This window comes from Gossypium raimondii, chromosome 8 (genome assembly GCF_025698545.1).
Source record: "Gossypium raimondii isolate GPD5lz chromosome 8, ASM2569854v1, whole genome shotgun sequence".
NCBI classification, from domain to species: Eukaryota; Viridiplantae; Streptophyta; class Magnoliopsida; order Malvales; family Malvaceae; genus Gossypium; species Gossypium raimondii.
The window spans coordinates 54401576-54545754 of NC_068572.1; the positions used below are offsets into that span (position 1 = coordinate 54401576).

The 144179-nt window shown below is 32.9% G+C and overlaps 12 protein-coding genes, 1 long non-coding RNA gene and 2 pseudogenes across 20 annotated transcripts; 7 read left to right on the forward strand and 8 right to left on the reverse strand.

The window, feature by feature from the left end:
- Positions 1-13348: 13348 nt before the first annotated feature.
- LOC105792178 (F-box protein PP2-A12) lies at positions 13349-15484 on the reverse strand. Its single transcript, XM_012620606.2, has 3 exons — positions 15040-15484; positions 14640-14758; positions 13349-13899 (listed from the first exon to the last, which is right to left on the reverse strand). The coding sequence occupies exons 1-3, from the start codon at positions 15355-15357 to the stop codon at positions 13452-13454; spliced, it is 885 nt and encodes a 294-aa protein (XP_012476060.1). The 5' UTR covers positions 15358-15484; the 3' UTR covers positions 13349-13451.
- Positions 15485-44419: 28935 nt separating this feature from the next.
- Positions 44420-47797, reverse strand: LOC105793428 (scarecrow-like protein 28; annotated as a pseudogene).
- Positions 47798-52922: 5125 nt separating this feature from the next.
- On the forward strand, positions 52923-56379 carry LOC105792180 (protein IQ-DOMAIN 22). 2 transcript variants are annotated; one of them, XM_052634948.1, is made up of 4 exons: positions 52923-53507; positions 54725-54886; positions 55071-55148; positions 55446-56379. In XM_052634948.1, exons 1-4 carry the CDS (start codon positions 53070-53072, stop codon positions 56172-56174), a joined length of 1407 nt encoding a protein of 468 aa, XP_052490908.1. In that variant the 5' UTR covers positions 52923-53069; the 3' UTR covers positions 56175-56379. The 2 variants fall into 2 exon arrangements, with proteins under 2 accessions (XP_052490908.1, XP_012476061.1); XM_012620607.2 differs by having other exon boundaries at positions 52926-53507; positions 54725-54919.
- A 587-nt stretch (positions 56380-56966) lies between these two features.
- Positions 56967-58932, reverse strand: LOC105792179 (RHOMBOID-like protein 2; annotated as a pseudogene).
- A 21264-nt stretch (positions 58933-80196) lies between these two features.
- Positions 80197-82616, forward strand: LOC105792181 (E3 ubiquitin-protein ligase At4g11680). 2 transcript variants are annotated; one of them, XM_012620610.2, is made up of 5 exons: positions 80197-80954; positions 81223-81342; positions 81448-81580; positions 81906-82070; positions 82171-82616. In XM_012620610.2, exons 1-5 carry the CDS (start codon positions 80398-80400, stop codon positions 82336-82338), a joined length of 1143 nt encoding a protein of 380 aa, XP_012476064.1. In that variant the 5' UTR covers positions 80197-80397; the 3' UTR covers positions 82339-82616. The 2 variants fall into 2 exon arrangements, with proteins under 2 accessions (XP_012476064.1, XP_012476063.1); XM_012620609.2 differs by having other exon boundaries at positions 80200-80954; positions 81220-81342.
- Positions 82617-82757: 141 nt separating this feature from the next.
- Positions 82758-84813, forward strand: LOC105792182 (uncharacterized). Its single transcript, XM_012620611.2, has 3 exons — positions 82758-83110; positions 83234-83289; positions 83625-84813. Exon 3 carries the CDS (start codon positions 83627-83629, stop codon positions 84629-84631), a length of 1005 nt encoding a protein of 334 aa, XP_012476065.1. The 5' UTR covers positions 82758-83110; positions 83234-83289; positions 83625-83626; the 3' UTR covers positions 84632-84813.
- Positions 84814-84975: 162 nt separating this feature from the next.
- Positions 84976-87022, reverse strand: LOC105792183 (heat stress transcription factor B-2b). The gene is made up of 3 exons (XM_052634095.1): positions 86837-87022; positions 86084-86441; positions 84976-85963 (listed from the first exon to the last, which is right to left on the reverse strand). Exons 2-3 carry the CDS (start codon positions 86339-86341, stop codon positions 85286-85288), a joined length of 936 nt encoding a protein of 311 aa, XP_052490055.1. The 5' UTR covers positions 86342-86441; positions 86837-87022; the 3' UTR covers positions 84976-85285.
- A 1018-nt stretch (positions 87023-88040) lies between these two features.
- LOC105792187 (protein phosphatase inhibitor 2) lies at positions 88041-90151 on the reverse strand. Of its 2 annotated transcripts, XM_012620623.2 has the most exons (4): positions 89775-90151; positions 88788-88900; positions 88561-88686; positions 88041-88482 (listed from the first exon to the last, which is right to left on the reverse strand). In XM_012620623.2, exons 1-4 carry the CDS (start codon positions 89819-89821, stop codon positions 88187-88189), a joined length of 582 nt encoding a protein of 193 aa, XP_012476077.1. In that variant the 5' UTR covers positions 89822-90151; the 3' UTR covers positions 88041-88186. The 2 variants fall into 2 exon arrangements, with proteins under 2 accessions (XP_012476077.1, XP_012476076.1); XM_012620622.2 differs by lacking the exon at positions 89775-90151 and having other exon boundaries at positions 88788-89768.
- A 62-nt stretch (positions 90152-90213) lies between these two features.
- On the forward strand, positions 90214-92844 carry LOC105792184 (DEAD-box ATP-dependent RNA helicase 47, mitochondrial). Its single transcript, XM_012620615.2, has 2 exons — positions 90214-90344; positions 90801-92844. Exon 2 carries the CDS (start codon positions 90916-90918, stop codon positions 92560-92562), a length of 1647 nt encoding a protein of 548 aa, XP_012476069.1. The 5' UTR covers positions 90214-90344; positions 90801-90915; the 3' UTR covers positions 92563-92844.
- A 95-nt stretch (positions 92845-92939) lies between these two features.
- Positions 92940-94555, reverse strand: LOC105792186 (CASP-like protein 4A4). Of its 2 annotated transcripts, none has more exons than XM_012620621.2 (3): positions 93661-94555; positions 93373-93427; positions 92940-93299 (listed from the first exon to the last, which is right to left on the reverse strand). In XM_012620621.2, exons 1-3 carry the CDS (start codon positions 93975-93977, stop codon positions 93111-93113), a joined length of 561 nt encoding a protein of 186 aa, XP_012476075.1. In that variant the 5' UTR covers positions 93978-94555; the 3' UTR covers positions 92940-93110. The 2 variants fall into 2 exon arrangements, with proteins under 2 accessions (XP_012476075.1, XP_012476073.1); XM_012620619.2 differs by having other exon boundaries at positions 93373-93508.
- A 145-nt stretch (positions 94556-94700) lies between these two features.
- Positions 94701-97693, reverse strand: LOC105792185 (bifunctional UDP-glucose 4-epimerase and UDP-xylose 4-epimerase 1). Of its 2 annotated transcripts, XM_012620618.2 has the most exons (10): positions 97676-97693; positions 97046-97225; positions 96834-96883; positions 96534-96669; positions 96053-96154; positions 95740-95967; positions 95537-95618; positions 95349-95431; positions 95176-95267; positions 94701-95004 (listed from the first exon to the last, which is right to left on the reverse strand). In XM_012620618.2, the coding sequence occupies exons 1-10, from the start codon at positions 97676-97678 to the stop codon at positions 94917-94919; spliced, it is 1044 nt and encodes a 347-aa protein (XP_012476072.1). In that variant the 5' UTR covers positions 97679-97693; the 3' UTR covers positions 94701-94916. The 2 variants fall into 2 exon arrangements, with proteins under 2 accessions (XP_012476072.1, XP_012476071.1); XM_012620617.2 differs by lacking the exon at positions 97676-97693 and having other exon boundaries at positions 97046-97608.
- A 460-nt stretch (positions 97694-98153) lies between these two features.
- Positions 98154-100603, forward strand: LOC105792188 (elicitor-responsive protein 3). Of its 2 annotated transcripts, XM_012620625.2 has the most exons (7): positions 98154-98427; positions 98860-98925; positions 99014-99131; positions 99205-99319; positions 99999-100073; positions 100220-100276; positions 100417-100602. In XM_012620625.2, the coding sequence occupies exons 1-7, from the start codon at positions 98361-98363 to the stop codon at positions 100495-100497; spliced, it is 579 nt and encodes a 192-aa protein (XP_012476079.1). In that variant the 5' UTR covers positions 98154-98360; the 3' UTR covers positions 100498-100602. The 2 variants fall into 2 exon arrangements, with proteins under 2 accessions (XP_012476079.1, XP_012476084.1); XM_012620630.2 differs by lacking the exon at positions 99205-99319 and having other exon boundaries at positions 100417-100603.
- Positions 100604-117467: 16864 nt separating this feature from the next.
- LOC105792189 (uncharacterized) lies at positions 117468-121268 on the forward strand. Its single transcript, XM_012620631.2, has 5 exons — positions 117468-117601; positions 118114-118441; positions 119274-119405; positions 119553-119669; positions 120466-121268. Exons 2-5 carry the CDS (start codon positions 118181-118183, stop codon positions 120805-120807), a joined length of 852 nt encoding a protein of 283 aa, XP_012476085.1. The 5' UTR covers positions 117468-117601; positions 118114-118180; the 3' UTR covers positions 120808-121268.
- Positions 121269-136962: 15694 nt separating this feature from the next.
- On the forward strand, positions 136963-137823 carry LOC105792190 (uncharacterized). Its single transcript, XR_001133232.2, has 2 exons — positions 136963-137224; positions 137511-137823. It is a non-coding gene; the product is annotated as an uncharacterized LOC105792190 (long non-coding RNA).
- Positions 137824-139289: 1466 nt separating this feature from the next.
- On the reverse strand, positions 139290-142361 carry LOC105792191 (tetraspanin-10). Of its 2 annotated transcripts, none has more exons than XM_012620632.2 (12): positions 141980-142361; positions 141519-141670; positions 141371-141425; positions 141212-141267; positions 140805-140852; positions 140573-140621; positions 140410-140493; positions 140271-140338; positions 140068-140193; positions 139907-139982; positions 139650-139763; positions 139290-139566 (listed from the first exon to the last, which is right to left on the reverse strand). In XM_012620632.2, the coding sequence occupies exons 1-11, from the start codon at positions 142031-142033 to the stop codon at positions 139695-139697; spliced, it is 837 nt and encodes a 278-aa protein (XP_012476086.1). In that variant the 5' UTR covers positions 142034-142361; the 3' UTR covers positions 139290-139566; positions 139650-139694. The 2 variants fall into 2 exon arrangements, with proteins under 2 accessions (XP_012476086.1, XP_012476087.1); XM_012620633.2 differs by having other exon boundaries at positions 141519-141631; positions 141980-142357.
- Positions 142362-144179: the final 1818 nt, after the last annotated feature.

Sequence of the window (144179 nt, forward strand, 5' to 3'; positions counted from 1 at the left end):
CGGGCCGGGCGGGGCTCGGGCCCCATATTTTTTCTCCGGGCCGGGCCTGGGAAAAATCTTAGGCCCATATTTCGGGCCGGGCCCGGGTCCGGGCCTAGTAAACGGGCTGAATTTTTTTGTGGGCCCGAACCGAACCCGGCCCGGCCCATGGACAGGTCTAATTTAAGTCACTGAACTGTTAAGTTCTTTTTTTTAAGTTCAGCTAGCAAGTTCCAGGTGACGATTCGACGATAGGTATAGTTGATTATTACCCATTGATAATTAAAAGAGCATACCTAAGATCCAAGTCAATGTCGAAGATCAGATAAGAAAGTTATTTGGATTTTGGTTCGCAGATTCATAATGTTCAAAGTTAGTTCATAAGAAAAAAAATGAATTGTGGAAGAGAAGGGAGGGAGAGCTTTTGATTAGTGCAGATAGTGCGAAGAAGAAAGCCATACAATAACAATTTTAATAGTTCAGTGATCATTTTATAACTTTTTGAAATTGAGTAACCGAAATGTAAATTTACTAATAGCTTAATTACCTTTGGTGTAGTTTATCCAATTTATAATTAAAGTGAAAGAAATTATAAAATGATATTGAGCTATATTAAAATAAATAGATAAGGAAGATATTTGACATCTTAGTTAATAAGTGAAAGATTTCCGATTTATAATTCACTAATATACTTTTTGAGATAATTAATAACTTCAAGGAAAAATTTAAAGCGTGAGAAGATTAGATTCCAATGAAAATATATATATAGTCATGATGATATACTAGGCAAAACACAACTTTTGAAAGTAAATGCTAAATTAATTGATATCACCAATCACTTTAATTAATATTCTTATACAAGCTTTTAATTGGTTAATAATCCATTTTATATATGGCTTGAGATTCTAACCAAAATTATTGACATGAAGAATAATAAACTAAACAAAACTATATACTTAAATATCACTTCCGTCTTAACAAGATTATCATCAAATCATTAAATGATTAAAACATTTGTGATTGTGATTATACCAAAAGAGAGAATAGACTTAGAATACAAATAGCGTTAACCAATTTATATATATATATATATATATTAAATATCAATTAAGGATACTTATCACTCTCTTACCCACACTTGAGGAGTTAAAAAACTTCACCGCTTATATATCAAATAATAATAGTCCAGTTAGTTAACTCTATATAGACATTAAGATTAACTTTTATCCTTGACTGTTTTCTTTCTCTTTGGCAACTTTTTTATTGTGTTTTTCTTTTTCAATCGCTTTCATGGTGGTTCTCATTGTGGACTAGATTTGTCAGACACTACCAAGTGAAAGCATATACATAAATAAAAATAGTTCGCTCCGCTTCTTCCATAAGCAATGATAATGTCAATAATCTACTCTGATTTCTTTAGGAACAGTAGTAGTGTCAATAATCCGCTTTGCTTTCTCTAAAAGTCGGGATGGTGTCCCTAGTTTCTTTAATTCCTAATCATAAAACCCAAAGGTTTTTCAGCACCAACACTAATAGCACATTTCGTCGGATGGAACTTTATATTGTACTCTCAAGAAACTTAAACACCTCTTGGGGGTCGCAAATGTGTTGTTCCAGGGAGACAGTACTCTTGACCTACATGTTGTGCACATACACCTCCATATTAATACTAATTTGATCATTGACTATCCTATTCATATGTAGCGCCTATATTCTTCAAATCAAATGGCATAATATTGTAGCAAAACAATCATTCGTCGGTAATAAAAGGAGCTTTTATCTTGATGTTATCAAGATTTAACCATATCCAAATAAAACATCTATAAAGGTTATATTTTTATGTCTGGTAGACGCATCAACCAGGCTGCGAATATAAGGAAAAGGAACAAATCTTTTAAATATAACTTGCAGTTATTAGTAAAATCCACACCCGTTTTTTATTTACCATTTGAATTCTGTTAGTATTACTTTTACACAAAATAAATTAAACCCTAAAGATAAGAAACCAAACATGAATTGGTCCCATGCTTTGGCCGCCTCAAGCATGCACTAATAGGAGTCGAAGTAATTAATGAATTCACCAACTATATTATTATCTTTTATATGGATTAAATCATAGATAAAATCTTTTTAAATTAGGTCTTTCGATAAGCCCTACCCTTACTCTTTGTAAAAGAAATTATTTTCATTCTTAACACATTAGGATGAAAACAAGAGAAATGGCTTGGATCTAACATAAAACAAAAGAGCATTTGTCCTTTCGCTAATTAATCAAATAATTTCTTTTATTTTATTAGTATTTGTAGTTTTTCATATGCAAAATGAGCTCAAACCCTAAATATTTAAAAAGAAACTGAAAAGGAGCCTTAGAAATGCCGTAAAGTCCTTGACCTCTTACTTCAATTTATAACCTTTTCTTATTCATTTTATTTTGTCTATAGTTTAATATTTTATTGTTTGCTCCACGTTAATTCTAAACAGATAAGTACATTTGGGTAATGTTGAATGTGAAAATGGAGTTATGTATAATGATTTTAATGCAAAGATTGAAGGATAATAAAATAACAAATTTCTATATCAATGTTGAATACAACTGAAAGTGATATATAATAACACAAATGGAATGTTGAATTTTTTCTCCAAATCACACAATAATTAAAAACATTGTTATTTCTTAAGTATCATATATTTTAGTTTTTAATATTTTACTACCTTTAAAACTCCACCATACCTTAAAATAAAAAGGAAATTGAGTACCTATCAAACATAATTTTTTTTAAGTTTTAGCCCTAACTCTTCAATAAAAAAACCATTATTTTTACATATATGAATTAGGGGGGTTAATGTTAAAACAAGGTTCAATCCTCGAACCTGGTCAGGTTAGGTTCGTTTTGGCATTTTTCTTTTCATGTGATTTTCTGCATCATCATTTTTTTTTTGTTTCTTTTGGTTACAGACAAATTTGGCATTTCATCTTATACGGTTTTCAACTTTTTATACACATTTTATTTAATTATATAATTTGGATTAATTATTTTAAATATATTATTTAAATTTTTTGAAAAATTTTATCTTTTTTCTTGGTGGGTCAAATACAATCATATGGATGCTTGATTGACTTGGGATGAACAAATTATTTTGAATTGACTCATGAGTGAATGTGTAGATTCAACCATTTAAATACATTATTTAAAATTTAAAATAAAATATATATATTTAACTAATTATTTTAAAAAAAATTATACAAAGCCTATAATTACTCATAAACCTCCTCAAATTTTAAATAAGAAGATAAACATGTTTCAGCTTGAACTCATATAATCCTACATTAATAACAATACTGATGTGAATCAACTTAAAGATTTTTTAGTTACTCAGTGAATCATAAAACAGGTACAAGAGTTATTGTGAGGACCATTGTTTCAAATATACATTGTCTGTTTGGTATGTATAAGGTACTGGTGAAAAGTGATTTGACATTGATGTTTCCTGGTTGAGATCACCGTCGAAAGCTCCCAGCTGTATAAGGAGTATAGAGTTCTGTTTTGGCATATGCAGGGGTCAAAGTCGGGAAATTCATGAAATCTCCAGAGAAGTAAATGGGACTGCTGATCGCCTAGTCAAGGCTGGGATCAATAGACAATCTAGCTTGTTATCGGTTTGTGGTGAACTCTTAGAATGAATGTTCAGCTGAGTTTTCCTCATGTCCTCTGGTTGTTAGGTTCGGATCCTTGTAGTTCGACAAGGTCTTCTTCGTACTGCTAATATGCTCTATTCTTAATATTATTACTCCCTTTTAAAAAAAAAAAAACACAATCTCTACTAACTTTTTTTTCTTGAAAGTTTAAACATTACAATCTCAACAAAGAGAATAGTTTGTTTACAACAAATTTGCACTATAATAAGTTGTTCACACTGAACAAGATAAGTTCTCTTAACCTCTCAACCTAAATAGTAAATACTCAATATCTTCTCCGTTTCTTATGCCAAGCTTTCTATGAGGAATCTAGTACCGAAGTTTTATGTCGATCTCCAAAAGTCCATGCAATACAAGGACAACCCTCATAACATGCAAACATATGTTCGAGGACATTTCTTTACGTTCATTCCTAATGCGATCATCAAATTCTTTCATCACTCTAGTGAAGATGAGAATCATGCTGTGGATTATGATGAGTTGGCCTCTCAACTCACAAACAAGGTTCAACCCACCTGGCTTGAGGGTCAAGACTCCAGAACATGAACCTAAATATGTTGCACTGTAGGCCATAACTACTAGGACTTGGTTGCCAAACAAGTAGAGTATGGTGGTCAATAAGTTGTGTCGTTTTACAAGGTAGTTTCATTTATACCTATTGATCTTGATTTACTAATCTTAAATTAGATTTTCAAGCATGAAGAAACCAAGAATACCAGGCACATGCTACTTTTTCCCTCTCCCATTTATTAGATTTTGCTACAATAAAACAAACATATAGAGCAGAAAGATGAAGTTGCTAAGCCTCCTGTACCAAAACTATTCTTATAAGTGGAAGAGGGGCAAACATGCAATTGCAGACACTAATGACGGAGTTTGATTTATAGGATGACGAGGATCTTATACCAATTGTTGCTTTAGTTGCAACTGGATCTACATTTTATACTTAACAACTTATACCAAACTCGATCGTCGGATCTGAGCTATGAGGTGTCATATTCATTATTAGAGCAACTACAATCGAATTGTAATGATTCAGTTTTCAGTAGTATCAAAAATTGGAGTTTCAAAATCTCATTTTCGTAAGCCGAGTCCGTATATATTAAATAAAGATATTTACGAAGCTAATAAATAGATGGATTGAAATTTGGACAGTCAATTTAGTCGAAATTATGATTAATTCGAACTTGGCCAACTTAATAGGCTTTTTAAGTTTATAATATTATATACAAAATTAATAAATATATATAATGAAAGATTGGTATACAGTATTAAATATTAAATAAAATTAAAAATAATATAAATGGGTTAGAAAATAATATGATAGATCTAAACAAATTACGGATTAATATTTACAAAATATAGATAAATTTGAATAAATTTATAAACTATGTACGAAATTAATAATATAAATTAATAGATTGTGTGAAAACATCACTAATCCAAAATGGTTGTGTTTTAAAATTGTGAAACGAGGTTTGTGGAATTTTGTTTATTTGAGATGAGAATGGAGTATAAATTCGGATTATGATGTACATCCTTTTGGTACATCATAATGCCACCTCATTTTAAAAGTTCACATAAATTATGATAACTCAAGGCACATATTTAAGAGTATGCAACTAAAATGAATTGGATATTATAATTTATAAAATTTTAAATTAATAATGATAAAATTGTACTTTGATCTTTTAAAAATAATAAAATTTAATTTAATTCTTTAAAAATTATAAAAATATAGACTATTATTTTTACTAACGATAAAATATACAATTTAATTTCAACCTAAAAAAATTTCCTCCACCACCAATTATTAACCACTTTTTCTTTGTTGACGATACTATTGTGTTCGCCAATACAAATTAGAGATGTGGAAAAAAACACTTCTTTTAACATGTTCAAAATGTATATGTTAAATTATTTTAATCAAATAACATGGAAGAATGAATAATTGTTAAATTATTAAATTTTTAATAATTTAAAAAAAATGTCTAGAATAAATCTCTAAATATTTATTTGTCTAGGTTGATCCTAGACTTCAAATTTTTAAATAACTTCTAATATTTTTATTTTTTGTTAACGTGACAGTTGACATGGATCACCAAGTCAACAATGGAATGACTAACTCAATAACCATCAATGACCATGTCATTTCCATAACTGTCAAAGACAAAAGATGTCGGTCAAAGGGTTTAATTGATTCAATTTTTGAGTTCAAAAGTTTAATTGAGTGCATTTTTGTAACACCCCTAACCGTATCCGTCGCCAAAATAAGGTTACTGAGCATTACCGGGAAACCGTAACTTAAAAACTTTCATTCTTAAACATTTCATATATCATAGCATAATTCATTCAAACACATGCATAACGTCCCTTATTCGATCCCTCGGGGACTTAGAATCACTTTAGAAACAATTCGGGACTAAATTAGAAACATTTATAATTTCTTAGAAAAAGATAGAATTTTCTTCAAACTATAGGGTTCACTCGGCTGAGACACATGGCCGTGTCTCAGGCCGTGTAACATTTGAAATAGGGACACATGGCAGTGTCCTAGCCCGTGCCCGTGCCCATGTAACTTACTGAGTTGTCCCACAGGACCAAGCCACATGCTCGTGTGTCAAGCCATGTAACACTCGAAATGGCCTCACACGCCCATGTGACAGGTCGTGTGCTAAGCCGTGTAACTAGCTTACTTGAAACCTTTAGAAATTACAAGGGACACACGATCGTGTCACATGGCCGTGTGTGACACACGGCTGAGACACACGCCTGTGTCTTAGGCGGTGTGGACAAGAAAATGATCACTTCCAAGTCATTTCTTTCACCCCTTTCAAGCATAAACCTACAAGAAAATTGTACATGTATACAAGGCTTTAAACATACTCAAATTATGCAAAGAATGACTAATCTCCATACCAAATGTTCATACAACCAATATGCTAAAAGGCACCTCAATCATCAAGCATCAAACTTATATATATACATGAGCATATTTGTTCAAACCTTAACCATACATACCTAATTAATCTCAATACTATTTCCATGCTATATCAAAAATAATCTCACCGCATTTGACCACATTTATACCATTTACCAACTGACTTGTTTTTATACCAATACATAACACAGTTGACACATATCAATCTTACCATATTAGGCTTACCATATTAGGCATACCATATTTCAATCATGCACATCTATTCAAGACTTTTCCAAAACATACCATGTCCTGGCCATATTGAGATCGATGCAACATATACCAAATTTGGTTATTTCTAAACATGCATCAAATTAACCATATTAACCATAACCAACAAGATATCAATAGTACCTTAAGTACCTCAAATTCAAGGCAACATTTCATGCCATAATTATCAACCAAAATGACATATATATACCAAACTCATCAATTAAACATTAGACATAATCCACCTTTACATGTCATTATAACCTTAACTAAGACATCAAAATCTACCGATATAACCGTTGGATAGTGTGATAGATCTTCGACGAACTTCCAACCCGATCGAGCTTCCGATAATCTGTAAAGTAAGGGATAAACAACTACGTAAACAATGAATGCTTAGTAAGCTCGTACAAACTTTAAACATAATATTCCAATTCAATAGTAAACTTTATATGATAAATATAAAGCTATACTAATGCCTCAAGATTTATCAACTACATAACCACTAACTCATAAAATGAGTAAGTCTATCAACATCATATATATTAATTCCTAACATAATAAGATTTTATAAAACATTTTACACCATCATTAATATTTTCATAAAACTACGAATAACTTCCTTTACTTACTTTCCATTCCATTTACTAAACATAAACTTAAATGACAACATGAATTAACTAATTAATATATTTATTCATAACATAGGTAAGTTCATCCATAACATACGTAATTTCTCATATATAAGTACATTATTCAATTCATCAATCCCTTTTCATCATATCACATTTCAATTATGAACTTCTTGTTTCATTTGTATAATACCGACATAATCATATACATCAATCATAATCTTAAACTTGATATAATCTAATCACCATCACCAATACACAAGTTAGTGCATTTATGTATATAACTCATTTGGGGTCAATCACATGATAAACCATTTTATAAGAATTTACACCTTTTGAATCTTACCACCTTTTCATGAACATAAGCATATTTCCATTTAACCAATTACCATGTCAATGTGTATCATTAATATTCAACATGATATAATGCAACCAAAAGCTTAGCACAAACCTAAGCATTATCCACAATCTCAACTAATGAATTCATTTATGTTCAGGTCAATATTCAATAAATAACAAAACTTTCAAATTCATTAAACAAATTACATTACCGAGATTTTCCATACAAATAACGAATTACGGGTACGAGTACATCGTCAGCAGAAGCTCATAAGAGCTGGTCCTCCTGAACACGCCAACAGAAGCTTATAAGAGCTTAACAGAAGCTCGTAAGAGCTAAACATAAGCTCATAAGAGCTGATCCACCCGAATCACGCCAAACAGAAAGTAAAACGCGAGAGTTCTCAAAAAATGCTAAACCTCAGTTTACTTGGGTAAAATACTGATATCTCCCTCTAGTACCATCTCCACTCCAAACCCCTGTCATACACCAAATCACGAATGTACTCAAATCTCGCGTTCAATCCAAACTGAGTATTAAATTGGATAATATATTTCCAACAATAATTCAATTCCAATAATAGAACATATATATAATACCAATCATCAATTTATACAAATGTTACATTTTAACCGTACAAACTTACCTGGCTAAATTGCAGAAATGTCAAAGTATAGGGGCATTTTGGTTATTTTTTATTCTCCTCGATTTTCCGCTCGACCTTTATCTAAATTAATAATTTCATTCAATTTATTAATTCAAACAATAAAACAATTTATTTAATGAAATTTAGTATTTTTTACATTTTTACAAAATTCCCCTAACATTTTACTTTTATTCAATTTAGTCTCTGAGCTTAAAACATGCAAATTAACCATTTTTAATGCAAAACCATGCTAGCCGAATATTCAAGGAATTAATTACAGCCCATTTTTGAAATAATTTCACAACAAACCCTTGTATTTTTACTATTTCAACAATTTAGTCTTTAATCAAAAATTCATCAAAATTACTTAACAAAATACTTTTAAATATCAACCAAAATACCAAATTCATCATTTAATAACTAAAATAATATAGATTCATCAATAGAAACATTCACAATCTTTAACAATTTCAAAATCGAAGGTACGGGATAGCTGGACCTAGTTGCAACAATCTCAAAAATATAAAAATTATTGAAAACGGGGCTAAATTGAACTTACATGCAAGAGTATAAAGTGGTCCAACCTCCAAGTTAAGCTCCCATGGTGTTTCGGCAATGAAAAATAGAAAGATGAAGAGAAAATGTCTTTTTCTTCTTTTAATTTTGTTTTAATTTCAACAAATTTACTATTATGTCATTATCATTAAATTTTCTTTCATTTTTAACTCTAATTGTCGTCCCACTCATTATTTATGGCTTAATTATCACTTAATCCCTTTCTCATTTATTAATTAAACCATCTAATCACCTAAATGTATTAATTAACAAGTTTTACACCTTTTTTCAATTTGGTCCTTTTCTCTTAATTAACTAACTAAACATTAATATTTCTTAACCAAATTTTAATACAACTATAATGACTCTATAAATATTCTAAAAATAATATTTACGAGTTGACACGATAAAATTTGTGGTCCCAAAACCACTATTTTCGTCACCACTGAAAACCAGGCTGTTACAATTTTTTATAGAAAGGTTTAATTGATTTTCTTTTTGAAAGTTCAAGGGCTTATTTATTCCTTTAAAAAAAATTTCTAAGCTTTAGCTAAGTCTTGAGATACAAAACTCCAAGTCTTAAAACTTAACAAGTTAACCAAACTTTGCTTAAGGGGACCAAAGTCTCCAGGTTTACCATGAAGATCTTGAGACATTCAGCCACGTCTCAAAACTTAAGCTTGATAGTCTTGAGAGAAGCAAAGTTAGTAACCAAAGTTTTGCTCCACGAGAACAAGATATAATTGTTTAAGAAGAAAATATAATTGGACTTGACATTTACTTTCTGTTTTTCAAAATAAATATTAACTTAATCATAAAAGAATTATGAAAAATATATTTAATTTGCTTATTCAATGGATTCATAATGACTAATTAATTTAATTTCATTTTCAAGTTTCAATTATTTAATTATAATTGATTAAATAATAATTAAAAATTTTAAATTAATTCTCAAGTGATTTCTATACTTAGCAAGAAAACACATTCATTTGTGAATGTGATCCATTTCTCTAACTTCATCATTTCCATTCATTTTTGTTCATTTGGTTTTACATACTATTCATTTTTGTTTCAATAAGTTAGCTGAGGAATAATTTGACATATATAATTAGGACTCAAATAATTTATTAATAAGTTCTAACTTTTCGCCTATTAATTATAAACTTATTTAGTCACGAAATCATTCCACTATGGTATCGTGGCTGAGCTCTCTCTAATTACATATCATTAGGAAAGATACTTGATAAGTGTTCATCCAATGACCTTGTCATGAGTGTATTACTCTCATAGGATATCCTTAATCTATTTGAGATAAATTTGTTCTCTCAATATGATCTTAGTTTATCTCATGGTAACCATTACATCTTTCTTCATGAAAGTCAATTACTATCAGATAGTAATCAAGTCATTTATCACAAAGGCAAATGAATCATGGTCATGTTTACTTTTCATCTATCATGTAATGTAGATTAGAGGATATCATTTATCCATTAGTTAGGTTATGAATTCTACTATTATGAATGATGCTACAAACTACAAAAATCGTATATCCAACACACCAGCTTTCGGTTCTTTACTTACATCAAAGTATATGAGTCACACATATTCATCATCCACTCAGGATTAAAGTATGACACACTATAAACGCCACAAGTGAATGAATCCGTAAATGGATCTATGATATATTCTACTTGATTTTTGTCCTATATACTGTTAGTCTAGTAAGTCACATTTATGTATCTATCTTCTACGAGTCATCCGCTCCAATGATTAAGACAACGCATCTCCCTAATTTGACTAGGTAGGTGACATATTAACCTTTGAATTGATTTGTTCATTTTCGATTAGACTAATGACATGTTTAGGTTTACCTACTAATACAAGTTGTCTTTTTGTATTATGATCCAACCACACAATATCGTTTAGTATTAGTTAAACATTAGATAACTAGTAAGCTAATATTTGATTTCATTTTACTTTGCATCCAGAAAACGTTGAGGACAATATACAAAGACTATTAATGTAATCAATGGATGTTTTTTTAAACCAATTTATTCAAAAAATACAAGTATACAAAACGAATATACTACATATAGGACACTAAATCCAACACAAACCACTATAAATACTTGTGTCTAATTTTCTTGAGCTTTTTTTTTCTTAAAGTTTTTAACACTGATTCACCCCTCCCCCTTCTTGGTGTATATTGAAGATAATAAAAATGAACACTTTCATAAAACATTCAACTTAATTTCACTATTTGCATATTTGATATTCAATAAGAGAATCTCATTGTTTTGCAATCACATACCAAAACACTAGCTATGAAAACATTATGCACGGACCTTAAACCCTAGTTTCAAGATTAATTAGTCCAATGGTTATTAACATGTCATCACATTTTTTTTTATAAATCTATGAGTTTGTCAACCCTCGCCGCCTCATCTTCTTTTTTGCACATAATTCTTTGACGGGTTAAAATTAGAAATCAATAAGAGACTCATTCACGTTTTTCCCACTTTGTTAATTGGTAATTGCAACTCTCTTTTCTATTCGTTCTTTCCTTTCTTCTCTTAAGTTTTCAACAATCACTTTCAACCAAGGTGCATCCTCGGTCTTTTCAAAATTATATACTTTCCTTGTTTATAATTATATACCCTTATCCTCTTTAATTATTCTTGAGTCAGCCCATCACTATGTGCTCCATTAATTTTGAGATCATTATATCTATTTTCATTTTTTAATGGTTCAATCATGACTTCATTGGTTGCATTGGCCCTCAAAGAATTTGGGCCATGTAAATTAAAGGATTCTACAATGACTTATCATAGTCCAATGTTGGTGTTCTAATCAACCTTCCAGGCCTTTCTGGACTTCTTTCTTTGATCAATAGAGCCTATTGATTTAGCATCTAATGGCATTGGAGTTATGGATCGGTTAGAATGATTTTTTAGACAAAAACAATCAATTGGTGTCAGTTTATCTTTGCATTCTAAAACTCTAATCACAAAAAGCCACCACAAATGAGTATCAAAACCTCCTCGATACAACTTAAATGATTAGTTGGAATCCTCAGTCATTTTACTATAATTGTAACTTTCCATGAGTGATTCTTTCACCAATACTATCTCTCCTATGGATCAACAATGTTTTGAAAATTTGACATATTCGAAGTGTGAAGAGGGAGTCTCATCACCCTTACCCAAGTAAGACTTGAATTTCATATAGTAGAAGTACGTCCATGATTCCACCTCTTCAAACTTGCTCATGTTCAAACTCTTCTTCGCTTAAGAGACATTTCTTTCATCCTATCCGTTCGAAACTTAAGAAGTAATCGCTTGCTTGAGGTTCACGATGCCTTCCATCCACTCGGGAAAATTTTGACTTCCTAATGCTAGAAAATCCGACAAAATTGGATTAACAATCCTCGTTTTGTTTTCATAAAACATCTAACACTTTATCATATCTTTGGAAAACATATGCCATTTAAAACTTTTAATTAACTGTTATATCTTAATTTTTTTATTTAAATCAAATATTAGTTGTCTTCTTTATTTTTATTATCATTAATATTGAAGTCCTTTTTAAAGTAAAGTTCCTTAATTAATTATTAAAATATTTTTTATTTGAATATTTCTAAATTTAATGTCAACTAATTTTTCTATTTTAAAGTAAAATTCTTATTTTATTTTTTGTTAAATTTAATATTGAAAATTTTTTTGAACCACATATATGTCCTTAATAACTTCTAAAATTAATTATTTGATTGTATTTTTAATTAAAATAAAATATTAATTATTTTAATTACCATTAACATTAAAGTCTCCTTAATTGATTATTAAAATAAAATCCTTATTAATAATAATTAATACATATATATTATTTTTAACATTAATCTCATTATAGGTTTTTATCATGTACGCTCTTTTTTATATAATACTTGAGCATTGAAATTACCCATAGCCTCTCCCTAACTCTTAAATAAGAGTATAAAGCACGCTAAAACACATTCGAACCCACGTTCTCATGCACTGACAACAAAACTAATACCAATTAAGCTAATACTCAATCAGCGCTACATTGTGAACTTCAAAACTAAAAATAAAAATCTCCGAGTTGGTGCTTGCTTTTAAATGCGGAATATAGATTAGACGAGGGTTCTTTTTTTTAATACAATTTTTATTATTACCAACTCTTAAATCGGAGCTTATTAAATATTAATTATTTTAAATTGATTTTTTTAAACAAAATCTATACAAATGTGTCATCTCAAAGTTAAAAGGGGATAATTAAACAAATGCAAACATAATTTATGCACAAAATTGACTCATTTTGAGTATCTAAACCCCTGAGAAGTTGATTACATTCTCATTCCATATGCGTAAACCGCTCTACAAAAACCTAACTTGTAACTACATGGGTTTAGCACATTTTAAATATCCTCTCTGCTTTAACCTTTCTCTAAATTTACTTGGGTATATAACCACCGAGTCTAAACAAAGACCACCCTTTGTATGTGTGCAATCAATTTGAGTCATCGATATCTTAATCCTAGTCGATGAATTCGAGTTCTCGACGTTGAAGTCCCCCACATGGTAGTGAAACCATTCCCCCGGATCACTCACTGTACACTGAGATGTGGCGTACTGACCGTCCGATGTCCATAGCTGAAACCTTACGGGTTTTATATCCCAACCATGGACATGCTCGGAGTTGCAGATTCGGCGACCGAACCTCCTCGCGGCACGACCTAGCTGCAGTCTGAAAAATACGCTATATGTCCCTGGAGGAAACGGAAATTCCACCTCTCCATCAACTTCAAACCACCAGATTTGCTGAAGATATGCAATGGAACCGAACCTAAATCACAACGAAATGGTAATTGATATCGATATCCATTTCCCACTAAGTTAAAAGCTTGATCATATCGAATATAGAAGAGGATATAAGTATGAACATCAACCAGCAAGATTAAACTTGGTCTTATATTCAGCCATAATACAGAAACTTGCAAGTTATTATATTGACATCCTTTTCTTTAATTTTGTACACTAACCAAATCAGGCTGTTTCTGACTGCGTGTGATGAGCTATATTGGGCCACTGTACAAAAGTCATATACTTGAGTTAATTTCTTACAGTTTCCAATCAGTTATATGTAACGCATGTTTCAAAACTTGGGTTAGAATTGTAACTGGTGTTGTGCAAGAAACCTGTGGGTTTATATTAAAAAGTGTTTGTCCCCACGGATTAATATAAAAAGATTTAAATGTCAAACACAGTTGCTTGATCAAACCATAATAACCATGGAAGAAGTCAAAAGCGGTGAGCACAAAGATATTTTGCTTTTAACATGCAAGGATCCAAGGAGACCAAGTTGCAATTTAGACGATTATTGCAACACATAGCATCAAAAGAATACATAAAAAATGGAGATATTTAACAACAAAATAGCCCAAAACAAAAACATACTTTGGATAAATTCGGCCTAGATATGCTCTTAATTTTGATCAGCCAATCTAAAAAAGAATTGACGATAAGAAACTACTAATCCTCCCATTCTCCTTAACATAGAAGATAAAGGATTTGTTTGTATCTTACCTAGATTCTTCAGTAGGAATATGATTCCAATATCTTCGATCATCAATCCCTGTTATCTGTAAACCCTTTGAAGATATCGACATACAAACACCGCCTGTGCTCTTATCCAGCCATATTTTCTGCAAAAGGTGCCCAAATCCTCATTCCATCAATATTAAACTAGCTTTTTTACCAAGATTTGCTATTTCCAAATGATTATTGTCTTAATACAACGTTTAAAAGAAATTAAAACTGGAAATCAATCCCCCAAAAAAACAGAGTGGAAAAGTAGAGGAGTGAAATTTCGGGTCTTTATAAGAAAACTTCATCAAAAAACAAATACCCAGAAAGCTTCAAGACCCAAATTTCAAATCCCAGATTTTTTTTCTCATTATCAAAACAAACAAAAAAAAAATCATACCTTGGTGCCACCATCAAAGGTATTAACTCTACAGAGTCTCGTATAAATGTCTCTTTTACCCAACTTCTCAGGCACAAAGCTCAGAACTTCACCGACAAGGGTTTCATAATTCGGTGGCAATTTCGATTCCCAAACGAAATCAGCCCAAGAAGCGGCCCTAAACGCTCTGTTCAACTTTGCCAACTTGCATATTTGTGGAGGATCCAAATACCCAATAATCGATGCCACACAGCTCTCTGGTAAATCCCCCAAACTTTGTGACGATGAAGATGAAAAACCATCTTGGTCGGTGAACGAAAGAGAGAAACTGGCACCCATCAAGAGAAAAGAAAAAGAAAACCCAGGGCACTGAAAAAAAACAGACTTCCAAGGCAGAGAGTATTGATGATAAATCACAAAAGAAGAAAGGAGAGAGAAGCAGAGAAAGAGAGAGGTGGCAAACAGCGAACAAGCTGGTATTTAAAGCAAGGACGCGTACTCGTTTTTAAAGATTTTTCTTCTTTTTTTTTTTTTTTGGTTACTGTTTTGTCTGCTTGTTTACTGAGAAAAAAAAACCCCTCAATTTGGAGGGTAAAAGATGGAAGAAAGAAAAGTTAAAGAACATGTAACAAAGTTAAACAAGAGTTAAGTAGCTTTTGTTTTAGGAATAAGAAAAGTATTGCGAGTGTTTCCATGGTTTCGGACACCGTGAATCCTGAGGTGAACATAATGGATAACAATTATTTAGAAGATTTTCTTACACTAAACAATGGGAATTTGGGGTTTAACGAGTTGTTGAGGCAGTTCATGTTGATTGATTGCATTCTAAATTATGTGTAATAGCACCAAGTAACTTTATTTTACAATGAAAACAGCTCTATTTTGTTTTCTAAAATATTTTTATTTTCATTTTTAATATTTTTGAAAATAAAAATTAAAATGCTTCTATTTTCCGAAACTAAACCCATTATTATTTTTTACATTTTAATTTATTAAATATTATGACTATTTGTTAATAATTAAGTATTATAATTTTTAAATTGAAGAGACATAACTTGATAACTTTTGATTAATAACCAAATAAATTTTTCATTTTCAACTATTTAAATATTATATATTTTAAAATGTTTCAACACAACATTAGCCTACACTGACAAATAATTTTTTGTTTTATTGTGTAAAAAATAACATAAATATATTTAAAGAAATGGATGATATTATTTTACGTATAACACTGTTGCGATGTACATTATATTATGTTTGAATAAATTTTATGAAATTTTTAATCTATTTTAAGTATGATATCAATAAAGCTTTGTTGCTTCTTCTTTAATGTTTGATATAATTATTGAATAAAATTGTTAAGCCTACACAAAATAAATTTTTTTGAAAAAGGTAATATAAAAAATGAGGACACCCATAAATATTGAGGTCTGAAAGGCAAGAATTTTATAGAAAATTTATAAGCAGCACAAAATGGGTATTCTTAAAGAAAAAGCTTTAACTATAATTAAAATGAAACCATGGAATTGACCTCCGAAAGGCAAAAGAAAGGATGGTCTTTGTGAGTAATTGGAGTGCCAAATTAGTATTAGAAAATATCTAAATTTGACAGCCGACTACTTTTCTTTTTGCTTCAAGAATTCTGAAAAATCAGCATGTCTTTTAATATTACATAATTTTGTTTTTCACTAAATAAATAAATAAAGTGGTTCTTATACATTAAATTAAAAGGTTTTTGTTAAAATTTTCATCAATTTCTATTATTAAGTGATGACACAATTGATGAAACAAGTGGACAACGACATATGACGTGCCGCCTGTACTTAATTATGTGAAAAATATTTAAAAATTAAAAAAATTCTAAAATAAATAAAATTTAAGTAATTATTTCCATGCTTAAAATAAACTTTCAAATTGTTTGGATCGACCCGATTAAGCAACAAAAAAAATAGCGGAATAAATTAAGAAATTGAACACACAAATTTAACGTTGAAAAACCCCTTCAGAGAGGATAAAAAAAATCACAGGCAAAGATAATTTTACTATAATGACAAAAGAATGAAGAGTACAAAAGATGGAGATAAAAAAACTAAACCCCGAAAATCCGAAAACAAAGAACCCTCAAAACGTAAACACAAAATTCTCTAAATGTGTTATGAGTTCTAATATCAAATGGGTGTATTTTCTAAGGTTGTAAAAGAACCTATTTATAGGCTAAATTAGTAGGTCAAATAAACTATACTAATAAATGCTAAATATATTATACTAATAAATACTAAATCTTCTAGAAAGAAAATATATTTTATTTAACTTGACTTACAAATAATCTTTTAGAATTTGAGTCATACAACTCTAACACAAATAATTATTAAGAATTAGAATAATATTTAAAATTAATCTTAATTTAAAATTAATAATCGAAATTAAAATAACTCTCCCAAAACCACAAATCTAAAATAATGAAAATTTATAAAAATTTTTAGTGAATGGTATTTATGTTTTGACCATTTTCCTTAAATATTTATTGTTTTTATTCAAATTTATAACCTATTTTATCAAGTTGATACACTTAGCAGTGAACAATATGCGGGTAAACAACTGCTTAAAACTAAAAGATTTCACTTCTATTAAATTTTATATTATTTTCTAGTTATTTGTCATTTCAAATTTTCTTATACCTAAAATAATTCATCATAATCAATATTAAATATTTAAATCAATTGTAACTCGAATGTTTATGGTAATTTTAAATATATATATATATATATATTTTGTTCATTTTATAACTTTTAAATAATTTTTCATACTTTTATATATTTTTTATAATTATTTAGAAAATCGCATTCAAAACAGATCTAGATAAATGATAGGCCAAGAACATTTAAACTTAGATAACCATTTATTCAAAATTATCATAGACATGGTTTTCAAATATTAATTAAAAATTTATTTAAGAACTTTTAAATATTTTCTAAAATATGTATGGTGTGCTACCTATTTACACCATTAATCACATAATCAATTAACGGTAAAAAGAATGAAAATTTAATGTTTTATTTATTTTAAGTAGGAAAATTAAAGCACAATATACCTCTTAATATAAGAATTTTAATGACAATATGATTAAAGTATGGAGAGATTTTTAATCGATATCCACTTTTTCTTAGGGTCCGCATATTATTAACTATATTTGTGCACTTTTTCTCCCACTATTTTTTAGGTCATTCCTGATTAAACAAATTAAAAAGCAACCGCGTGGGTTTGACGAGAGAAGAGGTTTGAATTATACTTTTTACTTAACTTATATTATATTTAAAAATTTTAATTAAGTTGAAGAGTGATTAAAAATTATTACATTTTTATATAAAATCTCACACGTAATAAGCAGGCCTTAAAGCTAAGATATTAAGATTTTTAAAACTTTCGTTTCAACTAAAACTTCATTTAAATTTTATATAAATTTCCTTCCGCATTATAGATATGCTATCGTGGAATATTAATAACTTCAATAACACATTTATACGTTCTTATTCAAGTAATATCTAATATTAACTGGCATTCAAATTAGGTAGGTGGTCAGGGCTTTGTGTCTTGTCAGCAATAAAGTAGAAGCCACGTTGGTGGGTGTCTGAGTCAGCAGAGGACATGTCAACCACATAAAAAATGAGATATGGCCACCTTGGAAACACGTGTCAATTGGTCAACAAAATGGCCTCTCAATGTGGATAAGGCAAAGAAGAAGAGTAGTTGTTGTAAGGCCAAATTGATGATTTGTTTTCTTCCAAAAATGGGTTGATAGCGAGCTGGCAAGTTGCAGGATTAGATAGAAATATAAATCTTATATATAATTAGTTTAATGTTGGGATGATGCAAATTGTTTTAACAGCTCAATGAATTTGCACCACTCGTTTTAAAATAATTAAACAAAGCCAAAACAGACTAAGCATAGCATTCATCGTAAGCATGGTATTTAATTGCTTATACTATGAAAATAGAAAACACAACATTAATGGCAGCTAATGAGAATCTTCATGTTCATAGCGGCAAAAGATCCAACAACAAAGTTTGGATAAGGGAGGATGATACCCTTGACATTCGTGACACGGTGAGGGGTCCGCTGAAAACTGTCAGTGTCCTTTAGGGACAAGCTTTTGGCTTCTTTGGATTTTATAGGATTAAAGAGGAGTAGGATTTTGATTTCTTGGAAGGGGATGTTGTGATGGAACTTATCTATGCTATACTTACTATAACATTTTCATACATAATCCATAATTTGATGGAATAAAACATGTTGAAGTCGGTGATGATTTCTTCCTTGTAGAATAGAATCAATGCAAGCTTTTCAACTCATGAATCTTGAAATTTGGCAAAGTTTCAGATAAGAGTACTTTCAGCTAGGGTGCTTTCTAAAGGACCATGGTTGATCTGTGGGTATTATCTATTTGTTCCACCATGGACAATCTTGTTTTCGACTATGTAAGCTTGCCTTCATTATATTGTTGTTTGGATTCACCTACCAGCCATATATAAAAAGAATCTCTTTTTGGGCAGTGAGAAGTAACACTGGTAGAGTAATCAAAATTAACTTTAATATAGACAACGCGACAAGGGGGAAGTTAATGGGAATGGTTATATGTGTGGACCTTTGCTCACCTTTAATCTCCAAGATCAAAATTGGAAATATTCAATGGGTGGAGAATGAAGGGTTGTCGAATGTATGCTTTGAGTATAGTAGATATGGCCATGTTAAAGACGTGTCTTATAGTGACTAATTTGAATATTGAGGGTGAATTGAAGTCATCAAAAAATCAACAACCGACGATGAAGGAGGTTAATCAAAAGGTTGAAACTGAGAATTTTGGTTCATGAATGTTGGAGGAGAGGAGGAGCAAGTGAAACTTGTGGAAAGATAAGTAAAGAACAAAAGGGAATCAAGTGTTAAATGCAAAAGGTTTAATATTTTCGTTAATTGCTGACTTTTAAAATGAGATTCGTCAAAACCTTTAGAATGAAGGCGTGATCGGGTCACCTCATAATTTGATCGTTTTAATAAGATGTTTGATTTATTAAAACGAGACTTTTCGGTCTACAAAAGTTTAGAAAATGGGTTCGGGAGTCGGTTACGTACGAAGAAGGATTAACACTCTCGTAACGCCCAAAATTGGTACCTAGTTGATTAATTAATATCTTAGTGTCGAAAGTTGAAAACTCAAAAAGAGTTTAAAAATAAGATCCCTCTTTGTATCAATGTATTTTTTTAGTAAAATCTTTTGAATAAATCAAAACATGTAAAAAGACATCTTATTTTGAAGTAACGAAAAGGTCGTATCCCGTAAGTTAGGATACGACATCTCGAATCCTCAAAAATAAGCTTACCTTTTATTTAATTACTATTTAAATCACATGTGTTTTAACTTTAAAAGGGATGTTCGGTTATCTAAGTTTAATGAGAAAGTCAAACCCCGTAAGTTAGGGCACGACTTCTCAAATCACCAAATACGGAACCTTGTCTTGTTTCCTTTTTTAAAACTTCCTTTTTTGAATAATAACAATGTAATATTTAAAACGATGGGTATTTATCTTATTTGGGATATAGTGTAAAGACAACTAATTATATCTAAATATAAGACATGATGTAGTGATGATGGATCAATATAAAATGACTATATAGATAGAATATTGGAATGATAAAAATATAAATAAATAAGGGCATACTTTAATAATAATATAATCTAAAGAAATAAATAAAGTGACTTAAAATAAAATAAATGAAAAAAATGCATGATAGACAAGTCACGACTTAAAAGTACCAAAATAATAATAAAAAGAAAATGAAATAAAATAATAATGAGATAATAATGACAATATAATGATATGTACAAATATGAATAATATAGATTTAAAAATGGAAAAAAACAAGATAATAATAAATAGGTAAATAAACAAATAGTAATAAAAAAATCCATGAAAAAGGCTGACATTGAATAAATAAAGGATTTAATTGAAATCTAAATGAAACTCGAGGTATAAGTTGCAAAAAAAAAAATAATAGGCTAATAAGGACTACAAAGTTATGCGCTAAAAAGAATAGGGATTGAAAAGGGAAATATCCTTTGTCCTTATGCGCGCCTTTTATCAGATGGAACAAAATAAAATAGAAATGAAATTATATGGTAAAATTTAGAAATATATAAAAAATAGATAGGACTAGATTGAAAAATAAATAAAAGGCGGAAGGGCCGAATCCGCAAATAACCCATTAGATGTGAAAACACGCGGATCTTGGTTGCTCTCAGGTTGGATCCCAGGTCAGGTGAAACGGCATCGTTTCAGGCGTTCAACTTTTAAAACGGTCCAAGGACCAAAATGAAACAAAAGTAAAAATAGGTGACAAAATCAAAAAATAAAAAAAGGATAGGCCCAGATTGAAGCAAGTCGCAAAAAGTGGAAAGACTAAAGGTGCAAATAACCTCTTTGTCCAAAAACACGCGAATCCTAGGGGTCTTGGGTCGGATCTCGGGTCAAAGGCCAAAACGGCGCCGTTTTGGGGCTATTGAAGCCAGCCCTAAAACGACGTCGTTTAGTAAGTCTATTTAAACCAAATTTTTAAAAAAAAAATCATTTTAGCTTATTTCTAAAAAAAAATTTCTAAAAATTTCTCTTCTCTCTCTGAAACACGTCCCTATTTTGGCCTAAGGGTCCAGCGAGCCCACAACAGCCACTAGTTGCCAGCGACGGGCTCCGCCATTCTCGGTGGCTAGAAAATACCAAAAATACCCTTTTTTTTGGCCCGCTTTAAGCCTAGGTTTAAGATCTAGAAGGCAAATGCCTAAAAAATAGAAAAAAAAATATTCGACCTTTACCCTTCTCTATCGATTTTGACACTGGAAAAAGTTTCCGACGATGAGTATGCGAAGCGACTCAGGTGAGTTTCTTTCTTTTCTTTTAATTTTTTTATATGTAAAATATAAGAGATTTTAAGAGTAAAACAAAAAACAAAATAAAGGAATCACCTTTTAATATTATTTTGTATTCGATCTTTGTTTTGTATTTTTTTTCTCCTTTCCATTACATTGATGGTTGTTGTGGCTTTATAGCTAGTTTTACAGTTTTTTCTTTTTCTGCCATAAACTATTTGTTTCATGTTTCTTGTGCTGTTTCTATCCTTTTTTTGTTTTGTTTGCAGGTGTTGGGGAGGTCAACGGAGGCGGGAAAGGCGATCCTCTTACTTCTTTGATGAAACAGTGGCAGTAAGGGTGCCAAGCCTTGGGACAAGGCGTGGACAGTGCGATTGAGAAGGAGCGGCGTAAGGCTTAGGGGTTTTTTGCTTCTGCTCAAATTGTTTAGGCTGTGGGCCTGTTAATTGGGCTTAGGGGTTTTTTTTTTACTTTGGGGTTGTAATAATTTTTCTTTTGGGTTTGTAATAATTATTTTTTTATTTTATTTCTTGGTTTATTTTTTGATGGGCTAAAGCAAAAATGGCCCATTACAAGATTAATAGGAGAAATACTAATGTGCAACGCATTGCGTCGGGTAGTGGTACCAATCCTCAGCAAATACTTAATAGGCTCTGTAATAACCTAGGCAAATTGGTAGGCAAGGTGCTAAAGAAAAGACAAAAGTAGGGTTGGGTCATGAGCCTCAATAACTTGATCCTTTAATTCCTAATCAGTCGGGTTCAAACCTGATAATGTCAACTCAGGTTTCTTCTAACAAAACCAAAGGCTAGTGCTCTATAAAAAAAAAATTCAACCAAAGCATGGATATTTCCTAAACGAGAATGGTGACCTAAATATCCAAGCTACCATGGTGACCTTTATGTACTCGTCATAACGATTTATCATAATTTGATATGTCAATTTGGACTCTCCATTACACTAGAGGAACTTATTCTCAACCAATTTAGATGTATTTTTTTTACTTTTGTCAATTTTTAGTTTTTGTTATAAATAAATGGTTTTTATTAGTTTTATGCCCTTATGAGACCCAAATTGGCCAAATGGAGCCATAGGAGACCTAACGATGTGATTGAGTTGGTGTAGGAAGTCGATAATGGCCTAAGCTCGAGGAAATCATCATTCAGAGTGGGTATCGTGACATTGAGGCCATGGATGTCGTGATAGCCTTGAAGGTGCTGAAATGAAGAAAGTTGAGGTCAACTCCAATGATAATGCGACACCGAGACCCCAAGAACCCTAATTTTGATATTGTTTTGGGTGTTGCGACACCGAAGCCTTGCGATACCACTGTTGGACAAAGAGAAAATTGACTGCAAGTGTAGTTTTTGTCCAGCACCAACCCCAATCAAAATTCAGCATCTTGGGACACTTTTGTTGTAACGCCCCAAATTTTCTAATTTCGTTATTGTAAAAAATTATGACACAAATATATGTCTGCTTCAGTGGTTAAGTGTTCTGGGTGTGTATATGAGGTCCTAAGTTCAATCCTTGACTTAGGCAAATTTTGGTATTTTAATGAATAAAGCATTATCTCTGGTCAGTAGGCTTATAGTTAAAAGTTGGTAAAAATATATCAGAATGGGTTTGTTAGTTTGGTGGCTAAGGTGTGTTGGCAGGTGGGATGTTTGGAGTTCAAGTCCCTGCGCGAGCAAGAGAATTTTTTTTTGTTGCTTGGCCGTGTGGCGTGGTGGAGTCCTAGTCAAATTGAAATTTCGAGTAGTGGAGTTGTTGTGGGAGGTTAGGGAGAGAATTAAGGAGATGAGTTACCAGATTTTTTAGGCATTATCTTTTTGTTTAGTTTTTTTTTCAAATTTCGGACTCTTTTCCACTAATCTGACGTTTTCTCTCTTCTCCCCCACTCTCAATTTTCAGTTTTCCTCTTTTTTCTAAATAATAAATCATTACTGTTGAATTTCCTTTGAATTCCCCTTCCGTTTTCGTTGTCTTTCTTCATCTTTTCCCCTTTGTGCAAGCATGCAATTGTGTTGTACGGTAAGTTTCCATTTTATTAAACTCGAATGTTACTATGGATAAGGGATTAAGGAGTATTTTGTTGACTGTTTAGGAGTCGATTGTGAGGTTGGAATTAACATTCGTCGATTTGACAAAGTGGTGATCTTCTGGTAAGCGTATAGGGTATGTGTTTTCTTGTGTTGTTTGGGCGAGTGGTTTTGGCTTTGAATTCGTTCTTAACTTTGTTTAACTTTTCGTTAATGAGGAATGGTTATTTCTACAGCAGCGAATCGTTTCAGTTGCTATCCCCCTCGTGTTGAGTAGTGGTGGAATTGTGCGAAGTTAAAAGGTGATCATGGGTTAGACTACCCGGCCCGAATTATATATTAAATATATATTTTTATTTTCAATCAAATATACTTTTTAAAATTTAATATGTTATTTTTTTAAAATATGTTATTTTGGTGTTGTAAAATTTAATATGGGCCGAGTCGGGCCGGGCTCGAGCTTAGTAATTTTCTTTTCGGCCGAACTTGGACAAATTTTTAGGCCCATATTTTGGTCTAGACCGAGCCCAGGCCTAGAAAATAAGCCTAAAATTTTGTCTAGGCCCGGCCCGAACCCAGCCCGGCCTATGATCATATCTAATAATAGCATATCATCCATGGTATGTTGCATTGCATTAGGTTGGAGGTTGTTATTCGGAGGAAGTGTATTGAAAGGTTTTAAGCCTAATTTACTGGCAGCTCAACTGCAAACTACTATTTTGTGCCGTATTCGATACTACTTGGAGTGTAGGGATGGGTGGATTGATTATATCCCCACATAGAGTGTAAGGTTGGACAGAGATGGTGTGTAGAGGCTGGATGGGTAGGATTTCTCTACTGCATAACTGTTACTGCTACTGATACTGTGATGGGCTAAGGCCCTACTGCATTTTTGACATTGTACTAAGATGGGCTAAGGCCCAAACTGTCACTGACACTGAAAAGGGCTTAGGCCCAAGACTGTTCAACTGTGCACTATGAATACTGATTGTTTGTTTGTTTCTGCAGGATTACAAACTGAGTTTACGTAAAGTCACCCTTTTTGTTTAATGTGCACAGGTAATCCCCAGACCTAGACGGTTCGGTGCGACGGAGGACTCAGCGGTGACTACGGTAATTTTTGGACTACATGGTTTTCAATTTACGATTTGATTATTATTGATTATTTGGGTTGTAATTTAAGGACTCTCTGGGACTTTGGTTTTAAATTTTGAGTTTTTATTTATTTATTTTACTTTATGAATTTATACCTGCTGGTCGTAGGAAATTTGGTTTTCAAAAAGTTAAAGTATTTTCTAAACGCATGATTACTTAGACTGTTTTATTAAAGTTTCCGCAACGAGAGATGTTTCAAAACAAATGTTTTAAATGATTAAAGGCGAATTCCTAAGTTCTAACAAAGGTTTACTAAAGATAATAACATAGAATGTTTTCATCGTAACAACGAGGTTTCAAAAACATTATCGTATGACATTGCCAAATACGGCCATAACGTCTAGGCTAGGTTTGGGGTATTACATTTGTCTAAAAATTTTGGGTTGTATTCAGTTGTTGGTTGATAACTTTAAAGGAGCCACCTTTAACATTATTCCACACACTTTTTTTTATCATATTTTTAGCTAAGTAGTTGCTTCTTGTTCATCCTTTTAGGGTTTTATTTTATCATTTTTCTAGTTTTTAGCTATTAATTAGTTAGTTGTTACTGTAGTTAGGTGTTATTTACAATTTAGTACTCAAACTTTAGCTTGTATTTTCAATTTCATCCAAGGGTTTCAATATAGCTCAGCTTCATTTTCATTTTAAAATCTTAGAAATTTGATCTTTTATGATATTTCGCTCACCTCCATTGTTGCCTACATCTCCTCCCTCAAGCATCCATAATGAAACTACTAAGCTTTTTTATCCTTATTTTTTTGTGCTTAATCTAATGTATGATTTGAATGTTTATTGGGTTGCTGTTTGTATGCAAATGATGTTAGGTAACTAAATTTATGATGGTTGGTTGACTGAAATATTACTTAGTAAGTTTTTGGTACAGGGACTAAATTATAAAAATTTCACTAAATTGAATAAACTTTAAAACTTAGATTGACACCTCTAAGGGAACATATAGATAAGTGAGACCGAGAGGAGATCCTATTGAACATCAATTCGTTTATCCTGAGTTAGTCTGGTGAGGTCAAGAGATAAACTGGACTAAATAATCTAATTTGGTAAAATAGTGACCAAAAAGCAAAATTGAGCCAATTAGAAGTTTAGGCTTCTTAGATCCCTAGTCCAAAGATTAATCAGCAACATAGAAGTCAACAAACCATTGTCGTTTATTGGATTGTTAATTTCATAGTTTTAAGGTTTTACAATTTGATCCTTGTTAGTGTTAGGTAGTTACTTAGTTTAGTTTTACTTAGTTTAATTAACATTCATCATGAATTATCGTAATATAGAACTTAACGAGTAGTTAGCTAGACTTCTTTATTGCATGCTTGTCAATTAAGAGTCAGATAATCCTCGAACTCTCTTGGGTTTGATCATTGGAATACTCGAGTGTTCCCTTGTAACACTAAAAATATTACAACTCGACTTGTCATACTTGTAGTACACCGCTAGATTATTGATTGTTTTTTGTTGATTCTTAGCCCAGTGCACGTACATCGTGGAGCGGTACATAATTGAAAGAACCACTCAACAGAGCTACATCTATTCATTCATCATTTGAGCTAAGGTTTATAATAAATATGTTAGACATCTTCACCTTTGAGACAAAAGATCCCAACAAGATTGACACAACCTAAATCCAAACGAATAAAACATCATAAGAAAGCCTTTAAAATTACCTCCGCTGGTTGAGTATCATCAAATCCGTCACTAGTGACTCATCCCTTCCTTTTCATTGCTTAACTTGTACCTTTTTGCTTCTATATTCCCACTTCTAATAAGGACAATGAGCATACTTCACCAAATGTCAATAGGTTATTCCTCTTTTCCCAACAAAATCTTTCCAATGGCATCATTGGCCCATTGTGGCCAAGCTTCACTATAGGACTTCAAACCTTCACCAACTTGAATACCCATCCCCAGATCACCGCTCCTATACTTATTGAGGCTCTTCTCCTCCAAATAGTATCACTAAATGTTATGAAGGGTGCTCATACTATTGGTAAGCATACTCCAATGTCAACATATAGGATTTGTCCTACATGGATCGTTGAAGGGAAGTTTCTTACCAAAATGATGGTGTATCAAGATATATTTCTCCCTCACGAAGTGCATATTGTTTTAATGTTATATAACATTACTTTGCTACCCTTCCAAGCCACAAAAAATACAAACCTCTCTAAAATCTTTCATTAATATAGGATAATATATAGTTCTTTTGAAACATGTTCACCAGCGACTACTCCCTACGTCGACTACAATAAATTAAGCATGCCACAAGTGCCTACCAAAATGTCCCTTCTAACTAACCCGATGCAACTTCATAAGTATTTAACGTTGCCACAAATAAAAGGTGAAAAGGAAGAGGAAACCTAAACTCAAATGTATACAAAGGCATAAATTAAGTTGATCCCCCTCACTTCATGGCCACCACACTCAGTACATTATCCCTAATAAAAAAACTCATACTAGTAATCATTCAACTAAAGACCATGACACACTCTAAGCCCTTCATCTTTTTCCTTCGTCGCCATGCATTTCAAGCCCTCATTGCTCATGAAAAATTCAATTAACCTTCTCTTTCCTTTCTTCACCACTCTTGTTCCCCCAACATGTTTTCCTTTACTACCATCCACCTTATCTACATCGTAAGAAAAAAAACCCTTAAAAATTAAATTCAAGACTAAAGAATGAGAAGCTCACCTAGCATACTTAAAAAATCTCAAAAATAAAAGAAGTAAAAAACTATCAAATACAATTTGTCACAGAAATATCGAAGAAAGAGATTAAAGAAAAACTATAGAAGAAAAATAAACAAAGTGAGAAGTGCAGAGGTAAAGTCTAAAGAGCTTGGAGATAACTACGAGATTTCTAAAGTGCATAAGATTGAAACAAGCCCTTGTTCATAGAAAATCTAGCTCTTTCATGTTTACTACGCATATGAAATCTCACGTACATTTCCCAATCGATCACAATGACAACCAATAAAATGATGCCACATACCTCGTGTTTCATCATGACCCTAATAACCCACACAACTTATGTAATGGCTAGCACACGTTTCCACAAACCATGCTTATCATAAAATCAACAACCAAGTAATCAATTGTAAAATTCAAATGTTGAAATTTGAAATTCCAAAATTCATTTAGTGTTATGTAAGACACCCTACCACACATCCTACCATTAGAAGGAACTTTACTTAGCATACGCATTGTCTTAAAGTAGGCCCCTTTATAACCTCCATTTTGATTAGGGGCAATTGTTACACATACTTCACTAGAGATATCTTCACCGTACAAGATGCCTTGCCAATGGCCTACCTAATCAAGGGAACTACTTTGCCTCACCCATGTTCCACCTAGACCTAACGGTATGCTGCTCAACCATTCAGGTAACTCAACCATACTAATAAGATTATCGTCACTTGTCACCCACATACCCTGCAATCTAGTCATATTAAATTATATAGCCAACCTAACAAAGAAAACGTGGTATAAAAAAGTCAACCTTATATTTACCACTCCCGGATCTCTAATAGGGGATCCTCTCCTTCCTAATTCTTTAGTAGCTCTCCTTCCAATATCTACTACAGAATCTCAACTACCCTTCTCTTTTTGCCCCTTAAGGAGATTCGTCATCTCCTTTCCATCTACATTTTAGCCATAAACTCATATGTTATATTATGTTCATTTCATTTAATTACATAATTACAGATATTCAAATCTAACAATTCATCTTGCAACTTAAGACAATCATTTAATTAGAAATTTAGCTAAATGCAATAATTGTTTCGGTAGTTATCAATATAAATAAATATTTTGGTTTAATTTGAGAAAGAATCATTTCATATCAAGGGCCAAATAAGCAACAATTGTACTTATAGCTAATCACAGTACAAAGCAAACAAAAAAAAAAGCCTAACGGTCAAGGAAACAAACTGCCCAAACAAGAAAAAAAATAGGCTTGAAGGCCAAAGACTAATGACAAACCCAACGACCCAATAAGAACCAAGAAAACCAACTTTCGACTGAAGGAACCACTTGCAACAACCACGCACTTTTTCGCTAAAACTATACAAAATGAAGATAAATGATTTATCCACCATTGATCCCAACTTAAAGTCTTTGCTTGGTAGAGTGGAAATAAATTTGGAAGGATAAAAAGTTGAAGGGGTAGAAAATTAGAAAGCTGGAAAACTTAATTTTTTTTCCATAGGTGTACTTGATAGGAAAGATGGAAAATGGAAAGGAAAAAGTAATTTTCTTTCCATCCATTGCTTAGTAGGTTAAAAAATAAAAGGAAAGAAAATAAAACATTTAAATATGCATAATTTTGAATTGGCATACACCTCTCTCTCTCTCATTTTCTCTCTTCTCATCACCCAAATTTAAAAGGAATGATTTTTATGTACTAGAACAGAAAATGTTCATATTTCTTATCTTCTTTCCTCACATTTTTCTTCCTTATCAAGCATACTCTAAATTTTTTTTTCCCATTTTTCTATTCTCCCTTCCCATCCTTCCACTTTTTCACCCAATTAAGCAATTTTTGCTCAACGCACAATAACACTCATCCTCAGTTAATCCTTTTACTTAACATAAGACCAGATATAATTTTTGAGCATTTTTTTAATAGTCATTTCTGACTTCCCTTGAGTTAGCATTTCGAAGACAATGCTCTTACTTAATTTAAGGCCAACAGTCCATATGTTTTCCCCAATAACGTGACAGCATTAGTAAGTAAAGTAGAAATTTATTCACTTCCATCAAAAATCTTTTTTTCTTCTTTGAAAATGTGGAACCATCTTGGTTAGGCTTTGGCGATTGCAATTGTGTAGCCGAGAAATCCATCTCATCCAAAGAAACATCAAACTTCGCATCCATGGTAATTGTCTCATTCTTCAACATTATTTGCAGTAGCTACATCCTCAGCATCTATTTCTTCAACAATATATGTAGTTTTTTGAGCATATTTCTTAGTGGCTCAATCCTTTGTATATATGAAAATAAGTTGGTCATAATAAGGGAAATCGTGATGTCTGAATTGACCAGTTGCTTTATGACTATAAAAAAAGAAGGAATCCACATTAGATATAAGTTTGGTCAAAACAAGATAATAAAGACAGGAAATAATTACTATACTTATATATAGGTTCCACAAAGCATCTTCAACAACAACTATCTGCCTATGATCGTCCCAACCAAAGCCACTATTGTCTTTTCTACTGAGCATGTCGCAAAAGATTGCCCAATCTCTTTTCAATGTGCTAATCCTCAATTCAAGATTAGGTTTAGCCTTCAACATAGCATGAGGTAAAACTTTTTCTAACATTCTTTCTGACTCATTTAAATAACCGCATTGAATCCCGTATCTATGTTAAAGGTTCCAACATTGTGTAAGTCAACCATATAGGCAACCAACACAACATCTTCTTCTGGAACCTATTTCCTTTTGATTCCTCAAGTATTTTGAGAAGAAGCACTCGATTGTGAAAAGCCTGACATAACTATCTTAAGAAAAAACTCAAATTAAAATTAGGTTCAATATTATGAATTAGAAGGTCGACACTTTATAAAATTATAACACATGGCGAATCAAAAGAAAATAAATTAAAGTTTTAATTCAACAGGTCCAATGCAATACATAAGGACAATTCAAACAACACAAAAGTTTTGTAAACTAGATACATGAAATAACATAAACAAATTAATCTTCTACTATGTTTTAATAAACTTAACTAATTTCTAGATGCTTGCGATTCATAGAACATTTGATTGGCTAGTTCTATCCTCCAAGTATCCCATGTATTCGATGGATGAATATTTACGATATTCGGTTCATTGTCATCTATCACATTATTAGGTAATCCTTCTCCCAACTCTGCTTCAATAGGATCAATATTCATATAGGTTTGAATAAAATTATGGAGCAAACAACATGAAATAATGATTCTATTGTGCACCCTCACATGATAGAATGATGGACTCCTAAGTATTCCCCATCTAAGTTTTAATAACCCAAAGCATATTTCAATAACATTACACGTTGAAGCATATTTCATATCGAAAAATTCTTCTGAAGCACTTGGATGGTAACTCTGACGTCACTTATTCAAATGATATATTTATCTTCTAAAATACACAAGAAATCCCTCAAAGTTTGTGTAACCAACATCAACTAGATAATAACAACCTACAAAAAAGGGGAAAAAGCTATTTATCATGGTTAACTTTCCCAAAAACCTATGATCTTAAAATTAATTCAAATTCCTCCAAATCTGCATTTTACCATGAGAAACTTTTAGTTTATATCTCCTACTAATGACATCTCAAAGAACTCATCCATTAGCAACATAACCTTCCCAACCAGGAAGAATATAAACAAAGTGCATATCAAGTGTACAAACACCTAACATATTTGTTACTATGTCAACTTTTTGCGTTCAATATATAGGTTTATCAACTTTTGAAACCCTAATCTTGATGTGGTTCTAAAGCATCTAAGCAATTCTACATCACATGTATAAAACCTCGAGTTAGGATACTATATTTAAATCTAAATCAATTGAATTATGTACAAGCTATATATGAAACTCACTCCAATACCTTGAACCATTTCCACCTTAGGTCTGTAGAATTAGTTGTAATTGGCTCTGCCTTTTTAAATAACACATCTTGTAAGCGGATGACAACATTTAAAACATTGTGAAATGATCAGCTAATGGTTTCCTCGGACCTATTAAAGTGATGCTTGATAACTCAGTTTTTAAGGTGATAAGAAATGATATGTAAGAACATTGTCACTTGCTCATCAACAACATGTTCCTTGACGACTTCAATCCTCCTAAAGTTTGTAACATCTCACATAGTTAAAAAAAAGTAATTATATTTATCCTAACTTGTTCAATACAGGTCTTATCACTAGCATGTACAAGTCTTTTCAAATAATCTCGTTATGCATAAAAATCTAAAATATATGATCTAATCCTTGTTCTATAAGTATGTAGGCTAGAGACGACACCCAATGTAACTAAGGATCAACTCACAACTATACCACATTTGCAACCATATTTTCAATGCAAGACCAATTCTTTTTCGCCTCTCACTTTGTAGTATTAAAGGCAAACGAGTCATTATTACAAGATATTAAAGTGTTAAATATCTTTAAATCATAGTATAAATTAATCTCAAAATAGAATGTGATGCATATATCTTCAAAGCACACAACATAAAGCTAAAAGAATAACTATTTTTTTTATTTTGATGTACTATATTATGCTTTTTCAATCTAAGTTACAAGCTTATTTACTCAATTATTTATTCTCAAATATAAATTATCAAACTACCTCGTTAATCACTTTATAATTCGACCGATTCTATTTTGGTTAATTCAATCTTATTTTATCTCAATATTTAATAAAAAGGAAAACGATGCAAAAATTTTGGAAAATTCTATACTGTTGTTTTGATTGTTAGTAGCAAAATCAGTTGAAAAATTTTACATACCAGAAAGTACTAGCCAATACCACTCATATGTATGAGAAAAAGATAATCGAGTTGATGAAACAACTAGAAGTTGAGAGAGCCAAGTCTGAAAGTGCTGAAGAACAGTATGAAATGAGATGGAGAATTATAAATATCAGATGACTCTTATTAACACTACTCAGATGTATGAAATGAAAATCACAGAGTTAACTAAGCAATTAGTAGGACGAGCACACCAGGTTTGAAGCTGCACAAGAACAACTAAGCAAGTAGAGAATGAGCAAACATGCTGCTAGTAGATTATCAGAACTCAACGCAGGTTATGCTTCTGCCTCAAATGAAATGTGAAATGATCTTTTGTTCCCCCCCCAAATATCTCCTTACAATCTAATTGCTTTAATAGTACATGATCCTTATTCTCTTCCCTTCTAGCTCTGTTTATATTTTATTTGTTATCATCACTTTTTAACAATCACAGAGGTATTTGACCAAAGATCAGACCTAGAAGTGCCTCAATAACAAATATTCCTAAAAATTGAAATCTTTTAACAAGGGAAAAATGAAATTCCATTATAAAAAAAAACTACTTCAACAAAAATCGAAATTTTAACATAAAACACAAACTTGTATGCTAACACACACACACACACACAAGCAAATATTCAAAGTCAAATTTGAGATTTTCAATACCATTAAAGCATTCGGTTTCTAGGTTTTACAGTAACCTTCAAGCTACTGAAATTCTTGAGCAAAGTTCTGTATGTAAGGAAAAAAGCAGTCCTGTGTTCCCTTTACAAAACAGTGTTCGAACAATTCAAGAAATGAGAGAAAATTTGGGGCTCAATTAAGATATCAATTCAGGAAAAAAGAACCCACAACAGAACTCACAGATCAAATATCCTTAAAAGAACTATAAATCAAGATGATACATTTGTTAGGCTTAATTTTAAAAATACAGAAATATAAACCAATACTTTGAAATTAAAAAAAAAATTCTTGTTCTTTGAATTATTATGGTATGAAGATAGAAAATTTAACAAAAAGAGATAGAAAAATTTTTAGGATAACAAAAATTGGCAGAGAGGAAACAAAAGGAACAACAAAAGAGAGAAAAGGTTTACCTAAAGGAGGCTCCGATGAAGGGGAGGAGTGCTAGTGGTCGGAGGCAAAGGAAGCAAACTCTACTTAAATGGGTAACAAAAAGAAGCAGAAAAATTTTTAGGGTAAGAAAAATTAGCAAAGAGGAAAACGAAAAGAACAACGGAAGAGAGAAAATGTTTACTTGAAGGAAGCTACGATGAAGGGTAGGAGTGCTAGTGGTCAGAGTCAAAGGAAGCAAGGGAGTGGTTGTTGGGCTGAGTGACAACGTTTTTAAGGTGAGAAAGTGGGGAGGGTAAAATGGATTTCTTAAGCACCGAATCAGCCATTCAGTGGAGAGGAGACGGAATAGAAATGACTCATATTCCCTACATAAGCCCGTAATGAAATACACTCGTAATAAGGCATTCCATTGAACTAAATAGCTATTTGTGATGGGCCTGCAAAATAGAGTTGTAATGACATAACTATTACATTAAACCAAACATGACCTTATTTTATTATTAAATCTTTGTCAATCTAGTAGACATTACAACTTGAAATTAATTTTTTCCAAAGAAAGTATTGTCAAGATTCATGAATGACATGATGGCTTGATTTAATAAGACCAAATTTCTAGTTTTAAAAATTTTTAACTACATAATTAAAAGGTTTGATTTGATTAAATATGTATCTCATTAAACAACTTGGTAGTTGGTATGATGTCATGCTTTCTTGACGTATGAACAAAATGCTTTGGGCCCATTAATATTTGATCCCAAATTTTCAGACCACTCCTTCCTTGGTTTGGTTTTCTCCCCACAAGTGAATGATGGGTGTTGGATATATTTAGCAACTTGCTTGACTAACACACTAGTGATTATAAAAATCTGTAGTGTTTAACAATTATTATAAAATAACAACTAATTAAAACTATCTTCTATTGCTTAATTTCTGGATTTAAATTTTAGACAATCATTTTCTAATAATAATAAAGATTAACGGATAATTAAGCCACTATTAAATCAATTTAACAATAAAAATGTCTTCATTTTAGATTACATTTTAATAGCAAAAATTACAACAATATGTCATATCTACCACGTTACTCAAAATCACAGTCAAATTAATGCTTTTAATTGTTTTGAACATTTCATGAATGAGATATTATTGTATGTATAAAACACATGCACCAAATCCCATCCAAATTTGGAATATGAAGAGGACGAAGATTACCAAATCTCATCATTTTATTGGTTTTATTTAGTTTAAGTAAAAAACATATTAAATCTCTCCCAATTGACTTTCATATATTTGAATCTTAATTACTTATTAAAAACAGGTTTAAAGTATTTAATATTTTTAGGTTATACATATAACCACTCAATTATAAAAATTCTTATTTCTGCAATTTAAGCACTCACATTACATAGTTCGATCATTTTGGTTACTCCGTTAAAATCTCAAACGAACTAACGTGACAGTTAAAAAATTAGTACGATAACAAATTTAACCCTCAACATTTTTTCCTATTATATCAATTTAATCATAATTTAAAAAAAAACTAACCCTAAAAATTTATAAATTTTCTCAATTTTATCTTGATTCTAAAAATTCATAAAAACATATATATACATAAATTTTTTTTAAAAATATAATAATAAATTTAAATTTTATATTAATATTAAATAAAAACAATTATATTAATACTAAATAAAATAAAAAATCCCCACCCCAACCCCCACCCCTCTCTCTCCCCCAACCCTTCTTCTTCCTATTGATGCAAAAAGGGGTGTCCAAATTTCAAGTAAAAACAAATTAATTCAGTTAACCAACCAAATTCAGTTAATCGGTTGATTAACCGAATTAATTTGGTTGGGAGTCGGTTAATAATTTTTTGGAAGGTCGGTTAACTGTTAATTCGGTTCGAAATCAGTCGGTTAACCGAATTAACTAAACTTAATAAATAATATTATAATATATAAGTATTCGGTCGGGGGTTGGTCGGTTTGTTTAATTTTTTGGTAGTATAAATTAATCGATCGGTTAATTCATTTAATTTTTTATATGTTTTATACTTGTTTGAACAAAAAAAATCAGTTTGAATTAACCGAAAAAGTTCGATTCGGTCAATTTTTTTTGAAAAAATTTTGATTCGATTAACGGTTAAAGGTTTAAAAGGGTTGGTTAATTCGGTTAATGGTAGTTCGGGCCGGTTAATCGGTTGGTTAACCGATTGAACACCCCTAGATGCAAATGAATCAATGAATATTGTTGCATCCAACATCACTAACAAGTTTTAATGGATTCACCCAACGATCAATGGGAGAGTTTGGTCTAAGGGTGAGTAAAACTCGATCCAATTTAAAAATAAAAATAAATTCAAATTTCGAGTTAATTGAATCAAGTTATTCGAATTTTTAGTCAACTCGTATAAGTTGAGTTCGAGTCGAGTTTAATTTTACAATTTGAATCATTCAAATAACAGATTGGTGTAAATATTTATTTGGTCCCTGTCAATTTTAAAAATTAGCAAATTGGTCTCTCTCAACAAAAATTACAAAAAAAAACTTCAAAATAATTTTAAAATTCAAAATATCTATAAAATTCCAAATTTTATATTTTAAAAACACATATATAAATTTTAAAAATTTTAAAGAATATATAAAGAAAATTTAAAATTTTATAAAATAATAATTTTGAGGACTTAAATTAATTAATTAATGATTCAAGTTTATCATACTAAAGAATCTTATTTTTTTTCTTATTTTGCTTTGAAAAGCTTTCAAATATATATAACATAGAATTAGTTAACTGTAACAAGATTTTAATTTGACATGTTTAATTTTTAGTTTAACTTGAACAAATTTACTCAATTCAACTCGACTCAAATTTCATTTCACTTGACTCGACTTAAATTTTATTTCACTCGACTAAATTCAAAAATTTCAAATCAAGTTAGAATGATATAATAAGACTCATTAACTCAAAATTTTTTCACTTAATTTTATTCAACGCTGAACCCTAATTTAATCAATTTAACCATTTAGATTTCATTGATTTGGCCAGGTTTGCCTCACATAATATGAAAATCAAAATTTAATATTTTAGCCTGTCAATCACAAACTCGTAATTTGCAGCAGCAGAGAGGGCGAGGGGTGGGTGGAGGATTTTTTATTTTATTTAATATTAATGTAATTATATTTATTTAATATTAATTTAAATTTAAATTTATTATATTGTTTTGAAAATATTTATTTTTATGTATTTTTAAAATTCATTATTTTTTTTGAAAATATTTATGTATTTTTATATATTTCTTTAAAAAAATTTAGAATTAGGGTTAAATTGAGAATATTTGTAAATTTGGAGGGTTAATTTTTTAAAATTGTGACTAAATCGATAAAATATATAAAATTTGAAGACTAAATTTATTATTATACCGATTTTTTAAGTGTGATGTGAGTAACTTTAGTTGAAAATATTAACATTTTGGTAATTTCATAATGAAGGCGAAATCCAGTTAAAACTAACTTCAATTCAATCAAAACTTTTAAAATAATAGTATCGCCTCTCGGAAGCACTGTTGAATGCTGCTTTGAAGTGTTTGCTAAACCTGCAGCTTAGAAGGATCCTAGAAATAGATTAATGCTAGCTACCATTCTGGGTGCAGATACAACTTTGCTTTGATTGTTTGTTATCAATTTACAGTAAATATATAGTACAGCTTGACGCATATTTTTTAGAAATATTTTAATGTCAGTTAGATCAAATTGTTGTTGGATTTTTCCTTCCTTTGCCCAGCTTTAAAAACATATATCTTATCAATTCATCTAATCCCACTAAAATTCTATGACAGAAAAGATATATATATCCAATCCCAGGAGAAGGAGAGGTTTGTTCAACATTGTCTGCTATGATTTTATCAAGAAGCCTATTGAGAATGACAGCTGCTACCTATATACATATGATAGTTTCTGAGAAAGAAGACAATGGAAATAAAATAATTTAGAGGTGGATGTTAGCTCAAACTTTGATGCTGACATTAGCGGCAAAATCTTAGCTTCATGTACTCCATACCCGACTTGCACCTTCTTTGTCTATTTCTATCCCTTTTGCTGTACGGTAACATGTCCGGTTAGAGTGGCGTATCAAACTACTCAATTCACTTCTTTTCATACAAATATCGAATTGAGTTGTTGTTAGATACGTAAACAAGCTTATATAAAAATGCTCCAGATTTGCTATATATAGATATATGTTCTGTCGGTTGTCCAAGTAGTTTTTGAAGTTGGAGTGAAATGAAACTGATTACTTTGCTGTAATTGAGTCCAATTTATACCAAGCCTAGACTTAAATTACTAGCTATTTTTGTAGAATAAGAGTAAAAGAAAACTGCTCAAGTGTATTTGATGCAAAAAGGTACTGTTATATACAGTAAGAAATGAAATAACAGAAAGAACATAACAGAAATATAACTGCTAACTAACTAACTAAAAATAAGCTGAAAAGGAACAGCAGCAAGAGCTTTAGTAAAGATGTCAACAAGTTGATCCTTTGAAGAACAACGAAGCAGTTTAACAACATCGGACAGCACCTTCTCACGAACAAGATGACAGTCGATTTCGATATGTTTAGTACGTTCATGAAACGTAGGATTTGCAGCAATTTGAAGAGCGAAATTGTTGTCACAAAACGAGGCAGTAGGACCAGAAATAGAAAAATGCAAATCACACAAAAGAAATCGAAGCCACTGAATTTCACAAACAGTAGAGGCAAGGGCACGATATTCTACCTCTGAGGAAGAACGGGACACAGTGCTTTGCTTCTTGGCTTTCCAACTAACAAGAGAATCTCCATAAAACAGACAATAACCAGTCACAGAACGGCGTGTGAGAGGACAACCAGCCCAGTCAGAGTCACTAAAAGCCTTCAGTACAGGTGAGGAAGAAGCATAAAAGAAAAGACCAAAATCAAGGCAGCCTTTCAGGTAGCGAAGAACACGATGAGCAGCTTGAAGATGAGTGACTGTAGGTCGGTCCAAGAATTGACTCAACTGTTGAATTGCAAAAGCAAGATCAGGTCTAGAATAAACCAGATACAATAGACGACCAATAAGTTTCCTGAAAATAGTGTTGTCAGGAAGTAATTCTGCAGAGGCATCTCGAGGAATTTTGGTGGCCATTGGAGTCGTAACAGGCTTGCAATCTGAGAAACCAAAGTTAGATAGTAGGTCGAAAGCATATTTTCGTTGACAAAGATGAATACCAGCAGAACTACGAACAACTTCAAGGCTAAGAAAACACTTTAGATCACCCAAATCTTTGATGCTAAAGGTAGAATCCAAAAAGGCTTTCACTCTTGCTATTTCATCTAAATGATTACTAGCCAGAATAGCATCATCAACATAAACCAATAATGCAGTAAAGGTATGTCATCCTTTTTAACGAACAAGGAGAAATCAGAACTGGATTGAATATAACCAAGAGAAGTAAGAGCTGCTGTGAGTTTAGCAAACCACTGTCGACTTGCTTGCTTGAGACCATATAAGGATTTTTGCAACTTACAGACCTTATGGGAAGTGGATGAAGCAAAACCAGGAGGCAAAAGCATATAAACCTCTTCAGTCAAATCGCCATGCAAAAATGCATTGTTAACATCAAGCTGGTGCAAAAACCAATTTTTAGAAATAGCAATAGCAAGTAACAAGCGAACGGTGGTATGCTTGGCGACAGGGGAAAAAGTATCAAAATAATCGACACCCTCGGTTTGTGTGAACCCCTTTGCAACCAAACGAGCCTTGTAACGCTCAATAGAACCATCAGCTCGATATTTCACTCGATAGACCCATTTACAATCAATTGCTATCTTGCCTGGAGGTAAGTCCATAATGATCCAGGTGTTATTTGGTTCAATAGCAGAAATTTCAGCTTGCATCGATTCTTGCCAATGGGAAAATTTACTAGCTTGTAAATAGGTTGTAGGTATAGAAGAGGCATTGATAGCAAGAGTAAAGGGTGTGGAGCATCGAAGATGATTGGTAGCAGCCTTGCTTAAAAAATAGTGATATTCGTCTAAATATGAAGGTGGTTTCCTAAGACGAGGTGGCCTAGAAGATTGTAAGGGAACGGGAGGTGGAACCTGTGGTTGAGATGGAAAATCATAAGTAATGGAGGGGTCAAAGATCAATTGTGGGGTGGAGGAAGGAGATGATTGATGAGAAAAAGGAAAAACGGACTCATGAAAGTGGACATTTTGTGAGACAAAAATGGCATGAGTTGATAGGTCAAAAAGAATATAACCTTTGACATGTGGTGGAAATCCAAGAAAAACACACTCACGTGCTCGAGGATCAAATTTGTGACGATGAGCAGTAAGGGTGGTTGCAAAACAAAGACAACCAAAGACACGTAGATGCTAAAAATTAGGCTTAGTTTGGTATAATTTGTCGAAAGGAGTAAGGTTAGCCAAAAGAGGAGTTGGGGTGCGATTAATAAGAAAAACATAATGAAGAACAACATGTCCCCAAAAATGTTTAAGTAGACCAAAATGAAATAAGAGAGCCCTTGAAACATTAAGAATGTGTTGGTGCTTACGTTCAACAAGACCATTTTGTTGTGGAGTTTCAACACATGAGGTTTGATGGATAATGCCTTTGGAAGCATAAAAATTTGGAATAGCAAACTCACAGCCATTATCAGTTCGAATGACTTTAATTTTGAATGAAAATTGAGTTTCAACAAGTGTGAAAAGTTTTTGAATATGAGTGCGAACTTCAGATTTGGCTTTCAATAGAATGATCCAAGTAAAACGACTGAAATCATCAACAATGGTTAGAAAATAACGATGACCAATGATAGAAACAACATCAGTCGGGCCCCAAATATCAATATGAACAAGTTCAAATATTTTATTGGAAACAGAAGTGCTTACAGGAAAAGGTATTTTCTTTTGTTTTGCCAAATGACATGCTTTACAATTTGCATTATTTTTCATGGACAAAGAGGGAATGTAAGGGGAAAGTAGCTTCAATCTAGAATCGGAAAGGTGACTGAGACGATGATGCCAAAGGGAACATGAAGTGGTGGTAGCGGACAAGGCAATAGGAATGGGAATAGAGAGGGTTTGAGCTGGTGAGTCCAAAATATAAAGACCATGAAAAACTTTAGCTGTACCAATCATCTTCAAAGAGGGAAGGGCCTGTAAGGAGCAATGAGTTCTGTGAAAAGTAAATGAACAAGGTAATGTAGCAGTAAGTTTAGTTACAGATAAAAGATTGAAAGTAAATTGAGGAACATAAAGAACATTAGTAATGTAAAGGCTATTACTGAAAATGACTGTACCAGAAATTCGAGCACAGACTTTGGTGCCATTTGGAAGATTTATATACACAGGTTTAATTGAATGAAAAGAGGCAAAAAAGATAAGGAGTGTGTAATGTGATCAGTCGCACCAGTGTCTATGATCCAATGGTGGGATTGAAAAGAAAAGAGGTTACCTAAGGATGTAGAAGGCATTTGATGTAAGGAAAAGGCAATATTGGTAACATGAGATGGGGAGGGAGAGGTGGAAGATGGAAGCAATGCAAGTAGCTGTTGTAACTGGTCTTGTGTCAAAGTAACAGAAGAATCAGATGGCAAAATAGCAACAGACTATGAAGAGTCCAAAGGTTGTGCAACACCATCATTAAGTACTATGTGTGCACGAGAAGCCCGACCACGAGACTTTTAACCAGGTGGATAACCATGCTTCTCATAGGAGGTATCAACAGTGTGCCTAGATTTACCACAAAAGGTGCATTACTGTGAGTCAGGAAACGATTTTGCCTGAGATTTCTTTGAAGAAGGGTGTTGGCGCAGTGTATTACTAACAAACATTTGAGAAAAGCTAGTAGTAAGGTGACGTTCCTGTTGAATAACCAAGGAAAACGCTTTATTGATCGTAGGCAACGGATCAATGAGCATGATTTGAGAGCGAACAGCAACAAAGCGATCATGAAGGCCTTGAAGAAATCGAATAACGTAATCATTATCGTGATATTTCTGAAGAGTAGCAAAAACACCACAAGAACAAGATGTTGGACAAGAACAAACGGGAATTGATCGAAAATTCATCAACTCATCCCAGAGTATCTTTAACTCAGTAAAATAATCAGTGATTAAGCGATCATCTTGCTTGAAAGCATTGATCTCTTCTTGGAAATCAGAAATGCAGAAAACATCTCCTTGAGAAAAATGTTCACGGAGATAACGCCAAACAGCATAAGCAAAATCGAGCCAAAGAACACTGTTCATGATCGAAGGCAAGATGGAATGATGCAACCAAGAAAGCACCATAGTATTACACCGTTCCCAGGCTGAATAAAGAGGATCTATTCGAAGCGGAACTATGATGGTGCCATTAACAAATTGAAGCTTGTTCTTGGATAAAAGCGCCATTGTCATTGCTCAAGACCAAGAATGATAATTCGAGCTTGATAAGACGGGAGAAACAATAACTAAAGCTGGATTTTCATTTGGATGAAGATAATACGGACTAGAAGGTAGCGTAGGATCATGGAGTGCCATCGTAGGAAAAGAAAAAATCAAAGAGACAAAATGTTTGGGAAGTAAGAAAGTGCAGGAAAATTATAACAGCAAGAAAATGCAAGAGAATAGAAAATTTTACATCTGATACCATGTAGAATAAGAGTAAAAGAAAACTGCTCAAGTATATTTGATGCAAAAGGTACTGTTATATACAGTAAGAAATGAAATAACAGAAAGAACATAACAGAAATATAACTGCTAACTAACTAACTAAAAATTAAATTAAACTATATGACTAACAATTTTATTCCCCTGATCTACGATGATACATTCTATTAGATACTACAATTATATGATTCCATAAAATAACTAAAATATAATACAACATGATATTAATATAATATATTTGTTGGGGAAGAAATGATAAACAAGGTTCAGTTTACGAGAGAAATTGAGCAAATGCTAGCATAAGGGGAAGAGGTTAAAGAAGATCTTTCTTAAGGTCAAGAAAGGGTATCTATAAATGAGGTTAATTGTCCCCTTTGCCCTAAGGCCTCGACATATGCCCATACTAGTTTTATCGTGGACGACCCCTTAGGGAACATGATAACCTTATTAGTTAGGCGGTGATGGGATTAGTGGATTCAATGAACTAACTGCAATTAGACTAATGTGGACTCGATGAAGCTTCATATGGGATGTACACATGCTTCATGCGAGGACGAGACTCAACACCTAGCTTCGACAAGGTAGGTTGGAGGCACTCCAAATGTCGAGCATGCATGTGTTAGGGAAGACCATAGTTGGCGAGGTGCTTCTTGTGAGCGAGGTTGTGGTTAGCAAAACAAGGCTAGTGAAGCCCATTCTCATAGCAATTGCCCTTAATCAAGGAAAATGTTATAATGTGGCAATCCCCGAGGCAAAACAATGGCATATTGACTTTCTGATTTTTAAACAACGTAAAAAGTTTGAGAACATGGGCATGAACAATATGTGTTGTAAAGGAGTTGCGTGTTGCACACACATCTTGTAATTTTGATAACTCGATTTTGGTAAAAAGGTGCGCCGTTTGAGTTTTCGCCGGTTAATGAAGGGTGTATGTGTTTGTTGTTGTTGATAAGATGTTTTAACCAACCAATGATGATAAAAAAAAAGGAACTTATTTGAGTTTTCTTATGAGACTAAATACATCAGTAATGTAATGAAATACCTCTCTACCTGCCAATATATGTATATTCATTCTTTCGAAGATATTAGAAATCCCTTAATAATATATTAAAATATGTAAAATAAGAATTCAATTAATATTTAATACATTAATAATCAAAATAAACACAAATATATATATTTTCTTTCGGAAAATTGATACAAATTACAACATATCACATGCAAATGTCCAAGGATTGAGAAAATCACGATTCAAGGTATTCATAGATCATAAGAAGAAAAATAATTTGAAAAGACAACATTTTAAGTGAAATTTTTAGTGGACCAAATTGTAAGAAAATATCACCGAAATTAATAAATTGAAAACGATATTAGCGGCTTTCATGTGTAGCTTAAAAATAAAAGATAATGTGATAAGGTTTGAAGGTTTTGATAATAATAATAAAAAAAAATCAAAAAGATAGTTGTGTTTGTCTCTATTATTCTAATAGTATAGCCAAAAGGGGAAGAAGCTGAGAAATAAGACAATGGAGGAAATCACACAAGTTGATATAGTGGGTGTCAAGTTTATCAAAGACTGAATCATTTGATTAAGACATTAATGAATTGATTTTCGGGGTTTTAATGTCAGCAGATTTTCCTCATGCAAAGATTCCATTAACTCAAATCAACAAAATCACTTTATATATATATATATGATGATGATGATGATGATAAAGATACCAACTACGTTGCTCATGATTCTGATATGCTTGCTATAATGAATTTCATGATACATAAAGAATCAAAGAATAAAACTCCAACACTACAGACTCTAAAACCTAATCTGCCTTGGAAAACAACTAAGTCAGTATGTTAAGCTACTGTTTTTGTATAAATGGGTTCAACTACCACAAACCAAACCTTATCTGCAAAAAAGAACGAAAAATATAATGCCAGATTTCTCTACCTACTAAGAATTCTAACCCTTTGTGTATGAAAAGAATGGAATCAAATTCAAAAGAGATGGTATGTATGGCAAAGCAATTAACTTAGAAAATGAGGTTGAGCCGGCTGCCACATCGATTGGTGTCCAAGCCGAGACCGAATAAAGTGGCTGTTTAAACCAATTTACTGTAATTCTCACAAGAGTACATTTTCAGCAACATTTGGCTCTGTAGAAGTCCCCTGTCTCACTAATCCCCATGCACTTGAACCCACCTTGCTCCATCTACTTCCTCCACTTCTCAAAACTCCCAGGCCTTTCAAACCTGTTACTTCGGTCACAAATAATTAGATTTCTGATTTCCCCTGCAAATATCTCTTCTATTTTGATCCTAACCGGACTATGCAACAGAAGGCTATAATTAGACCTGTCCAAGGGCAGACGTGACACCGAAATATGGGAGGTTTGGGTAAAATATAGGCCCAAATATGGGCTTGGGCAAAAATTTAGGCCCGTTTAAAAATGGGCAGACCTCGGCAAGATTTTTGGCCCGGCCCTGCCTGCCCAAACTGAAAAATATTAAATATTTTTTTTTTATTTTTAAAATATAATAGTTTTTTATTTTAAGTTTATTTACTTTCATTTCCTTGACTAGTGTTACAAAATAATAATAATAAAACATCAAGTTTGTTTTACTAATCAAATGTTAGATTTTGTTACAACAATTAATACAATTAATAATTTGATAAATTTACTAATCAAATGTTAGATTTTATTACAACAATTAATACAATTAATACAATTAATAATTTGATAAATTTATTAATCAAATGTTAGATTTTATTACAACAATTAATACAATTAACAATTAATAATTTGATAATTTTACTAACAATTAATTTTAATAACAATTAGTTTTAATTTTATTAAAAATAATTTTAATTTTAATTAAAAATGGGCCTGGCCGGGCTCGGGCCCCATATTTTTTTTCCGGGCCGAGCCTAGGCAAAATCTCAGGCCCATATTTCGGGTCGGGCCGGGCCCGGACCTAGTAAACGGGCTGAAATTTTTTCGTGGGCCCGGACCGAACCCGGCCTGGCCCGGCCCATGGACAGGTCTAGCTATAATCAATTGAGTCGAATATGGCTGAGTAGTATCTCAATGAATTGATAACTCTTGCTTCTAAGCTGAGGACATTATGCTCAGCTTCTTGCTTTGCCATGGTGACTACTGTAGGGTTTGTGCTACGAATAAGTCCCAAAAAGTCCCTTAATGCGCCCCCGTCTCGATCATAAAGTGTCTTTTGCAGTTGAAACACAGAATTCATAGCTACACTCTCCTCATTTACACGAAGCACCAACAGCCTTATATCTTATCTACAACTGGATGGAATTCAAAAGGAAAATTAATTTCGGAACATTTTCAAATATTTATATTGTTTCAATAATTATAAATGAATTAGTGTAATTAATCAAAAGATAATTTCTTTTGTCATTGGTCAAAAGTCATATCATTTGATTTTTGAAAAAAAATTATAACTATTCAAATAATATTATTTGAATAGTTATAATATTAAATAAATAATTATGTACATTTTTAAAAGATATTATTATTTTGAAAGATGTCTTTATGAAGAGATATGAAATATCCTATAAATAGGAATGAGATTTCATTTGGAAATCACACCAATAAATTCTGAAATTCTTTCTTTCCTCCCTCTATTTTATAATATTATTAAATTATTATTTTATAAAGTATTACTGTAGGAATCCTTTGTAGAAATTGAGTTTCTTATTATACATTACTCAGTGCTTAGTGGACTATTCTCATCAGTGCAAAACGCAAATAGTCATCGGCTTCATTGTATCATCGAGGTTAATTTGCTTGAAACTCTATTGCTCACCGAAGATAGGTGGGGGCGAATATAACTTTAAAGATAGTAGTTTGAAACATGCGTGGGAACTTTGTCCTATTTTTTCTTTTTCTATTCAAGTTTCATTCGTGTGTTAGGAAGTTTTCCTCACTGGAGTTTTGTACTAACAATTCAGTGCTCTAGCAAATCCTACGAGCATGTCCCCTGTTTCGTTTAGCTCTTGCTTGCATTCTCCGATACCGGTAACTCTAACATGGCTTGGTGGATTAGTCCTCGAAGCTAACTCTGGACTGAAGCACTTGCTTGATGTCGAAACCTATAATGTGAACTCAGTCTTTCCCCTCGAAGGCTCTCAACAATATCTCATTCGATATGAAATGAACAAACTTCGGAATTGAGCTCACTTGATTCAAGAGCCTCAATGCGGTACCATTGTCGTCATCCACTTGGTCAAGCTCTCTAGGAGTTGTGATAAGAAAAATGAGGCCAAAGCCTTGTGACTCGAAGTGTCAGAGCCAGTAGTGAGGCGGCTTATAGCAATTCCTCTTAGGGAAGCAAGACCTCCCAACTGAGCTATACAATGGTTGATGGCAGTAGTGTTCTTTGTGTTGGAAGTTTTATGTATTTCAAAGACTGACTTAAATCCCACATTGTTAAAGAAATACCTGGAGATTTAATGAGCAAATGTAATGAGCAAATTTTTATTAGTCAAATAATATATAATGATTTATAAACAAGCAAGTTGAGAATGTAAATCTAAGCAAGTGCTCAGAAGGCAAATATAATGAGCATTTATGGTTTGTTTTTCCTTGTTTCTTGTTTTCATACTTAGTTAAAAGATTTACTTTTTAAATCATGAAAGATTTGCGACAATGATATGCATGCCTCAAGCAGCAATTCTAGTTTTCTAATCCTCGAACTTCTAACATTTTGATCCAACTGCTTTAATACAAGTTGCAAGTAAGTGCACAAGCGCAAGCCCCTGATGCTCCCCATGGTTGTTCTCCTACTCATAAGCCCCCAAGCCGGCACCTTCATGCGGGTAAGGATTCCCAGAACCATTACCAAACTTCATGTTTCGTTGCTTGCTCGTTTAACTGAAGCCCCAAACTATGACTCTCCGAAGAAGCACTCGATCCCGAAGCTTCCCTTTCCGACCAATGGATTGTCTCAATATTCTTTTCCCTTAAGCCAGTGATCTTTGTTATTATTGATTCGATCCACGGATTGTTAGATAATTACAAAGGCGTCGAAATCACTTCACCGGGTACAAAAACACACCCTTTCATTTTCGTCCCCTGAACAAGTTAGAGAGAAATGGATTTTGTGCGGTTGTGGTAGTCAACAACGGCAGCCGGATGTTCTGCTTGATAGAACAACTGTTGATGTTCGATTCAATAGGTTTCTCCACGGAAAGACCAACAGGCCTAATGGCCTGTGATCTAGAAGTGTCCTTACAAAAGAAACTGCATATGGCAAGTCCAGTATCTATGTGCTCATTGAAGTCTGGAAATGCCAAGCTTGAAACTCTGCAGCTGCTCACTCCTCAATCTATGCCTTAGTGATAGCAATATAGAGCTTGAAAAGGAGAGAGTTGGTGGGAGAGAGAAAAAGACTAACGGTAACCAACTTAAAACTTATCACGTCCTTGAACAAAACAAAAGAAAAGAAGCAAACCACTTAGGATTTTATCAGGTGAAACTTTGCATGTGTAGATGGAAAAATAAAGTCTGAGCAAGTGTATGAATTTTTCAAGAAGCGAAAAGGAAATAAAATGAAAAGAAAAAAACACAGAAACAAACGAAAGAAGATTGAAAATGGAATCTTTTTTAACAGGAGTTCCTATGAACTTGCATGCAATTAGACTGTTGGTCACTCGATCCCTTAGTCTGGTGGAGCCGACAACGGCAGGTACCTTTATTTTTACGTTTGTTCGGTAAAGAATACAGACCCAAAAATAACTACTCAAGGAATGACTGGGAAAGTAGAGACAGACAGCTGAAAAACTGGAATACATCACCCGAGGCTAGGCCAGTGCTGAAAATGTGTGAGTTTCCAACCACAGGTAATAATGAAAGTATATTTGCACTAGAGTCCAACAAAAAATAAACTCAAAAATGCTCCATCTTCCATAACCAAGATATTGAATCTATATTCTGTGTGTTCTTATTACACATATATACCTTTCACAACTTAAAATTTTTTTAAGTGTATGAATGTTTAAATTTGAACTAGCTATAAGCTGAAAGTCGCTGATTGAACCAAACACACGTCTTTTTATTACGTTGGTCAGGAGAGGTGTCATTTTACCAACTTGACGGCAGAGCTACTGACATAACTCAATATTACCTTTTTTATCACTTTATTTTCTTATTTTGCTATATCAATGATATTATCTTATTTTTTGACTGTAGTAATTTTCGAGGTATTACAGTTACATCCTCATCTACTTCATCAACTATAACAGCCTCATTGGCATTTGAGCCATGAGCTTGCGCAGTTCCACAGACACCCTCAATAGTAGGAGCATGACCAGCACGTCCTGATGGCTCATTGCTATCCTTCACGAGTTGTAGAATTGGAAGCACCATCAAAGAAAATTCTAAGGAAGTTCAGATCAAGCAATGAGAATGGATTCATTCTAGATGCTGGAAGAAGTGGAGGGACTGGCCTGTTTAGTACATCTTCTATCGGATCATCTATATCCATGTAAATTAGACTATATATACGTGTGAAGTTGTATTTTTCTAATTTGAGAAGTTAGGTATTAAGAGTTGGTAGTGTTTTTTTGGTCATTAAGAGTAGTACTTTAAGTGAGCAGTTCCAGAGGAGCGGATTGGGTGAATTTAAAAATATTTTTTATAAAAAAATTAAATGATATGCCTTTTTCGTCTTTCATACAAAACTATCTAAAATAATATAAATTATTATATAATATTAAAATACAAATACAAATAATCTTTTAAAATTAATATTTACTTTTATCAAACAACTAATATAAATTCAGCATTTATAAAATTTAATAGTAAAATTTCAATTTGTTAAATACATTTAGATATTGCAAATAAACTTTCTCTATAGTTACTTAATAAAATAGGTGATGATATAGTATTATTTTATAGCATCATGTCATCACCTCTTAATGGTGTAACAAAAATAAATTAGATTGTTTGACGGAATCCAAATTGATTACCAATATGAATAAAAAAATTCAATGACTAGGTTGAATTTCTTTTATTAAGTTTAGGAACTAAATGTTGCTTCATTCCTTGTTTTTTCAAAGTCAAATAGTGTCTATTCTCATTAAGGTAGTCAATATCATATCGGTGGACGTATCGATTTTATATTAGTATTGATAGATGCTGGCATGTTTTAGTGTATAGTTTTAAATTTTTCGATGTTTTAAAATATTTTTCACATATATAGTCTAATTTTAATTTCTTAATAAATTATATATACAGATTAAATATTTTTACATATATATTTATAGTCTAGTTTTAGTTTATTAAAAATATATATTATTTTAGTAAAAATAAATTTTATATTATATATAAATATAAATATAAATATATCTCAAGTGCATCTATATAAATATATTTATATGTAAATATAAGTTTAAAAATATTATCTAAGGGTTCAAAATTTATTAATTAGGTTGAATATTTTAATTTAATAACTAATAATCTTAATTGTAATTATAGAAAAATTAAAATAATTAAAATAAAAAATTTTAAAAGTTAATTTAAAATATCTGAAGTTTATATTAATTGGCTCGTAGTGGTACACACCGGTACAGTTGGTATTCATTTAAATGGGCTGAAAAATATTGAAATAGCTAAAATGCATCGAAATTTTGACGAGAACAAAATATAGACTATTTGATACTGATTTAAAATCGGATCAGTACATACCAATCAATACAATTAATACCAAAATGATATTGACTACCATGATTCACATCCAACCGAATTACTTAAAGAAAAAATTAAAAATACATGATGTTTTAGTAAATTTAAGTATGTGTTCCCTTCTGCTAATGAAGCATACACTATGTTGGAATTTTAAGAAATCGAATTCGAGTCTCATCTATATCCTTCAATAGCCATCCTTCCCTTCCCTTCCCTTTTAAGGCAGACAACATTGAAAGAGTGAAAAAGAATTTTTCAGAAAAAGAGAAAGAAAAAAGGTAAAAGAGAAGAAGAGGTCAAAAATAGACAATGCCTTGCCACTCGCTAGTTTGCTTCTTCAAACAAACAAGTCTTTGTAGACAAACCTTGCTTGAAACGAATTTATTCTCACTATTTTTCTTATATAGTCTGGTACTGTTTCTTTTATAGAATTAACTGAACTTAAATTACTACAAAATAAGGAAAGTCTCACCATCATCTCAACTCTTTACTCTATTGGAGAAAGCACCACTACCTCACGTTTGCTCTATAGGAGGTTTCAGCGGTCCAAGGAAACACTCTCCAATACAGCCCATAAGAGAATGTATGTGGGAAGCGAGCTGTCAAACACCTATTTCGTGTTACCCCAACTTTTACTCCATGCCAACAAAATCCTACCCCCCAACTTCTCCTCCATAGCAACAAAAGATTTTGGTTTAATGCAAAACCCTTGGGAGATACACAAAATCCTCGGAATGATACAACTATGCCAACAATTTAGTTTCCACATTAAAGATCCTAGCCACCAACAAACTGGCTTCCACAGAAAAAGTTGTGAGGTAGAACAAAAAAAATCCTTCAAGGGATATAAAAAAATTGGGTTACACAGAAAAACTCCCGACTATAATTCTTAGTAGAGTAAAATTTGTTTAGGGGATACAATTGCACCGACAAAGTTTGGTAAAGCACAAATCCTTTTGGGGGTTATAATTATGCCAACCATTTGGCCTCCACAGAAAAGCTCCCAACCACAAAACCTAATAAAGCAACAAATTTTAAGACTTTTGCAGAAATGCTCTTAGCACAATGCATGGTTAAGTGAAAATCCCTCGGAAGATACAATTGTGAGCTATGCTAATTAAATTGCCTTCTAAACAAACGCTTCCAACACAAAAATCCTTAGATGATACAATTATACTCATTAAATTGGCTTCTACAGATATGCTTTTAGTCCAAAGCCTAGTTGAGCCAAATTCACTTAAAAGATACAACTATGAAAATCAAACTCGCATATCCAAAACATCCTCAATTCCTCCAACAAATATCGGTCAAGTACATTCATAGGTGTCCAACCAATGGATTAGTTCAAATCTCTACTCGTAGCAATAAAATCCCCCAACATTCTTCCTTAGACCAAGAATTCACTAAGCTGCTTTAATTTAATTGGTTCAAACAGTTCAATTAAAAATTTCAATATCCCTCTTCCAACAACTATTCTAACCGATTCTTAATCTAATTAACCTCTCCAAACTTCATTACCAGAAAAATGACAGTTGTTATATCAAAGTACTAACAAAGCTAGTTGTAGCTGGCTCTACAAAGAGCTCATTTCTTTAATGTTGTTGGAATGCTAAAAGCACTTTTTCAAGGTACAAGTAAACATTTTGCTTTTGGAATTAAAAGTGGTATCAAAAAAGTGATTTTTCACCAAAATGCAAAACTTAGAATTTAGAGGCTTTTGACTCTTTGAAGTGAAATTATTAAAATTAAATATAATTTGTCATTATATTTATTTTTTTGAATTATTTTATATACAATTAATTTTACAAATTTAAAATTCTCATTATGTTAAATTAATTAAATATCATTTAAATTAACTAAACTTTTTACTTTCTAACATCATGTATAAAAAGATATTTTTATTTGATATAATTTGATTCCCTATTTTTACAATAACATTAGTTTTAACCATTACAATTAAAATGATGCACTGAATTGGAATGAAATTTTTAATTTAAAATTGGTTAATAAAAATAATTAAAGGTGCTGGATAGGATGACTAATTAATAATATTATAATTATATCGAATTAAAATATAAATCTTAAATCTTAAATTTAAACTGGAGGATAATTATATCATAACACATTCATGATTTGATTTAATAAAAAATTAAATTAAATGAAGTAATTTTGTATTTACCCGAGAAGTGTGCATAAAATAAATAGTGCAACAGCCTTAGAACTCCATATAAATACACACATCTACTCCAAAATAAAAGGTCCTTTCCTTTATCTCAACTCTTCACTCCTTTTCTCTTTTATGCACTTCAACAACAAACTCCGATCTTGGATAAAAGAATTAGGAAGGTTATTGTATTAAAAATTAAATTTTATTTACTTAAAATAATTAATTAATTATTGTATTTTAAATTAAAGAGCGGGTTGATTTTTTAAAATTATTTGTTTTACTATTACAATAGTACTACTTGATGAAATTAACGGTAAAAATTGATGAAATTTTAACAAACAATTCAGATCTATGTTTTGATCTAACAGACTATTTTACTCACTCCTCAATTGATATTTTCCTTTTAAAAGAAGAATTGTTTTAAATTATTTATTTTTAATCTAATACAAAAGAGGAAAAATACAATTTATTTTATGATTTAATATTATTACATTTAAGAAAAGTTAAAATGAAAATGAAAATTGTAATAAAAGCCTAAAATGAAGTTTTCAAGCCCCAAGACTCGTGGTTAAAACTATAAAGCGGAAATTATAGTCCACAAATGCATATTAGGACCCTTGACCTAATCAACTTAATAATCACGTCCAATTTTGTAAAACTAAAATTAAAATTTGATATAATCCAAAACCATTCCTCTCTCCATTTCCATTCCTTCTCACTGCCAACACCCATTTCTTCTTTCTTTTTTCCATTTTGTTTTCTGCATTAAACTTAGTGTAAAAGAACAAAACTGTAAACCAAAATGGACAAAGCCTCCAAGTGGTTCCGCAGTATCCTCGGTCTCAAAAGAAGAGATTCCCACAAACAACCACCTTCTTCCAAACGTCGTTGGAGTTTCGTTAAATCCTACCGCGAGAAGGACTCCTCCGCCGTCTCTACTGCCACGTCGTCGCTTCGCGGTCTTCAGCAACCACTCGAAGATTCTGTTTCTGTTGTTGACGCGAATAGTGGGTATGATGCAGTGGATGATAATAATGACCACGCCATTGCTGTGGCTGCCGCCACTGCCGCGGTTGCCGAAGCAGCCGTTGCGGCTGCTCAAGCTGCCGCTGTGGTGGTTGAGCTCACCGGAAGCAATGGTAGGTGCGCCCGTGATCCAGTGGCTCACATTAGCAACAGCTACGGGGCAGGCGAGGAATTAGCTGCGGTCAAGATACAATCTACATTTCGTGGATACCTGGTTTGTTCTTATTTATTGATTATTCTTACTTTCAGCTTACTTATCCCTTTATCATGATTTTGATGAAAATTTCTGGGATTATCGAATAAGATCATGTTGAATGTGAGAAACGTGTCGCTCGTGCTCATTTGAGTCACCAACTCTTCCTATTCTGAGGCATTGAACTTGTTTTTTCATAAAAGAATAAAAAATCCATATTTATATTTTCCAGAACGAAAGCACGAAACTGTAGAAGAAAGCAAAGCCTTAGTGGAAACTGTTTTGTTTCCATTACTGAAACGATGTCGTTTTCTAGTTCGTCCTCTTTCTTCCAGCTACTGTATTGTTGGTCTATGTAGGTAACCTTTCGTTTTACAATGAGTTAAGTAAAATCATCTAATTTTTGGTGTTAGTTAATTAAACCTGGATTATTGCTGTCTAATTATTGAAAGCTTAAAAGGGTACCCAACAAGGCAACAACCCTTTTTCTAAGGGTCAATAACAATTATATAACTTACCCAATTAAGAATCCACCAGTTGTCAGCATTTTCTGATCAGAAGACTTTGAATGCAATGGAACTTTTCTGGGAAAATGGATGACCTGGGTCCAAGATTTTCTATAATCTTTGGGTTGAAATCTTCTGGGTAAACTGAAAAGGGTGGGTCCAATCCAGTGGAAAAAAGTATGTGTTTCCTTAAGTGTATTTCCATGACCTTTTTGTTTGGGAGATGATATAAAAAGCTTTTGGTGTGGGGTGGTAGGGGGCGGCTAGTGTGAAGTCTTTTTCCCCTTTTATACTTTTGTCAGATCTTTAAATTTTTTATGCTATAGTACTATTAATATATTACTATGACTATCTATCATCTGCATGGCTACTGGAGCCTGTTATCTTTAATTTTTCATTCTTCTGGTACTTGTTTTCTGCATCTGCCACGGCACCAGATTTTAGCAATTTCCTTACTTTAATCATAAATGATTCAATGTGGTCCTGTTGCGTTGTGACCTTAGTTGGCCATTTGTGATTGCCCTTTATTCCTAAGTAGATAGTTTGCTTGTTGCTTTTAGTTGTTGGGTTGCTTGCTCTTAAAGTCATTAATGGAGGATTTTTACCCAATAGTTTGATATGTTGGTGAAGTGATTATAATGAATAATGACCCTTTATTTTTTTTTGTCAAATGACCTTGTTTGCTTGCTTGATTATACTTTTTTAAATTTTTTTGATGTTAACCTTTTAAAGGCAAGAAGGGCTTTGAGAGCACTAAAAGGATTGGTGAAGCTTCAGGCATTGGTTAGAGGCCATATTGAAAGGAAGAAAACTGCAGAATGGTTAAGACGGATGCAAGCATTCTTGCAAACACAACCACGTGCCGGGCAGACCCAAATTTCTGAATCTTCACGAGTAAGCAGTAAATCTTCTCACTACCTCCATCCAGTAAGTCAGAATAGTTCTTCCCTCTTTTCATTTTTTGAGATTGATGGTTGGATTTGTTACATAGATTTCTGCTTGTGCTTATTAGATTGATATAAACTTTTGTGTATTTTGTAATTGTTGGTGACTCTGGAATCTCTCTATTAATGTACAGGGTCCACCAACCCCTGAAAATTTTGAACATGCTGTTCAACTGAAGAGTACAAAATCTGAACAATCATCAATGCTGAAGGTATGCTTTTCATATCTGTTTGAAGCTCTATTGCTGGACTTAGGTGAGTGTAGGGTACGGTTGTGTCTAACAAACGTAAATTCAATCCTTTTGAAGTTTTCCGTAGATTTGGAGTGCAATACTTTTTTTAATTAAGTCCGAATATGTAGGATACAAATTTCAAACATGAGTATTTAGTAAATAAATAAATAAATCGGATAATATAAGTTCAGAGTTTCTTTAAGGAAACTTTTTAGTACTATTTACTTATTCGGCATTGACTATGCATGCTTAACTAACTTATTCCAACAATTTCAGAGAAATGGCTCAAGGTTGAGTGGAAGGACTTGTGATAATTATGAGCAAATACACCCAGGTTGGTATACGTCCGACCACTGGATTGATGTTCGATCATGGGATCAACGAGGGCATTCGACAAGAATTGGTCATATGGTTGATGAAAAGAATGACAAAATTCTTGAGGTTGATATTGGGAAACCCCGTTTCACCTCCAAACTCCGAAACTTGTTTCGCTCTACACACCTTGCATTGAATTCTGATCTATATAGTTGTAGCTTCACAAATTCTAGAGACTCGCATCAAACTGCTCCTACTCCTTTGTTTGAAGCTCAGTCTTTAAATCCATTGACGTTCCCTCATGAGGTCGAGGAAAGTCCTTTCTGTACTGTTGATAATAGTCCAAATTTCCATTCGGCATCATCGAAAGGGGGAAGTTCTATGAGAAGCCCCTTTACTCCTGCCAAGAGTGATGGGTCAAGAAGCTATTTAAGCGGTTACTCAGACCACCCAAATTACATGGCTTTCACTGAATCTTCAAGGGCTAAGGTAAGGTCTCTGAGTGCTCCAAAACAAAGACCCCAGCATGATAGATCCATTTCGACAAAAAGGTATTCCATTCAGGGCTTCAGAGAATTGAAATCAAGAACACTGAAGTCTGCCTTGCACGCAAACTTTGCAAACAAGGCTTATCCAGGTTCAGGTTGTTTGGACAGGCTAGGAATGCCTGTTGGATATAGATATTACTAAATAAGGGTTTGCTGTGTTCCCTTTTGCTTTATGTTCATGTTTTCATGCGTAGGTAGGACTTATGTTGATGACTCTTGACCTAACTCTTTGTGTTATGGTGCATGTGACTTCCAATCAAGTTCCAAAGATCATGTATTCAAAACGTGCTTTACAAGGAGACGAGTAACCTTATGAAAAATAAAGATGAAATAGGGTTTAGTCATAATTGTCTCTTTGACCCTTTTCTTTAATCCTTCTTTTGTAGATGTGATTAAAGTTATTCATTCCTGCTTGTGACCCTTTATATAAGTTTTGCATGCTGGCAGAATTCTAAAGGCATGTGAACTACATTTGGCAATCTTTATTGGCAACCATTAGAAAATAATCCCAACTTTTGGTGGTATTCAGACTAGTAGGTAGGTTTTGGCATGCAGGTTAAAAGAAAAATCTATGGAATTTACGAAGCAGCCAAGAGTTTTTCTGGCTCAGGCTAGAAAAGGTTTATGTACTGAAGAATCAGGGGGCAACGAGGTGATCCGAAGTCTCAGTCAGGACAGTGAGAAGTCAAAAAAAATAGTACAAATTGCATTAAAATGTGTTTACCAAGGAGCAGAGAAGAGGGTCAATGTCCTATCACCTTGATATAAGATTCGTGCCAATGTATTTCTATAGGTGGATCAGAGCAGAGCAGTGTCATTTCTATATGTGACTTTGGAAGAAAAAGGTCTGAAAATGCATCAAGGATTTATCTCTCCTTTCTAAGTAAACCTGCACTCAATGACAAGATATATAATGTATAAAATGCCATCCATATAAGAACAACGAATTTACTAATATTCAAATATAATCTTAAAGCATATACATAGGCAAATATCAAGCGGAAGAAATTAATAAACGAATAAAAATTGTGAAAGAATGGAGTGTGACAAGATGAAGACTGGGGTTTATAGTAGTAATGATAATGGTTTCATTATTATTTTCCACAGTGCCAACTTGATATAGGAACACAGCTCAGGTAATGGCACCAGCTGCAATGGTCATTTCCATTTTCTCCTCTAAACAGCATCACCAATCCCATTGTGAATCTGCATCCCATCCATAAACTAAACAACATATCAATCTTTCCAGTCCACAGAAGGACGGTTAAATTAAAATGCAGGATTTAGATACTTCCCAACTATGACCAAGACCACTGCAATCACCTAGAAAACATACTGGTATGCCTTGTGCTTAGATTTAACAGGTGCACCAGCAGGAACATGCTGAGGTTGAACCCACCCGAATTGGGGACGAAGCAGTAAAACAAACCCAAGGATATGTGCAAAGTTATCGACGTGAGGAAGAATCCCTACTACTAAGTTAATGGCAATAATGACCACAAGTGTGATTAGAGCAGCAGCCTACACACATACGTCAACAAACTCAAAATTAACAATTATGCAACAAACATCAAAGCAATTACTATTTTCCAATAGAATGCAACATGTAAACATTTTTGCTTTCAAAGCGTATATAGAAAAAGGCCAGATAACATACCTTATTTGTGTAGATAGTCCAGTTAGTCAGAAGCTCCGATAACATTGCTCCCAGAAGGCTGAATAAAGCACCAGAGGCACCAACAAAAATATTATCTTGAATGAAAATAGATGATAGTATACTCCCTCCAAAGCCGGACAATAGATAGATAAGCCCAATACGCACTGTTAGGGGAAAAACACATATATAAGCTATAACAGCAAGATGATCAAATTCTTCATTTAGCAAGTAATGAATCAAATTATCATTAATCAAACACTAAGAAAAGGACAGAGCATAAGGAATCCAAATTGTTTTTCAAGGCGAATTCCAATAAAGACCAAGCTCAACATGTTAGCAAGCAGATGAATAACGCCAGCATGTAGCCAGATGCAAGTGATGAGCTTCCATCCTTGCTTGTCATGCACTACCTTATCCCAATTTAGTGCTCCTAATTTGTCCAATCTGAATAAGAACAAATATTAGAAAGTTAAAAGAGCTACAATTATTGCCAATGGCATGGCCTAATTAAAATCTTGTTATAGACTGAAAAAGAACATGAAAGATACACATCATATAAAAATCCAAGGAGCCTCAAAGTTCAATTCTAACCCAATTCAAAGTGGGTTTAAAACCATCAGATTTAGAGATGGGGGGTAGATGCGGCTTACGTATGAGAAGAAGGACCAAAGAGAGGATTTTCTTTCAAAGGCTGAAAAGAAAGCTTGCCAAGGAACTTAGCCACGCAGCTGCCTTCAAATCCCAGATTATTGTTAGGGCAATCATTGATATACATCACCACAAAAAAAAACAACAACATTAGCCACCACGAACATTGGAACAAGCCACGAAGTCCATTGCTTTTCAGTGTTTTCAACATAGAAAGGAGATGATGATTGGTGATAGCTATTTGCTATGTTCTTCCCATTCCTTCCTCCTCGCTCTAGATCCCCACTTGCCATCCTCCTTCAATACAAAAAATCATTTCTTTTTCAAGTTTAATGAATAAATTTTGTACCTTTTTTTTCTTCTGTGGGGTTTTCTTTTTCAACGGAAACTGGGATCAAACTCAAATTTATATCTATTTCGATTACTAGAAATGGAGAGAGATTTGGGTTGTGGGTACAGATTTAACCGTTGAGCTACAGCCTACAAGTTTTTATAGCTGTCAGTCAGTCCGTCTCTATCTTTGAGCTTTGTTTCGTGGTGGTTTGTGAGGTTGACTGTTGGGTTTGATAGAGTAAAAGCTTGTTCTTTACCTCTTCTTGTAAATGTAACATTGATGAACCCCAAAATCATTAATAAAGTGATGCATTAGTTTTTTAACCTTTTGATGAAGAATGAACGTTATGGAAAGTGAATCTAACTTTGTAATTATCCCCACCTGGAAATGATCAACATTCTACACTCTTATCACTTTAAATTCAGGATCACCATACCCTTTTTATGCCATAATAATCATGGAAAAATAAGAAAATTCTAATGTCTCATTTCTTTTAAAATATGTTATTAATTTCTATTGTTAAAAATTGAGATTTAATCATTATACTTAAAATTAAAATTTTATTTTTTTGTCTGATTTAAAAATCTTTGTCGAACTATTATTGTTGATGATAATTTCCATTAAAATTTATTTTTGTTAATCATATCTCACATGATATGAAAATAATCTAATCAAGGTGCAAAGTTAATAAATTTTGACAAAAATACTAATAATATGACTGATTGGACTAAAATTTCTAAATAGAAGAAAAAAACTTAATTACTAAATCTCAAGCTTAGACGAAATAGAGAATATTTTAAGCAAATAATTAATATATCTTCAATTGGCTGTCAATTTTTCATTTCACGGTCAATTAATTAAAGGAAAGAAGGAATTGAGAGTACAGCTTGTAAAAGCAGCATTTGAAACTGAGGTCCTAAAATAGTAAAATTGCTTTAAAATTATAAATTAATTGCTAAAATTTGCAATTCTGATTCCTCTGAAACAGAAGGAGTGTAATAAAATAGGAAAAGGAATTAAGAAATATAGTTTCCTATATGGATATTTAACTTACATATAATTTGTAAATTATTCTTTGGTTTGAAGAAAATTCCATAAACTCTGGCGTTAAGATTTTTGGTGTAAAATATGGATTTTAAAATTTTGCTTTATGAATTTAATGGTAAAAATGGGTATGAGAGGCATGTTAAGGAGCTGATCACAAACACTCAAAATGGCAATAATAAATGACACGCTGAAATTACGCGGAGTAGGATAGGAATTGCTCAGCAAATGAAGCGAAATTTTATAGGTGGAGTGAATTGGCAGCAAGCCGCTATGGGTTTCAGTTGGTTGGCTGGCTGGACTAGTTCCTTTGGCTTTCAACCTACGCTCTACGCCTCCGCCATCTGCCATTTGCCTTTTCACTTTCTTTCTACTAAAGCTCCTCCATTCATATAAAATAGACACACAAATCGGACGGAGCTTATTTAAATAAATAATAATTACTGCAACTACATGCATAAAGACGTTAGGTGAATGAAGCTAATGCATCTAATGAGACAAAATACAAACATTTCACTGAAATCGAGACCACAGCAGCACCCACTAATGTTACGGATTTAGTTCTTTAGTTTGGTAATCGACGTGGCTTTAGGCAATTTTTTGAGTTTAAATCCTGCCTAAGTCAGCCTACTCTCGTAAAATAAGAATTATTGTAGAAATTCTCTAAGGCATCGAAGCAAAGCGAAAGCAAACTTTGAAAAGGAAGAAGCTACGAACAAACAGAGAAAGCCACAGAAAAATAGTGCACACCAAGTGTTTGAGCAAATGCTCTTAAAAGTATTCAATTACTATGAATGATTACAACTGAGTGAGTACAAATAAGGGAAAGACCTCTATTTATAGTTAAGCTCCCCAAAACCAACAATACAAATTGAATTACATCAATGGTCGAGATTAGAGTCTATCTACAATTAAAAGTATTAAGGGATTTAAATTCTATACAATCTTATCCCTTAAGGATTTACACTATTACACTGGTAACTCTAATTTTATTGGAGTGTTTCACTGGGTCACCAAGGCTTCAAGTAGATGGGCTTCTTCATGGGTTCCACGAGTCGGGTCAATTCATGTGGGTCAAATGAGTCCCATTTAATAAGTTGTTCTCTATGGAACATTTTGTGTGCAATGGTCACAGGCTTTGATCCGTGGCCCGTGACATTCCCCCCACCCATTCTCCCGACACCCGCATTGTGTCCTTGAAATGCACTAGTTTAACTTGTCTTGGAATGGTCTCGATGCCTCGGCTAATTCCCTACTTCTCTCTCTACCGGATCATCCTACCTCTCGAAACATTTGTCTCAGTTTATGTCTCAATCGTCACCTAACTCGTACTATATCTCTCTTGTACATTTCAATTGTAAGAGGCCACCGCTCTTATTTGCCCCCATTGTGACTTACCTTTATCAAGATCTCCTTGATTTGCACAAATAGGCTTAAGCATACCTACATTGAACACCGGGTTTACTTTGAGTCTTGCCGCTAACCCTGGTTTGTAAGCCCCTCGACTTACCCACTTCAAAACTTTGAAAGGGCCCTTCTACCTTTTTCGAGCCAACGATAAGTCATAATGTAAAACACTAGTAAAGTGTTTAAAATATATCTTGCCCATAGCATTTACTCGCTCCAACTGTCTAGTTTGCATCACCACTTTTCTCCCAAAGTTCGATGCACGACCCACCTATCTCTTAAGTAGTAGTTTCTCTAATGGCTCAACAAGCTTCATATTGATTTTCCCCCCTTTAGCATTTCCAAAAGGGTCTTCATAACATTCTCATATACTAAGTTAATATTCCTCCCATATGGAATATCTTTAGCTAGCTGGATTGTCGACAATGCATTTGTTCCGCCCTTTATGTCTCGACTCACTAACATAAAACATTGTGGTTATTGAGTATCCAAGATGCACATACAGTCGGAAAAAGGAACCAAAAGAGCATTAATCTTGTAAAGGAAGTTCAAGCCAAGAACAAAACCGTAATTTTCCAAGTGGATTACCTTAAAGTCTTCCTTGCCTTTCCATTGACCAATCTGTAGCTCAACCTCTTGTGCTACTCCCACAATCGGGACCTATTTAGAATTAACAGTCTTAATCTTCTTAGTTTATTTGATAATTGAGAGACCAAGTTTACCCACGGTATTTTTTGATATAAATGGGCGTAATGCCCCCGTAACAATAAAAGCATTCTTCCTCTTTGGAATTCAAGGCTTGTTGTGCACCAGATGTCATGTTAACCATTACAAAATATAAAAAAGCATCAGATGCTTGATAAAGAAAAAAAAGATAAAAAAAAAGTGCAACTATAAGTCATAACAATGTCTATAAACCCAAAATCCAAAGATGTGTCTAATGAAAATTAACAGTAACATAAATATACTAGTTAGGATGAATAATTCAAATTTTAGTAAATAAAACCAAATTTTCAAAAGAAATAAAATGCATGATGAATAACATAATTTTTTACCTGTTAACTTTATCCAGGATAACAATCTTGTGTCGTCCAGGCGGTAAAGTTACTTTCTTTAGAGAAAACATCTTAATTTTGTTCTAGACAAAATTTATTCCCTTAATAAGAAAAAGAAAAGTGAAAACCCAAGTTGCCAACTTGTTATTCAAATGCTAAAGAAATTAAAATTCCATGAAACCCAAAAGTTCGCCTACCTGTCATCAGATGCATTAAGCTCTAAAACAACCTCATTATATTTTGGCCCTAAAAACTCATGCAAGAGCCAAAATACTAGTTGTTTTACCAGTTCCAAGAGGACCTTGGAAACATCATGTAGAATGTTTATGCAACGAAGAGCGGTTTTTTATTTCTTGGAGTTCCCTAGTTTTCTTTCATTCATCAACTCATTAAATAGATTATGTCATTGAATAAACAACAACCTTAGAAAACAAGTTTTTGCTACACCAGATCTCACTATAACCAAGGCAAAATCACCCTATTTGTTCTATTGTCCTTACTAACCAAATTTCAGGGTATTCACATTGGAATTCCCAACCTAATTGTGGAATGTTACCACATAACACTTAACCAAAATTCACAGTTAATCTTCTATGAAAAAAAATGAAGATTCAACAGTTAATTTTTGTTTGGAAGGGTCTCAAATTTTGAAAACTTCAAAGATTGTCCATGTCGAATACTTATTTATTATAAAAACCTCGAAAATTTTGGACTAGCCAATCGAGCAGATCAACTTGATTTTGAGTCAGGTTAATCTTGATCAAGTTAATTCAAGTTTTATAATTTTAGGTTAGTTTGGTTTGGGTTAGTTTTTGGTTTAACTCATAACATGATGAACCTTTCAACAAGTCAGTATTGTCCTTGGTCGAGGATTTTTCTCCCGACTCTAGGGGATGGTCGAGTGTTAGATGTGGTCAGTTCAACAGAGTAAGAGTGCCTTATCTGTAACACTCCTAACCCGTATCCGTCGCCGAATTAAGGTTACGAGGCATTACCGAACAAAACACAACCATCTCAAAATCAGAACATATATATTATATATATTATTTAAATATAATAAACTTAGTCTAATATAAAGCAAAATGCAAAATATTAAACTTCTCTTCTAACCATTTTTAATAAACAAAGACATTAAAATCTAACTAATAAAGACATTACGAACTAGCAAATCCATAAGGAAATAAACCATTTTAATATGGCTATTATAATCATATACAATACAACAAAGTACAATCTTCATAACATTTATCTAGTCTATACATGCCATAGTTAGAATTTAAATATTTTAAATACCGAGATAATAGATAGGGTGATGAACTTGCGACAATCCCGAGCTTGAAGCTTGATCTTTAAGTCTATAAAATAGAAAGATATAAGTAAACAAAGTAAGCTTTTATAGCTTAGTAAGTCTATAACATAACAACAAATATATTTATAAAAATCATAATATTTCTGGTACACTTAATGAATTCGCAAACACTGTATATATTAACAAATACTTATAGATAAATGCATACATAATTATCAACAATTAAAACCGAATGTATATACACTTTAACGTAAATAGTGATTGCATATATATACATATGTTTAACAAATTTTATAACCGAATGTGTATACATCTTTATTACTGCATACATCCGAATGCACATATGTACTTATCATGTGCATATTATTGATCATACACATATATACCAATCGCATTTTATATTAGTTTGTATATATATATATATATATATATATATATATATATATATATATATATATATATATATACTCATTATGAATTTATACTGAATACATAGCTAATGCATACATTCGAATATATATACATATTCTTCATATACATATAAATGAGTACATTTATATATATATCTCGAATGCATACATAAATAGTTATCAAACACATAGGCTCAACATATATATATATATTTAACAACCGCATATCACCATATGCGTTATAAATTCAACAATCGCATATACCTAATATACATATGCCTTTATTAATTGTATATACCGAATGTATACAATTATGTTTAACCAATACAAAACCCGAATGTAGGTGTATACTCACCAAGCATGTAAAAATCGAGTGTTTATGTACTCATCGATTTCATATAATCAAAATCATAGTTATATCAATTGCATATTCTCACATAATTTAAACAGATTCACCGGCACTTAGCCTGCTAGGTTTTAAATCCTGATTCGATACACCGGCTTTTAGCCTGCTAGACCTATAGTCTGAAATATATCACCGGCATTAAGCCTGCTAGACGTAAAGTCTGAATTATTTCACCGGCATCAAGCCCGCTAGACATAAAGTTTGTATTACATTCGATCACTTTATAATGATCCAAACTAATAATTTCATATCTTCACTTCCATTCAAGAACTTTTACATGAATATACATACATAATCGAAACTTTCACATACATATATAAATTCCATACTTAAATTCATTACAAGAACATATACACATAATCTTTACATAATCAAACCTCATATAAACTTATATAAATGTCCTACCTAAATTCAATAAAAGAACATATACATATATGTAAGCATGCTCATTCGAATAAAACATATACATATAAATTATAACTCACATATATATATACCTATTCAAACTATATATATACAATTATAAGTTACATATTTTAATCCAATCCAAGAGTTTATACTTGTATATACTTATGTATATATATATACATATATTCGAACCTAATTTATAAATGTTATACATACCTTTGATTTATACCGAGAATTTATACATATACAACATTTGTACTTTAACTAAACTCAAAACTTATATATATATATGTATATATATATTAGTATTATACATACATATATATATATATATATATACATATCTTTGTCTAAATTCAAGACTTGTTCATGCATTCACATATATATATTTGATCTATCGTATGTATATATATATAACTTTCTTACCTAATTTCAAGAAAAGAAATTTACATATATATATCCATGCTTACTCAAACATCACCTATTCTTGATTACATTTCATATCTTCATTTCAAACCATGAATTTGTACAATATCATATTTGTATATTCGAACATGTTATATATATTATCCACACTTCAAAATTTATTCAACTAATATACTTTAAATTATAGCTCAACATAAAATACAATTAGTATGCATGTATAAATATTAACTTAATAAATTTTAGTTGCTAATAGACTTACCTCAGATGGTGAAAAGTCGAAACCAGACGATTAATCGACAACTTTAGTTTTTCCCCAATTCAACTCTGATTTCTTCAGTTCTCGATCTAATTATATTCAAAATAAGCTATTTTAAATATAATTACATTCAATTTAATCCAAAAAAAAAACACATAAATGGGTAAATTACCATTTTACCCCTAACATTTACACTTTTACAATTTAGTCCCTATTGGATAAAACACAAAATACACAAAATTTGTTCACAACATTCAAGGGCCGAATGTACCTATTGTTCATACAAGTCCTCACATTTCATTTATTTCACATTTTAGTCCCTCAAAATTTAATTTCACAATTTAACTTTAATTACTCAATTTCACAAAATTTCCAATACAATACATATTAATCTAAAATATATCTTTCATTATTCATCATCAAACATCACATAACACAAATGTTCATCAATGGTACAACTCAAAATATTCATCAAAATTAAAAATTCAAACATGGGTGGGATAGTATTGAAACAACAATCTCAAAACGTAAAATTATTAAAAGCTGAAGTAAAACATACCTTGAATTAAGCTTGATAATGACCGAATATCTCAAAGCTTTTAAACCCTATTTGATTTTCTAATTTTAGCAATAAAGAATGAAAATAATGGCTTCAATTTGATTTATTATATCATATGTTAATTTAATTATTAGTTTACTATATTAACCTTTATTACAAAATATATAAACCTTATAATATAAGGTCATTTTGACCATTATCACCCATTCACATAATAATGGGCTTTTTACCTATTAAGAACTCCATATTAACAAGACATTAGCAAATTAACACTTTTCATAATAACTAGCCAATTTTTCATTTTGCGCGATTAAGTCATTTTTCTTTAATTGATCACTCAAACGACAAAATTAAAACACAAAAATTTCACAAAATTAAATTCACACATAATAAACACACAAAATAATATTAAAATATTTTTTTGACTCGGACTTGTGGTCCCAAAACCACTATGTCTAATTAGAGTCAAAATCGGGCTGTTATAACTCTCCCCCCTTTAGGGATTTTCGTCCCCGAAAATCTTACCGGTGAATAGGTGTAGGTAGTTCTTTCATTGTATCCTCTGGCTTCCAGGTTGCTTCCTCAACTCCGTGTTTATGCCACAGTACTTTAACTAACGAAATTTTCTTATTTCGTAACTCTTTAACCTTATGAGCTAGAATGTAAATCGGTTCTTCTTCATATGACATATAAGATCTAATCTCAATCTCTGACGGACTAATCACATGTGTAGGATTGGATCGGTATCTACGAAGCATCAAAACATAAAATACATTGTGAATATTTTCTAGCTCAGGTGGCAACAGCAATCTATAAGCAACCGGCCCGACACGCTCTATAATCTCATACGGTCTAATGAATCTTGGACTCAATTTGCCTTTACGACCGAATCTGAGTATTTTCTTCCACGGTGAGACTTTCAGAAAGACTTTATCTCCAATCTGAAACTCTAAATCTTTTCTCTTCAAGTCTGCATATGATTTCTGACGATCCGATGTTATTTTCAGACTATCCCGAATCACTTTCACTTTCTGCTCAGTTTCTTTAATCAAATTGACCTCGTGTATCTTATTTTCACTCAACTCGGTCCAATACAATGGTGTACGACATTTACGATCGTACAAAGCCTCGTAAGGTGCCATTTTGATACTAGATTAAAAGCTATTATTATATGCAAATTCAATCAAAGGCAAGTATCGTTCCCATGTACCTTCAAACTCAAGAATGCAACATCTCAACATATCCTCAAGTATCTGAATGATTCGTTCGGACTGACCATCTGCTTGCGGATGGAAAGCTGTGCTAAAGTGCAGTTTCGTTCCTAAAGCATCTTGCAGTTTCTTCCAAAACCGCGATGTGAACCTCGGGTCTCTGTCCGAAACAATAGAAATAGGTACACCATGCAACCTCACAATCTGAGACACATATAATTTAGCTAACTTATCAAGCGAATAATCTGTGCGAACTGGAATAAAAATGTGTTGATTTAGTCAATCTATCCACAACAACCCAAATTGCATTTTTCTTGCTCGGTGTTAACGGTAAACCGGATACAAAATCCATCGTAACTCTGTCCCATTTCCATTCAGGTATCATGAACGGCTGAAGCAACCCAGAAGGTACCTGATGCTCGACTTTTACTTGTTGATAGACTAAACATTTTGAAACAAAGTAAAAAATGTCTCGTTTCATACCGTGCCACCAATAGTGTTGTTTCAAGTCGTTAAACATTTTCGTGCTACCCGGGTGAATAGATAATCGACTATTATGAGCCTCTTTCAATATCATCAGAATTAACTCTGAATTTTTCGGAACACATAATCGGTATCTAAATCTCAAACAATCATCAGCATCAACTAGAAACACTGAATCAACATTTAAGTCACACTGAGCTCGTTTTGCAATTAAATCATCATCGGCTTTTTGAGCTTCACAAATCTGTTGAACAAATAACGGTTTTGCTTTCAACTCAGCTACTATCACACCATCATCGGACATAGCCATATGCGCGTTCATTGCACGCAAAGTAAATAGTGATTTTTGACTTAGGGCATCAGTAACAACATTAACCTTTCCCGGATGATAGTCAATCACAAGCTTGTAATCTTTTAACAATTCTAACCATCGGCGCTGTCTCAAATTCAGATATTTCTGAGTCATCAAATACTTCAAGCTTTTGTGATCGGAATAAACATGACATTTTTCGCCAAACAGATAGTGGCGCCATATTTTCAACTCAAATACAATAGCGGCCAATTCAGATCGTGCGTCGGATAGTTCTTTTCATGCGGCTTTAACTGTCTCAAGGCATAAGCTACAACTTTGCCTTCCTGCATCAAAACACAACCCAAACCATTTAAAGATGCATCACTATAAATAACAAACTCTTTACCCGATTCTGGCTGAACTAAGACTGGAGCTTCGGTCAAAAGAACTTTCAACTGATTGAAACTTTTCTGGCACTTTTCTAACCACTCAAACTTAACATCTTTTTGTAGTAACCTTGTCATCGGGGTAGCAATCATAGAGAACCCTTTCACAAACCATCTATAATAACCAGCGAGCCCTAGAAAGCTTTGAACTTCAGAGACATTTTTCGGAGGTTTCTAATAAAGTATAGCTGAAATTTTATTCGGATCAACCCGAATACCCGATGTTGATACAACATGGCCCAGAAAACTGACTTCGCGCAACCAGAACTCACATTTACTGAACTTTGCATACAATTGTTTATCTTGCAAAGTTTGTAACACAAGTCTCAGATGTTCGACATGCTCGGTTTCGTCATGAGAGTAGATCCAAATATCATCTATAAATACTACCACAAATCAGTCCAGATACTGTCTAAAGATCTGATTCATCAAATCCATGAAAACAACAGGTGCATTAGTAAGTCCGAAAGGCATAACCAGGAATTCATAATGTCCGTACCTCGTTTGAAAAGCTATCTTTGGCACATCAGAGTCTTTAACTCGCAACTGATAGTAACCCGATCTCAAATCTATCTTCGAAAACACTGAAGCCCCTTTTAACTGATCGAACAAGTTGTTAATACGTGGCAACGGATATTTATTCTTTATAGTCACCTTATTGAGCTGCCAGTAATCAATGCACATTCTCATCGTTCCATCTTTCTTTTTCACAAATAGAACTGGTGCACCCCAGGGAGAAAAACTCGATCGTGCGAAACCTCTATCTGTCAACTCTTGCAGTTGTGCTTTCAACTCTTTTAATTCAGTCGGTACCATACGGTACGGAGCTATCGAAATTGGAGTCGTTCCCGGTACTAACTCAATACCAAACTCTACCTCTCGAATAGGTGGCAAACCCAACAATTCTTCGGGAAATACATCCGAATACTTACACACCACTGGTACGGATTCAATCTTCTTTTTAGTCACTTTACTATCAAGAACATATGCAAAGTAAGCTTCACAAACTTTTCTTACATACTTTTGAGACAACATCGAGGATATCACTACCGATAAACCATTCAGATCATTAGATTCAATCCGAATAATCTCGTCATTCTAGCATCTTATATCAATAGTCTTTCTTTTGCAGTTAACCACAGTATCGTGTAAAGTCAACCAGTCCATACCAAAAATTATATCGAACTCGTCAAATGGCAACAACATTAAATCAACCGAAAAACACAAACCTCGAATCATCAATGGATAATTCTTACACACTTTGTCAACCAAAACACACCGGCCCAGGGGGTTTGATACTCTAATCACAAACTCAGTAGACTCAACAGACAAAGTCTTACTGGATACTAAAGTCTCACACACATATGAATGAGTCGAACCAGGATCAATCAATGCAATAACATTAGTATCATAGAGAGTGAAAGTACCAGTAATAACATCTGGAGAAGAACCCTCTTCTTGAGCACGGATGGCATATGCTCTGGCAGGTGCACGAGCCTCAAATCGAACTGCTGTGTCCTTTATCCCTCTCTGACTACCACTTACATTACCCTTATACCCGGGTGGTCTACCTCATACTGACACATTACTCGGTCTGGTACTCTATATAGTATTTTGCTCAGCCACCATCGGACATTCTCGAATAAAATGATCCTTTGATCCACACTTAAAGCAAGACCGATCATGTAATCTGCAATCTCCTGGTTTCCATTTACCACAATGCTTGCACTCTGATCTATTTTGTCGAACATTACCCACACTAGCAACTGAAGTAGCTCGTGAACTCATAAGGGGTCGATCTCGATCATGTTTAGGAAACCCTGCAGTAGCTTTAGATCGGCTATAATCCTCTCTGAATTTCCTTGAGGCCAATTGGAACGATTTACTAAATGATCTTTTACGGGAATCTCGAGCTTCATAGTCAGCTTTTCTCTTCTCTTTCCCGAGCTCCTCAACTTTACAAGCTCGTTCAACAAGTACTACGAACTCTTTTATCTCAAGTATGCCAACTAACAGTTTAATATCTTCATTTAGCCCATCTTCAAATCTTTTACACATAATAGCTTCAGTCAAAACACACTCTCGAGCATATCTACTGAGTCTCACAAATTTTCACTCATATTCTGTCACTATCATCTGACCCTGTTTCAATTCAAGAAATTCCTTGCATTTCTGATCAATGAATCTCTGGCTGATGTATTTCTTACGGAACTCAGTCTGAAAGAATTCCCAAGTCACTCGCTCTTTCGGAACCACCGATACTAGTGTATTCCACCAGTGATATGCAGTGTCCTGTAGCAAAGATATGGCACATTTCAAGCACTCATCAAAGGTGCAAGATAACTTATCAAACACTCGAATAGTATTATCGAGCCAGAATTCAGCTCGCTCAGCATCATCATCATCAGTGGCTCTGAACTCGTCGGCCCCGTCGAATTTTATCAACAGGAGGCTTAAGTAATCTCATCGGATCACTCACTTGAGGTATAACAGGAACCAAAGATGGATTAATCGGGGGTGGAGGTTGTTGTGCAGCCGGATTAGTCCGGATATATTGAGTAAACCAGTCGTTCATCATCTGGTAAAAGGCTTGTTTAACCTCTCCCTCCTGGTTACTCGAGGTCGGTCTAGAATCTACCGGCTCTGTCCCTTGCACGGGAGCAGGCGCTATACTCTCAACATCATCAGCTACAGCTCGATTAGGATCCATTACTATACGAAAACACATTTTTAGATGTCAGAAATCATCACACTATCTCAGTATACTTTATGGCATGTATAGCTAAACTCATACGCGCTATGTTAGTCCTAGAATCGACTAAACCGTAGCTCTGATACCAAATCAAATGTAACACTTCTAACCCGTATCCGTCACTGAATTAAGGTTACAAGGCATTACCAAACAAAACACAACCATCTCAAAATCAATACATATATATTTTATATATTATTTAAATATAATAAACTTAGTCTAATATAAAACAAAATGCAAAATATTAAACTTCTCTTCTAACCATTTTTAATAAACAAAGACATTAAAATCTAACTAATAAAGACATTACGAACTAGCAAATCCATAAGGAAATAAACCATTTTAGTATGGCTATTATAATCATATACAATACAACAAAGTATGATCTTCAAAACATTTATCTAGTCTATACAAGCCATAGTTAGAATTTAAATATTTTAAATACCAAGATAATAGATAGGGTGATGAACTTGTTGACAATCCCGAGATTGAAGCTTGATCTTTAAGCCTATAAAATAGAAAGACATAAGTAAACAAAGTAAGCTTTTATATCTTAGTAAGTCTATAGCATAACAACAAATATATTTATAAAAATCATAATATTTCTGGTACACTTAATGAATTCAAACAACACTATATATATTAAGAAATACTTATAGATAAATGCATACATAATTATCAACAATTAAAATCAAATGTATATACACTTTAACGTAAATAGTGATTACATATATATACATATGTTTAACAAATTTTATAACCGAATGTGTATACATCTTTATTACTGCATTCATCCGAATGCACATATGTACTATCATGTGCATATAATTGATCATACACATATATACCAATCGCATTTTATATTCGTTTGTATATATATATATACTCACTATGAATTTATACCGAGTACATAGCTAATACATACTTTGAATATATATACATATTCTTCATATACATATAAATGAGTACATTTATATATATCTCAAATGCATACATAAATAATTATCAAACACATAGGCTCAACATATATATATTTAACAACCGCATATCACCATATGCATTTATAAATTCAACAATCGCATATACCTAATGTACATATGCCTTTATTAATTGTATATACCAAATGCATACAATTATGTTTAACCAATGCAAAACTCGAATGTTTATGTACTCATCGATTTCATATAGTCAAAACCATAGTTATATCAATTGCATATTCTCACATAATTTAAACAGATTCACCGGCACTTAGCCTGCTAGGTTTTAAATCCTGATTTGGTACACTGGCTTTTAGCCTGCTAGACCTACAGTCTGAAATATATCACCGGCATTAAGCCTGCTAGACGTAAAGTCTGAATTATTTCACCGGCATCAATCTTGCTAGAAATAAAATCTGTATTACATTCGATCACTTTATAATGATCCAAACTAATAATTTCATATCTTCACTTCCATTCAAGAACTTTTACATGAATATACATACATAATCGAAACTTTCACATACATATATAAATTTCATACTTAAATTCATTACAAGAACATATACACATAATCTTGCATAATCAAACTTCATATAAACTTATATAAATGTCCTACCTAAATTCAATAAAAGAACATATACATATATGTAAGCATGCTCATTCGAATACAGATATACATATAAATTATAACTCACATATATATACCTATTCAAACTATATATATACAATTATAAGTTACATATTTTAATCCAATCCAAGAGTTTATACTTGTATATACTTATGTATATATATACATATATTCGAACCTAATTTATAAATGTTATACATACCTTTGATTTATACCAGAATTTATACATATACAACATTTGTACTTTAACAAAACTCAAAAACTTATATATATATATATATATATATATATATATTCAGTATTATACATACATATATATATACATATCTTTGTCTAAATTCAAGACTTGTTCATGTATTCACATATATATATTTGATCTATCGTATGTATATATATATAACTTTCTTACCTAATTTCAAGAAAAGAAATTTACATAAATATATTCATGCTTACTCGAACATCACCTATTCTTGATTACATTTCATATCTTCATTTCAAACCATGAATTTATACAATATCATATTTGTATATTCAAACATGTTAAATATATTATCCACACTTCAAAATTTATTCAACTAATATACTTTAAATTATAGCTCAACATAAAATAAAATTAGTATGCATGTATAAATATTAACTTAATAAATTTTAGTTGCTAATAGACTTACCTCGGACGGTGAAAAGTCGAAACCAGATGATTAATCGACAACTTTAGTTTTTCCCCGATCCAACTCTGATTTCTTCGGTTCTCGATCTAATTATATTCAAAATAAGCTAGTTTAAATATAATTACATTCAATTTAATCCAAAAAAACACATAAATGGGTAAATTACCATTTTACCCCTAACATTTACACTTTTTACAATTTAGTCCCTATTGGATAAAACACAAAATACAAAAAATTTGTTCACAACATTCAAGGGCCGAATGTACCTATTGTTCATACAAGTCCTCACATTTCATTTATTTCACATTTTAGTCCCTCAAAATTTAATTTCACAATTTAACTCTAATTACTCAATTTCACAAAAATTTTCAATACAAAACATATTAATCTAAAATATATCTTTCATTATTCATCATCAAACATCACATTAACACAAATTTTCATCAATGGCACAACTCAAAATATTCATCAAAATTAAAAATTCAAACATGGGTCGGATAGTATTTGAAACAACGATCTCAAAAACGTAAAAATTATTAAAAACAAGTAAAACATACCTTGAATTAAGCTTGATAATGACCGAATGTCTCAAAGCTTTTAAATCTTATTTTCTTTTCTAATTTTGGCGATGAAGAATGAAAATAATGGCTTCAATTTGATTTATTATATCATATGTTGATTTAATTTACTATATTAACCTTTATTACAAAATATATAAACCTTATAATATAAGGTCATTTTTGACCATTATCACCCACTCACATAATAATAGGCTTTTTACCTATTAAGAACTCCATATTAACAAGACATTAGCAAATTAACACTTTTCACAATAACTAGCCAATTTTTCATTTTACGCGATTAAGTTATTTTTCTTTAATTGATCACTCAAACGACAAAATTAAAACACGAAAATTTCACACAATTAAATTCACACATAATAAACACACAAAATAATATTAAAATATTTTTTGACTCGGACTTGTGGTCCCGAAACCACTATGTTCGATTAGAGTCGAAATCGGGCTATTACATTATCGGTAAGACTATGTGTGGCGCATGGTCACCTACCAAGGAAATGTGATCATTTGCGCTTAGTAGGGTTTAAGCATATGCCCTATAGCATATATGACACTTATGAGCAACTAAGCTACCACTTGAGCTAGCACATTTTTTGTTAAAGGACTTTTGACTCTATTGAGAGATGTAACAACCATATTTTGACCTGGAGTTAGGTACGGTGATGGACCGGGTCAGGAAATAGTAGAGAAATTTTGAAATTTACTAAATAGGGATTTTTAGTATTAAATTAAGAAGTATTTAGACCCGATAGGAGATTAGAAAATATTTCTGAGATAGAAAAGATTTAAATAGAAGCTTAGACTAAACTGAAATAGTATAAGAATTGTCGTGGTGGAAGTAGGAATTTAGAAAGTTAGGAGATACATAGTGGTAGTAGAAAGGAAGGAAGGATTAAAAAAAATTTAACCAAAGTGAAGTATGAATCATCCTAAGAATTATAAAAGATAAGTTGGGATAAAATGGTAAATAGTCAAGTAGATATTTTAAGGTGTAATGATGGTGGGTAAAAGTGTAAAGATGGATGGTTTGATGACTTATTAGCAAATTGACCATTTAATAAAAAAAAGTGAGATATTTTTAGTGGAAATGTGTAGAAAAGTGGAGAAAAGATGAAAGATATCATCTTTTCCCAACACACCAACCGTCACTCACCTTTCCCCCAAATCCATCCAACTTTTCTTTTATTTCCTTCCATGTCCTTTCTCTATTGTTGAACCATCCAAGCTCCAAACCTTCATTTTCTTTGAAATTTTTTTAGTAAAAGCTAAAAAGAAGACTAGTGAGCAACTTTATTTCATGAGGAAACTTACATAGATGGGTTAAAAGAGAGAAATATATGAGTTAAGGTTTTGGGTTTTCAAAAATTTAAGGTAAGGATAATGGAAATTCTCATAACATACATGTTTATTTTCATAATCTAGCATAGAAAAGTTATTTGATTTTTAGTTTTAACTTATAAATGTTATATGTTGTTATGAAATTGAAGAAAAGAGAAGAAGTTTAAGGACAAAAGTGAAGGGAAAGAAAAGAAGTGGCCAAGGAGTAGAAGAGAAGAAAAACTCATCATTCAAATTTTAGTTGTAAGTACTTCAAGTAGTAATTTTGTTTAAGTTATGTTAATTAAGTAAGTATGTTAATTAATTAGTTTAATTACTAAATTAATGATATCATAATAAGTATTTAGTAGGGTAAATAATGCAAATGTTATGAATTTTGACTTTAGTGTACCATTATATGATGTATTGTGGTGATAATGAAAAGGACTAAATTGAAAGAAATTAAAATATGTTATGATATTATGAATATATGGAAAAGTGAGTTTAAATGAAGTGATGTAAAAATTATAGTGTTGTATGTGGTAAAAATGAAGAGAATTTACAAGTTTTAGTGTTATTATTGTGATAAGGACTAAATTGTGAAAAATGCAGTTATATTATTTTCTATCAAGTGAATGAATAAAAAGATTCAATAAAAAAAAATCCCATGTAGACGAGTCCCGAACAATTGGGATATTGATGGCATGCCATTAAGGAAAATTAGCGCGCTTATCGTAATTAATTCACACTTCGGTGCTTATCATTGTAAAATATGCACTTTGGTGCTTATTGTAATTATTTTGCACTTCGGTGCTTATCGTTATTTGCATTTTATGCTTAATGATATATGATATGAATTAACAATGCATTATCGATTTATTTCTATATATCCGAAGTGTTCAACTAGTCTACGTTGGGCTACAGTGTCGTACTTTGGCTATTATTAATTAGTGGGTTACGGTAAGTAATGGTAAGTGTGATTTTTAAGAAAAATATATTAAACTTTAGGGACTAATCTGATGAGAATTATATGTCTATAAAATGGATAAAATTTTATTTTATATTATTAATAACAGTAGATTTTAAAAATCTTGAAGTACTTACTAAGTCTTCACAGACTTACTTCGACTATTATCAATTAATGGGTTACGTTAATTCTCTAATGCGTAGGTGAAGTAGATCCGTTTAGGCTAACATCGAGATCCTGTGCATCCCATCTCATCACCATTCCAAGAGGCAATATTGTATGTATAAATTTTAGGGTTAGTATAGCATGTACATAGGTTCTTGGTATAGGTGAATGTTAAATGGACTAAAATGCAAACTTTGGAAACCTTTTTATTTTGGTGATCTACTGGTATATTTTGTTAGCTTTTGAAAGTAATTTATAATAGCTTAACATATGCATGAATATATGATGTTATTATATAGATTTTGTGGTGAATTTTAATGAGTTTGAGGGTAATTGAATTGGTCTGGAAGTGTTTGAATGCTTTGAATTAGTGTAGGGGGATTTTTAGCAATTTTTCCAAATTATTTTTTTGTGTCACCATAACCTAAGGTATCGATACCTGAGGAAAAGGTATTAATACATTGATCTAAAAATCAATTTTTTTGATAAATATAGAGCAGTTATGGTATTGTTTTTGTTTAGCGGTATAGATATTTTGCCACTATTTTGTAAAAACAATTTTTAAATCATTTTCAAACGCAAATAAACATCCATTAATAACCTCATATATTTATATTAATAATTTTTTTAGTTAAATAAGTTAAAACACAATGTATGAATGATTGAATGATAGAATGTCTAGCCAAAATCGCTTTGGCACCAAATGTAATAGTCTTATATCGAGTCCATATAGTCGGACCGGGTATAGGGGTGTTACAGGAGAAGTCTTCGAAATATCGTCCACTCGGAGCCAATAGACCTCTCAACATATATGGTATTGTCCCCATTTGAGGTTTTATCTCCCAACTCTAATGAGAGCTTAAGTACCTAAAGTTGTTTAAAGAGGCGACATGTTCAATAAATTATGAGTGCCTCATCAAGTGCTTGAAAAGGCGAATTATGTGTGTGGATGTGCAAATATGGATTTGACAATTGATGATGTTTTGCTCGGAGGCTGAGATCCACAAGTGGTTTTCCAATCAAAAAGGGAGAGGAGCTCTCCCTTTCCCACGGTTTTCTCTTATATTAAGAATGATAAGTCTCCCCACTCAAGTCAAGAGGAGAGACTTATATAGCTTTCAAGTCTCGTGGGACAAGTGTGGGACATGTAAATGCCACATGTAGATCACATATAGTTCATGTGCCCATAGCCATGCAACATTTGACGAGGTGAGATGTCGATAAGGTCATCTTCGAGTTTGATCGATCATGGTTTCGATGCATGGTGTTTGGTCTAGTGAAGTCTTCCAAGTATGGTGGATACGTACACCGATAGCCCTTTGTCGAAGGGAAGATTATAAAATGACATTGCTCAAGACAAAAAAGTGTCAAGAAAATTTTAATGTTGTTGGCAAGATGTCTTTAATAAGGTTTTGCCAATATAAAGAGATTCTATTTACCAAAAATTATGCATAGTACCATTTGCAAAGTTAAGAAAAAAAATAATTACGAAATTGGTTTTAATTTGATTACTCTTGAAAAACCTAAAAAGGTAAACAAAAAGAAGGTGTTAAGCCAAACAAATTGGAAAGATAAGATAGGCTTGGAGGCAAAATCGCATTGTAGGCAAGCGAACCGGTAAGCTATGACAGCGTTGAAGGAAAGAAAACCCAAAAGACACCATACTAAAGTAGATATGAAATTATGTATATTTACATATAAAAACATACTTTTCATTTTTTTTTATTTTAATATTTTCATATAAGTGATATACAAGTTAATTTCCATGTATATCATTAAAATAAATTATTATTATAATTATATAAAAACTAATTTTTCAATAGAATCAGGACACATTACAAAATTTCGTATAAAATTAAGGATTTCTTTTGTAATATAAAAACTTTGGTCTTGAATATTATATATAAAATAGTAGTCATAATAGTTTATTTTGTAATATAAAAAATCACCTACTAATAATTCATCCATAAAATGAAGTCAATAAAAGAAATCAAATCATTAGAAAGTCAATGGTTAATAGAGTTGAGAAGTTTATTCAAGAACAGATTCCAACATTGTTTAAACCAAATTAAGTCATTGTCCATGATGTCTAACACCAAATTTCTTTTAAACACTTTCTCTAAATATTTTTGTAATTTGTCTTTCTAATAGAAGTCACAAGCGGGTGTTATTTTCTTCCGATTTTAAAATTTCTTGGATCATTTATTATAATTTTATTGAATTCCATAAATTTTCAATGTCTTTTTCATAAATATTTTTAAAAGAATAATATTTTTCAAGAACTTTTAAATTATTTTCACTATTTTAAATATAAAATAATTATTTAAAATTAATTATATATTATTTGATTCGGATAATCTCAATTTTAAACTTATATTTCATATGTGAATCCAAATGATTGCACCATAAAAGTTGGTCCACAAATATTAATAATGATTTTTCCAAGAATCTTAAATTGTTTCTATAAAAGTTATGTGGGTTTTTTGTCATTATTTTATAATCGGTCAAATTTCAATTCTACTTCATAATTTAATCTAAAATTTACACCAAACACATCCTAAAAATTATCTTTTAAAATATCAAATATATTAACAAAATTTATCCAACATATACTAAATAATTTTTATTTAAATACAATTATCAGTCATTAAATATGATTTTTAATCAAACTTTAGTTTATTATCTAATATTTAAATAATTATATTTAATATTTTAAAGTAATTATCAACTTTGTTATCAAATAATTAAATAATTAAAAATATTCACTATAATATTTTTTATTTTTATATCATCTTACTATTTATATTCGAGATTCATTATTACCTCCCAACTTTAATTTTTTTAAAAAACTACCATTGAATATATATATATAAATAATATAATATGTTTGAAAATTAATAAAATGATTGAAAACAGAGGCAAAATGTTTCATCAAGGCACCCATAGTGCATTGCACTAGCTTTTGCATTCTATAGAATTTAATGAAGTTTAGGTATAAAATTTTGCTTAAGCTTATTTCGGATAAAAATGTTAAAACTCGAGTTCGGTCTAGCTTGTCGTATTAAAATTTTATATTAATTTTATATAGAAATAAATTTAAAGAATATAATACATCAAATACAATAAAAATATTAAAGTTGTAAAAAAAATAAAATATATATACTTAAATAACACTAAAAAAAGTGCAACTTAGTAAGCAAATACTTCTAAAATAGTAGCAAAATTAATAATAAAATAAGAGTTATACAATATCCAAACAATAACAACAAAATAGTAACAATATAATAGTAAAATAATAACAAAACAATGAAAAAACAATGGCAAAACAGTAAAAAAGATAGAAGCATTTTTTTTATATTCGGGTCGGATTGTGCTCGTGCTAAAAAAAGCTTACCTTGAAGCTTGGTCTGTTTAGAAAACGGACATTATTTTTTTATCCAAGTCTATTTTTCGGGTTTACATTTTTTCTCAAACCCTTTCACTTTTCGGGTGCGCCTTCAGGTTGAATTGAGTGGCCCGAAATGAACAAGTCTAATAACATATATTTGAGCTATTTCTTTTTTTTTTTTTGAAAAAAGATAAATATATGTGATATTATGCAAATAATTATAATAAGTTGTAACACTGAAATCTTGTTGTGTGATGATTGAAGCGAATGAACATTCCAAGTAGGAGAGGTGAATAACCATTTGTTCTTTAATTTACGAAGTTAAAAAAGTCTCTGTTTTGTAATTAAATAATCATTATACCATTATTACAGGTATAACGATGGGGTTTCCAAACCCGGCAGCCTATTGTCCGATGGTGTGATAACGACATTCATCAAACTACCAACATTTCACGAACCCTAACTTATCCCATTTCCTAACACATTTCAACAAACAATCCGTATTTTGTATTTTTATTGTCCTAAAACCATTTCAAATCCTCCTCCTTTTTTTTAGAATTTCCCAACGATGGCTTCGACGATTCCAACGAGCCGATCTTCCTCTGATGACATTACCGACACGACGCCCTTTCTGTCACCAACAAGCAACGCTTCAAACGACGACTCCTCCACGCGTCGGACCGTTCGTCGCCAGAGTCTCCGCGATGCGGCTAGGTTCTTGCGCCGAGCCAGCAGCCGAAGGATGATGCGTGAGCCGTCCATGCTGGTTCGAGAAACCGCCGCCGAGCAGCTCGAGGAGCGTCAGAGCGATTGGGCGTATTCTAAGCCCGTAGTTGTTCTCGATATTATCTGGAATTTAGCTTTCGTGGTTGTGGCAGTTGGTGTTTTGATTTTGAGCAGGAACGAGAGCCCTGATATGCCGTTGAGGCTTTGGATAATTGGGTATGCTTTCCAGTGTTTCTTGCATATTGTTTGCGTTTGTGTGGAGTATAGGCGACGGAGGAGGCGGCAGAGCACGGAGTACAGGCCATTTAATGCAGGGGAGGAAGGGGCTTTGAGCCCTGGATCGAGGGTGGATTCAGAGCAGTACGTGTCATTGGCCCAGTTGGAAGATGATGGTGGAAGGTATGCATTTATTTCGATTGTTAATATTGGCATTTGATGATTTCCACTGGTTAATCATAGTTTTAGATCATTCTTTCCATATTGCTTCTTATTGGTTAATTGCTGGAATTGAGATGCAATATATTGGGGGCTAATAATCTGCCCTGTGCATTTGACATTAGTTGAATTAAGTGATTGATAATTTTATTATCATCTTCGGCATGTATGTCTGTTTTATAGTTGCATGTGATACTGGTGGCTAACCAGTTGAAATTGATGTTTTCAGTAGTGTTGCAAAGCATCTGGAATCTGCAAATACGATGTTTTCATTTATATGGTGGATCATTGGATTCTATTGGGTGTCTATAGGTGGCCAAGCAATGGCACGTAGCTCCCCTCAGCTTTATTGGTTAGCTCTTATATCGTTTTTTCGCTCTTGTTTTTTCATTGTTTTAAGGTTTTTTTTGTGCCTTGTAACCTGATCCTTACTCTTTTAATGCTACTTTCTTTGCAGGCTTTGTATAATTTTTCTTGGGTTTGATGTGTTCTTTGTTGTTTTCTGCGTTGCACTGGCATGCATAATCGGCATGGCTGTTTGCTGCTGTCTTCCATGTATTATTGCCATCTTATATGCTGTGGCAGATCAGGTAACTTTCATCCTGCTGCATGTAAGATTATCATGAACATCTTGTTTGCAATGGGATGGTTAATGAGTGTAAATGTGATTAGTAAATTTTGAAGTTGACTTATAACTGTCTAGTTAGTATGGGAAAGGCCTTTTTGTGTTCTTGTCTGAATTATGAGCTTTCTACATGAACATAGTTCAAATTGATAGAGGTTTGTTGTCGGAAAGGTCATACGATGTAATAGTGGACTTGTGATGTAATACATACTTTGAATGTTGAATTCTACTTCATGACCATGATTTAAGCACTTCTCATTTTACATGCTTCATGTGACCACTTGCATCAGGAGGGAGCTTTGAAGGAAGATATTGATCAATTATCGAAATTCAAATTTAAAAAAATTGGCAGTGACAAGAAATCTGCTGCTGATGTCCAAGAACCTGTTGGGGGAATAATGACTGAATGTGGTACAGATTCCCCGTTAGAACGTGTTCTTCCCATGGATGATGCAGTAAGTTCATCTCTTTTGTTTTTGGTTTTTGCGCTATTTCCATCTGCCCCTAGTCTTTCATGCTTAAATACCTAAATTTTGATTCCGGGTTAATTTGTAGGAATGTTGCATTTGCCTTTCTGCCTACGAAGAAGGAGTTGAACTAAGGGAACTTCCTTGCGGTCACCATTTTCACTGTGCCTGTGTAGATAAGTGGTTGTACATCAATGCTACCTGCCCTCTCTGCAAGTATAACATCTTAAAGAGTCAAAACCACGAGGAAGTGTAAAAAACGGGACCTCTGCATATGATGTTAGCTCAAGACGCATTATAATGCAGTTGATACAATTGTTGTTTCTTTTAGTGGTAGTCATAGATGTTATTGGTCATATGCTGGTTTGCAATCTTGTTATGCTTGTTTTAGCTCTGACCCTCGCAGAGTTATCGTGTATATTAATGTTTCCGTGGGGGCATATAGGCACTAACGGAGTTGAAGAACTCGGTTTACATCTGTTCGCTTTTGTTGTATGTCACAGACTATTATTGTTGAAGGCTTTTCTTTCTGTATTTTGAATGTACAAGTGCAAGAGGTGTTATCACATTACTCTTTAAAACCAGTATATATCCAGTTTCAAATTTTGAAGATGAATAAAGTTAAATTGGGTTTTTCAATGTGTGAACGTTTATTAAATTGAGACAATAACAAGTAATATTGAAAGACCAAGTAATTGCGTTTTTGATATATTTCTTCTTTTTACCCTAATTTGCTCGGGTCATCAACTCAATGGTAAAATTACACCAAATTAGAACTTTACTATCTCTTTTATTCCTGTAAATTCCCGAAGCAGTATAACCAACCCTAGCTTCCCTCCCTTTTCTCCACAAACCCACTAAAAAAAACTCTGCGATTCCGCAATTGAGACACAGATAACCTTCCAGAAGTCGCCGCTTTTCAACAGTGTGAATTTGATGAATTTAGTTTAGAAAGTTGTGGAAATCTGCAATCTTTCTTTGATCTTATCCTTTTTTTGGATTAATTTGCAATAAACTAGAAGATTGAGGTACGTTTTCTTTTTTCTTGTTTTTTTTTTTTTGATTCGCTATTTTCCTTGTATATATTGTGTTCTCTTTTATGGTTTCCCCTTTTCATTTCTGGGTTTTTATGATTGGTTTCAAAATTGCAGGATTTGGGCTGTTAGTTTTATTGGAATTGATTCGATAGTGCTTTCATAATTCACAGGTAATTGTTATATCGTGTATGATATAGATTAACTGATAGAACCCTTTGGTTAATTCTTTAAGTACGGAGTTTTCCCCAAAGCTAATTAGGAAGAAAAAAGTTCGAGAAGCTTGCCTTGTTCTTATATTAAATCAATTAATTAGCGCCTCTCGCTAATTAAAATATTTGCATCCTAAAATTTAATATGAAAAGAAATTATATATACTGGGATTGGATTTTTTTCTTAACATGAAATCTGTTGTGTCATATTTATTAACCTTGTGGTGCACATGTGGCTTCATATCATATCCGAAATTACCATGTCTGAAATATCTTCAACTATTTCATTATTGCAGCTATGAAGGAAGAAGATGTGAACCGTTGCCAGATTCAAGAATGGTACCCAAAATTTAAATCAGTGTCGATTAGGACATTCATTCATGAGCTTCCTGAATCTTTTGTCCAGTACCTACTCGATGATTCAGGACCTTTCCTCCTTCCTGCTTCAATCTCAAACGAAGATGCCTTTCCGAATAGAATTCATAATCCAGAAGAGGAGGAAGATTATCAAGTATCAGAAGGATCCGGAGATGAAGCAGAAGCTTTATCGGCCCCTTGTTTCCCAGAACTTGAGTTGAAGATTAAGGAGTCAATTGAAACCCTTGGGGGTGCAATCTTTCCTAAGTTGAATTGGAGTGCACCCAAGGACTCTGCATGGATAAGCACCTCTGGGACACTCCGATGCACTACATTCAGTGAGATTGCTCTCTTGCTTCGTTCATCTGACTCTTTGATCCATGATCTATGTCATGCATATGATTCATGCAGTGACAAAACCATGTCAAGACCCCCTAAATTCTTCCTTGCCCTTCGGAAATGGTACCCACGTTTCCAACCCGAAATGGAATTCCGTTGTTTTGTAAAAGGGCAGAAGCTTGTCGGAATTTCACAACGGGAGGTGACTACATTTTATCCAGTTCTTTGCGAGAAGAAAAACAAGGTTGAAGTGTTGATTGAAGAATTCTTCAATGACAATGTGAGGGTGAAATTTGAATCAGATGATTACACATTTGATGTTTATGTTACAGAGGATGAACGTGTAAAGGTGTTGGATTTCAATCCTTGGGGTGCTTTTACATTGCCTTTGCTGTTCACCTGGGAGGAATTGGAGCAGAAAGCCAGGGAAGGAGATGATTTGGAGTTGAGAATTGTAGAGAGCCGATGCGGTGTTCGGCCAGGTTTAAAGACAGCAGTACCATATGATTACTTGGATGTTAGTGCAGGGAGTGGCTGGGACCAATTCCTGAGAAATGCTAGTGAAGAGTTGCAACAGCAGACCAAGTCACCTGAAGCTGGAGCTTAAGAACTTTAGGTCCAAATTTGATGCTGTAATTGTTACTCCTCCCAATTCATGTTACCGAGTCAAATGCATTGCTATCATAGGCAGAATTCGCCATTTTAAGCTTGTTATTGATTTTGAGTTGTTGGGAATATTCATTCTAAAACCTTTTAGCAAAGGGACAATGATAGTCTTGTTTTGGATAAGTTTCTCTTTAAAGCTCAACACGTGTTAAGGGCCAACTTTGTCTTAACATGGTCTCACAAACCCCACATCTCTTCTACAAATCTCCTCCTGCGTTTAATCTCTTACCACCTCCATCACATATTCTAATATAATGCAATAAACCCACCAAAGCAACTCTATCATAAATGAACTTTAGATTTATTCAGATTTTTTTGATTAAATATATATTTTTTGTTACAAAGGTGTGGATACATAATTGACCATCGCTCAAAGGCTGGCCGGATGGACCCCTTCATGTCGTTTGGCATCCGAAGCGCTGTCGTTTAGGTCTCTGTAAGGAGTTTCGGATTCCAGAAGCAACCAGAACAAATGCTTCCCACACGCGAAGTGTCGTGTTCCCAAACGCGTCTTTCTTCGAAATACGCTCACGTGGGACCACTTAATCGTTATCATCCACTGATTAAGGATCAGATTGTGAATCACTGGATTTGATCATTTCCCTAGCTCCAGCCACGAAGAATCCTGATCATCACTCTTCCCATCCAACGGCTCTGCTTTAACCCCGGGCTCACACTCTATCTCCTGCTGTAGTTCTTGATTATTATTCTGCTCCTCCACCGAATCCTCTCTCCTCACGCGCTTCAACCCAATCGAAACTCCGAACAATTTCGGCGTCACATCCTCCTCCATATCCACCGCCTCCTTCGGACCCACGCCTCCCGCTTTCGTACCCGAATTCTTCGCCGGCAAAAGATCCAACGCCTTACCTTCGGCTGAATTTGAATTATTTTCCGACTGACCGGAAGCATAGTTCGTCATCAAAGTTAGTATATTGTTGCACAATCCCTTCAACTGAGTCAACTCGTGGTTCAGCTGCATGTTCTCTTTTCTGAGCCTCTCGTTCTCCTCTAAAAGCTCTGGCGTCGTGCTGCTCGTGGTTCGGTGCAAAACGGTGGCAACAGGTGGCGAGTTGGACGAAATGACCTGCTCATCGCCTGAATTGGATGGGGAAACCTTGCAAGGAATCGCCGCCACGGTCACCGTCGCGGCAGGAGCAGTAGTGGTAGGAGTCATTTTCCGACGTTGTATGTCTCGGAGAAGTCCTTTCTCACCTCTTCGGAAACAATCGTTAGCGAACTCCCATCGATCCGGCACTACCTTCCTGAATCCCTAAAAAAGATAAAAAGCAAAATAACCTGTCTAAATCAACCAATTATAATCGAAAACTTATCTCTCTCTATACGACTGATAGTAATTATAGTATTCAAATCTACACTTTTTCCCACTTACATATGTGTTGAGCTGGCGCACGAAGCTAGAGAAGTTGTTATGTTTGAAGTATTTAGGGAGCAAATCACGGGCGAATTCAGCGGGGCGCCAAACAATGAAGGTTGATCCATCTTCGTTCCATGAAATCATGTCATTAACGGAGGGATCGTCGACGAGTTGATAGGTTTTGGTAAGGAACGGAGTAGGTAAAGATCGTTGGGAGTCAGCGGCACCACTGGCGGTGGATTCGCTCGGTTGGTCCGCCGGCAATGATGCCATGCGGTTCGATTCTAAATCCGAACCGTACAGAACGGGAACTTTCCAGACAAAGAGAGAGAGATTCCTTGGGCGTACCTTTAGCTCTTTAAAAGGTGATTAACTAGATCGAACAAAAGTAAAAAGTTACAAATATATATATATATATATATATATCAGCATATAATAATGCTCCTGTTTGGTAGCCGAGAATATGTTGTAAAACAAATTAAACAAATGAACAAAGAAATCTCTTGGATGTTTCTAGCTGAAAATATGTAAGATTAGTCGGCCAAATTCAACTGCTAGTGTCTTATATATATATATATATATATATATATATATATATAACTCAAGTTAATACTAACAGTTTCTTGTTGTTGTGATCTATTTGACCTAATCAAGGACTTGACTCGTGTCTTTTATCAATCAAAGACAAATACGTTTTACAAAATCAAAATATTCAAATCTAACAAGAAGAAGAAGAAGAAGTGGAAAAAGGAGTATCAAAATAAATACCCGCAAACGATAATTATTTTCCCACCAACCGAACAAGAAGCAAGAAACCAGACTCATGCGATCAGACACCGTTGAAAGGCGGCGCGTAAGGAGTGGGAGATGGAGGTAGGTTTTGTTATTTTCTGGAAGGTTCTGGGTAGAGAATAAGTGATAAAAGGGAGAATAAAGGGAAATAGCGGATTCGAGAAGAAGGAAATAAAAAAGAAATAAAAAGAAAATAGAAAAAGGGAAAAGGGAAAAGTACGTGGAGCACACGCGCCAAAAAGGAATTCGCCAGAAGGTATCATGTGTTTACTGTCTCTTCCAGAAACTTCTCTGTATTCTTGGGTAAAAGATTAAAGTAAGCGGTAACTGTTCAAATATTTAGGGAGTTATTACAGCGCAACCGTAAAGTTGTGCTTAAACGTGGTTTTGGGTGAAGATAATGAGAGGTTGAGATATGATTGGATGGTTTGTGCCGCGTGGAGGATGTGACAATGGACTTTATTTCCAATGAAATAAATTAACTAGTTCCACTTTACCTTATAAATTAAACTTGGGACTTTCTTTGGTCAAATTCTTACAAACCTCCTATACTAGGTCTAATTTACCAAAAAAGCCCTTTTTTTTCAAATTTTACCGAAATGGGCCGATTTTTTGATTATTTACCAGAATGGTCCATTTTTCAGGAAATCGCGTCCACGTCAGCGCAATGTCAGGGTACGTGTCAGGAAGTAAAAAAATTAATCCTTAATCTTAGTTTTTGGTAAATTAGCCCTATACTAGATTACATTTTAGTTTTTGACAAAATTGCAAAACGATCTTTCCTTTAAAATTTTATGTTTATGTATAAGATATAATAAAAAAATTAATCCTTAATCTTTACATATTTATTCAATTTGACCCTTTTATTTTATAGGAAGTAAAATAGATTTTTTTAAAATTAATAAAATTAAAAGACAAATTTAAAAAGAAAATTCAATTAAGTCCTTTTAAAATTTAAAAATAAAGTCATATGTACTTCATGGCTACCACATTAACTCACATAAGTACATTTAAAATTTTAATGTTTTAGTATACTTTTCTACTTAAAGAAACGCAATCCACTTAGATACGTACAATAACCTTGTTTTGGATTTGGTGGTCAACTACACGCTTACTTGGAGCTAAAGCTTTGCAAATGTGTCAAGAAAGCCCTCAAAAATCAACCTTTAGTATGCTCAGATTTATACAACGGTTCAAACACTTTATAAAATCGATTAACATAACATAAACATGCCCTATTCATGTTTAAATGTACGTTGTTACATGAAAATCCCTAAACAAACTGGCTTCTTCTTCTTCTTTTTTTAATCAATGATTGCTAGATCATCAATGATTGCCTAAACAAGACTTTTCTACTTCACCAAAATGTGAGTATTGAGGGAAACTCAGATCATCAGTTTCCTCTATGTCAATTATTTGCAGAATTTCATCATCATCCTCGATATCAATTTCTATTGAATCGATGTCGAGGGTTGAACCCGAACCAGAAACATATATACTGTTATCAAGCTCATCGTCGAGAGAGCAGCCCTTTTCTTGTACTTCTTTCACTTTGTTGAACTCGTCGTAATGTGCTCTCCTCCTCCCCTCAAAGCTCACAGTATCCTTCTGTTTTGCTAAGCCTGCAAACAATGCCACAATTAACTTAGGATTAGATGATTAATGTTCCAATTTGTAGGCCTCATTGATGATTCAAACACCTTGATCTTCGTCTTGGCAGGTTTCCCCAAACGGGCTATTGTGCTCTTCAGTGAAAGCTAGTTTGTTCAAGGCATTTTTTAAGGCTTCAGCATGTGCAGCAAAGTCGATGCTTTTAACAGAAGAACCTATAAAAGAAACCCAGTAGCATGAAATAACCAAAGATATCATCATAGCAAATTCCACCAAGAAAACAAGCTGCAAATTGTGAACAAAAGGGTCACATTACCATCTTCTTCAATCGTTGAAGGGTAAGGTGTTTTAGGTTCATCAATTTTTTTCGTTTCTTGTTTGTTTGCCTCGATTTCCCTGAGATTAGCCTCGTTCCAACTTACACGTTTCCTAATCCGAAACAGACGGGTACTAGTAAATGCAACTTTATTTGTCGACATAAACTAGCACTAACATAGGACTACAATGATCAATCACATTTCTATCTACAAATATGCAATATTCACAATCAAAACTGAAGCTTCCTTTAGCACTTGATAACACATTAGCTAACACTATAAATCGAAAGATTCAAACAAACCCGGAATTTGAATTCTCCCAGTTAACCCACCATCTCATCTTCTCCTTAATGGAGGACTCATTTTGGTCCTTTCTGGGGCAAAACTACTCACACCAGGTACTAGACAAGGCAATATAAAACTTTAGCTTATAACATCAGTTAATAAATTTTAAAGAAGCAATCAAGTTAATTAAGTTATAACAACCTTTGTTAAGTGCCTACATAATGAAGACTAAATCATTAAACATGTAGGCTTCATTATCAAGTTTAGCAACCAACAATAATGTCTCTATAGCCCCCCAAACATAAGAAATTGCTAAGTAATGTGTAAATGTTCTAAAAGTTCTTAATTATAAGCATACTGCATAATTGAATTGAGTATGATTGGCCCAAAGACTTGCAATTCTTTTCCAATATCAGAAACTATGAAACCACAATATATTTGGGTAAAAACATGTTAAACTTTTTATAGTTAGATGTTAGTTTAAACTTCAAATCAACATGAATTTGAAAATTCTCATCTCTCTATGATAAGAGCCCAGTTTCAGTCACAATCTAGAGAGCTTTTATACTATAGATGAGGTAAACGAACTCAAAAATAGAAGTTGTATTTAAATGGATTAAGCCAACAAAAGCAGAGAAAAATGATATTTTATATATAAAGAATGAAAGTCTAAAGTGGAAGAATCATTAAAATAAAAATACTTCATCTTTTTCAGGCTGTTGTTGTTAATGGCGGGTTTTGATACCATTAAGCACGCGGATATCTTCACAAGGTTCAATTGAAAAAACAAAACAAAAGAAAGGAACGGCAACTACATCTAGACATGGATTGAACATGACGTAAGGACGAAAAGCGAGTCAAAGGGAGAAGAAAAGAAAATGCGAAATGGAAACAAAAAAGAAAAGATAGGGATCGAAGGTAAATTGGCAATTGGTGAAAAGAACCTGCTACTCGAAGTTTAGCTTTGAACAACTTTTTGGGGTTTTAAGGAAAGATCTTGAAACAAGGAACCATGTTAGATTCTTCAGCCATACCTTTCAATATTCGTTTTTGGAGTTGAGTCGATGAGCCCAAATTTTGGTCCAACCCCTCAAAAGTTTGTCTTTGCCTAGCCCTAAAGCTTTAAATTTGGGTTTGAAACTAGATGGGCCACAGGTATTATCTGAAACTTTTTAAGTTCGTCCCTTGCAAAGAACCCAATCCGAAACACTCCGAGTTTACTACTCCCACGAAGAGTTAGAGAGGCTATATGCTGCAGTTTTAGCTCTAAGGTGAGTTTTTCTCTTGAAAATGGAAACTCTGTATAGTCTATTTTCCATTCTTTTTCTTGGTAACCAATACTCGAAAACGATTGTTTATCATTAGTGTGGCTCTAGTTTAAACATTTCTGTTAGATACTGGGTGCACTAGTTGGCGCTGACATTGCTCTCATACTGTTCGACCAAATGTTTCAGTCAGCACTGTCAAATTATCACACCTTATATTTATCATTCAATTTGACTTCCCTTCCATTCCTTGTAAACAAGAATTCAGATTCCATAAATTTGAAAATTTATCTGACATGTTTCGGTTGCGTTTTAAGTAATGTATACACCTTAGAGCTTCTTTTTTGTTCATTTCTATTGATATATTGGATTCAAGTGTTTGATTGTTTTGGAAGTCGCATGTCCAGAATATATTTCTATTCATATAGCTCTGACCTTAATGCATTTTCATTCAATCTGCAGCTTGAGTTTCTGTTTCTGAAAAGCTTTTTCGCAATCCTCTGTTGTCAATGGTACTGGGTTGAGTCATTATAAAGGAGGAAAATTTCAGTTGCTGGTCAATAACAATCTGGCAAGGATGCTAGCATTACCCTCAACAAGGTTGCTTCTATTGTTTGGAGAATCATTACCCTCATCTAGGCTACCTAATGTGTCTAGGAAAGTTTGGGGCCAGACCAGTGTACGGTTTGTGAGTCAGGTTAATCCTGATAATGGACCTCTCACTCTTTCCAGCCTTGGTTTCAAAAGTGGCTTTGAGAAAACAAACAAGATCAAAGCGGATAAAATTGAAAGGCTTGATGTTCCTAGTGAAGCACCTAAAAGTAAGGTAAGGGGTGTTGGAAGCAATGGTATAAAAACAGTTAAGGCGGTCGGGTTGAAAAAGTCACTAGAAATTGAATCAGCGCCTTTTTCTGCGAAGTCATTTTCTGAGCTTGGCCTTCCACCTTTGTTGCTAGAGAGGTTAGACACAGCAGGATTCACGGTTCCAACTGATGTTCAGTCTGCAGCAGTTCCAACAATTCTCAAAGGTCATGATGTTGTGATTCAATCTTACACGGGCTCAGGAAAAACATTAGCGTATCTCCTTCCCATACTTTCTGAAGTAGGCCCACTTAAAAAGAAATCTGCTAATGGTGAGAGTGAATTTGAGAAAAAAAAAGAGATTGATGCGGTTATTGTAGCTCCCTCTAGGGAACTGGGGATGCAAATTGTTAGGGAGGTTGAAAAGCTTCTAGGTCCTACAGACAAGAAAGTTGTTCAGCAACTTGTAGGAGGTGCAAATCGATCAAGACAGGAAGAAGCTTTAAAGAAGAACAAGCCAGCCATTGTTGTTGGCACCCCTGGTCGAATCGCAGAGATCAGTGCAGCTGGGAAGCTTCACACTCATAGCTGTCGTTTCTTGGTTTTAGATGAAGTTGATGAGCTCCTGTCATTTAACTTTCGGGAGGACATGCACCGGATATTGGAACATGTGGGCAGGAGATCAGGTGCTGACCCCCGTGGCTCAATTGCTGCACGTCGGACCATTATGGTGTCTGCTACAGTTCCATTTTCAGTTATAAGGGCGGCTAGGAGTTGGGGGTCTGACCCACTTCTTGTCCAAGCTAAAAAGGTCATGCCACTTGAAGCTGTTTCGCCCTCTGGACCTGTTAATATCTTAAAACCTACATCTGGTTCAGACTCAAGCATGCGGACTCAGGCTGCATTGCAAAGCCTACCACCTGCTTTGAAACACTACCATTGTGTCGCAAAATTACAACACAAGGTTGATACATTGAGAAGATGCGTACATGCACTTGATGCCAAGTGTGTGATAGCTTTCATGAACCATACAAAGCAGCTAAAGGATGCTGTCTTCAAGCTAGCGGCCCGTGGGATGGTAGCTGCAGAGCTGCATGGTGACCTTGGCAAGCTTGCCAGGTCAACGACTTTGAAAAAGTTCAAGAATGGAGAAGTGAGAGTTTTGGTGACAAATGAACTTTCAGCAAGGGGTTTGGATGTGGCAGAATGTGATCTTGTGGTTAATCTGGACTTGCCGACTGACTCTATCCACTATGCACACAGAGCTGGTCGAACAGGTCGGCTTGGCAGGAAAGGTACTGTGGTAACCATCTGTGAGGAGCCGGAAGTGTTTGTTGTGAAGAAGTTACAGAAGCAGCTTGGAATCCCCATTCCTGCTTGTGAGTTTACAGAAGGCAAACTTAATGTCATTGAAGAAGACTAAACTTTTGGGGCTGCATGTGATACAGGCTCTTCTTTTTCAGTATCATATTTAGAACTTGACCAGAACCTTTCCCCTGCTTCTATTTGCCTTGCTTATAGTATATCAAAGGATTATTTTGGGCCTAGTGAATATTCTTATATATAGAGAATGTAACATTATGCTTTTTCTCTTTTTTTATAACTTTTGGTGGTTGGGGAAAGCTAGGAATATATTCTCCCTTTCCAATTCATGATGAAATTAAAGTATATTTGAAATATGGAGTACCAGTTAATTCACGTTAAACTTCATTCTTTTCTTTTTATTCATGATAAATTCATTAGTTTTTCTAGTTGTTGTAGAGCCTCTAATCTTGAACATAGAATCAAAGTCTCAACAAGTTAAAGAGTACCGACTTGACCAAACTCCATGTGTATGGTTACAGAATAATTTATGGCCCATGGATGGGCTTTTAAGTAAGAAGCAGGATGTTTTTACAGGAGTATACAGTTTTAAGCTATTAATTACAAGAGCAGAATGAAGCCCCTGTATAACACCAACAGCAAGTGACATCACCAGACGATTCTCTTGCAAAGCTTGTAGCCAGACAAGAGAGCAGAGATTGCTATAACCAGAAAAGTTGCAAAGGACATGCTAGTTGATACAATGGTTCCCTTCCAAAGTGGTGTGCTTTGCCCAACCTGTTGTCGAATGATCGGCATTGCTACTGAAGCAGATGAGACGACAAGGTAGCCCGTCAACTGTACAGGCAACCCAGGTAGGAATTAGTTATCATACAAATTAACAAGTGTCTAAAATGGGGAGTGCGCTTGCCTGGTCGAAGACAAAGCTAAGGTAGTCTGAGGTCTTGTCTGATATTAGAATGCCTCTGTGAGCAATGTCAGAAATACCTTTAAACAGTTGGAAAGCTGCGTAAAGGAAAGCTAAAATAGCTACAATGAAGCCATATCTACACAAAGACAAAGATAATCCTTGTTTAATGCAGAGTGAACTTCGATGATTGAAGTATTCTGATGAGAATAAGAAAGATGGATTTCTTACTTGCTTACATTAGTTAGTAATCTTGTCAAATAATTAAAGCAAAAACATAGCTATGCTTACGTTAGTTCAGGGTACTCGATGAAGCTAGGTGATCGTTGGCCACCGTTGTTATTTGAGGGTGGAGTAGCCAGTGTGAGGGCTGAAATAAAGGAGAAGAGAAGCTGCAAGAATCGAAGGAAGAGATTTAAATGATGTATGGAAGGTGTATAAGTTCGCCGTGTAGTAGCCCCTGAGAAAGAAAATGGTGAAGGGGTTGGAAATGGGTGTTGAGTGTGAGAATTAGCCACTGACACAGGGGAAACACCAGCCATGATTGTACAAGCAATCGCCATAACATGCTCACTTTCTTCTTTCACTGCTTCCTTATGCGGCTCCATCTTTGAGTTGAACCTTCCTCAAAGCTGCTTTTGACAAATATTGAGGGACCCTTCCCTTCAAAGTGATCTTTTGGACATGGAAATCCTTGAAATTGTAGTTGGTAATTGCATGCAGTTTCAAGGGAAGTTTCCTGTTAGTCATGCTTGACCAAATTACAGGGTTGACTTTTGTTTCCCCCATCAGCCACGCTAGTATGAAAGACTATCAGTGAGCTTGACCATGCAGGTTTATTTATATAATTGAGATATGAGTTTCTTTGCTTTGGTAAATACCACCATCTATAAATTAAATGCTTGATCTCAACATGCTGATATTATTAGATTAGAATATTAGAATGGTTAGTGGTGTAATTAAGATTTCAGAAGCTTGTAGCCTGATGATGGAATTGTCAGAAATAATATATTAAAAACTAAGAACCCATGGCCTAATAGTTAGTGTGTTCACCGTCTCAAGTGTAGCCCGAGTTTGAGCACTAGTCGTGCTTGTTGTTCAGACTTTGCCTTATTCTTATAGTTCACCAAAAAACTATAAGTGTATGCATAATACAAGACTAATAATTGAATTAAACCAAACAAATTTAACTATTACTATTTAAGTCAGGACTAAAATTTCAAAAATAAAAACATATAAATATTAAAATTAATCAAATTATAATATAATGATTAAATCCATAACTTTATGAAATAGTAGAATTTAAACATATATAAAAGCTAACATCACCATGAATCAAATAAATAATCATATAAAAATGTGAATAAATAAGAATTATCAACGTGCTAAAATTTATATAAATATATGTAATTACTTTAAATAAAAACATCAACTCAAATTGACAATTAACACATAAGAAATCTATAAGTTGTTTGAACACTAAGGGGGTAACTTTTGCTTAAACATGTTGATGTTGATGTAACATGAGAAAATCTTAAGCAAAGCTTTTAAGGCTTTTTTGACTGGTATCCCCATGGATTGCTGCTCGCCCACTTCCATTGATCCCTACACATCTCAGCTACACCATATTTTGCCCTGCAAATTACCCATATCTTCAACCCCAACATTCATGAAAATTACACATAATATGAGCAGATATCAATCAACTATCAAAGGTAAGGATATATAATAGGAATATGTAACAGAGGATCCATGTAATTCCAACAAAACAATGCATTAGGAAAGAGATGCGAATCATAGGCATACTTCCAGCCAAGTTCCCTTTGAGCTTTCTCGGTAGAAGCATAAACGGCAGTAGCATCTCCAGGTCTTCTTGGGCATAGTTTAATGGGGATTTTCTGCAGTAGTTTCAGCACCAGCAATTTAATTACAAGAGAAAGAGAACGAGAAGGGGAAAGGAGAAATGAGACAACATTTACCTTTCCGGAAGCTTTTTCGAAAGCTGCAACCATTTCGAGCACAGATGTACCACATTCAGTTCCCAAGTTGTAGGCAACACAACCTGAAAGGACAAATACATTTAAAACGACCCGTAAAAATTTCCAAAAGGAACTGCTATCAACCTTCATCTCTAAAACAAGGCAACTGAATGATATAAATTGATCACCTATACTCTCTGTGGTAAAAAGTTTCCTAAGTGCGGCAGTATGGCCATCAGCTAAGTCCATAACATGGATGTAGTCTCGGATCTGTCAACAAAGGACCAATATCGAGCAGGCACAGACGATGAATTACAAAGTTGACTGTAATCTAAACGATAAGGACTATTACGGATATTCTTTCAGGAAATTTAGCTTTTAAAACACATACCGCGCTGCCATCCTTGGTTGGATAATCATGACCATATACATTAAGTTCAGGTAATCTGCCTACAGCCACTTGTTGTATGTAAGGCATGAGGTTATTCGGGATGCCTTTTGGATCTTCTCCAATTTTACCACTCTCATGAGCACCAACAGGATTGAAGTAACGCAGTAAAATGATACGCCAATCTGGTTCAGCCTTCTGAATATCTCGTGCAATTTCCTCAAGGAAAAGCTGGTAAATATAACGAAAAGTTTATCGATTAAATACAATAAATGTACAATTCTTGTGAACCAATAAAAGAAACACTAGTACTTACCTTGGTCCGTCCATAAGGATTCATGGCCTTCAACTCAAAATCCTCAACACATGGTATTTTCTCGGGTTGGCCATACACAGTTGCGGAAGATGAGAATACCATCTACTTGGTAAAAACGTGCGAATAAGTATAACACCAAAGTAAAAGAAGAATAAGGAGGCAATCATTTGTGTTTACTAACACCTGAAAACTTTGGTGGAATTGAAGCAGTACAAGCAAAAACTAGTGTTTTTTGGCATAAAAGCATTGACATGTAATAAACTCCTTGACTGAATTCTTGGCACTCAAACAATCCTCACATTTAGTCATGTCGTAGAGATAAAAACAGCTTTCTTCGAAGACTCGAACAAATAGGAACAGCTCAACAAGGAATTCTAGCAATTATACTAATTTAACATCTTCCTTAGATCAGTTGAAATGCAACCATGAAACCAAAAAGATACCATGAGGAAAACAAAGAGTTTTAAAGACATTCTCATACCTTTTTGCAATTATATTTGGCCATGATCTCATACAGATTGATAGTGCCAATCAAATTATTGTCAAAATACCGACGAGGGTTACCGACACTCTCCCCAACAGCCTTAAGGCCAGCAAAATGGATGACAGCATCAAACCTAAGCCAATTGTTACAGGTAATCCAATTAAACACTAGTCAAATTACAGTCATTTGCAAGCATAATCCCAAATAAAACTGTAAAATGACAATAAATTAATGGACCATTGTGATGCAAACAATCAAAACCAAAAAAGATTACAGTATATATTCAGTTGGCAGTACTTTGTCTTAGAGAAAAGCTTATCCAAGTCATCCCTGTTCCTCAAATCACCCTGCAACCAAAAAAAAGAAACCAAAAATCTGTATGAAAAAGCTTTGATCCCATCATAGATCTTAAAACAAATAAAAACCCAACCGTATGATCATCATAATACAACGATACATACAGCAAAGGTTTCATCTTTAGAGTAAAAGATGGAAAATTTTTTGCTTACCAAGTTGAACTGGAGTTTCTTAGAGAGCTCAGGACCCACTAATTCCTTAACCCTATCAATAGCCTCAATAACAGAGTTATCAAGATTGTCAATAATTGACACTTTAAAACCTTCATTGAGTAGCTGTACCACTGTATGAGTACCAATGAACCCAGCACCACCAGTAACAAGAATAGTTTTCTGTGAAGCATCCATATTTGTAAAAAAAGAAAAAAACAAAGAAAGATTATAAAGTATTCTTTTTATTATTATTATTAATTTATAATTCAGAGAAGATGGGGATCTTGGGTTTTTAAAGAATAAAGTATTTAACTTTGGGTTTTGGAAGAAGACGTGTTTGAGAAAATCAAGAAACTATCTTTTCGGAAAACCAAAAAAACACACACACAAAAGGATAAGAATCAAGAATGCAAGAATGCATACGAAAAAGGTAAATTTTGGGAACCAAAACAAAGAAAATATTTGTGTGTGTGAGAGAGAGGAATAGCTACTAGTACTAGTGTACAATGAAGAGGCAAGAAAATGGAACTGTGAGTGAATGACAGCTCATAATGTGTTTCAGTAGTTGCTGTCTGTCTGTCTGTCAAAGGCTTCTTTTTGGGGGCGCTTTACATAGTTTCGGAAACTCACCATCCACTAAATTTGCCATCATTCCGGTAATTTGGGATCCTTTTGGATTAAGGATTCTAGGAATTGTATCTAAGATAATGATGAATTTAATGATAAGTTTTAGGATAAGTATAATACATCACAGACAGATAATGTTGGAGAGAATTTGATAAATCCACGTGATAAGCATGAACTGTTGTTGGTAAACCACTAAGCAAAAGATATTTCTTACGTAATTTAAGATGATGCTAGTCGACGACTAGTTTGTTATTTGTGGGTCCAAAACAAAGGAGAAGCGGTTCAGCCTGTACAAACGCATGATATATGCCAGCTACTTCTGCAAGTGGTTTCACAACATTAATTTTGCAACTTGTCTGGATTCTGATCATGTTTGATGTAAAAGATTGTCCGACCTTAATGGTGTAAGAGAATTTGAAGTGCCCCAAGGCTTTTATTTTTATTAATTACTAGTTAAACCAATCCTTAACCTCATTGCATTTTCCTGGCTAAGGTAATTAAGGGTCTAAGTGGGTTCCTAATTTAGTTTTCGAGGACCGAGTCAGCATATGTGTTATTTTTAGTTTCCTGGAAAAAAGTAGATCCTAGAAACAGGGGAAAGAATGGAATTCCCCTGTATATATACCTTTCTGGGGTCTTTTTTTTTTTCTTACATTCATTGTTACCGTCTTCAGTTTCGCCTCCAAACATGCCTCAGGGATCGCTTGAAGTTTTTCTTGCAAGTGCCAAGGGTCTTGAGGACACTGATTTTCTGTGTGAGTTCTGTTTCTGTTCTTTTAATATCAGTTGTTTAAACTAACAGGGTGGGTTTAGTTTGAATGTTTTGTTTGTGGTTGCTAATGGTTGACGTATTAGGGATCAGATTATATTTTGCTCTCATTATTTAAAAGCGAGTAAATTAATCTTTGTACGTTAAATTAAAGAGTAAACTAATCTTTTCAGTTAAGATTTTCATCCATTTTTATTGTTAAAAATTAACTTTTCTGATGGAGTAATCTTATTGTTACACATGACGTGTCACGTGTACCTCATGTCAATGTATAAGAATTAATTTTTAACCGTAGAAATGAATGAATTTTCGAATTAAATAATTAATTAAATTTTTAATTTAACGTATAAAGATTAATTTATTTATTTATCTTCTATTGTAATTTTGGCAATGGTTTAAATATTGGAAATTTGAGCAGTCAAAATGGATCCATATGTGATCCTCACTTGTCGAACTCAGGAGCAGAAAAGTAGTGTTGCATCAGGTAAATGGGTTTCTAAATTTCTGTTGTTGAATAGAAATAATCAAGACATGGAATAACTTACCATAGAAATGTTGATGTTGACGGCAAGGGTCTGAACCGGTATGGAACGAGAATTTCATATTCAATGTGTCGGAAGGAGCTGAGGAACTAAAACTGAAAATAATGGACAGTGATATTGGTAATGATGATTTCGTTGGAGAAGCTGAGTGAGTCATTTCTTTAAATTTATGGATCAAACTTTTTATTTTTTTTATATCATATAATTAAAAGTATTTACAGAATTTGTTTAAAGTCGGTATTGCGAGAAGGACGCATTCCTCCAACTGCATATAATATTGTAAAAAATAAGGAGTTTTGTGGGGAGATTAAAGTTGGTCTCACTTTCAACCCCGAGGTATTTTTTTGGGTTAAATATATCATAAATTTTTATATTCTTTTAGTTTATAATATTTTTATTTTTTTAGATTTTAAAATTTAAGTCCAGCTCTTAGTTAAAGATTTTTTCCGGTTAAATTTAGATTCATTACAATATTATTTTTAATTACATTGCTACTAAATAATTTTTTTATTTCAAAATGTTAACTTGATTTAAATTTGAAAAATAAAATGATTGAATCCTAAAAATAAAATACAGCGATTACATTCTAAATTTATAAAAAAATACAAAAATTTGTGACATATTTTAACTTCTTATTTTTAATTTCATGAATTTAACGTATAAGTCTTACCAAACCACCAATGTCAATCAAATGTTTACCATTGCCCAGGTTTGTCTTCCTTTCCGAATTAGTATTGTTTTTGAAAATTTGTGTTTTTTTAAATAATTAAAAACTAGAAGTTAAATAATGTGAGTAAATAAATAATTTATATTTTCAAAAGGAAGAGGTAGAAATTTTAGTTTTTTCTTGTTTGGATTGGTTTAAAATTCAAGTTGAAAAGTCATCAACTTAGCATTACTTATGACTTAAAAATGTTTTTGAAACTAACTAAAATTTACATTATCTAAATGTTTAAGTATGAGATATAGTTTACTCAACTTTTGAAAGTGTTTATATATATTTGCTTCATAATAGGAGCGGAGTTCCAGAGACTATGATGATAGGGATGAATATTCTAGAGGATGGAAGGAGTCTTCACACTCAGACAGAGTTAGTTTTAAGTTTTTTTTTTTTTCATTTATTTAGATAATCATATTCATATTTAATGTGTTTAACATCAGTGTTGGACACATGTATTTTTAAAAATATATAAAATCTGGATAAGATTGACTAATATTTTCATTACTTCATGATAGGATCGAACTTCCAGAAGGGATGATTCCCCTAGAGGAAGAAGGCACTCTCCAGAAAGAGTTAGTTTTAAGCTTTTCTTGTTATATATACATATAGATCCATAAGTGAACAAGCGTAAGGAATAAGTGAGAGGTCCAAGTATTTAAGAAACAAAAAAAGTTTAAGAGCATAAACTAACCTATTCATTAATTCATAATAGGAAAGGGATTATAGAGGTAGGGATTCAGACGAAGATCGTAGAAGGGGTGGAAGGAGGAGGCATTCTTCAGACGAAGACTAGACACCATGCGGTTTCCCTATCAATAAAGTTTTGATTCAACCTGTTTTTGTCGCTATTAATTGTGACAATGGACAATAAAAAATTTCGTTTGCTTTTTCGATTTGAATAAAAGAGAATGGTTTGAAGTTATTGGCAGTGGCATACCAACTTACAAAAGCTAGGACTGGACTTGTAAAACCCAAATAAACAAACGACGGATTCAAAAATAATATAAATATGCGGAAACCATAAAACCCTAACAACCTTCGGTGAACTACTGCAGAAGATTTTTGAAAAGCTCTCTAACGAGAGGATGAACGAGATAAAGCTAAAAAAAGAGAGGTTACTATCAAAACCCTCTCTCACCCTATTTACTATCCCACTAAAATATGGTAATTACCTAAGTCGAGTTTTTTACTTAATTACCACGTGTTATTTTTACTCTTTTAAAAAAGGGACTGTTATGAAAGTATTTGTACAAAGACTTTTCACAACCACAAACTCACAAACTATCTAGAACTTGCAAACAAAATTAAAAACCCAAACATTAAGCTTTTCATATCCTGTGGTGATTTCCAAATTCTAACTTTACCATATATTAAAGTTAATTTTAAAGAAATTTAAATCGCATTAGAACACTTCGAGTATAGAAAATACAATTCCATAAAACAGTTACATATTAGATATTCATATCAAAATAAATTCACATTTTAAATTTTGCCCAAGTAACACATGCGAGAAGTATATTCGAACACACAAGTATCCAACCATACATCAAACGATCAATGAAGAGAGCACAAAACACTTCTTTAATAGTAGCAATACTTCAATATGTGAATGTTCATGACTTAGTCAACTATCACACTAAATGCGCAAAGTGCAACCATAATAATACTCCCAAATGCTCAAGGTAATCTGAATGATACAGTAAACAAACAATATGGGGACCCCCATACTCTATATTATGTTAATTATATCTGATGTACCGACCTAGTTTCCAATGGTGTCAAAAATTACTATTTCGGGACCTTGTTTCCGTAAACTGAGTCCATAAATATTAAATAAAGATATTTATGGAGTTAATAAATAGATGAATTGAAATTTGATTAGTCATTGTGATTAAATAAGGCTCAAGGACTAAATTGTAAAGTTCAATCGCTATAGCTTTTTAATTAGAAAATAACTTAGGGACTAAAATTACAATTATTCAAAGGTCCGAAGTGGTAAATAAACCATTTTTAAACTATTGGTAGTGAATGATGAATGTAGCTTCACTAAATGTGATTAAAAGTTAAATTATATTAATTAAAACATGATTAATTAATTAATTAATTAATTAATTAAACTAAGTTAATTAACTATTAATTGAAGTATAAAGGGAAATGATAGTGGGAATTCATCATCTTTTCCTCTTATCCCACCGTCCTCCATAATCGAAACTTAGATGAAAGCTTCAAAACTTTTCGAACAATCGGCCATTGAATTAGATACGAAATCCAAGTCTTTTTCTTGTAATTTTTTTTTTATAGATTTGAGGTCATGAGAGCTTGATTTAGTCGTCCCATGAACCAAATTGTAAAGTTTTTAAAGTTTTAGAAAGTTTCTATTGTTGATTTCTTGAACAATTAGGTGTGAAATTGATGGAAATTAAGCTTAGTTTATGGAAATGACTAAATTATAAAGCTTAATTGTTAGTTTCGTACATTAGAGACCAAATTCAATAGAATGAAATTTTTTTTATAAAATTTCGGTAGGAATAGAAAGTAGGAGGTCCCTAATGAATAAATGTGAAATCGGATTTTAATCCAAAGTTAAGAATTAACAATTATGCTTGTCTAGGGTTTAGGGACTAAATTTAATAAATTGAAAAATATGCATGAATTGGTAATTGATTGTGAATTGGTCGATGTTGGGTCATCGAGAGGGAAAGCAAGGGGCGAGAGTTATTTGACGAGTGACGCGGAACCCCGATTTGTATTTCTATGATTCATGAAAAATTTTAATTATTGCATATTCACGATATTTTGCATTATATGGTATTAAGGTGAGTTGGAAATGGTTATTTGAGCATAATTGTTATGCTTATGATTGAATATTGAGATATGTATCAAATTAAATAAATTGAGAAATGATATGAATTATCTTGAATTGTGAAATGTGTTATAAAAGTTGAGTATAATATGTGTATGACATGAACATATGTGCTTGGAAAAAAATGAATTGAATTGTGGTTTTGAATGTGATTGAAAGCACGTATTGAATTGAATTGTATGACAATATTAAATGTCGAAACTGGGTAATGGTTGAATATGGGAAAATTGAGTATGATATGGAATGTTGAATGGTATACAATGTATGAAATGAATTGATGATGAGATTGAAATGTGATACATGATTACAATGTATATCGATTCGGTGTTACCCTAATAATGGTCTCGAGTACCGTCAAATTATTTGACATGCCTTAGGTTGAAAACCGTCGTTGTCAGCTATCCGAGATGGTAGAATGTTCAAATATGGAATGTTATCGTTGCCAATTTATTCAAGATGGTAGGATAAGTAAATTGAGAAAAGCATCATTGTCAAGCCACCCGGATAATAAAATGTAAGAATATATAAAGTCATCATTGTTGGGCCATCCAAGATGATAGAATATTGAAATAGAGTAAACCATCGTTGTTGGGCCACCGGGATTGTAATATACTTGTAAAGCCCAAATTTTGCCCGGGCCCAACACACTCAAATCAAACAAAAAAAACCAAAAACAAGGCCCAAACCCAAACCCAAAACCTAAACCCTAGCCCAAAGCCCAACAAAATAAAAAATAAATAGAAAAGAAAAACCTAGCTACCGCCCCCTAGGTCTACTGCCGTCCCTAGGCCTACCACCGCCGCTGCTCCACTGCCTCTGTCACCACCGCCGCACGCCTCCTCCACGCGCGTCTGACACCTGCAGAGAGAAATCAATGGAAAATAGCAAAAGAAACAACTAGAAAAAAACAAAAAAAAAATAGAAATTAAAAGATTCTAACTTGGCTATAAAAGCCGAAATATTATTTTTGTAATTTTTTTATGCACATTAGTAAATCAAAAAACAGAACAGAAGTTTAAAAGGTGGTGGTCTTGATCTTTTCCTGGTTTCTTTTCATTTCCACGTTTATTTTTTTTATTTACAAATCTTTTAATAAAAAAGGCATAAAATAAAAAGAAAAAGTCTAAAAGAGGCGTACCTGAGGGTTGCGCTCCGCCGTCGTAGGTGTTTGAGGTAGCCACCTCCAATGAAAGGTGGTTGGAAGTCGAGAATTCCTTCACTTGTCTGGGCATTCTCGTTTGGTTATTGAAAGTTTCAGCTTCAAAACGGGCTTAAGGAGGTTGACACGGTCGAAATGGCCTTTTTTTTAACTCCAGCCACCGTACACGGCGGTCACCACCGTCGTCGGCTAGCGGCCATGATAGACGGACGGTGGCCCTATTGGCCAAAGAAAAAGGGGGAATTGAGAGACTTTTGATGGGTTTTTTTTAGGAAGAAGAAAAATGAAGTTTTTTAGAAAAAAATTGATTTAAATAACGAAGTAAAACGGTGCTGTTTTGGGTTAATGACCCAGGTGCCAAAACGACGCCGTTTAGGGCCTATCCACGTGCGACCCGACCCACTTCAGGGGGATCCACGTGTAACAGCCCGATTTTAGGCCTAGTCAAAACAGTGGTTTCGGGACCACAAATCCGACGAGGAAAAATATAATATAATTATTATTATATTTTTATGGTCTAAAATTTCAAAAAAAAATTGTGAAAATTTTGTTCGAAAATTTCGACGTTTGGGCACTCAATTTAGCCAAAAGGACTAAATTGTAAAAAGTGCAAAAGTTGAGTTCTACATGTTAGAAGTGTCCAATTGTTATGAAATTTTAAATTGGAGGTCCTTAAATGGTAATTATACCATTGGTTAAATTGTGGACAAAAATGGACATGAGATAAGTGAAATAGGAAAATTTTAAGTTAGGGGCATTTTGGTAATTTGGTAATTAAAAAGTATTAAAAAGACAAAATAGGCCAAAAATCATCATATTCAACCTAATGGCCGAAATTAGCAAGGGGGTAGCCATGGTTAGGGTTTTCAAGCTTCCAAGCTCGATTGTAAGTCCATCCTAACCCCGTTTTTAATGTTCTTTACGTTTTTAGAGTCCTGGTAACTTGATTTAGCTTATTCTAGCAACAATTTAACCTAGGGTTTATATTTGGAAAAATACCCATAGGTGAAATGTGTTTATTTTGATGTTTTATGGTAGAATATGAAGCTATAAATTATGTTAAACAACTTTTACTAAGCGATTTTAAGTGAAAACGAGTAAAACGACATAATCGGTAAAAATACCTAATGTTCATAAGTAAGTGTTAGAGTGGGAATTTGATGTTGCCATAGAAGGGAAAATTGTTCAGCATATCATAAAACATAATAATAAGAGATGAAGTTTAATTTTCGAGCTTTGGGGCAAAAGTGTAAATATGCAAAAGTTTAGGGGCAAAATTATAATTTTGCTAAAGTTCGAGTCAAGGATTGTTTTGATAAATGTGAGTGTTAAATAAGTTAAATGTATCATTATAGATCAAGAAAAACGAGAAGTCAACCTTAATCGGTAATCGGGGAAAAGAGAAGATTGGGGATTAAATTCCAAAATCTTTACATTTTGTATCGAGGTAAGTTGTATGTAATTAATACATTGTTATAATTATTTTTGTTATATTTCGTGACAATATATGCGAAAGGGTTGGATATGAAATAGTTATATTAAAGTTAGAAATTTGAAATTGATACTTGATTTGTTTAAAATCAGCTTGGTTTATGGATATACCAACTGCAAGTAATGGTTGAAGTGATTTAAATCGAATTATTAAATTGGTTATGGAGTTGAGTGGAAATATTGATATTATAATGTGCTATGGAGAAATTGTAAATTATTGGAAAGTAAGAATCTTTGTGGAACTGTCGGAATGGTAAAGATTTGAATAAGGTATCGATGAACACGTGTGTAGTACTGCGTGAAGGCTACTACGTGAATCGATAAATGATGGTCACATGTGTAGTACTAAGTGAAGGCTACAATGTGTACCGAGAAGCTTTGGTCCCGTGTGTAGTACTATGTGAAGGCTACTACGTGAATCGATAAATGATGGTCACATGTGTAGTACTAAGTGAAGGCTACTATGTGTACCGAAAAACTTTGGTCACGTGTGTAGTACTATGTGAAGGTTACTACGTGAACCGTAAAACTTGATCACGTGTGTAGTACTATGTGAAGGCTACTACGTGTATCGAATGATAAAAGTAACATGGGTAGTACTGTGTGAAAAACCCCAAATATTTGTTGTTATACCAACATGTTCAATGAGATATGAGTATGTGATTGGAACGTGATAAGTTGCGAAAGAGTGATTGAAGTGATGAGGTCTTGTATTGTGTTATAAAATAAATGGTTATAGTGCTATGTGAATGAGGGATGTGTGGAATTAAATTGAATATTGACTTGAAAATGGCAAAGTGAATTTTGAATTGAATACTGATTGAAAGTGAAAAAGTGAAATTATGAAAAAGTAGAATTAGCAACAAAACAGTTTTGGACAGCAACAATCATGTGACTTTGAAAAATCACCAAAAATGGTGAAAATAGAATTAGAGAGTGAATAAGATATGAAATGAAAGCTTAGTGAGTCTATTTTTACATAAAAGAAACAAAAAGCAAAAGAGTTATATATTTTGAGATATTTGTTTAGTGAGACAGGGACGGATTGATTTCGGAATCCCCTGTTCTGATTTTGGAAAATCATTAAAAATTGTAAAAAAAAATTATGAGTTATAATTTCTATGCTTAGAATCCTTAATGAGTCTATTTTCAAAAGAAACAAACGAGAACACCATTTGAATTCTGTACAATTAGATAATTCATTTTTAGTGAAGAGTGGTCAGAACTGTCAGACTGCGTAACAGGGTAAACTTTAAACAATAAACTATACTATTTGGCTAAACCAAAAATTCTGAAAATTTTATGGAAATAAGATATGTGAGTCTAGTTTTAGGGAAAATTAACGGTTCTTAATTTGGAGTTCTTTAGCTCCAGATAAAAATAATTTAGTGATACCGACTCGGATAGACAGCTTTGAATATACATAAGGGTGAATAAGGAAACTATAGAAAATGTTATTTCTGAGAATGTTAAGTACACTAAGGATGTGGAATGGAGAGGAGGAGGAGAAAAATTAAATATATATATGAATGATTTATGTATAATTGGTTATATGATCGATTATAATCGATAAACGTGGAAATAGAAATGATGCTTACATTTGTATGTTATTGATCATGGTTTAAGCTCATATTGGAAAATAAAGTTTCATAGTATGTATGTATGGTGTATTTGGTATATGATTTGGTATGATATGATTTGGTATGAAGTAAGGCCATGAATGGTATATGGATTAAATGCACTAGCTTGCGACTATGGTTGAATGATATGTTATTGTTTTGTGTAATATTCGTAGGAAATGGGTGTGGAAAGGAAATGAAATACTAAGTTCATACTTGAAGAATAAAATGACGAAAAAGAGGATGATGAGTTGATTCGATGTTGTTATTTAAGCTTAAGTGATGTTTGCATTGCAATACTAAGAATTTTATAAATGTGTTGATAAAGGGTAAAATCGATAAACGTTGAGTTAAATGGTGAATACGTATTAGTATTGAATTTAATGATATTGAATTGTACGTTAATTAAATGGAAGTTTCTAGTGATATGTTTTGAATTAAAAGAATTATGGTGGTACTGAAATGTATATTGGATTGAGAAATTGATTTGAATTGTGAACATGAGAAATTGTGAATTGAATGAAATAAAAATGAAGCATTGAATTACATGAGTAAGTATCGGGTCTCGTAGGCCCTATTTGTTATAATAATAGTATTTTGAAGTTATAATGTAAAGATTTATAAAAGCATGTTAATAATTTGGAAAACCTTAATTTGAATGAAATTTTGTAACTCGGTTTAATACGTATGCAAATGTATGTGTTCTAGTAATGCCTCGTACCCTATTCCGACATCAAATACGGGTAAGGGATGTTACACCGCGTGTTTTCACCTTCTGGGTTAGTTACACCCTTTGCCCTTCCGCATTTCTGTTCTTTTTAATTTAGTCCCTTTTGTTAATTTTCATTTTTATTTTAATTTGATCACAGAATTTTGTTTGGTTTTCAATCGAGTCCCTGGCCCACTGACGCGCTAGAAAATGGACACGTGTCCAGGGATGGTCTATTTACCCATTTGGCCCTTCGCCCTTTCGCGCCCTTTCATTTTGGTCCTTCTTTGTTTATTTTATTATAGTTTTTACCTTTAATTTCATTTTTGTCCTGATTCAGTCCCAAATCTGTTTGATTTCAATTTATTTTCACAAATTTTTTATTCATTTATTTATTTTAAACCCTTTTCTCTTATATTATTTATTTTAAAATGTTTTATTATTATTTATTTCAAGTTTTCCACCTATCATTTATTTTAAACTATTTCAAACTATTATCCATTTTTTATATATATTATTTATTTTGAATTGTTTTATACATATCATTTATTTTTAAACTGTTTTGTATATTATTTATTTGAAATTTCTTTTTACATATTATTTATTTTAAACTTTTATATATTATTTTAAATTGTCTTCTATGTTATTTATTTTAAATTGCATTGTATATTATTTATTTTAATTTGTTTTGCATATTATTACTTTGAATTGTTTTATACTATTTACTTCAAATTGTTCTATATATTATTTTGTTTTGTTTTCTTTGATTGTTAATATTGACATCAAAGTGACATGCATTGTGTGATTATTGCCATCGCGTATACTATAATTAATTATTCGTGTTTTCATATTATTGTCACTCATTAATGTAATATTTTATTCATAAATCGTTATTTCATGTTCTATATTATCATTCCGTTTCATTTCATCACTTCAAAAGTCGCGTTTAAATTTTTTATATACCCATAATAAACCATTCTATTTTATCCCTAATAAAATAAATGCACCTCGTTCAAGTATTGTACTCGCTATTATTCAAAAAGAAAATTTTTTAAAATAAGGTAATATTTCGAGTTTTGGAGATTCGAGTTCTAACTCACGGGATGTGACATTTCGTTACCTCGAGACAAGAGGGTCTTTAACTTTCTTTTCGATTTATTCAAGTTTTTTAATTGAACATTAATAAAAAATGGATCGTACTTTAAAATCTTTTCAAACTTTTTATTTTCGACATTAAGACATTAAGTAAACAATTAGGTACCAATTTTGGGCGTATCGAGGGTGCTAATCCTTCCTCATGTGTAACCGACCCCCGAACCCGTTTCTTGGATTTTTGAGACCAAAAATTATTGTTGTAGTAAATTTAAACTTTTATTAAAATGATTAAATTACGAGGTGACCCGATCTCACCTCATCAAAAAGGATTGGTGGCGACTCCCATATTTGTTTTCCTTTTCCAAAATCCAAGTCTACCCCTTTTACAAAAAAAAAAGGTTTCGACAGTACTAAATTGTGCGAACAATCGTAGTTGGGCCACCCAGGATGGTATAATGAGTATAGATATCAAAAGTCATCATTGTCAGGCAACCCGTGATGACAAGTGTAGTATAAGAAGTTATGGAATACTGATGTTGAATGAAAATGGAATCGAATGGTATAATGTCAAGGTTATATATATATATGTATGTATCATTTATGAATGGAATTGAATTAGGGAATGATTTAAAGACAAGTATTTGATTAGTGACTTCAATTGATTTTACTATGTATTGTACGCTCAAATGTGAATATGTTAAAAGAATTGTTTAGCGTCATAGAACATGGTTTGAATAGTCATTGATATTATATACCTTGCGACAAATTACAAATGCATATGTTATTTTATCTTAAATAATGGAATTAGCACTGAGCATTTTCTCTCAGCGTACGATTTATTTTCTTTGTGCGCAAGTATAGTAGATTCTCGAAAGTGCAAACAATAGATTCAATATCCTTGACGCGATCCCCGACTCAACAAATTTTGTATAATTCTGTCTTTGTTTTAAGTGTTGCATGTACTTAGGTTGGGTCAGTTTTGGTTTAATATGTGCTAATGTGAACAAGTGATATTTTGCAAATAGTCAAATGTTAAAATTGTGAAATGAATTTGTTATAAAGTTAGAAATTTAAGGAATGTTAGTTGATTGGCACTAAACTAACTATAATTACGACAAAGGCAAACGCACCTATCGAACAATAGTATAGCTATAGTGAGTAAGGAATATCGTATCCACGATGACTAAAAGTACTGGTAATTATTATTTTTCTATTAGTTAGCCGATAAATTGGGATGATTGTTTTAATCTAAATTTACTAATCTAAATTAACTAAGAATGCGACAGAGAATGGATTAGGAAAATATTTGAAGATAACCAAAGAGAAAGACAATACCCAGGAAAGAATCCACCTAGACTTCACTTATTATTCTGAATCTGAATTAAATAATTTATTCACTTGTGTCTTTGTAACACCCCTAACCCGTATCCTTCCCCAGAATAGGGTTATAGAGCATTACCGTAGTTTACAAATTAATTTTCAGACATTTCATTTCATCAAGCATTCATATTTATAACCAATCAAAATCAAAACATTTATGAGCTAACATTAACAAATTTAACTTATACAATAACCAGAATCAAATCATCCAAAATTTCCGATAGAACCAATGGATAATGTGATATATCTCCAACAAGCTTCCAAACCAATCGAGCTTCCGATAATCATTTCAAAACATCCAATAATAATTCAATTCCAAACACACATATATATAATATTCATAACCAAATAGCATTCAATTCAATTAAAATTATACAAAATATAGTTCATACGAACTTACTAGGCTAAATTGCAGAAATACCAAAATTCAGGGACATTTTGAAAAATTTCTATTTTTCTCGAATTTTCACCCAATATTGATCTAAATTAATATTTCATTCAATTTAGTAATTTAAATGATAAAACAATTCATTTCATGCAATTTGGTCATTTTTGACATTTTTCCAAAATTGCCCCTAAAGTTTTACTTTTATTCAATTTAGTCCTCGAGCCCAAATCATGCAAATTAACCATTTGAAATGCAAATCCATGCTAGCATAATATTCATAAATTTATTTTCCTCCTCCTCCTCTCCATTCCACATCCTTAATTTACATAACATGCTTATAAGTAACATTATCTATAATTTCACTATTTTCTTGTAAATTTATTCAAAGTTGTCCATTTGAGTCATAGTCACTAAATCATTTATATCTTGAGCTACAGAAAACTAAATTAAGATCCATTAACTTTCCTTGAAACTAGACTCACATATCTTCTTGCCATAAAATTTTCAGAATTTTTGGTTCAGCCAAATAGTACAGTTTATTCTTTAAAGTTTCCCTATTTTGTCATGCAGTTCAAACCACTCTTCACTAAAATGAATTATCTAATTGTACAGAATTTGGATGATATTTCCGTTTATTTCATTTGAAAATAGATTCATTAAGTATTCTAATCATATAAATTATAACTCATAATTATTTTTTTTCAATTTTTGATGATTTTCCAAAGTCACAACAGGGGAGCCCGAAATCATTCTGACATTGTCTCACAAAATTTATTATATCTCATGATTTACAATTCTATTGCTTACACCGTTTCTTCTATGAGAATATACTCAATAAGCTTTAATTTCATATTTTATTCATCTTCTAATTCAATTCCCACAATTTTTGGTGATTTTTTAAAGTTAACCTACTGCTGCTATCCAAACTGTTTGTGTAAAATATTGATTACTAAGTTTATAACACTCTTATTTTCTTTCTCTACACTATTTCTCATCACTTTCTCTTATTTTCTCTTCACTAACATACCAAGAACATAAAACCTTATATAATAAAACTCTACATTAACATCAATTTCATACCTTCTCAATAATATCAAACTCAAAAATATATTGAAATCTTGATGTTCTTACCTTACTCAATTGATTTCAATCTTTAACTTGATTTTCTCTCTCCTCCAGCTTCTATTTCTTGAATCTAACTTGATATTCTAGCTCCCCATAGTCTCCTTGTTATCTTTCTCTCTTGATGGCTATGGAAATTCTTTTGATTTCTAAGTGAAAATGGTGAATTTTTGATAAAAGGATCAAATTGTAAAGAAAAGAAAGTTTCTTTCTTTCTTTCCTCTTCATACGTTGGTTGCATGGGGAAGAATATGATAATTCCTCATCTTTCCTTTCATATATATATTAAATAGAATAATAATAAATTAATAAAATATCATTTAAAAATCATATTAAAATATTAATAAACTAATATTTATTTAATTAATTAATCTAAAATATCACCAACATCATCATTGCCTTCTAGATTTCTCTCTCTTCTAATTGACAATTTTGCCCTTCATAATCTTTTAAAATTCCATCATTGAGTCACACTTAATTTGGTAAAATTATGATTTAGTCCCTCATAATTCTTATCTTATTCAATTTCCATTTTCCTTAGTTTCTAGATCATTCCACCCTTAAAATATTTACACCTTTGGTCCTTCAACTTTTTCATATTTACACTTTAACCCCTCAAATTTTGAGTATTTACTCTTGGGCAACAATACTTTTCTCATTTTTGCGATTTAATCCTTCCTTGCATTAATATGTCATAATATACTTCTCAATGTTGACATGACTCAAAATTTCCCTTTTTGTTACTTTATTTCCTTATTTTATAGACCAAGGATAATATCTTACTGTAGAAATTTTCAAAATGTTACATTTGTGGTCCCGAAACCATTGTTTCGACTAGGCCCAAATTCGGGCTATTACAGTCTTGATCCGTAGAAATCCTTAAATTATGTTAATATCTCTTTCGAGAGTAAGAACAACTGACTCTAAGTTGATTAATCGAAATCTCTTTCTAATTAAAGCCCCTATTGTCGCATTAACTCGATATATGGATTCCCCTATTAGATTTGACTCTTATCCGATAGATTTATGTCATCCTATTTCTAGGATTGCATGCAACTCCACTCAATTATGCTAGATCTACTCTTAAACAGAGGCTTTTGCTCTACTGAAATAAGAACATTAAACATGAACTAATATCCCTAAAATATTAAAACACGAAATAAGCATACCTAATTGAGAACAAGAATTAAGTATTTATCATGTAATTCAGAAATCAAATAATAAGAGTCATCATAGGTTTCATCTTTCCTAGGTATCTGGGGAATTTAGTTCATAATCTGAAAAGAAAACATCTCGAAGTCAGAAAAACTACAAGACATAAAGAAATTCAAATAAACTTCGAAAGAAGTTAAAAGGAGATCTTTAATCTTAAAGGAGATCCGCTTCTGAGTTGGCTTCGATGGTGTTCTTCGAGTAATTTCTTCAATCTTCTCTGCGTGCTCCCTTCTTCTTCTAATTGTTATTTATAGACTTTAAAATGCTCAGAAAGCCTAAAAATTGAGTTTTTCCGCGTGTTAGGGAAGCAGGTTGCAAAATCGACACGGGCTGGCACATGGGCGTCTAGCCAGCCCGTGTGAAAATGCTAAAAAAAGCTCTTTTTGCTCGATTTTGACTTGTTTTTCGCTCCTTTCACTCCCTTATGCTCACCTTATAGAAACATGAATTTAAAGGATTAGGAGCATCAAATTCACTAATTTACATAATAAATCATCCAAAAACACATCAAGAATAGATTAAAAACATGTTACTTTTATGACTTATCATTAGTATATTATGGTTAAAAGAAGTGTGAAGCTATGTCACTTGTTCGAATAGTTAGAACCATGAATTTAGCCTATATGTTGTGGTTAAAATGGTTAAATTGCAAATGTGATAGTATATGTATGGTATAATTGTTTAGAATTAAACTTATTGAGGAAGAGTATTTGGCTGAAATATGTGGTTTGAAAAGATGAGATAGTTGTTTTGGTCATTTGAAGTTGGTATTACTTTAACCATTTAGAAATTGTATGTCACGTCGCGATGTTGAGCATGTGTTGTCGTGATGAGATCAAATCACCATGCCACGTTGCGACGCGGAGCTTTAGTCGTTGCAACGAAGCCAAGTCAGTATGTTACGTCGGGACGAGGAACCCCCGAAGTTGTGACGTCTTGAAAACTTTACAGTTTAGTCCTAATTCAACCTTAGGTTAGCATTAGAGCTTTCTTAAGCTTGTATATGACTCAAAAATGATTACGTATTGTTTTTATATACTTGTTTTATTATTATTTTTTGAATGTTTAATGTTGTAAACTGGATTGTGATTTGTTCGTAGTTACTCAGACAACAAATGTGACACCTTATAGCTCGAACCCAATAATCAGGTTGGGTATGGAGTGTTACATTTGAAAACTTTTTGACACATATAAAGTCTTTTCATCAATTTCACAAAGTAATTTTAATACATCAAACAATTAAATTAACCACAATGTAAGGCAATCAAAATTCAAAAATCACAAACTGAAATTTTGAGCATTCGTTGCTTAAAATCAATCAATCTTCAATGACCTTCGTTTTCAATGATTCACCTAACTCTTTTACTTCAACATAGAAAAACATACCAATTTACTAAAACTAAATCTAAATTATCAATCCATTACAATTAGTTTAAATTTAATCTTAAACAAATTTTAATTATTCTAAGTTCAAATAATTTTAATACAAAATAAATTATAATACCTTTTATTCTAATTAAACTCATCTACGACTAAATTAATCAAAATTCCTTCTAATTAGATTCAACCTTACTCAATTAAATAGTTGACTTACATTTTCCCAAGAGTATGTTAATTTTACTATCATATATATTAAAATTACTAAAATTATTTTTCAATTCATTATTTCTTTTAAAATTATATTTTAATATTTTAAACATATTATCATTTCTTGAATTGTTTTTTTATTTCTTCTTACAATATAAGTTAATATTTTTATTTAATAATTTTTTTAAATATCTTAGATTAATCCTGTGCATAGTGTTACAAGACTAAAACTTTTGCCTCACAATCCGTGCAGTCTTAAACAATTTCTTCACTTCAAATATGCTTAAGTCAACCTAGCTCTCAAAAAATGAGAATTCCCCTGGAAATCTCTAAAGCACTAAAAAATATAGTAAAAACAACTTGAAACGAAAAGAGCAACAAGAGAGTTGAAAAGTTACAAAAAAAAAAAACAATGCACACCAAGTGTTTAAGTAAATTCTCTCAATATATTTTTAACTCAAGAATAACTTCATACAATAAGATGATCACAAATGAAAGGGAGGCCTCTATTTATAGTTTATCTCCCCAAAACTAACGGTATAGATTGAGTTACATCGACGGTCAAGATTAGAGTCTATATACAATTGAGAGTCCTAAGTAATTTAAACTCTAGTTTGACAGAAGGGTATTATTGAGCTACCAAGGCTTAAAGTAGATGAATTTCTCCATGGATTCCACGAGTCGAGCTAGATGAAGTGGGTCAAATGAACCTCATTTATTAAGTTGACCTTTATGAGACATTCTGCGTGCAATGATCACAAGCTTTCATCCGCGACCCGTGAGTGCTTAGCACATGGTAAGAACACTAGTTAAAATTAGACCTGTTCATGAAAAATTAGGTCTGTTTAAAATATGGGGCCGGGCTTGAGCTTGAACATTCAAGGCCCAAGCCGAGCCCAACCCGGTCTGACCCGTTTTAAGTTTATAATATTTTATATTATGTTATTTTTATATATTATCCTAATAACACACTTTATTAATCCTAAACTAGATAATTTCAATCATCTTTAACTTCATCAAATAAACCCTAATATAACACAACCCATAAACAATTTTGAAGAAGGCAGCAGCTAATTTATGGTGCAATTCAATGCAAAAATTATTGAAGAAAATTGCAGCTAAATGATAGCACTTGGAGCAGCAAAACATGACACAAGCAAGGCAATTGGCAGCTGTCTTGGACCGATATAGCAGCTAAATTTGTGGAGAGCAAGAAATTTATAAAGGCAATGGCCAATGGCAGCAATCAAGAAGCAATTGATGATGGCAGTGGGAAGAAAATGAAGGTAAATTTGTGGGTTAAGGGCTTAACATTTTTAAGTGATTTAGTCGTCTTTTATGTATTTCTTTCTTTCTTTTATTTTTCTGGAATAATGAATATATAATATATAATATTAGGTGATATGTTATTAATATAATATATCTAAATAAATATAAATATATGAGAAAGGAATAAATATGGAAATATACATATGTAATATAAGGTGCGACGAACCAAAATAAAAAAGGATTGGAATAGTAATTTTTCCATAAGAGTGGGCTTTGGGTTTGGCTATTGGGCCTTTAGGCAAACGACAGTATTAATACTTAACAATTACTAAAACTCCAAAATTAAAAATTTTCAATATGAAATTTTTAATATTTTCTCTAGGTATTGTTCCTCTTTTTGTATTAAAATAATTTATTAAATCGTGAGGGATATTTTTCACTTTTCCATCAAATTCCCTAAAATGGTTGTATGTTTAGGAATTATTTTGTCAAGGGAAAGACTCGATCTTTAAGAGCGTTTATTGTGACTTTTAGAAAGTGGTGTATAAATTCTCCAATAATCTTAAGGATATTTTAGGATATTGTTCCTACTATTGATTTTGTAAATACCCGTATTCTCGCTGCTACTGTAGATGCTTCCCATGTTGTCAACGCTACTACAATGATAATGCTCCTTACTCTATTCATATGGTAACTTGGTGGAAAACAACACAAAAGCATGTATGCAAAAACATGGTTCCAAGTCTTGAGAAAAATGAAACCGCTTTGCCTATGCCAAATTGAGCCATCATGCATATCAATGTAAAAATCAAAAGAGAAAAAAATGACAATCTTGCTAAGCAAAATGTCAATTTAGTTGAAATAGATATCATAATTATTGTGGTAATTTCTCAAATCAATATTATGATTAATGCGGAAAAGTAAGTGACAGACTGTAGTGCCATTAGACACAATTGTGGCAATCAAAATGCATTTACTATTACTCCCAATAGGAGAAAAAGGGAATAAATTGTCCATGAATTGCACATGTACTTATGCACTTAAGAAAGACAAGATCTTGCTCAAACTTACATGTGAAAGAATCTTAGCCTTAAATGAGGTACTTCATGTTCTTAATATCAGAACCAATTTAGTTTTTGTTAAATTATTGAAAAAAGTGAAAGTATAAGATGGTAATGATAAAAAAAAAATTGTGGAAAAGGATGATTGTAACCATGAACTATTGTAGCATTCAAAATAGTACTGCAAGTATCCTAATAAAATCTAAGATAAATACGAGAGCTTCAAGTCATTCAATTCAATCTTTACAAAATAGAGAATACAAATTGTGTAAAGTTGATTGAATCCTTAATGATTTGTTTCTCCATTAGAACGATGTTCATAAATGAGCCGACATCCCAATTGTTTTGATTCATCAACAATAAATATATCAAGTTATAATTAGTTGTAACTATGATCAGAAACGTATAACCATCACAGGGAAAATAAGTAATAACAAGAGTGCTATTCAAAATTTAAACAAAATAATAAAATAAAAGGGATTATTTCTCAACAAGGCCGTAGCTTTAAATTTAATTATTTTACAAAAATCTCATATTTAAGATTACATTTATTGGGCTAAAGTCATTTATTGATACATGATTAGGGTTTGAATCAATGAAGTAATTTCCTTCCCTCAATTTGAATTTTTTTACAAATTCACAATAAAATATACATTAATTTACAATTAAATAAAGAGTAAATAATTAATACATAATTTGTGGTGTTTTTTAAATTTCATGATAGTTGTGAGTGTAATATCTAATTGATTAATAATTTTCTTTAAATAAAAGGGTATTTTGGAGAAAGCGGTTAAAAGGGTTTGGGGGCAGTTTTGTCTCTGCGTTTTCGCTTATTATTTAAGAGGACTCTCACTCTCTCCTCAACCTTTTATCAAAGGACAGTAATCTAAACGGAAATTGAAGCCGAAAGCTCGTTGAAAGCCCATACCAACTACCAAGGTTATTTTCTTCCTTTTTGCTCTCATTCTCTCCTCAACCTTTTTGCTTTTTAATGAACCAAATTCCATTGAAAACTGTCAATCTCGAGTTTGATTTTCAAAGTCAGGTTTCTTTATGGATGCACCTGTTACTTATATTATGGAATCAAAGATTGGGTTGCTAGATTTTGATCCGAATTCGATATAGGTTTGGAAAGATTCAGCGATTTGAAGTGTTTTAACTCGAAATTAGAGTTAGATAGAAAACCTCAAAAGCTGGGAAAAGTAAAGCAACATTCTTAAGATAAACTGTAACCATATACTAAATTAAAGTTTGGATTTTGGAATCTAATCTCTGTTTTTTGATTGTGAAATGAATCTTTCTTATTGGGTTATGATATCTTAAATCATTGTTAACTCTGGAACACACAAGATTGGAATTTTGTTGAATTTCTGATCATGGAGCTGTTAGGTTTCTTAATTTAAGAGTAGGCATTTTGGGTAGTTATATTGACAAGCTTTTCTGGTTTTCAGCTTTGATTTTTCTTTCTTTTTTGTCTCTGGGATTTGAGAGTTGTGAAGGTTAAGAAGGTCTTGAGTGATGGCATTACAAGAGAAGTTAGATAGATTTAAACAGCAGCAGGAGAAGTGTCAGTCGATGCTCTCCAACATTGCAGCAAAATCAGCATCTTCTAGGTCCACTCCAAAACCTGCACCTGCGGCCGCCTCCCCCTTTCCCAGTGCAAGACCTTCTGCTCCTGTCAAATTCTCAAATGATACCGAGAGGCTTCAGCACATTAACAGCATTCGAAAAGCTCCTGTTGGAGCTCAAATGAAGCGTGTTATTGACATTCTGTTTCAGGTACTTTTAGCCCATTTTAATCTTTATAGTTCATGCACTCAATGCAAATAATTCAAGAACCATACCTTGTTAACATTTGTAAATGATTTTTAGTGTTGCAAGTTTCATTGCTAAAGTGATGGTTTGCTAGCTCAGAGGATGAATCTATTATGAAGCAAAATTTCTTTTATTGAGAAATTGATGGCAATGTGCATACAAATACAGGATAAAGGAGAAATCTTCTTGTTGCTTATGTGCCTACTTTAGTCTTCAAACTTTTCTAGCCCCGGAGCCTGACTAGCATGTGCTATCGGCTCCTATTTGCTATTGTTATTCTCATTCCATTGAGTTTGTATTGGGATAGTTTTACCGTGCATTTCTGATATGGTAATGCAAGTAAAGTTAAATAATGTTTTAGCAATTTTTTAGGGTAGCGGATACAAGTGATTTTGGGGTTAGAACTTGGGATAGCATCTAGTAGGTCCTGCAGTAGAGCACTGTTGTATTCTTTTGTAACCTTTTTGAGTTGGAAATGGTAGGTTTGCTTTGCTATATTTGGAAATATCATTTCAAATGTCTAGTAAGGGAGCTCAGGTGTGGATTTTTACTTTATTATTAATTTCATCAAGTAGTTATATTGGGTTTTACATCAGAGAATGATGGGAGACTAGAGATATAAATCATTTGCACTTCGTGGGTTATTGAATAACTTCTAGTTGTTGTTACCATGGACTTTTTACATCTTTGTTTCTGCTGGCACCACTATCAGATTATTGAACAGACAATAATGCCTTGTAAGGGGCTGAAATTATTAACGATCTAAAAGCTGTAAAATATGTATTCATGGTTGCAGACAAGGCAAGCTTTCACACCAGAGCAGATCAATGAAGCATGTTATGTTGATGTGAATGGCAACAAAGATGTCTTTGAGGGCTTGAGGAAAAACCCAAAAGTGAACTATGATGGAAAGCGCTTCTCTTACAAGGTTACATTTACTTTGTTGCTGTTGTGACCTTCGATAGATTTATTCTTTTTTATTTCAGCATTTATTTCACAATATGCAATTACGCATTGTCCCTATTGTCTAGTCTCCTTCATAAATATTGCAATTTTGTATAATTTATCCTTACAGGCTAAGCATGACGTTAAAAACAAGAATGAACTTCTTGTCTTGATTCGGAAATATATTGAAGGCATTGCTGTTATTGATCTCAGGGATGCATACCCGAATGTGATGGAGGACTTGCAGGTATACTTGTGTTGCAGATTTTCCTTCACTCTACTTACTCCTATGTCCCCATATAATTTCTGTAATAGGTCTTGACTTAGCTTTCAGTTTACATATTTCTATTGAAGCCTTTAGTACCTAAATTCTTTACTAAATTTCTTTTGGTTCTTTATTTCTTTTTCTAACAATTAAATGTCATAAAAGCAAAGAGTGCAACACCTTAGTTTTGCTCACAGATGATTACTATTTGTGCATAAAGTGGGAGATCTTGGGAGCTGTTCTGCACATAACATTGAATTGGAAGATTTAAGTTTTGAAATCCCAGCTTGTGCGTTTGGGTGGAAAAGCACTTTTGACTCCAAAAGCCAATTGTTTTCCATTGCTTTTGCGGTTGAAAAGTGCTTTTGGAACCCCAAACGCAATGGAGAACGGGGGCTTAGTAAGCATTATTGATAAAATTCTCAATGAAACTATGCTTGGATAAGTTGGTGTGGACTATCAGTTGCTAATTTCCTTGTAAAAGGGAAACTGACTTCAGAGTTGGTTTTTAGGAGATTTTCGTGACAGTTTCATTTATTATCATTGTAAATTATTCTAATGGCTTCTATTCTATTGCTTTCATTTTGCCTGTGTTGTTTTGGCCTTTAAGGGAGGGAGGGAGGGAGGGGAACTTTTTTCTTACAAATCTACTTGTTCAGTTCTTAATCTTTTATATATTAAATTAGACGTTACACATAGGCACAAAATTCATTTAAATAGTGCTGGTAAGTTAATATGTCTGTTGCAATGGCTGTTGATATAGTTGTTCTCTTTGTAGGGTCTGAAAGCTGCAGGTCAGATTTGGCTGCTATCAAATTTTGATTCTCAGGAGGACATTGCCTTCCCAAATGATCCCAGGGTGCCTATTAAGGTTGATGATGACCTTAAAGAGCTATTTCGGTCTATTGAATTGCCACGAGACATGCTCGACATCGAAAAAGATCTCCAAAAGAATGGCATGAAACCTGCTACTAACACAGCAAAAAGGAGGGCTGCTGCACAAGTCCAAGGAATTACCTCCAAACCCAAACCCAGACAGAAAAACAAAGAGTTCTCCAAGAAGGCCAAGCTAACCAATGCACATCTTCCAGAACTTTTCCAGAGTCTTAAAAATTCTTGAAGTTAGTTGCAGATCTCATACGACCTCGATGGGCTGCTGGCCACCACCATATTTATTAAGGTTATCACTGACGATGAATAACATAATTTCTCATTATATAGAACAAGGTATTACAAGGGTTCTGGCCATGACTTACGGTTAAACCCGTATAATCCTACAAACTCATACGGTGCTATATATAACTCGGTACTCCAACAATCACCATGCTTCCATCAATGCTATATGCTATTGGGTAGACTTACAATGCCCTACTAAATTGAATGTTGGATATATATGTAGACCAAGCAATGAAAATCCTTTTTTCTTTCCCTTGTATGTATGTAGCAACAATATTGGTCCAATTGTTAAATTGTAACAATAGCAACAGTTACTACATTTTCTTGTTGTTTGATTTGTATGCTTTGAAACTTTGAACCCAAAATTTCTAGAATGGAAAGCCTACTGGTTGCACGTTATTGCAATAGGACATGCACTTTATTATACCTGAAAGCAGTTCTGTATCCACTGCAAATCTGGTAGTAATTTAAGTTCGGATCAGATACAAGTGGGCGAGTTGTATGCCTCAGCATGTTGGTACATCTATTTCAAAGTGCGAGTTGTATGCCTCAGCATGTTGGTACATCTATTTCAAAGTAGTGATGATAGTTTAGGGTAATATCCGGGGGTTCGTTTCTACTCATATTTAAAGTTGTCTGCTTAATCTTATGACTCATCCCTTGTTTTGCCCGTTGGTCAATGAGTGACCATTCAACTTCGCTTCTCTGTATAATTTTAAAACCCCAGGAAAGTTGTGCTTCAAGACAAGCTTTAAATGCTTTCATTTCGGAGTTTAATCTTCTTGTTCCAGTCAAAATAGTTCGTGACAGGACATCATGGGAGCAGGTACTTTATGCGTCTCTTTCTTCAACAATTATCTTATTTATGAAAACACTTCAGTTAGACAATTCAATCTGATTACTCTTATTTATGGATATAAAATTTTCATAAAATGTTACATAAACTATACTTATTTTTTTAAAATTGGTACTTAAATATTTCTTTTGTCACAAGTGATACTTATAGTATATTCCGTTATTCAAAGTGGTACTTAAACGATACCTTTTTTCTCAAGTAGCACCTAAATTATATTTTGTTATCTAAATTACTTTAGTTGTTAAAAAATCTCTTAGCTAATTATTTTGTGATAACTAAAAACCAAAAAAAGTCGAATATTAGTTTCCTTTTTTTTTAATTTAGAAAATATTCATCTATTTGTTCGTCACCCAAGAACTTTGATAACAGAAAATTTGAGAATCTGTTGAAAACCTCATCCAAATCCTGTTTTTGATGACAAAACTCAGATTCCAATTACTTTTTTCATTTTTAAACCTAGATTTCGATTATTTTCTCATGCCAATTCAAAATCTAAGTATTATTTTAAAAAAAATAAATTTCATCCTTTTTATTACTTTACATATATAGTTAATGTTGGGTGAACTTCTAATAAAAAATCATATAAAGCATGAAAATCAATAACGTTTTGAACTTTTTTTTGTCACCTAACCATTAAGTGGCCAACAATGACATTTTTTAGTTGGTATAATGACAATTTTAGTCATCAAATTTTATATTTTAAGTCTATTTGACTCTAATTCTATATAAATGATAAAAATAAAATTCTTTTAAAAAATAAAAAGTATACAAAATATAAAAATACATAGAAAATTTTAAAAATAAAATGAAAAAGATTAAATTTTCAAGAATAGTTAAAGTGAAAAATTAAGGAAAATGATTTTCCATTGTAAGAAAAGTAAAAGAAAAATATTCAAAATCGATTTGGGTTTTGAAAATTAATTTAAATGATTTTAAATTTTGAAATGAGTTTGAAAAAGAAAATGTTGTGTTTATTTTGTATTTTTATTTGTCTAAAAAGTTTTGGAAGTTCTTTAATAACATGAAACTCGACTTGAAGATATTACTAGTTTGGTTTTGTTCTATTTTTAATTTGTTATCAGATTTTATTTAATGACCATTTTCATTCTTATGTCTCCATATTGAACAATCTTGAGCTTTACTATAATAGAATCTTGAGTTTTCTTGAATGATCATTAGTTTTTTTTTTATATTTAACCTTTATACCATATGAATATTATGTTAAGAGATTAAAATTAATATATTCTTTTTTATTATCTATTTTCATGATTTATTGGTAATCTTGAAGATTTGTTTGCAATAATATTCAGAAATTAATTTTTAAAACTTTTATATAGAATTAGGGTTAAATAAACAAAATGTATAAATGTATAAACAAAAATTTACCTATAATTGAGCGATTACTAATGTACTGTTACAATCAAGTCCATATTTTCAGTAGTTCATCTGTCGATCTCAATTTTAATCCAGACTGCAAAAAACACATCCTTGCCTAATTATTAATTGCGGAACAACATCATTCTACAAAAATAATATACATTCATCCATTTAACTACCTTGTATCAATGCATCTTCCTGAAAAAACAAAGATACACCTATTTACATTCCATGACTTAAACTTCTTTGAGAATCAAAGTTTCTGAAAAATAGAACAATTGCATGCTTACTCTCAAACTGTTTCTACTATATACATAACTATCACGAAGAGAGAGAGAGAGAGGGGGGGGTGCAGAAAAAAAAGCCTGCACTACAATCAAGCAGCCAAAAATCTGCAACAACAAAAAAAAGACTAATCAATTGTGAAGTGGGTTTGGTCCTCCTGGAACTGTTCGATAGGAAACTTCATGAATTGGTCGACTCTTTTCTGCTTTAGATTCCTCAGAAGACTTTGTAGGGAAGTGCCATGCGAAGAAATCTGTCTTGCTTGGTTGTTCATCTTCATTACTTAGGCGCCTATGGATGTATCGGCAACTTGAGAAGGCGATGGTGGAAGAGAGTATAATGATAATAATAAACAACAAAAATGAGAATTTGGGATTCCTTATTCTCATGATTTTAATCAAAGAGAAAGGGCAGAAGATGAAGTTTGTGGAATTGAGTTTATGCACTTCATAAAGAGGCAGGTAGTAGGTCTATATTGATACGAGATCAAAGCATTAAGCAGCAACCAATGGTGAAAGACGTTGTCAAAATCTAGCAATAAATTCAGCTTTGTATAATGACAGAAATACCCTTCAAACTTTATCTAAATCTGCCATCCTCTTATTAATTACTCCCTGCCACATCAGTATGAAACTAGTAATCTCTGACCCAACTTTGTAATGGAGATATGGTTGCTTTGTGAAAGATAAAAAAGCAATAGAAAAGGGTTTAATTTGGATCAAATCTTAATCCCAATTTGGGTTTGTGAAGATCAATTATTGATGCTTGAATGAACATGGAGATGTTCGTAATAGTTTTCTTCATGAAATGGAACTACTTTCTCAAGGTATTTTGCATTTTTTTTCAGTTGCATCTAGAAAGGCTAGTCATCAAATAATTATAGGGTGGTCCAGTAGGGATAGGAGGGGTTTTATGTAGACATATTGCTATCATGGGCTCCATTTTTTGAAGCTTGTTTCAATGATATATGAGTACTGGCAGATCGATTTATGCAGAAAAGATTAGTGATGAAAAAAAGTTAAGATCAAAGCTTTATAATTGGAATACATATTTAATGCCAAGCTTGTTTGTTTTATGATATTGCACACTTTTGGTTTAGAGGGGGAATACAAAGTGCTGGTGAAAGTCGTAGTCACAACATCATGGGATTCGAATTTGAGGAAGTGTACAATAATTGTCATCAGTTTCATCTTCTTTATAAGTAGCTTCTCTGCTTCCAATTTTATGGATTAAAATATAATGAAGGCTTGATCTAATTGTTGAATATCGAGGGAATTCACATGGAAAGAAAATTTTATTTATGAATTGAGCTGAATTTAAACATAGTATTAATATATTCTATGTTTGTTCAAGCTTAACCTAACTTGAAATATGACATTGAAATTTTGTCCAAGTCTAACTATACATATATTTGTAAATGATTAATTCAAGTTCATTTTAAGACTCTCGTATTATTTTTAAATCCTTTCAAATATTGGGTAGATTTTCGAGCTTGAGTGGATAAAGCCAAGTCTATTTCGAAAATAACTACTTCAATATATATTTTTCTTTAATGGCGTGCTGAAATTGGAACGAAATGCAACACAACGTTATTTCCACTTATTGCATTTCTTTGAAATACTGTATTATGTAAACTTCTAAAACTTTTTGATCTATGCATGATACACTTTGGACTCATAATTGATACAGTATCATAAAGTCTTTATATGATTGCATTTTTGTCTTTAAATTATTAGTTGATTGTTCCAAATAAAAGAATAGGCTTTAAATTGAATAAAAATATAAAAATTTAAGGCATTATATATATATAAAACACCAAAATAAATATTTATTATCAAAGGATCCAAAATGCAATGGGGAACACTTAAGGAGGCTATATATATTCTTCACGCTCCATCTACTGAGGGTCAGGTGTTGTTTAGCTAGAGAGCCCTACTAGGGCTGGTTTCTTAATAGGCAATTAGATGGAAAATTTCGTTGATGCTCTCCCATTTTAGGTCCTAATGGGGCCTCTAATTAATTCGTCATAAATAGGTGGTCCAATCCTAGTTTCAACATACAATTATGTTCAACTTAATAATTATTTATACATTAACTCTTTTTTTTTTGTCTAAATTAAACCCTAAATTTAGTAATTGTTTCTATATTGGCGTCTCAACTAGGTAACTATTCTCACATTGGGACTTGAAATTCCTTTGTCCAAGTTAATCATTGAACTTGACAATTGTTCCTATATTGAACCTTGAACTAGATAATTGTTCCCATAGTGGGGTCTAAACTTTAGGATTTTTAAGGAAATATCATGGGCTAACTTAGACCGAAAAATTATTCAAACCCCAATGTGAGAACAATTACCAAATTTAGAGCTTAATTAAGATAAAAAAAAGATTCAAACCCTAATATAAAAATAATTATTAATTTTTTTTTTCTAAGCATGTGATATGCTACAAAAAAGGGAAGAAAAACATGCATTAAGAAGCAATTAACCAAAATTGAAAGAAAACTTTGCCTAACGTGTATCTCATAAAGATAGCATGTGGAGATAACCAATAGGAGCAGGGGCTATCACAATTTCAACAAATCCTATTGTTTATCTCTCTAGCTTTGTGGAAGGATTAGTAAGAGTGATTAAGGTTTCATGATAATCAGTAATGATTATATTTTTTAACAAAAAAAAAAAAAGTAGATGGGTTGTAAAATTGAAAATTAAAACTAAAATTGTCAAAATAAAATTCGATAAATTTTAATATTCTTTAATTTAGTTTTAATTACAAGCAAAACTCCTCATTTACTTCCTCGATAATTGAGATGGAGTTTATTGACAAATAACACTAAAATGAAATGCTTAAAATTAAATTCATCTATAGTACCAGAATCAAGAGACACTCAGTTTTAGCACAGGATTTATTTAAACTAGGCTACTAATCTACGTAACATAAATTAAATGCTAAGACATACATGATTATTCTAATCATATGACTCTCATTTTATGTATGCCTTTGTATAATTGGGTTTCATAATATTAATATATAATTTATGTGTAATTTGAGCATTATAATATTAATATATTGTTGACACCATTTTTTTGATGAAAACGGGGTCGACTTGGATTTTGAAAAAAGAATGAAAACGGGAGTCGCCACCAATCTTTTTTTTGATGAGGTGTGATCGGGTCACCTCGAAAAGTGGTTGTTTTTAATAAACGATTTAATTTTTATTAAAACAACGATTTTGGTCTGCGAAATTCAGAAAAACGGGTTCGGGAGTCGGTTACGCACGAGGAAGGGTTAGCACCCTCGATACGCCCAAAATTGGTACCTAGTTGATTACTTAATGTCTTGGTGTCGAAAATTAAAAACTCGAAAAGAATTTAAAAATACGATCCTTCTTTATATTGCATTATTTAAAAAAAATTACTTGGATAAATCAAAATGGAAAAATGCCTTCTTATCTCGAAGTAACAAGATGTCACATTCAGTAAGTTAGGACACGACACCTCGTATTTTCGAGAGTAAGCTTGCATATATTTTTTTTTTGTTTAAACCTCATTTATTTCAATTTTAAAAGGATATTCAGTTATTTAGAATCACGAGAAAAATCGAAGCCCAGTAAGTTAGGGCACGATTTCTCGAATTTTCTAAATACGGAATATTGCCTTTATTTTCGAAATTTTATATATTTGAAATTTAAAAGGATATTTTGTTATTTGGGTTTAATGAGAAAATCGAGACCCAGTAAGTTAGGGTACAATTTCTCAAATTTCCAAAAGGCAAAATATTGCCTTATTTAGCAAAATTCCATTTCGAATAATAGCGGGTAATCTATTTGAAGGTAAACATTTATTTTGTTTGGAATAAAATAAAGCAATCCACATTGGGCAACTATGTTGAGGCTTAATTTACAAAATGATGATGTGAAATAACAATATAATAATAAACATGGAATAATGATCTATGGATAATTACACAAATGTATGACAATAATATGAAAATACGAGTAAACTAATTATGGTACACACAATGACAATACATACTCAACATACATTATTTGAATACTAGTATTAATAATTAAAGACGAATGAATTAAGTAACATATAACAATTTCAAAATGAGTAGCATAAAACAAATTAGAACAAATAAAATGTAGAATAATTTTAAAAGATATAAGTGAGCTTTGAATAAATAGTATGGAAAAGAAATTTAAAATCAATTATATACAAAATAAATTTAAAAAAATATTATGTATGAAAAATTTTAAAATAAATAATATCTATACACATAAAAGCTCAAAATAAGACAAATCTTAAAATAGATAATAAATAAAACAAAAAACCAGATAATAGTTGAAAAAGATACAAACTGATTTAAAATAACTAGCATATATAATATATTTTAAAATGAGACAAAATAATGTATAAAGTATTAAATCTATAAAAACATGAAATAAGTAAAAATAAAGAAGTTTGGAAACGATCAAGATAAAGAATTTCAAAATAAATGGCAAGAGAAACAATTTAAATTACATAATACATATAAATTTGAAATGGATAGTGCACACACATATATTTGAAATAAATAAAATATATAAAAACTTGAGATAAATACTAGTCAATCTAAAATAGTTTAAAATAAAATAATATATAAAAGAAAATCTTAAATAATAAAAGAAACAGTTTAAAAAATACAAAATGGTGTTAAAAGGTTAAGGCGCGATTGAAATCATAATAAAATAAAGGGCATAATTAAAAGTTTAAAAGAAATGGAGCAAGGGATTGAAATGAAAAGCGAGGATACAAGGGACCTGATCATAATATTCCCCGTCTTTATCGCATCATTTTCCGCAGGATGGATTGGAACAAGCGAAAAATTATGTGGCCAAAATTAAAATGCACAAAGGCAACATTGAATATGTTGCAGATTTGGAGGGACCAAAGGCGCAAATTACCCATCGAGGCAAGCATGCAGTCTCCCCTCCTTCAAACGGCCGGTTTAATCGCTAATATAAACCAAAGTATTTTTTTTCACTTCACTTTTGATTTTCTAAAAAAGCTGAAGGAGCCTCAATTTTTCTCAACACCTCCCTACATTCGGCCTAGGCCTTCTCTAAGCCACCGTCATGTTGCCGCATTGCCAGGTAATAACGGTAACAATGAAAAAATGGGTTTTAACCTTCCTTCGCAGTGTGCTAGAAGGTTGGCCTCTATCAACCCAGCAGGACCGAAAAAGGTCTTTAGTCCCCAACTTTCGGCTCGACGACGAAGAAGAGAGCACCGACGCCAAGGCTTGCAAGGCGACAGTGCGCTTCTTCTCCCTCTCTTTTATTTCAATATTTAGTATAAAAAGCGAAAATAAAAGAAATAAAAATAAAATAAGTACAAGAACCGAAAAAAGGTTTTTCCTTTTGAAATTTTCTCTGTTTTTCTTGTTTTTATTTAGATCTTCGTAAAAAGAAGAAGCTTACAAGGAAGAGATTTTCGGCTTTTATAGCCGATCTACACAACTTTAATTTCTATTTCTTTGTCTTTTTGCTATTTGTTTCTTACATTGTTGCGTGCCTTTTGCATTCAATTTTTGCAGTGTCGAGCATGCGGAGGAAAGGCGGCTAGGAGCGGCGGTAGCAGCAGCATGGCGAGGAGGCGAAGCAGGCGTTGGGTTGGAGCACAGGCATCTGCGCATGCATGGAGGCTTGGGGCTAGGGTTTGGTCTTCTTGAATGGGGTTAATTTTGGGCTAGGGTTTCTTAATTTGGGCTGTTGGGTATTTTGGGCCACTTGTTTATTTTGGATTGTATGTTTTTTTTTTTGGTATTGGGCTTTAGTGTTTTGGGCCCGGCAAAATGGCTCTTCTGTTGCCCTCTTTGCTCATTGTCGTGTAACGAGAATGGAGTAAAGACCTTAAAAGAGCCAATTTTGCCCGGCCTTGCCTAGTCTTAACTTCTTTTGGTGCTTCCCTTCTTCAAGTAGCCTTATTTCAATCCACTGCGTCTTCTTGCTTTGATCCGCTTAACGGCAGCTTTAAAGAGATATGGCTTCAATCTACTCTGCTGCAACTCCATGGGGATGAAATTGATTTTTTTTTGTCTGCTCCACTACTGCTTAGGGAGATAAGACTTGATGCGATCTGCTCCACTATTGCTTAGGGAGATAAGATCTGTGGTTTTGTCCGCTCCGCTACTACTTAGGGAGATAAGACTTGATGCGATCTGCTCCACTATTGCTTAGGGAGATAAGATCTGTGGTTCTGTCTGCTCCACTATTGCTTAGGGAGATAAGACTTGATGCGATCTGCTCCACTACTGCTTAGGGAGATAAGATCTGTGGTTCTGTCTGCTCCACTATTGCTTAGGGAGATAAGACTTGATGCGATCTGCTCCACTACTGCTTAGGGAGATAAGATCCGTGGTTCTGTCTGCTCCACTATTGCTTAGGGAGATAAGACTTGATGCGATCTGCTCCACTATTTCTTAGGGAGATAAGATCTGTGGTTCTGTCTGCTCCACTATTGCTTAGGGAGATAAGACTTGATGCGATCTGCTCCACTATGCTTAGGGAGATAAGATCTGTGGTTCTGTCTGCTCCACTATTGCTTAGGGAGATAAGACTTGATGCGATCTGCTCCACTACTGCTTAGGGAGATAAGATCTGGTTTTCTTCACTCTATTCTACTGCCAAATACAGGGAGATAGAGTTATCGGCTTCAATGTACTCCACTGTAGTCAGGGAGGTAAAATCTGCCATCTTTGATCTGCTTCGCTGCCAAATACAGGAAGGCAAGATCTGCAATCTTCAATCTATTCCACTGCCAAATACAGGGAGATAGAATTATCGGCTTCAATGTACTCTCATCAGTAGTCACGGGAGGTAAAATCTACAATTTTTATCTTCAATCTATTCCACGCCAACCGGGAGATAGAGTTATCGGCTTCAATGTACTCCACTTTGTAGTCACAAGGAGGTAAAATCGCCATCTTCGATCGCTTTTTGCCAAATCTGGAAAGCAAGATCGCAATCTTCAATCTATTCCTTTGCCAAATACAGGGAGATAGAGTTATCGACTTCAATGTACTCCACTGTAGTCAGGGAGGTAAAATCTGCCATCTTTGATCTGCTTCGCTGCCAAATGCAGAAAGGCAAGATCTGCAATCTTCAATCTATTCCACTGCCAAATACATGGAGATAGAGTTATTGGCTTCAATGTACTCCACTGTAGTCACAGGGAGGTAAAACTGCCATTTTCGATCTGCTTCGCTGCCAAATACAGGAAGGCAAGATCTGCAATCCTCAACCAGCTCTGCTACAATCGAGAGAGGCAAGGTTTGTCTTCGATCCGCTTCGCTGTTAATGTAGGAAGGCAAGATCTGTTATCTTCAACCAGCTCTGCTACGAATGAGAGAGGCAAGGTTTGTCTTCGATCTGCTTCGCTGTCAATACAGGAAGGCAAGATCTGCTATCTTCAACCAGCTCTGCTACAAATGAGAGAGGCAAGGTTTGTCTTCGATCCGCTTCGCTGTTAATGCAGGAAGGCAAGATCTGCTATCTTCAACCAGCTCTGCTACAAACGAAAGAGGCAAGGTTTGTCTTCAATCTGCTTCGCTGTCAATGCAGGAAGGCAAGATCTGCCATCTTTACTGATCTGTTCTCTAGGGAACATGACCTGTATAATCTATTTTATGAACCTATTTATGCCTAGTGATTAGGATGACATGATCAGATTGAATCAAATGATCCTAACTAGATGTGTATGAATGACATTTGAATGAATGTCGAATGTTATGAGAATGATCCCTTTTAATGTTTGGGTTGTCGTTCCTCGTTGTTCATCAAGGTTCTATCACTGATGTTTTCTCGTTTAGCAAGTATCTTTGACAGAAGATTCAAAGAAATAGTCTCAATTTAGACTATCCTTTCTCAAATGTTTTCAACCCTTAGGTTTGGTCAGTTCTAAACAATAGTCCTGTTTCAGGTCCTCGTATTATTTAGAAACTTTCAGAGTAATATGCAGAACTCCTTCTGCATGAGTATTATCAGTCCATTAATCGTTATTTCAATGAAAAATGCTTGAAAAAGATTATCAAAATAGACAAAATGAAATTTTGTTGAGAGTAAAGATCTAAACAAACAAATCAATCAAGACAGCAAATTTTGCTGAGATACGAGATGTATAAGATAAAAAAGATTATCACAATGAATAAGATGGAAATTTGTTGAGAGCAAAGCTCTAAATGAACAAATTAATCAAGATAGCAAATTTGCTAGAATACAAAATGAGAATACATTAATCAAGGTGGCGTATTTTGTCAAAAAAATAAATGAAATGGAAATAGGTGCCCCAAATCATAGCATGAGCTTCTCTGCCCCAAACTTCTTGAGTACCCTTTTGAACTTGATATGTGTTTAGAAGTCCTAGAAGACTTTGTTGATGCCCCGAGATGTAACATCTCTCCTTCTTATTAATTCAGAGAGGACAAGACTACCACAAGCCCCAACTTCGATCAAAAATATTTGAATTACCCATTCTTGGGTTTTCAATTCAAAACCCCTTTGGTCTCAAGGCGCCCTTTGCGGGTTTTCACCTTGGCCTCTCCTTTTTCTTTTTGTTATTCTTTTCTTTTCTTTTTTTATTTCTTTTTTCAAGTGAAGTATTTATTGCTTGAATCAGAATTCTCAAGATTAGGCAGGTTCTTGCCATCCATCCTGGTTAATATCGACGCTTTTTTTCAGATAAGGCCTTCCACATAAGGTCCTTCAGGCTTGGCATCTGCTTTCCTCTGAAGTCCCCTTTGTATAGGAAGGATCTTCTCGATATTATGTGCTCCTCATAGAATTTTCTAGAGCTAACCCTTTTTGGTGAGCTCGCATCATTTGCTTTTGGTACATTTGACCATGACAGATAGCTTTTAACCTTTTCTCTTCAATTATATCGGACCTGGATCCATTCTACTTCATCCAACTTCAACTTTGACAAGGCTCGAAGGGAAGAAATATCAACTTCGATGGGTAAAAATGTCCCCATGCCATTGAGAAATGAGTTGCCCCGGTAGAGGTTTTTTCTCTTATTTTTTATTCTTTTATTTTTGTTTTTTTTTGCTTTTGTTTTCTCGTTTTTTTTACTTTTTTTTGCTTTTTTGCTCTTTTTTTGTTTTTTTTATTTTTGCCTCCACTGAACTGTTCATTTTGAGGCAACATGATGTTAATCTTGAACAGACTGTAAACTTCAGATGTCGTGCGGTTGTTCAAATTCAATGCATTGTCTAATATGATCCTTTTTGGCATTCCATATTGACATATGATTCTTCAAGAAATTTGTTGATTGTCAGCTTTGTGATATTGGCATATGAAGCAGCTTCCACCCACCTAATGAAGTAATCGATGACTACAAAGATGACTCGATGACCGCTAGAAGCTTTTGGCGAGATTAGCCCAATGACCTCCATGCCCCCACATAGAGAAAGGTCATGGAAAAGTCATAACATGAATAGATGGAGGTACATGAATTTTGTCCCCGTAAATTTGGCCCTTGTGGCGTTTCTTGGTATAACTGATGCAATCCCCTTCCATGGTGGACCAGAAGTACCCATATCTCATGATTCACTTGGCCATTACAAAATCAATGCATGTGTTCCTCAGACACCCGTATAGACCTCTTCCAAGATCTTCTTTTCCTTAAGGGCGTCCACACGTCTTTGTAGCTCAAGCATATCTTGATCATGTAAAAACATCTTTGAATTCTTGGAGTAACTCAATGACATCTCGCTTCGTCTCTGCGGTGATACAGGCTCTGATCTTCACCTTTTTCTCTTCTCCTAAGCTCACAATTTCCAACTGATTTTTTTGTAAGGTAGGATTTACTTTTCGACTTGCTCTACCATCCTTAATAAATCAGGAGATAAATTACAGTCTCGATCATCTTCGAAGTCTTGAAGTTCCCCTAGACACATATCTTGCTCAAAAGGAGATTCTGAGTCAATAGTAGTGTCGCTCATATCATTGATATTTGGAGACCTATTCTAGGGACGAAAGAAGACTCAAAGGACAAATGAATCAAAGGGTAATTATCTGTGTAGTATGAGTTTGAATGAAATGGAAGGAACAAAAGAATATTTGCCAAAACCAGACACAAAGATGCATTTCATTGAAACAAAAAAATGTGGACATACGCCTTTTTCACAAAAGGATTTTCTATTGCTCCTAGGCTTAGAGCAATAAGAGCGTTCCGAATGTTACTCTGAAATGGTCTTAAAAAAATTACAAGAATCTCCTCTACAGTCCAGTTGTTTAGAACGCCTCTAGGGATGTACAAACAAATCCCTGATAGGTTTTTTTAGTTCTTTCTTCAAAGGCACAAACATCTTTACTTTCTAATCCATCGATATATTCAAAGAATTCCAATTCTTTTTCATCTATCTGGCTCTGTACTAAAGTTCTGAACTCAATGCACTTTTGGATTTTAGGAAATTTATTGTATGCAATGAAATGTAATGTTAATGAATGAAAAGATGCTTGCAATGAAATGTAATGCAGATGCATGAATGCAAAAAGAGGCGTTGATCTTTATTCAATCCTATTAGAACAACTTTTCTAGAAAATAAATCTCTTTACATAAAATGGATACATATACGGCTTTGCCCTCATAGGCAGGGACATTCGATCCTCTTATTCATTCGAGCGTTAAGATAAATCTCACGAACTTTTCAAAGGGATGTCTCTTTATCTCCTTCTTGCTTGATCCGGGCTGAGACTCGTTGCTCACTCATTCTCATGATGCTCGTTGGCTTCTCTTTACGAAAGTTCAGCGGCTCTCGAATAATCCTTGTCACCTTGAATTCTCGGGCAACGGAGCAATGGTTGTATAGTCCTCCATTAAACTATCATCCTTCTCTTATCACGTTTTCTTGGACCATATTCGGACAACCGTATTATTATCCACTTTATCAAGAAACCCATTTCCTTATGACAAGCTCTCTATTTAACAACTGAACGTGAATCAACACCTCTTTTTTATGATGAAAATGCAATGCAATCATAACCAAAAAGGCAACAGGTTAGTACAAAGTAAAAACAAGCAAGAATAAATAGAACACCTATTTGGGTGACCACTAGGGGTTTGAAGTGGTTCTACCTAGGGTGGCTCTTAAGGTCTTCTACATGTGGTTTGGCTCTAGAGTAAGGGTACCCGAACCAACAGATTCCTCGATTCTCACCCATTATAGGCTCATATGGACCGAGTTCAGTTCAGGGGGATACATTTCCCTATGGCTGCACGGAGATGAAGATCTCACGAAGACATAGGTACGGATGTATCCCGAAAGCGATCCACTATCCTGCACGGAGGTGAAAACCTCACGAAGGACTAGCTTCTCACTCCCACTTAAAGGTGTGACCAACGGTCATGCAATGCAATGTACAAAAATATATCAAAACTTAAACCAACATTACAATTATAAAACCACAATGATGAAAATTGTAATAAAGACGAATGAAATGCAATGAAAGGATCTTAAATTTAAATCAAACTCTCGATTTTCGACAAAAAGCAAAAAGTAATCAACACGTGGCTTGACTCTCTTTTTTACATCCCCAGTGGAGTCGCCAAGCTGTTGACACCATTTTTTTGATGAAAACGGGGTCGACTTGGATTTTGAAAAAAGAATGAAAACGGGAGTCGCCACCAATCCTTTTTTTGATGAGGTGTGATCGGGTCACCTCGAAAAGTGGTTGTTTTTAATAAACGATTTAATTTTTATTAAAACAACGATTTTGGTCTGCGAAATTCAGAAAAACGGGTTCGGAGTCGGTTCATACGAGGAAGGGTTAGCACCCTCGATCGCCCAAAATTGGTACCTAGTTGATTACTTAATGTCTTGGTGTCGAAAATTAAAAACTCGAAAAGAATTTAAAAATACGATCCTTCTTTATATTGCATTATTTAAAAAAAATTACTTGGATAAATCAAAATGGAAAAATGCCTTCTTATCTCGAAGTAACAAGATGTCACATTCAGTAAGTTAGGACACGACACCTCGTATTTTCGAGAGTAAGCTTGCATATATTTTTTTTGTTTAAACCTCATTTATTTCAATTTTAAAAGGATATTCGTTATTTAGAATCACGAGAAAAATCGAAGCCCAGTAAGTTAGGGCACGATTTCTCGAATTTTCTAAATACGGAATATTGCCTTTATTTTCGAAATTTTATATATTTGAAATTTAAAAGGATATTTTGTTATTTGGGTTTAATGAGAAAATCGAGACCCAGTAAGTTAGGGTACAATTTCTCAAATTTCCAAAAGGCAAAATATTGCCTTATTTAGCAAAATTCCATTTCGAATAATAGCGGGTAATCTATTTGAAGGTAAACATTTATTTTGTTTGGAATAAAATAAAGCAATCCACATTGGGCAACTATGTTGAGGCTTAATTTACAAAATGATGATGTGAAATAACAATATAATAATAAACATGGAATAATGATCTATGGATAATTACACAAATGTATGACAATAATATGAAAATACGAGTAAACTAATTATGGTACACACAATGACAATACATACTCAACATACATTATTTGAATACTAGTATTAATAATTAAAGACGAATGAATTAAGTAACATATAACAATTTCAAAATGAGTAGCATAAAACAAATTAGAACAAATAAAATGTAGAATAATTTTAAAAAGATATAAGTGAGCTTTGAATAAATAGTATGGAAAAGAAATTTAAAAATCAATTATATACAAAATAAATTTAAAAAAATATTATGTATGAAAAATTTTAAAATAAATAATATCTATACACATAAAAGCTCAAAATAAGACAAATCTTAAAATAGATAATAAATAAAACAAAAAACCAGATAATAGTTGAAAAAGATACAAACTGATTTAAAATAACTAGCATATATAATATATTTTAAAATGAGACAAAATAATGTATAAAGTATTAAATCTATAAAAACATGAAATAAGTAAAAATAAAGAAGTTTGGAAACGATCAGTATAAAGAATTTCAAAATAAATGGCAAGAGAAACAATTTAAATTACATAATACATATAAATTTGAAATGGATAGTGCACACACATATATTTGAAATAAATAAAATATATAAAAAACTTGAGATAAATACTAGTCAATCTAAAATAGTTTAAAATAAAATAATATATAAAAGAAAATCTTAAATAATAAAAGAAACAGTTTAAAAAAATACAAAAATGGTGTTAAAAGGTTAAGGGCGCGATTGAAATCATAATAAAATAAAGGGGCATAATTAAAAGTTTAAAAGAAATGGAGCAAGGGATTGAAATGAAAAGCGCTGAGGATACAAGGGACTGACTGCGCAATATTCCCCCGTCTTTATGCGCATCATTTTCCGCAGGACTGGATTGGAACAAGCGAAAAATTATGTGGCCAAAATTAAAATGCACAAAAGGCAACATTGAATATGCCGCAGGATTTGGAGGGACCAAAGGCGCAAATTACCCATCAGGGCAAGCATGCGCAGGTCTCCCCTCCTTCAAACGGCGCCGTTTAACTGCTAATATAAACCAAAGTATTTTTTTTTTCACTTCACTTTTTCAGATTTTCTAAAAAAACTGAAGGAGCCTCAATTTTTTCTCAACACCCTCCCCTACATTCGGCCTAGGCCTTCTCTAAGCCACCGTCGCGCCGCCGCCGCCGTGGCCAACGGCCGACGGCGAAAAAAATGGGTTTTTTAACCTTCCCTTCGCAGCGTGCTAGAAGGTTGGCCTCTATCAACCCGCAGGACCGAAAAAGGTCTTTAGTCCCCAACTTTCGGCTCCGACGACGGCGAAGAGAGCACCGACGCCGGGCTTGCAAGGCGACGAGGTACGCTTCTTCTCCCCTCTCTTTTTATTTCAATATTTAGTATAAAAAACGAAAATAAAAGAAATAAAAATAAAATAAGTACAAGAACCGAAAAAAGGTTTTTCCTTTTGAAATTTTCTCTGTTTTTCTTGTTTTTTATTTAGATCTTCGTAAAAAAGAAGAAGCTTACAAGGAAGAGATTTTCGGCTTTTATAGCCGATCTACACAACTTTTAATTTCTATTTCTTTGTCTTTTTGCTATTTGTTTCTTCTGTTGTTGCGTGCCTTTTGCATTCAATTTTTGCAGGTGTCAGAGCATGCGGAGGAAAGGCGGCTAGGAGCGGCGGTAGCCAGGCATGGCAGAGGAGGCAAAACGGCGTTGGGGCTGGAGCCTGGGCATGCGGCGCATGGAGGCTTGGGGGCTAGGGTTTGGTACTGCTGAATGGGGTTAATTTTTGGGCTAGGGTTTCTTAATTTGGGCCTGTTGGGTATTTTGGGCCACTGTTTATTTTGGACTGTATGTTTTTTGCTGGTATTGGGCTTTAGTGTTTTGGGCCCCGGGCAAAATGGCTCTTACATATATAATTTTTGCATTTTAATTTTAATTTTTAATTAGTTAATTATCAATTCAAATTAATTATATAAGTAGTTAATGGGGCAAGCAATGGTCTCCCTCGGCTAAGGGGTAGAATAATAATTTTAGTCCATTTTAATTATGAATTATTTAATTTAAGTCATTTTTAAAAATTTTTTTTCATTTTTGCTACTCAAGCTTTTAAAACATTATTTTGGCCCCAATACTATATTCTTAACTTCACCCTTGTCTACACATATTTAATAATTGAAGTCTATTATATTTGATCAATTTTAAATTGGACTAACCTTTTATGATAATAAATAATAACATATAATTATTTTTATTATATATACATAACATCCAACAACCAGACCTAATTTTCATTCTAACAATGTGCATTTGTAAGTTAAAATTTGCATAAGCGTTGGAAAAGACAAACGAACCCTTAAAAAAATTGTATTTTAACATTAAACCATAGGTGTTCGGTAACTTAGTGCTCATTCTATATGTTACAAGGAACGGAATGCACCTTAAATAAAAATATCTTACATTTTGTTCCCTGATGTCAGATTGATACCAGAGTGCTTATTGTTCAAACTTTCCTTCTCATTTGAGCTTTAGAACTTAATTTCTTGATCTATATTCTTTGCTAGAAAGCTCCAAACTTCTTCAAATCATAAATCATCTTAAGAATCAACTTCAAACTCTTTTTGCTTCAATTCTTTTACCCATTTAATGAAAATTAAAATCCAAAAATTATGCAACCTAACAAACTCCCCCCACACTTAAACCATACTTCCCCTCAAGCAAACAATAGTTCAAAGTCATCAATTCTCACATTAAAGGTTGATTTTTGTTTCTAAAAGGATGTTCAAGATAAGCATTTTAAAGGCTTCAAGATTAACCACTGGTGCCCCTCTTTGACTCACATCTTTTCTGGTGATTGCCTTTTCTTTGGAATGGTTGTTAAAAAAATTGTTCTATAGTTTTAAAGCTTCTTTGGATGTTCAAAAATGCTTCAAGTCGATCGGTGAATTTTAGCAAATCTCCTATTCTCTTATTGGAGAACACCCTTGTTGGAATTTTGTGTACTCGATTGGTGTGAATGACATGAGACATGACTCCCATCATTATGTGTCCATTGATTTTATTTGCAAAAAGATCCAAAGAAAGGGAAGCTTCTCTCGCAAGCAGGATGCAAAGTCAGAGAGAGGTTATACTTGTAAAGTAAGATATTTGAGAGAATGAGTGCAGGATAGATTGGGCTTAAATCAATAGTTATGTTGATTAGAAATACGTTTAGTTCCCACTGCAGCGTTGTTAGCAACACTAGAGCAAATGTTATTTTTCATCTTTCTTGTGCTGAAATTTCCAAAATGTTTTGGTGCCTTGAGTTACTTAGAAAGCAAGCAAGGAAATCCTTCCTTCGGAATTAATAAACTTTCTCCCTACTTTCTTATTATCAAATCTTCATTCAATCTCAGGTTGATTAAAGTGTAAATGAGCTGATTATGCAATATGAATTTTCTTTTGAAATAAGAATGGCCAAAGTGTCACGTTGAGTACAATGTTTTAATTAATTTTTACATTCTGAACTGAACCATAAAAAAGATTAAATTAAATATAAAATCTGAAAACAATGATTCCCCCAATTCATCTAATTTAAGTCTTAATTAATTTTTACCCCACTGTAGGCTCATGCCACTTCAGATCTGTTATGAGCCCACAAGCCCAAGCTTTGATGAACTTCCAAATCCCTTGAAATCAGACATCTCTTTCCTTCAATCTAATAACAAAACATTGCTAATTAAGAAAGAAAACAGTAGACAAACACAAGGATCTTAAAGAATGGTAGTTGATTTTACCGACCAAGAATCAATACTGGAGTGAATTTGACCACGATTCATCACTTTTTCAAACTTTAGACTGCCTTGTCCGGCCGGCATTTCGTCTTGCACAACATCCCACAAAGTATATAATCGACTGCCATAGCAAAACCACACCACTCAAACAAATTAACAATAATCTCTACGGAATCAAATTGAATGGTATTTTTTTTCATTGAAGCAACTGAGGAAAGAGATCTGCAGATGGTAGGAAAAACAATTAATAAAAGAGAATCTTACCAAGACAACAAATAGTGCCAAATTAAAGATTGCGACGACTCTCCACTCAGTTTTCATGTATTGTGCAACTCCTGCCCTGTGAGGCGATCAAAAGACAGCAAATGGTAGTGAGAACTGTATGCAATAGATGAGATGGGATGTAGGAATATCGAAATGCTTACTTGCAAGAATCGCAATTATAGCATTTCACAACCCGAGAGTTTTTGTAAAGCTTGCAGTCCTCATTAGAACTAACTGGATGAAAGCTCAAGTCATAGTATGAAGCATTGACAACGGGATAACCACATCTATGACCAAGTTAAATGGATAAACATGATTAAATATAGGTGCAATTGCATAGAGCCTGGAACAAAAAGACACTTACTCGGATGGTGGTCGACAGCAACCAGCTTCAATAGGCGTCAGTTTTGCCATCTTATACTGCTTAAGAGTCTGAAAATCCGATTTGAAACATTAGAATAGATTCAGGGGAACAAGTACCACTCGAGAGTTAAAAAGTAGACCTTGTATTGTTTCGCTATGTTGTTGCAATCCTCAGATTTCACAAGACAACTCTTCAGTCTCTTCCAATTATCGGTATTATTCAGCTGACAAAAAACAAAGGTAAATGCTAAATACGGCAAAACGAAGTGGAAGTTACGTTGCCAATAAAATTGAAAGCCTCACCTGCTTTAGAAACCATGAACTATAGTCTTTAAGCTGATATTCCTTGTATCTGATAAGCAAAGAAGATAAAAGAAACTAAGGTCATAAACCAACCTCACTAAACCAAATTGCAGAACAACAATGATACATTTTTTTGAGGCAAGTATCAAAGAAAACACCCATGGAAGAAAAAACGTATTCAGCACATAGAGGCAATGAGAAAAAACTTCCATTGAAGTGCATATTTCCCTACCTCAAGCCAGACACATTATGACCAGATCCATTATTTGTTATAATGAACCTGCAAGAAAAGGCATAAAATCAATTTGTATAACTTGCAAGCTCTCGTGAAACAGGGAGGACAAAAGAAGGCCTTAAATGATGCAAACAAAGTAAGCATGGGAATGTGTCATGGAAACATATAACCTAAGGTAACCTTACAAATTAAGAGGAAAAGAAAAGGTCAAGGCCAAAATGAAAACAAATGGCGTAATGCAGCAATCATTTGTTGCTCGAGAAGTCTGAACTTAAGATAATAGAATCACATTAGCTATAAGACACAACAAGCTTTTTCCCGGGATCACTAGTAACCCGAAAAATCTATACATCTTTGTATAACCATATATGAACATGAAATTGACTTGAATTAAAAATACTTACGCCAACACCGTGAATACCAGGATCGCCACCAGAATCATGCATAACAATATCAAATACTGCAAGCCAATGAATCAAGGATTCCCGAGAAGGAAATTAAGAGATAACTGAAGCAACAAAATTTCTAGAATTCTTAATAACTCAAAAGTTATATAAGGATACAATCCACAATAGTATGGCGTTCTTCTTCAGCGCCCCCAGAAACCCGATCATGGATCTAAAATTCGAACAAAACAACTGTAATTGTAAGTTCCCTATACAGAGATAGGGAATTAGAGTAATCATAAACAACAGAGTGATGAAAACTTACACTAAAAAAATGAAACCACCAAGGCCTAGAACTGGAAGAGTAAGGGATTTTCGACATCCATCATGGTGAGTGCTCATCCATACCCCAAAAATTGCAACAGCAATAGCTAAAAGCTGCCCATTGAAAAGCATACACAACAAACATATAATAACCTAAAAACAATGCAAAAAATTTCGAAGTTTTCTCTTTTACTTGTACAAGAACTAGAACTAAAGCAGAACCATCTCAATAAGCAACAGATTATGGTAGAACATGTAGAAAAATAGTAACTTCTCTACAAATCTATACAATGAGTTGACCTACCAGCTCAATGTTCAAGAAACTAAAGAGAAAACCCAAAAAGACTTCAATCTAAGAACGAACGAGCAGAAATAAAGCTGGCATTGTGACCCACAATACAAAATCAAACCCATTTGTGATAATATCATAGCAAGAGAAAAACCCCAAAAAGAAGGGCATACCATAGTAAGGAAGTTGATCCATCTGATCACAAAATTGCTTGTTCCCATACCCATTTTCACTTTTCTTTAAAAGATACAAGCTTTACAGACAAAAATACCCCAAAAAAACAAAAGGACCTAACAAAGAAAGCGGTGATAAAGTTTTTTTTTTTTGGGGGGGGGGGATTCAAGAGTTTAAAAAGAATGATTTTTGGAAATATAAATAAAATGAAAAGAAAGTATTAGAAGTTTCTTGGGAACTCTGATATGGCACTTGCATTGCAAGAGAAGATAGAGAGAAGGGAAGCAAGGCAAGTAGAAAGGGAAACGTGAAAGACTGAAGGGCGAGAGAAGGGTATTTTGGTCAATATACATTCACATGCCTCATGTTTGTTTTTTCTAGTTCCACATAACAGAAAGCAAAGCTTCTTTTTTTGCTTATATCATCAGGATTTACGACGATAGCCAATGATATTATTACATACATACAGTGACGTGTTTTACTTAGATTATTGCGTAAGAATAGAAGAGTCGACGACGTATGTTTCTTTTTTTTGGTAAGAAACCCAGTTTAACAATGGTGTGGAGATTATTATTACAAATTTGGGATAGCTAGTGGTGTGGCATTTTGCTGTCAGAACAGATAAGGAAGTGGGTCAATGTTAGTGAAAGAAGGCAGAAGCAATTAAGGCGTCTTAGCTTTCAAATTTAGCTGAAACGTAGACTCAAAGGGAAAATCTTGTCACGGCTGACTTTATTGCCATTAAGGACGATCCGGCTATGACTCCAAGCCTTCCTTGTTTTGCAAAAAGAAACTGCCGATCACGGTTCAAGTTCTATATTGCCCTTTTTTTCTTTTTATATCAAAATTTAAAACACTACTCATCCTTAAATTATTTATAGAGAGTTGAAATGATATTTTTTATCACTATAATAATAAATTTAATCTATTATTATTTATAGATTTTATCAATTTAGTCCTTAATTCTTAATTCTTAAAAATTTAAAATTTTATTTTATTTAATTTTTTTTTGATAAAAATATATACAAAATTATAAATAAACGAATATTTATTTTTCTAACATGAAATTTATGTATTAAAATAATAATTTTATAATAAAATAATTTTATTAAAAAATCTACAACCACCGGCACCAAGAACATTTACTTTGAACTCCTCAATTTCCACATCTTTCGTCATCATGCCATCAAACTAAGAATTGGTTGTGGAGCTATTGGCATGGCCTTCAACATACTGAGTCTCCAATACCTCATCATCACCTATATATCTCCAATCATGCGCACTCTCAAGCACAACCTCAAACGCAATAAGCTCATTCTAGGCAATAACCTAAAGACATTGATTTTTACCCTTTTCAACCTTAAGCTGTAGTTTTTTTTTACCCAATTTGAACATGATTGTTGTTAATGTTAAACGGGGGAAGTTGAATTTGCTTAAGTCTTCTTCATGATTTTTTTCGCTTCATTTGTTTTATTTATAAAAATTTTATTTTAATAAATAAATGTTATGTTAAAAAATGAGATTAATATATGTTGAGACCTTAGCTGTCCAAAATATTGAAGCTACATTCGTGGTTTGAATATTTCTTTGAACTATTTGTTGGAACACTCTGTTTATGCCTTATTTGAATATTTGTTTGGATAGACAGTTGAGACAAAAGTTTGGACATCTATTTAGGACAATATAAGTGCAATAAGTTTCTTGGTATTTTTTACTCGGTTCATCTTGTTTAGTTTTCTATCAACAAATTATTCTTAGATTAAAACAATTAATTATTTTTACTTGGCTAGTACATTTTATTTCGAATAGAAGGAGTGGTTGATTGAATGTAAACATTATCCTTATCCATATCTTACTTAGGCTAAACTTATTTGATTTTGCGTGCATATGAAGGAATTATGGGATAATTATTGGACATAATTTAAGAGATAAATTCAATATTTAACTCAGAGTTTTAAGCTTATCAAAAAGCTATTGAAGAGCTCTCGTATCAACCTATAAATAGGTTGCATTGCCGTTGATTTGTGTGTGCTTGTGAGAGTGCTTTTGGCTAGTTATTTGTTTATCTTTACTTTTTGAGTTAGGCACTTTATTAGAGAGTAAACATTGTTGTAAGTGAGGTTGTTTGGTGTGAGTGATTGTAACAATTGGGTTCATTGTTGAGGCTGCATTTATCATTGTTGTAAGGGTAAATTGAAC

Excerpts from the sequence above, each read along its gene's own strand:
- LOC105792180 (XM_012620607.2), top strand. The coding sequence starts at position 53,070 with ATGGACAAAGCCTCCAAGTGGTTCCGCAGTATCCTCGGTCTCAAAAGA. Across the intron at positions 54,920-55,070 it reads CTTCTCACTACCTCCATCCA|GGTCCACCAACCCCTGAAAA; the intron begins GTAAGTCAGAAT and ends ATTAATGTACAG. Across the intron at positions 55,149-55,445 it reads AACAATCATCAATGCTGAAG|AGAAATGGCTCAAGGTTGAG; the intron begins GTATGCTTTTCA and ends CAACAATTTCAG.
- LOC105792188 (XM_012620625.2), top strand. The coding sequence starts at position 98,361 with ATGCCTCAGGGATCGCTTGAAGTTTTTCTTGCAAGTGCCAAGGGTCTT. Across the intron at positions 98,428-98,859 it reads TGAGGACACTGATTTTCTGT|TCAAAATGGATCCATATGTG; the intron begins GTGAGTTCTGTT and ends AAATTTGAGCAG. Across the intron at positions 99,132-99,204 it reads GATTTCGTTGGAGAAGCTGA|AATTTGTTTAAAGTCGGTAT; the intron begins GTGAGTCATTTC and ends AAGTATTTACAG.
- LOC105792191 (XM_012620632.2), bottom strand. The coding sequence starts at position 142,033 with ATGGGTATGGGAACAAGCAATTTTGTGATCAGATGGATCAACTTCCTT. Across the intron at positions 141,268-141,370 it reads ACGCCATACTATTGTGGATT|TATTTGATATTGTTATGCAT; the intron begins GTATCCTTATAT and ends ATTGGCTTGCAG. Across the intron at positions 139,764-139,906 it reads TGGCACTATTTGTTGTCTTG|TCGATTATATACTTTGTGGG; the intron begins GTAAGATTCTCT and ends TTGCTATGGCAG.
- LOC105792186 (XM_012620619.2), bottom strand. The coding sequence starts at position 93,977 with ATGGAGCCGCATAAGGAAGCAGTGAAAGAAGAAAGTGAGCATGTTATG. Across the intron at positions 93,509-93,660 it reads ATCGAGTACCCTGAACTAAC|ATATGGCTTCATTGTAGCTA; the intron begins GTAAGCATAGCT and ends GTCTTTGTGTAG. Across the intron at positions 93,300-93,372 it reads TTAGCTTTGTCTTCGACCAG|TTGACGGGCTACCTTGTCGT; the intron begins GCAAGCGCACTC and ends TTGCCTGTACAG.
- LOC105792178 (XM_012620606.2), bottom strand. The coding sequence starts at position 15,357 with ATGGGTGCCAGTTTCTCTCTTTCGTTCACCGACCAAGATGGTTTTTCA. Across the intron at positions 14,759-15,039 it reads CCTTTGATGGTGGCACCAAG|AAAATATGGCTGGATAAGAG; the intron begins GTATGATTTTTT and ends CACCTTTTGCAG. Across the intron at positions 13,900-14,639 it reads ATTCCTACTGAAGAATCTAG|GTTCGGTTCCATTGCATATC; the intron begins GTAAGATACAAA and ends GTTGTGATTTAG.
- LOC105792187 (XM_012620622.2), bottom strand. The coding sequence starts at position 88,950 with ATGTCGACAAATAAAGTTGCATTTACTAGTACCCGTCTGTTTCGGATT. Across the intron at positions 88,687-88,787 it reads TTCAACGATTGAAGAAGATG|GTTCTTCTGTTAAAAGCATC; the intron begins GTAATGTGACCC and ends TTTCTTTTATAG. Across the intron at positions 88,483-88,560 it reads CTGCCAAGACGAAGATCAAG|GCTTAGCAAAACAGAAGGAT; the intron begins GTGTTTGAATCA and ends CATTGTTTGCAG.
- LOC105792184 (XM_012620615.2), top strand. The coding sequence starts at position 90,916 with ATGCTAGCATTACCCTCAACAAGGTTGCTTCTATTGTTTGGAGAATCA.
- LOC105792185 (XM_012620617.2), bottom strand. The coding sequence starts at position 97,240 with ATGGATGCTTCACAGAAAACTATTCTTGTTACTGGTGGTGCTGGGTTC. Across the intron at positions 96,670-96,833 it reads AAGCTTTTCTCTAAGACAAA|GTTTGATGCTGTCATCCATT; the intron begins GTACTGCCAACT and ends CAATTGGCTTAG. Across the intron at positions 96,155-96,533 it reads CCAAATATAATTGCAAAAAG|ATGGTATTCTCATCTTCCGC; the intron begins GTATGAGAATGT and ends TTTACCAAGTAG.
- LOC105792189 (XM_012620631.2), top strand. The coding sequence starts at position 118,181 with ATGGCATTACAAGAGAAGTTAGATAGATTTAAACAGCAGCAGGAGAAG. Across the intron at positions 119,406-119,552 it reads GAAAGCGCTTCTCTTACAAG|GCTAAGCATGACGTTAAAAA; the intron begins GTTACATTTACT and ends TTATCCTTACAG. Across the intron at positions 119,670-120,465 it reads ATGTGATGGAGGACTTGCAG|GGTCTGAAAGCTGCAGGTCA; the intron begins GTATACTTGTGT and ends TTCTCTTTGTAG.
- LOC105792183 (XM_052634095.1), bottom strand. The coding sequence starts at position 86,341 with ATGGCATCATTGCCGGCGGACCAACCGAGCGAATCCACCGCCAGTGGT. Across the intron at positions 85,964-86,083 it reads TGCGCCAGCTCAACACATAT|GGATTCAGGAAGGTAGTGCC; the intron begins GTAAGTGGGAAA and ends TATCTTTTTTAG.
- LOC105792181 (XM_012620609.2), top strand. The coding sequence starts at position 80,398 with ATGGCTTCGACGATTCCAACGAGCCGATCTTCCTCTGATGACATTACC. Across the intron at positions 80,955-81,219 it reads TTGGAAGATGATGGTGGAAG|TAGTGTTGCAAAGCATCTGG; the intron begins GTATGCATTTAT and ends TGATGTTTTCAG. Across the intron at positions 81,343-81,447 it reads AGCTCCCCTCAGCTTTATTG|GCTTTGTATAATTTTTCTTG; the intron begins GTTAGCTCTTAT and ends CTTTCTTTGCAG.
- LOC105792182 (XM_012620611.2), top strand. The coding sequence starts at position 83,627 with ATGAAGGAAGAAGATGTGAACCGTTGCCAGATTCAAGAATGGTACCCA.